The 122733-nt window shown below is 42.6% G+C and overlaps 3 protein-coding genes across 4 annotated transcripts; 1 reads left to right on the forward strand and 2 right to left on the reverse strand.

The window, feature by feature from the left end:
• Positions 1 to 2830: 2830 nt before the first annotated feature.
• LOC104337794 (uncharacterized) lies at positions 2831 to 25238 on the forward strand. The gene is given in 9 exon segments (XM_075446852.1): positions 2831 to 3422; positions 5312 to 5439; positions 6557 to 6765; positions 20238 to 20410; positions 21015 to 21211; positions 22383 to 22479; positions 22993 to 23015; positions 23017 to 23090; positions 25049 to 25238. Coding segments are annotated over 9 exon segments (1683 nt in total).
• An 8590-nt stretch (positions 25239 to 33828) lies between these two features.
• Positions 33829 to 73327, reverse strand: IL31RA (interleukin 31 receptor A). The gene is made up of 16 exons (XM_075411358.1): positions 73100 to 73327; positions 62649 to 62730; positions 60324 to 60620; positions 58823 to 58943; positions 56506 to 56687; positions 54973 to 55124; positions 51993 to 52158; positions 51291 to 51373; positions 50533 to 50749; positions 48899 to 49081; positions 46338 to 46439; positions 44842 to 44988; positions 42166 to 42306; positions 40723 to 40816; positions 37671 to 37749; positions 33829 to 36816 (listed from the first exon to the last, which is right to left on the reverse strand). The coding sequence occupies exons 2-16, from the start codon at positions 62698 to 62700 to the stop codon at positions 36217 to 36219; spliced, it is 2616 nt and encodes an 871-aa protein (XP_075267473.1). The 5' UTR covers positions 62701 to 62730; positions 73100 to 73327; the 3' UTR covers positions 33829 to 36216.
• A 16114-nt stretch (positions 73328 to 89441) lies between these two features.
• Positions 89442 to 118736, reverse strand: DDX4 (DEAD-box helicase 4). 2 transcript variants are annotated; one of them, XM_075410569.1, is made up of 17 exons: positions 118664 to 118736; positions 115523 to 115586; positions 109943 to 110011; positions 109442 to 109516; positions 107503 to 107589; positions 107059 to 107142; positions 104689 to 104730; positions 103294 to 103436; positions 102065 to 102217; positions 100661 to 100815; positions 98628 to 98757; positions 97575 to 97741; positions 94254 to 94399; positions 93370 to 93469; positions 91229 to 91499; positions 90987 to 91073; positions 89442 to 90128 (listed from the first exon to the last, which is right to left on the reverse strand). In XM_075410569.1, the coding sequence occupies exons 1-17, from the start codon at positions 118730 to 118732 to the stop codon at positions 90051 to 90053; spliced, it is 1920 nt and encodes a 639-aa protein (XP_075266684.1). In that variant the 5' UTR covers positions 118733 to 118736; the 3' UTR covers positions 89442 to 90050. The 2 variants fall into 2 exon arrangements, with proteins under 2 accessions (XP_075266684.1, XP_075266685.1); XM_075410570.1 differs by lacking the exon at positions 102065 to 102217.
• Between the last annotated feature and the right edge of the window lie 3997 nt (positions 118737 to 122733).

The following is a 122733-nucleotide window of genomic DNA, read 5'->3' on the forward strand; positions in this document are numbered from 1 at the left end:
GTGCTGCTTATTTGCAAGAAATCAGAAAACAAATTTCCTGAATACATCTGCACTTGACAGCTTTTATATTTCTACTGGCCTCTTAAGGCCGACCTTTCAGATGTAATACCCTAAGTTGTTCTTCATGCACACAAAGTGTAACTTATCAGGCACTTAGGCAATTAAAATTGCTGCCATAAACTTGCTCTTAAAGCCAGTAATGATTTGTGGAAGCATTTATGAACGCAGCATCAACCTTTATATACTCAGTAAAAATATAATTTGTTTCGGATTACATCCTGTTTAACTGCCCAGAGCCACTATCACTAGAAGGCAATTGCTGTCTTTTAATTTGGCTTTTAACTTTTCACTAACATCACAGCTTTGGTTGTGAGCAGGAGGAAACTTCATCAAGTGAGCGCAGAAAGGAGTAGCTGGTAGGAAGCTCAAAGTGTGACTCTTCTGCTCCTTGGGGCCCCGTTGAATGTTTAGATCATCCTTGTATTTATAATGTAGCTCATATTCGTGCAGCGCTTTGAAGATGTGAAGTAGAGCGAGGTTGTTGTGTCCTAATGCATAGACTTGTACTGCTTCTGGGAGTGCTTTTCCTGTTTCATTTTTGAGAAGTGTTCTTAGCTCCATCTCTGTAGACCTCCCATAGTATAACGAGCAGCATTTTCTCAAGCGTGACCTTCATCTTGAGAGTTTGCTGCAAATACCAGCTAATAACATCTCTTGTCTTCATCCTAGTGAAGACATTATCTCAGCGATGACAGTACATCTGTCATTGTAGAAGACACAAATACAACAGCCCTGGTCCTGGAAAGCTGATGAAGAAGCAGACGAGTAGTATTGGTGACAAAGTTGTAGTGCCCTCCTGAGTTCCAGGTGTGGGCTCTTAACACACAGAAGGGATCCTGCGTGTTCCCTGCACTTTTCCTCCTGCTGTATTTCAGCACTAAGATTGCCAGTTCAGTCATTACCAAAATGTCTTGGGTTTCAGATGCTGCGAAGGCTTGGATTTGCTTTGGTCCTGTTTACAGAGCATGGCAGTCTGAATGCTGTGACTCGATGTGCCTTCTGTCTGTCTGTTCCTGCTCTTCAATGGCAAATAACAACCTTTACTTTGCAGAACCAGTCAGAGTAGCATAGCGAAGTGACAGGCTGGGTCAGGAAAAGGTTAAGTAGCGCTGAGCTGCCAAGTGCTAATAACTTTCATTTCACAAAGGATTGCTGAATGTGTTTAAAGGAGTCACCAGAGTCTTGTATTTGTAGCGTTTCTGCTCCAAGGGTCCTGAAAATGACAGGTAAAAATCTGGTTTTTTATGCCATGGTTTTGTTGCACCAGCAGTAAATGCGCTTGCAGGGAGGTTGTAGCTGGGAGCTGCTGAAGTAAAACATGAAAGATATTAAAGGAGAAGAAATCCTGTTGCTTTGTAACCCTATGGCCTTTATTTAGCCCTAAATATGCTTCCGTAAGCCATGGCTAAAGTCTTTAGCTTTTCACTTCTGTCTGATGGCTGCCCAAGCTTGTTCACGGGCAAATCTTTGGGTCTGCAGGAGGAGGCATTTATTGAAATGGTGAATTTAGTCCCTTGGAAAGGTGCTGCCTTGAGAGGAGCCAATGCCTCTGGTGAACTGTTCCACTGGTACAACCGGAGAACTGCGGTGGGTGCTTTTACTTCTCTGAGCTTTGGCTGCCTCGGTGCTGGTAAACCTGCCAAGACACCTTCCTCAGCTTGGGCTTTTCTGAGGCAGCCGAGCACTGTTGGTTATTGCTGAGGGGGGCAAGGAAGGAGTCGCAATTGTTTATAGGGCTAAGGACGTGCTGCAGCAAGAGACCACAGCTGAAGGGTAAGAGTTTTTAATCACCAAGAGCTTTTGTCTAGATGTGAACCAGTAATCTTCCTAGTGAGAGACAGCTCAGCCGGTTCCTTGGGTCAGACAGTTCTGCCATAATTCATGGGGTTTTTGTTTTCTGCAGTAAAATAAATAGATGTATGGGTTGGGGTTTTTTCCTGCTTTATATCTTGTCCCTTTCTGTTGCGTTTATTATGCTTATTCTAAGCAGACAGCTTATTTTTGATTTATTCATACCAAGCACATGTTCATACTGAGCTGCTAGCAAAAGTGCATGATGCAGACAGTTACAAAGGTGATGTGCTGCTTTGAAGGAATTTGGAATCTTTACTATATAAAGCCAGTGGATATTAGATGCCAATACGTGCACTGCCTAAATTAAACCGGATCAAAAATCCAAGAGTTTTCATGAATGCATGCAGTCCTTGTTTTCGTATCTATTCTGGATGCCGTGAAACAAGTAACTGTAAATATATAGGCTGTTCTTCTAGAATCACTAAGTTGTGATCCTGTGCCTCTTCAGGAGTCTGTGCAATCCGTGGCGCAATGTGCTGAAAGTTACAAAATACACCTGGCCCTGTATTCTGAAGCTCACTCGCTTGTTCACAGAAGAAATGCCACAGCTGATTGTGCCTGGGATAAGGGCTACCTTGGGATCGCTAGCGGTGATTTGGTGGGAGTGTTTGTGCAGCCTCACCTAGTACAGCTGCAGAAGGAATTGCAACCTTGAGCTCCGTTGTTGTATGTGAGGGGTAGCACACTCTTATCTAGCCTGGGACAATATTGGAGTCATTTTTTTATGCAATTTAAACTCCATATTTTCTTTTTGAAAGTACTGTGATAAACCATGTTCATGAATTCAAGCAACATTTTCTTCTTTAGGAGGTAAAATACAATGGTACAAATTCTGCAAGGTGAGCCTTTCTTGATTTCCCAGCTTGCTCCCCATAACAAGTGTTGTTTTCTGCCCTCTGCAGACTATTGGATACGGATGGACGTTTCCGACAGCCCTGAGTGAAACCCCTACTCTCCTGACGAGGAGGACCAGCAGCTTTCCGATGACAAAGTCCTGAAGGAGAGCGGTTCAGACCGCGAACTTGATGGAGAGGGTGGGCAAGGTAGTGTCATGGGAGAGGAAGAGGAGGATGCAGCCAGGGGACTGAGTCATGGTGAAGAGGAGAACCACTCGGGTGAAGAGGACCCCCTAAGTGAAACCAAGTCTCAGGAGTCTGACAATAACAAGCAGAGTGGAGAGCTGAAGAGCCGTCTGCCTCACAAAGGAGAGGAGGGAGACCGGACAAATGACCTTGGTGATGAAGCGTCCTCTGTCACCTGTGAACTAGATGAGCATGAGTTGGACTATGATGAGGAAGTTCCTGAGGAACCAAGTGCTGCTGCTGCAGAGGAGGATGGTGAGAAAGCTGCTGGTGAGGATGATGAGGAAGAGGAGAAAGGAGATGATGCCCATGAAGATGAGAAAAAATCCAGCAGTAAAAGTGACGATGAAAAGGATGGCCAGGATTCCCTCAAGGAGAAGAAAGAAGAAGACGATGGAGAAATTGATGATGGAGAAATTGATATAAGTAGGAGCTAGTCCGAGGTGGGCAGAGTCCTGCAGGGAGAGACCTGTCCTCCTGTTTCAGAACTGTTTGGCTCTTACACTGACGTGCCTTCTTAATTCTTTGACCCAAATATCTGTGTTAGCTGTGTCTCCAGTGTGCAAGTAACACACTTTTTCTTTGGAGGTAAGACCATACTATGTACCAAGTCCTAAACTCAATGGCTCGTAAGATGAGTACCACATACTATAGAAAACCTTTATGCCAGGTATTGTCAGAGCCATCAGAAATAAGCTTTGTTCCCACTGGCTCCAGTGCTTTAAGAAACTGATCTGCGTCAGCCCTTGGAGGACTTTTGAATGATGCCGACACCAAATTACTTAGCTGTGGATTAGACGTTCATAAGATGTCTCATCAGTTTGGGTTGAAGGGCTGGTGCTGCAGAGTGGCTGCCATGTGCTTGAGGCATCAAGCGTGGGTGGGAAGCCCGTGGCCCTTAGCTGTCTGTCAGGCTGTAGCGGCCTCTGGGCGTGTGGAAGAGGAAAGGAGCGTGCTGGGCTTTGTGGAAAGAACCTAACCGGGCAGCCCCGGCGCATGGTTTGGGTGATGTGTTCAGGGATGTGCAGCTGAGTAGCTGCTGTTTCATAGCTGAGAACAAACGCAGCCATTTAAAAACATTGAAAACTGGGTTTAATTGCATTGGTAATTAGGGCAAATAGCACTCTTTATCCATGTTTGCCTTTAGGTAGGAAGCACTGTGGTACAACCGTTGTGTTTAATACTAGTTTCCCTGTTGCAGGCAGAAGAAAACAGGACAAAGTGGTTCTAGCAGTAGAGTAGAAACCCTCCTGTGTGTTCCTGGTTTGGTGGACACTTTACTCAGATCTGAACAGTGGGAGTGCAAAGTACTACAAAGAGAAGCTGCTGGTCCAGAGCACCTGCCTGGCTCTGCTCCTGGCTGGCCGTGCCAAAAGTGCTCCTGCGCAGCTAGACTAGGTTGGGGCAGTGTTGGGAGAACAGACCGGGCTGCATCAAAAGCAGCGTGGCCAGTGGTGCAAGGGAAGTGATTCTGCCACTCTGCTCTGCTCTGGTGAGTCCTAACCTAAATACTGCGTCCAGCTCTGGAGCCCCCAGCACAAGAAGGACGTGGAGCTGTTGGAGCGGAGCTAGAGGAGGCCACAAAAATGATGTGAGGGCTGGAGCACCTCTGCTGTGAGGAAAGGCTGAGAGTTGGGGCTGTTCAGCCTGGAGAAGAGAAGGCTCTGGGGGGACCTTGTGGCAGCCTTTTGGTACTGAAAGGGGGCCTGTAGGGAAGATGAGAAAAATCTTTTTAGCAAGGCCTGTTGTGATAGGACAAGGAGTAACGGCTTTAAACTAAGGGAGGGGAGATTTAGACTGGATATAAGGAAGAAATTTTTTACAGTGTCTCTCCAGCCTGTGGAGTCGGCTGGAGAGAAAAACTTTGATGTACTCGATGCCTCACCAGAGAGCTCTTTGCTTTGAACGCACGGTGATGCTTTCTTTGCTGCCAGGTTATATTTATTGTTTTCTGTAGAAGGTAGAGCTCCAGATTTGAAGTGTTTGTCATTAAAAGGACTTTAATAGGAGTTCATAGGATTATTACTGCATATGCTTAATGGTGCGTATTCATCCATCCCTCCCTCCTCACCCCTAGAATAAGGTTCTTGTGCTTTCACCCATCTGTGACTGGATCTGTTTGTCCTCTCTGGGAAGGTGAGGGATGGCAAGCGTCCTTCCCTGTGTATGAGAACAGGTAAATCTCAAGAAAGTTGGAGAGAAGGAAAGTCTCATGTCTGAAAGAGCATTATTCCTTGATGGCTTTTAAATGGTTGTGGGGCTGAATAAATGCTTGCTGTAGGCATACGGGGTCTAACAGAACTGTATTTCCACAGATTACTGCGCTTGTCAATCTATTCATCACGGTGGGAATGACAAAGGAAACTACTCCAAGTCTGAGCCGTACTCCCCGAATGGAGCTCCTCCTATCGGCCCTCACCCCCTGATGCCAGCCAACCCTTGCGTATGGACATCTTTTCTGGGAATTTATGGCTTCTTCACATAGCTTTTGTCTCCCGATGTAGGAGAAGTGAAGATTTTATTTGAGCTACAGATAGTTAAATCTTAATTACTGTACAGAACGCACTCTTAGTGCAGGGGTAGGAGGATGTTCTGTTTCAGCGTGATGAAGGCAAGAGAATGTCTGGGGTGGTAAGGTGGTTCCTCTTCATGTGCCCTGGCTGCTCCTCTGCATACCAGGCTGCTGTGCAACGCTTACGGCCGCATCTGCATCTGTTCTTGGGGATGCTGGAGAGGGAGGGAGTTTCCAGGCTATAACCCGACCGAGGAGCGGTTCACTTGTTAGCTACTGGGACAGTGGAAAGGATTAGATTTGGACAAGTGTGCTTTGTGTACAGACAGAGGCTCTGGCATGACTCTCCACCACTGGTGGAGTTGCACGTTGGTTGAGTCAGACGAGGAAAGCATCCAGCCAGTTGCTAAAATCCCAGATGCAGCTGGTTGGTCTTGCCTGCTGTAAGGTGTGGAGCTCCATGAAAGTAAGGCTGTGAGCCGTTGCCCTCCACTTCCTTTTGCGGTCGTGCAAACTCTTTTCCTCCAAGAGGAGTCGCAAAAATGATGAGTCCTGTGGGGAGCTTTTCACTGGTATTTGTCACATCCTTTAACAAGTGGCTTTCCTTGTGCTGTAAGACCTGGCTGGTCTACAGAAGCAGTGCATAAAGAGAAGCCTGTCCTCACTATTGTTAAGCACGAGACACCATCAGTTATTTTCATGGTGCTTGCTTGTGAAGTTAATTAGCTTGTTATAAACATGATTAGCAATGAGAGTAAATACTTGTGAACAGCAATACGTTTATTTAATAAGCCAAATTAATCTTTGACTGTTGGCTTTGAAAATTACAGCTGTGATGAATATGATGCGGTGTTTTGTTCCTCTCCACTTGGTGCCTGTTCAGCAAACAGTGATGGCCAGCAAGCTCCGGGGTGTTGATCTCAGTACTTTGCTCTAACATGGGAGGGTGTGTGTGATTGCTTGTGGTCCAGGACTGTGAAACCCACCTGCCCGCTTTTTTAGGAAATGCTACGACAGTGTCACGATGAGTTCTCTTTTCTTTTTAAAGGAAAGAGAGCGAGAACGAGAAAGGGAACGAGAGCGTGACAAGGAACACCAGCAGCGGAAGGAAGAGTGGGAATGTGAGAGAGAACAAGTGAAGAGAGATGAAAATGACAGGCAGCACAGGCATCGGGACAGGGACCGAGACCGGGACAGGGACAAGGAACATGAAAAGGAGAAAGAACAATCAAAGTCCTGGTCCCCTCTGCTACCAAGGTAAGCGTTTGCTGGAATTCAGGCTTGACATTTTACTTGGCATTGTTTTAGCTGCGGATCGTGAACTAGGCCCACGCTGGTCGGGGTGGAGAAGATCTCTGTTGTCCTCAACTCTTTGAGTAGAGCGGTAGCTTCAAGAGGAGAGCAACGCTTTAAATGAGTCTTGCTGTCCACTAAGTGGAGCTAAAACATCGGCCAACACCAAGCACTCATCACCTGGCTCTGGAAGGAGCAGAGCCTCTGGCCTGTAGGTATGGAGATGTTCAGCTTGTCCTCTTCACCTGAGGCTGGACGACGCCTTGGGAGGTTGGCAGAGTCCCCAGTGCTGAAAGAGTCCTGCGGTTGGTGGCGACTCCCTTTGAAGCCTGGACAAATGTCCTTTGAGAAGAACCAGGGCCCGTTTGGGAGTTTGTGCATAGCAAAAGTATCTGGAGATTTATTAAGTAAAACTCCTAGAAGAGGCTAGAAAACGTAAAGGCATTGTGTGCCTAGAAATGAGTCCCTGCTAGGTTTTAACAGTGCAATTGCAGTGTTGAGTCAGTTTTTTTGCCTCTGCTGATTTTTTTCTTTTTTTTTTCCCCTAAAAATGCTGGTTCTGACCTGTGTAAAAGAGAAAATTGAACCAGACAGACTAAAAGTCTAGGAATTTCAAAAGCGAATCCTATTTTGTTACTCCATCAATTACTGAAGTACCATGGCTGACCAGCATACTGCGTATTAGGCATATTTGTAAAGCACTGTCTAAACATCACAGCTGAATGTAGAACTTATGGGAATTTCTAATGTCACAACGTCTTTTGGTTCAGAATCTGAGAAAAATATCAAATTGCTTGCTGAAGGATGTCTCCAGGAAAGCTGATTAGCAGTTTCAGTGTCTTGGAAACTAGTGGCAGACAGAGTCTTCTGACAGCGTGTCGAGGAACGTGGGGACGCATGAGCAGATGTATGTGCCTGTTGGGGCAAAGAGGGGTGCAGAGAGGCTGTTTCCGAAGAGATATTGGAGCTTCTCCTTCTGCCTGATGTCTGTGTTGTTTCTCAAGCACTAGAGGAAGGTGCGAAACATCTGGAGTGTGAGGAAGAGTGTGTTTTAATGAAGAACAGGGCTAAGAAGGCGTGGAACGAGGTGCCATGTGGAATTACGTGGTTTCAGGTGGGAGCAGAGTTTAGCCTTGAATCTGACCCAGAGTTTTTATTTGCATGACTAGAAGGAAAGATGATTTTTGATGATGGCCCAGTTTTCCAAGAAGTCATCATTGTTTCATAACAGTTTGAAGGTGTCTTGTGAGTGCTGTGGTGCGGGAGCAGTGTCAATAGGAATACATTTGATTATGGGCTACATTTAATTATAATCTTCACTTACCACCATAATTTGTGCACCTTAATTACCACATTTGCTGTTGGTTTGTGCTCTCGTTGGGTTAGTGATGGAAGAGATCTTGCTGTCCAGAACCATGTAATGATGATGACGGTGATGAAAGCGACCTCAGCTGGTTGGCAGCTCGGGGTGTTAGTCATAAAGAGTCACGGTGACCAGGATCACTGCGCCCAAGGCTCGGGTTGCTGGTTGCTCCTTCCCTTGGCCCTCATGCTGGCTCATGGGCAGGGCCTTGTGGGGGAGCTTTCACTATTAGTGATGCCCAGGGTTTGCTGGATAGGAGCGATGGCCGTGTTTGCCCATCTTAGATTCATCTCACCCTGTGTAACCATCTGTGTGAGAGGGGAGACAGGATTTACAGTGTACGTGACGTTACATGCTTTCTGGATACAGGTTCCCTGCTTCCCTCCCGTGCCCTGTCTCTGACATAAGCACCACTTAAGGGAGCTTTGGATGCCTCTTGGATCTCCAGAAGAGGCTTCTTAAGATGAGTCTTGGTAAATTAAAATTAGTCCTTGATACACCTCATTGCTTTTGAAGTCCGCTGCTCTTTCTAGAAGCGTATTGTAGAGAATCTGCTGTTGGAAGTGTCCTCAGCCTTGTCCTGTAACCCAAGCGCTGATGACTGTAGGGCCAGGTGGAGAGCAGGGACAGAGGGACAGCAAGCAGGGCTCGCTTTGCCTTCACTTGTGCGGGGCTCGAAAAGCTGGTGGCAAGAAGCATCTGTAATTTTTATGTTGAATAGGGAGCTAGTACTGAGTGAAAAGCTTTAAAATCTAAAAAAAAAAAAAGTCGTCGATCAGCACCCACACTCAGTATCCCCTCTTAGAGTAGAGTGGAATTGATAGGAGCTCTCGCCAGTAAACCCAAAAGCCCAACGTTGTTGAAGGCAGCTGTCCAAGGGCTCTGAATGGGGCTTCAGTTCCGGCTGTTGAAGCCTGTGTCAACATGAATGCTCTTACTACAGCATTTACAGGTGTATGGATGTTTGCAGAGAAAACAAAACTGCAGAAAAAGCTTTTTAACAAAGTGAAAGTGTAATTCAACTTCTTTTCCTTTGGAGAAGACATCCCTCATCCGGCAGTTTGCATTTCCCTACGCTGCCTTCCCCGCAGGTCTCTGTCACGCTCTGGGCAGTCATGTTTTGTCCCACGTAACCTTTTTGACAGGCTCCAGACTTCCTTGTGGCAGTGCAGCGGTTCGAGCCGTCTCACCTTTTCCCCAAGTACCTTCGTGCCGTGCTGCAGAGGGTCAGGTTTGGCACCTTGGGATTAAACCGCTCCCGAGTTTGTTTAATGTGTAAAACACTCGTGATTGCCACGCGTTTCCCGGGCAGCAGGATGCATGATAGTGAGGTAGCACTCACCTGTGTGGCTGTTTATAGACTGGGCTTTCCCTAATTGCTAGATCCCAGCTTTTGGCAAGTCGGCCTTTCCAGGAGTCGTGCAATGATGGGTGCCGGTGCGTGCCGGGCTGCAGGCAGCTTCCCGTTAACATTCCTGCACCAAAGACAGCACCAGAGCCCACGCAGCCCTGCACTTCCCTTACTAATGACCTGGGGAGGTTGGAAAACTGCTGCACAGGGGTTGTGCGACCTGCGAGGAGCTTTGCCAGAGGCAGAGCTGAGGATGTCTGTAATTACAGAGAGATGCCGGTCTGTCCATCTGCGTACGAGCTCCCTTAAGTAGAGGCTGGAGGAGGGAATGAATTATGATATACAGAGTGCAGAGTCAAAAGGGATGAAATAAAACTCAAAAAGCTAATAGCCAGGGACATGAAAACAAACTCCTTTTCCATTATATTGAAAGCAGGAAGGTTTAATCTGATTTCTAAACAGTGGAGCACTTAAGGCTAATAGCGTAGGGAAACCAGAGGACTTCCTGGCACACTGGTTGCTGCAGTTGAGCAGGGTTAGAATTTAGCAGCAAACAAAGATTGTAAACCCTAAGGGACTCAGTGGCAAGCATTTCTTCTTGAGCCTTTTAAAAGAAGACGCTGGAGTATTTGGGCTTGAAGTAGGGTTGTTGCATGTGGGTTGGACTTTTTTCGAAGCAGTGTGCAATTGCCACTTCATGCTTTGGGTTTGTTTTTTTTCCCCCAAGCTTAAGATGAGCACTCCAAGAAGTTTATAATCTGAGATTGTAAAATAGTTCCTCCCCCTCCTCCTCCTCCCTCTTCAGGCATCGAACACTTCAACAAGGCAGGACTCTTTATGATCAATCAGAGGGATAACTTGGCTGGCTGTCCTTGCGCTCCCCATCTCCAGAACGAGTTCTGGTGCCCCAGGCTGTGACTGATTTTGCTGAGTGCAAAATTTCTGCTTTACGTTTCTGTCTTGCCAGTGTAGCTCACTGCTGTACAAATCATTTCAGGGATAAAGAAGTGGCATGAAATATGTTATCTGAAGGAACTTGGAGCAGTGCAAGACGTTCTTACCTTTCGCTGTGAGCAAAAGCCCTACACACGGAATTAGTAATTTGCTTTAATCCTTCTGTTGGTGTACTGGTCTTTATCCCACCATCAACCAAGCAAACCCGATTGTTTCAGGAGCACGTTAAGCAATGCAGTTAGTGTCATGGGAGCTGTTAGCGGTTGTATTTGCAAAGCACTGAGGGACACCGAGGAGTTGGACCCACTGGCAAGGGCAGCAGGCTCAGTATCACCGCCCCTTTGGCTGGGGTGGCACTAGGTGTTGCCCACCAAGCGGCGACAAAGAAGAGGAAGCAATCCTGACCTCAAGTCTGACCTTAAAGTTATTTCCTTGCAGACAAGTTTGGTCTGAGCCCATGATACGGACCCTAGAATGAGTGGGGTGCTGGTGCCAAGTGGGGTGAGGAGGAGGTGGTGGCTGTTGTCCTCGGACATGTCCCAGAGTCTGGGCAGGAGGTGACAGCAGCTCCAAAGCTGCCGAGAAGGAGCAGTGTCCCAGTGAACCGTCTTGTGATTATGGCACATACAACAGTTTTTTGGAAGGAAGTTTTCTTCAGCTGGGCTAAAGACTTATTGATGGAGTGCACTTACGCAGCCATTAAAAAATAAAAATAGCACCTGCAAATAAGGACACTTTAAATTTTAAAGCAATGTCAGAAAGGGCAGCTGTTCTGTTGCAAATCATAAATCCTTGGTGAAACCCTTCCAGCAAGGAGAGTTGTGCTTCTTTCTAGCTTCTGTTGAGCTGGCACTAGCCCTCAATTTTGAATTGCTGTATAATGCTGCAGACCCTGGGACAAAAGGTTACAAGTTCCCTTGGCAAAGCTCACCCTTGAGTTATTCTTCCAAGCTCATTCAAGTTGTCTTCGCAATAGGTCATTGTTAATCTCTAGGGTGAGCACATTAAGAAACAGAATAACCTGGAGTCCAAAATCAATAAATGTAGGTTATCCAGGGCTTGCAAGTTAGAAAGTGTTGGAGTGAGGTTGATTAGATAAAGGAGTGGCAAAAGTACGAGAATGCAAATGGAGTGATTCATGAGCGTGTGTGTGTCTATGTGTGTGATCACAAACCGACTGAACTAGTTTTTTTGAAGAATCTGTAATTCTCAGTATTCCTGGGTTGTCATTTATCTTTCCCAACAGCTTCTGGTGATCTCCCCATGCCACCAGCTGGATCTGCTCCCTATTTTTTGAGCGTGGTCGGCAGGGGCTCTGTGCGAGAGCCACTGTTGCTCAAGTAGAGCTGAGTGTTTTGGTGGGCTTGGTAACAGCATCTCATCCTGCTGTATAAAGGTGGTGCAGTAGACTGATGGATTTTCTCTCCTCTCAGTTTCCCCTGTTGCAGCTGTTTCTTACAAGAAATCCTTCATTTGTTCCTGTTTGTCCTGCCATAGGAGGAAGAGTAGGCAGGATAGACAACTGTGTGCTCTTTCTGGTTTTGAGCCGGGCATCAGTAAGACCCTGGAGCGCTCCAAGTTAGCCTTACATCCATGAGAAGCTGCTTGAGGGGGGAAAAGCAGCCTCTGGCAGGAGGCACAGATCTGTTTTCCAGGTGTCTGCACCTTCCGTGGGTGGCTTCTTGGAGTGCAGCAAGTTCAGAGAAGCAAATGGCCCTGGGCTGTTGGGTTTCCCTGTCTGAAGGAAGGCTTGAGCCAGCCCTCTGTTCCTCCTGCACACAGTGGTCTGCTGTGCTGCCTTCGGTGCTTCGGGGTGCAGCGCTGCTCAGAAGAGGATTTCCCTTCTCCCCATATACACAACATGCCCCATGCTGCAATGCAGTTCTTCAGACTCGTAGTCAAGAGCCCTGTATGGTGAGACCACAGTGATAAACATTATAACGACCTGTTTACATCCCCATTTTTTGTGGTGCAGCTTCCAGCCAGAGCAGTGGAACCCGACTAGATGGCCTTGCTTTCATTTATGCTCCCAGTTCATTTGGGAAGTTAGCGAAAAGAAAATCTCTCCACGAACCAAATCGGTGAAACTTTTCAAAGTTCTCTGCGAAGCATTTCTGTTGACTGGAGTTTTCGTTAGTCTTCTTGGTTGCTGAGGTTCTGCCTCCACTTCTACAGTAAAAGGAGAAGGGTTTCGTAACCGTAAATCAAGATGAAGAAGGGCACTGAGTGACTCAGATGTGGATCTCAAGGAATGTGTTTTTCTTTGGCATTTCAGAGATGGAATTACTGGAGAGATCCCACACACTGGAATTTATTAAAACGTTGCAAAGACCAAGGCAGAATCACACGTGTGGGTCTCTCTCATATAGACGAGGTTCTCAAGGCATCAAATGCTCAGCCTGTAGGGTAGATCACGTCTAAGATATGTTTATCTACATGCTCTGACAATTTCATACTGTAGGTTCATTTTGTATCTCCACTGTTTAATTTCAAAGCCTCTCCCCATCAGGCTTTGAAGAAATCTTTTCTTTTTTTTTTCAGGCAGCTGATAACACTAATTCAGATCGAAACCTCTTGAGAAAAGCATATCTTTTGCTAATATTTCACCAAGATCAATTTGCTCTGGCTCCAAGGTTCAGCATTTCCCGTCATAGCCGCACGTACGTGGCTTTCGGGACCTGTTGTCCCTCTCCAGCCACACAAGTGCCTTTATTGTGCCAAGACGGGAAAAACCTTCCAGCGTGCATGCACACTGCTGGGCTTTATTTTGCAGCAGTTGCAGGTCCCTTCACAACTGCCTTGGCACATGGCTTCCCAGTTGTTCCTCGAGTCTGCTTCCTCTGGAAAATTCCACTGACACAGAAGGAAAACTCGCACCAGGGCTGCTGACGCAACACTTGCTTTCCCGCAACAAACGAAAAGGCTTTTAAATCATCGGTGGACTTTCCTCTTTCAGAAAATTGAGATGTAACTGCCAGCCAGAACAGTAGCCCTGGAGCCAGGCTGACGTCACCAGTGACCGTGGGCAATAAGGTTTGAGTTACCTGTGGGAGCCATGTCCCACGAGGAGGGGGAAGGAAGGAAGAACTTTCCCCCTCTAAGATTCCCCTAGGGGAATCTTGTTTTCCCCTCTAAGACTAGAAATGCTTCAGTATTATTTGCATAATACACGAGGAGGAAAACTTGAGCCGTGTGGCTCCGTTTTTCCCCCTCCAAATTCTTGTCGATTTCAGTGACGTGCTTCGAACTGGGTTTATTTGGGAGCCAGAGCACGTGCAGCTGGGAGCTGGCTGACCTACGCTGTGGTCTGTGTTGCCAGCTGGAGCTGCCTTTGTTCCTCCTCTCATTGCCAAAGCCACGTTCAGCTTCAGTTCTCCGCTTGATTGCCGTGATTAAATTCCAGCATTAACATGTTCGTTCTGGAAAACAAAGCCTTTAGATATTTTAAGGTTAAAATGGGCTTCGGAAGTAGCTAAGCTCTACAGACCTTGCTTATGCCCTGGTGACGCAGCATGCTGCTGCTCAGGGCTCTGGAAGGAGATTAAGCTGCTTTTGATCAGTCTGTCTTGTCAGTCTCTTATTGCCTCTGTAATTTAATTTTTTTAAAAAAACCTCATGGCATAGGCTTACCTGATTATGGAGTTAATTCTCAAATATTTGAAATGTTTCCTAAAAATTGGAATCTGGTGAAAAAGACAAGCAGGATTCACACATGTGCTTTGGTAGCATATGACTTTTTTGCCAGCTGCTCCCTGTGCCGAAGAGCATTAGGTTTGCCGGCAGCATGGATTGCACCAGTTTGGGTAACTGTGCCTGGCTGAGGATGAACTCATATGAAGGGCTGTGAGCTGATCTCCTGGCTCAACCCCCTCAAGGCAGCCAAGCTGCTTCTCCCCTTCCCTCCTCTGTTCACCGTGGGTCAGCTCCTGCGGTTCAAATCCTGCCATGGGCTGGCTGGAGTTGCTGACCCAGCAGCAGACTACTTCCCCCCACCTCTCCCTGTTGACTGAAGGAGTTGACTTGGCCCATGGAAACCTCCAAAGAGCCCCAGATCCAGCACAAGACAGGAAGTGAAAATTACCCAGTCGTAAGAGCTGAAAGTGAGGAGAAAGCCTCCCCCTTCTCAGGGTCAAACATATCAGTGCTGCAGCGTCACAGCATCAGTTGTTCCCGCGTTGGGTCGGATCTGAGGTCCAGCTCCTCAGATGTGCAGCTGTTGGACATCAATGTGGGCAAGTTGTTTTTTGGGGAGAGACACGGAGAACGAATTCCATAGGAGACTTTCCTTTCTGAAAACTGTTGCAGGAGAGAGTTGAGCCTGGAGAGTGGCAAGGACGTTCATTAGTTGTTGGCTTTCACATTGGTCACCTTGGACACTGCAGTGGAAGGCTGCTCAGCAGGCTCTGTCCAGGTCTGGAGATTGATGCCGCTGCTCTGCCCGCCTGCGCCAGCAGAATGTTCCCCCTGAGTCTCCCAAAGTATGCAGACTGCGGTCCCTTGGGAAGGGACATCAAAGCAGGACACAAGCATCCTCGCGTGGTGTTCTCCTCCTTTCTGCTCCTGTTTAGCCTGCTGGATGCAAGGGCGTGTAGGCTGTTCCCAACCTGCTTTTTCTTCCTGCTTTGCACTTAATTGCTTGGAAGATACTCCAGAGGTCAAGATGGCTTTAAGTTTGTACTATATCTGCTGGAACCAGAGCTTGACCCAGGCTACAAATATTTGCTGTTAGCAGAGTATAAATAATAGCTCCAGTCTATCTCAACCCCATATTCAGAGTCATGGTCTTCCTCATGACTGAATACTCAGATATAGTTGTGGCTGTAATACGGAAGACTAGACCAAAACACCACAAATAACATGTGCTGCATTAAATAGCGTACGTTCGAGCAGAACTGGAAAGGGTGACGATGCTAAATGAAGATGCTGGTGAGTAATGCTGAGCCATAACCCTGCTTGGGACTCTCTTACTGAGCGGTCAGCAATTTTGCGTGCTAATACGTAAGCGTCCTCTTCTGAGGCTGGAATGAGATTTGTGGGAGAGGCGAGCATGAAAGAAGAGTTTCTCCTCCTGTAAAACTCTGTATATACTGAGACAGACGTGGGATAAATTGTAAAATTGCTGTAGTTACATCAGCAAACATAGGGAAAAAGTAGGGTACTGCACTGGACTTTACAGAATCACAGAATCACAGAATAGTAGGGGTTGGAAGGGACCTCTGTGGGTCATCTAGTCCAACCCCCCTGCCGAAGCAGGGTCACCTACAGCAGGCCGCACAGGACCCCGTCCAGGCGGGTCTTGAATATCTCCAGAGAAGGAGAATCCACAACCTCCCTGGGCAGCCTGTTCCAGTGCTCCGTCACCCTCAGAGGGAAGAAGTTCCTCCTCATGTTCAGACGGAACTTCCTGTGCCTCAGTGTGTGCCCATTGCCCCTTGTCCTGTCACTGGGCACCACTGAAAAGAGCTTGGCCCCATCCTCCTGACACCCACCCTTCAGATATTTGTAGGCATTTATAAGGTCCCCTCGCAGCCTTCTCTTCTTCAGGCTGAACAAGCCCAGTTCCCTCAACCTCTCCTCGTAGGGGAGATGCTCCAGTCCCCTCACCATCCTCGTAGCCCTCCGCTGGACTCTCTCCAGTAGCTCCTCATCTTTCTTGAACTGGGGAGCCCAGAAGCTCAGTTACAGTCAGCGTATACAAGTTCTGGAGTCGGGGAAGAGGTGAGAGGCCATAGGAGTTCTGACTGTGCTGAGACTCTTTTAACACTGCCAGGCAAGGAGGAGATGAGACTTCTTAGTGACTAGTGAAGCCTTCAAAGGGCAAAAAGGCTGCTAACGAAGAGCTGTAATTATCCGGTTGTCTGTTGAATAGGTGTTGTGGCAAGAAATGTACTCCGTAGAATTATTAGAAAACTTGGAGGTTGCCTTTTTTATCTCAAAAGGTAGAGGAAGCTGCATGGGGAGTGGTTGCTTCAGTCATGTAACTAATGGGGTGGTACTGGTTGAACCCAGAGACGGAAGGTGCCGTTCCTCCCCCAAATTCTGAGAGCAAGAGGGTTCCTTATTTTGAGAAAAGGAGCAAACGCATTGTTCTACTGGTAATTTGATGAGGGCAACAGACTTTGTGAACTTTTAAACAAGCGCAAACTAAAACCTGAGGGAGAAGGTTATAAGCAGGTAATTGAACAGTCAGGTGCAGGTTACAGTAAGGGCAAGTGAAAATCTCAAGTTAAATCACCCTTAGATAGGAGAGGTAATAAAGTCTTTTTGGTTGGAAAAGACCCTTAAGATCAAGTCCAGCCATTAACCTTTAGTGGTCCACCACTAAACCATGTCCCTAAGCACCACGTCGAGGCCCCTGTCGTGTGTACAGGAGTGTTTAAACACACATGTGATGTACAATTTAAACATTTTGTATGTGCAGATCTGTTTATACAGGAGCTATAAGAAAGTTTCATTCATTCCTCTACTATAGCTTTAGTTAATAGACAGCCTTAGAATTAAGAAATGGTTCAGCCTCATCTGCTTTTAACGTTGGAAACAAATTAAAACATTTTTATAGCTATGAAAATGTTTGACAGATTATTCCAGCAGTCCTGTGCTTTTAAATACTTGAAGTTGCTGTTTCACAGACTCCTGCAATGTGTAATAAATTATGGATACGTTGAAGGGTGACACAACACCCTACCAATGTCACCTCTTTTAAGGTGACCTGCAAATAAATTACACCTTGGGAATCGCCCTGAATCCTCCAGAATACAGGACAATCCCCTTTGCCACACTGCTTGTACCTTATTGACCTGAGCTTTTTTTTTTCTCTCTTTTTCAACTCGGAGGGTTCAACCCTTGAAGAACAGGCTCTGTACCTGCAGTGATGTCTTTACACCCTTCTGGTGCACATTGCGGTGCTGATTTGGTAACACACAACAGCAGCCAGTGGCCTGTTCTGGCATGGGGACTGGTTTTGCTGCGTAACGTTGCATGCACTTAATCCTGTGTTCTGCAGGGGGGGAAAGCAGATATCCTTAATCACAAGAGGAGGAATTAACAGTATCTATTCTTGTATGCAGTCAGCCGCCTCCTCCCCAGTTACCAGTAGGTGTGACACCAGTGATGGGGACGTTGAGGAGTAACCAGCTGTTAGGGCAGAGGCTGGAGTGCTCTGAGTCCAGAACTGACCAGCGTTGAGGAGCCAAAGCGATTCCCATCTCGCCTAGTGGGTGCTAGATGGAGTCACAAAAGCGTTACATGTCGCTGGCCTCTGCGGTAGTGTTACCCGTTAAACGTTCTGCGGGGTGACGCACGGGCTCTTTTGCACCCTGCTGAGTCGCGTGACGGAGCGCGAGAGAATTTTTGCATAAACTGAGCGCGTTTGATTCTGAAGCCCTGACCGGCAGATTTTAAGCAGGTGTATGTGTTTTGGATAAAAATGCACAGAATCAAATGGATAAGAAACAGCAATTCCACGGGCTACTTCATTGGTTAATTTACAAGTCAAATGTCACCCAAATTGGCTGTTGTATAGTAATTTGCCTCTGAAAAGGTGACTTGATTTAGAATATGGGAAGCAGGTCCCTTGAGTGGAATCCATATTGTTTGAGAGTGTTTTTGTGAAATAGCCAAGTGTCTGTAGCTACAGTGATCATATCTACATAATATTTAGTCAACAAGAAACAGGAGTGCATTTCATTGCTTTTGAGAATGTCCGTGGACGGTACCTACTGACTTTGATCGTGCTCAATATCTTAATTTTTGTAGTGAAAAAGCTGTGAAGAAACTAGCTGCCCTTCCAGTCCATCAGCCACTCACTGAAATTACACCAGCAGCACCGGAGCGAGCCAAACCCGGGGATAATTAAGAGGCGAGAAGGAAGGAACATCAGACAAGGACTCCACCCTGGAGGTAAGAAAGCTGTGGGGTGGAGTGAGGCTTGATCTCATGGAAAACAGAGCAAATCCTGGGTTTCTCTCAGAAGGACCAACTGCAAGGGCTCTTCAGTATTAAGGGAGAAATCTGTTTCCTGGGGTGGGAAGGAAATGGGATGAGAGAGGGAAGGAGCTGGGGTGAGTGCTAGTGACTTGCCATAGCAAGTGGCTCCTGTCTCTGAAGGCTGCTTAGGGGACGAAGTAGGTGGAATACATGAGAAGTGCCAAAAGGCAGGGTCTTCAGTGCAAAAAAAAAAAAAAGGGTATCTGAGAGCCACTGGTTGCAGAGGCCGCACAGCAGGGAAGCAAAGGGGTGTTAGGTGCAGAGAGGAGATCCGATGCATTGGAGGGCCGAGGTTTGTGGTGATGGGTTTTCACCCTGGGTACTCTAAGCATGTGCCAGTGTGCAGGGAGTGTTGTGCTCTGTGTGGTCCCAGGAGTCGGTTTGTCAGCCTCCAGCAGTGCGGCTGGGGGAGAGGAGGAAAAGCTCTGCTGCTTTCGCTGTCCCTGGTACACAGCTTGCTGGCTCCCCTGGTCTACCTTCTCTTCCTGGCTTCCTCCTGTGTGACTAGTCTGAATGTTTGAAATGTTTTCTGTCTGTCTTCTAATTGGTTTTGTTGTCTCTTTCTCCGCCCTTTGCATTTGAAATGAGAGCCTGCTGATAGTTTTCAAACAAGGAGCGCTTGTCTCTATTTAAATATGATTATCAGGCTTAATTCATCGTACTGTATTTAAAAATGTTACAGGAAAAATGCAGGTAGCATTGCCTGTTCTTGGAGGGAAGAACAGCTGAAATTCATCATACATGCTTCTGATGTTAGAAGTTTTGAAACAGCAGTACAGTGCCTATGTGCCTTGTCTGTGGAGGCAACAATTTGGCGTGCAAGAAATGTATTTACTAGAAACATCTGGTTTATGAGGACAGGAGGAGACTGAGGATGTTTTGTGCCTGCTGTGAGGCGTTATATGGTTTTCTTGGATCACTGGACGATGGGTTTTGTCAGTGTGTTTTGAAGACGACTGCAAGTCTGAGTTGTGTTCGGGGTTTCAGAAGCATCCCGGGTCAATTCTTAATTTTGTGCGTGGGATTACATCTCCTGTTTCTTCCCAGTAGCTAAAGAAAAGGCCTGGGCTGAGCAGTTATGTCTCCGTATGTGAGAACTGATCGTGACAGATTCTTTTCCCTAGAAACTCTGTCAGTTCTAGTTTCCTTTTCACTTGCTTTAACTAGTTAAATCTTGGATGTCTTTAGTCACCTTCCCTTATTCTATATTCTAGTCTTGGGGTTGGTTTTTTCATGCTTATACCCACACAAACCCCACTTCCCTATGCTCTCCCTGCGGTGCAAATGACAAAACAGCTCTATTTATGTTAGTACAGGCATGCTAATCACAAAAATATGTGTGCTTATTTGTATAGCCTGAAATACAAGGTAGTCCCACTGTGTTACACAGTTAGCAATTTTTCTTGATAGGAAGCATTTGCTCCATGAATATACGTGTGCCAAGCGGCAAAAGCATTGCCAGGGAACCCCTGAGCTGAGCCGTAACACTGGCCTGTACATGATAGCACACGTCCTGCTTTCACTTTTTGTTTACCTGAGGAAACAGTGGCCCATTTACGTGTTGCCTTAATCCTGTTTATAAATAAACAGTACTTTCTAGACTTGCATCTAACATGTTTGGGATTTTTCATATTGTCTGCAACTCAGGAGACACAGCCTTTATCTCTTCCTGGTTATTGCCTGTCTTAGCAGCTTTCTGACATCCCAGCCACTCAGGAGAATTAAAACAAAGGTGTCTGTCTCATCGCTGCCTGGTTCTTGTTGCATTCGTGACTGTAACAGGCTGTTGGCTCTTTCCACGTTCCTGAGCATGAGCAGTGTTTCTTCTGTCTCTAGTGCCTCCTCTAGCAGCAGCCCTGTATGCAGTGCCAACTCTGAAGACATGTGTGTGGACTTGGCCAGTCCTGTTTCCTCAGCCAGCTCCCGATCCCCAACTCCAGCGCAGCAGAAGAAAGGTAGAGGTACCTGGTTTGGTGTTTTCTTCTCCAAGGGGTCCTGGGAAAAGAAAAGAGGAGTAGAGATCTGAATGCGGCTTGCTTGGTGGTGCTGTGGGCTCCAGGAAAATTGTTGAGCAGAGGCAGTTGTAGATTAGAGGAGCTCAGAGGCTTCGCCTGGGGAGGGTGAGACCGTGGAGAAGGGAGGCTATGGAGCAAATATACATTCACATCCTTCCACCCCTGTGTCTCTGGCTGTAAAGTTGCCTGCTCCTGCCTGGGACTTCTGCCTGATGCCTGCTCGCTTACCTTGTTCTCTTTCACACTTGTGAGGTGATGCCAGAACTTCTGGACGACTCCAGTATCATGTCGCTCTTCCTCTGTTCTTTTCAGACCATAGCAGGGTTGACAGCAAGAGCCTTTTGTTGCTTGTCTTTTATGTTAAGCGTTCTCATAGTGGAAATTCTGTTTTCCTGAATCTTTTAACCTTGGGGCTATGCGCTGTGCTAACTGGTGTGGGCTTTTTCAGCCCCTGGAGCAGCATCCTTTCGCCCTGCCCTCCAAAAGTACGGCAGGTGAAGGGAGTTTGTCGCGAATCGCTACCTCTGCTCTCTGGTTTCAACAGGAAAGTCAAAAAAAGAAGATAGCACTAAAGAGGAAAAGGAGAAATGGGATGTGCCCGCTCAGCTTCTGAAGTCGACTAGGCCCACCCCGGGGAGCAGATCACAGCAGCTCCTCCAGACGCAGCAGCCCTCAGACCCCCAGTCGCAGCAAGGGGGCTTCAGCGCCCACAAAGACATCAAACCGACGCTCTTAATTAAGGTGAGGGCTGAGGTGAGCGCCATTTCCTCCACGGAGCGGTCCGAGGAGCAGATGGGACGGATGCTGGGGCTCGGGGCTGGTGGGAGGGGAGCTCCAGGCTCTGTGATGTTGGGATGAGCTCAGCCAGGTGGGTCTGCAGCTGGGATTGAAGGGCGGCGGACAGAACCAGTCTCGCAGCACACACCCTGTGGTGGCTTGAGTTTGGGACTGTGTTGGCGGCTCCCCTGGGGCACATTCCTGCCGCTGCTTCAAGGGCTCTTCCCCGCTTTCTCGAAGGCTGCAGCTGGAGCACCGAGGCAAAGGTGTGCGTGGCACAGTCACACGTGTACTGGGGCCTGGCCCACTGAAAGCATGCTCCCCACACGCTTCTGAGCAAGCTCTCTTCCCACTGCCCGCTCTGGGGTGAACTGCTGACGAGCCATTAACTTCATTAACTCAGGAACTTGCCTCTCTCGGGTGCCCACTACTAGCCGTGCTTTCCGCAGGGAGCCTGCCTCTTTCCCCATTACGACTGAGGCTGATGCCCCAGCTCAGCACCGTTGGCAGAGGCAGCAATCCAGATCATCTGCGAGAGTTTGGCCTTGTGTGGTTTTGTGCTGGAGCAGGGTGTTGGCTCCAGTCATGTGGGCAGGTTCCTGTTTTTGAAGCGTTCCTGTTTTCTTCTGGCAGTCCAAATTCCCCGTTGCAGTCTGAGGCCGCAGTTGCCTCTGCTTCCCTGTGCTGTGACGTGAGGTGCCTTTATCGAGTCTGCGAAGCATGCTCCGCGGGGAGGAGCGTGCGATTACACATAACTACCGGCTGGCATGGTCAGGTCCTGGAAGAAGGCATGGCTCCACGTGCCTCCTTGACATTTGCTCTCCTTGGTGCTGCTGAAAAAAAGCTCTATAAAATGCTGCGATTTTCCTCTTTCTGGCAATTATGAAAATAGCCTGGGAAACACGTTAGCCCCAGTCCCAGAGAACATTGCTGATTGCTGATGATGGTAGGGGAATTACGTGGTGCTAGTGGTGGTTGGGACTGGTATTCACAAAGAGTTTAATGGGAGATGCGCTCGCATGAGCCAGCCAGCCAGCGCATCATGGGCACCCGTCACAGGAAATATCTCTGCCTGCTTCCCTCCCCAGAGGGAAGTGGCTGCTCAGCTCCGTTGTCTGTTTTAATTCCATTTTAGGCAGACAACAAAGGAAGCAGGAAGAGATACAAGCCAGCAGACAAAGACAGGCCGACCTCTCCTCCAGTCAAACGGGAGAACATGTCACCCGGCAGAGGTGAGACATCAGCCATCGCAGGGACTCCTGGCCTGGCTGGGTTCCTGCTCTGCCGCTCAAGGCAGTGCTTGAGCCACAAATGTCCCGTGAAAGTCCTGCTGCAGGAGTCCACTCGCTGGAGAGGCTAATTGCAGGCATGTGTCCTGCCAAAACCTCAGACTGCTGGGGGATAACGGAGCAAGTTTGCAAGTAAAGCATGGCCTCAAAGCGTGGTGGAGGAGCTGTGCTCCAGCAGCCGGAGGGTGAGGAGAGGGCTGGTGCAGCTCCCCATAGGTGCTGTTTTGTACAGCTGACTATGGGGCACAGCCTGGATTAGTTTGTCTGCTCCCCCTGAAGATGGGGTGCGCAACAGTAGGTTCCTTTTCTGGCTGCTGCCGAACTTGGTCTTTTGTTGGCATGGTCTGGTCGGTCTCAAAAGATCATCTATATACTGCTGAGACGGTACAGTACGCAGGGGAGCGACCTGTGCCTTGGCGATGAGCGAGAGCATCTCACCTTTTCCTCTCCTGGTAGGCTCTCGCTACAGGAAGGCAACCAGGAGAAGTCTCTGCACGCAAGCGAAAGCGACAGAGGGGCCGGAACCCGAAACCTTCTCCTGCACAGCCAGACAGGTCAGTGCCTGCTTGTTCTTGTGGGTCTCTTGCGGACCGAGCTGGGGCTCACACTTCTCCAGTGGTTCAGCCCTCCCTCTCAGGACAGCTCTGAGGCTCTCTGGCTATAGTTTCCAGTTGCCATGGAGGCAGAGTGAGAGGAAGGATCCGAAGATCCCTGGGCGGGAGCCAGAGGTGCTCAGGGGTTCACACGGAAGCCACCAGCTAAGCTGTTCCAGCTCAGAAATGAGCAGGAGCCTGGGGGTTTTCTTGAGGTCAGTCCCAGCAAGAGGAGCCAGCCGGGTTAGGTGCAGGCTCGGTCATGCCAGTGTCTTGGCCTGTCACTAGTGCTGCGTGGTGCTGATGAGAAAGAAAGCGAAACCCCTTCAGCCCACTGCCGAACTACTCATGGCGCCTGGCTCGGGCGCGCACTTCCCCCTCTTTCGTAGCCAGGCATACCCTCACCTGCTTGCTGCTGCTGCGAGACGTTAAAATGCGGCTCCTGCCTGAGACTGACTGGTGACTAGCCCCAGCTTTGTGCCTCTCCATCCCCTCTGGTGACAGGCAACCAGCTCACGTCCCACTTCTTGGCAGCCTGCGCCCACTGCTCTTCTGGGAATATCCCGTAGCAGAACAGGGTGTGTGGCTCCAGGGGCTTTGGGCTGCGCTCTGCTCAGGGCCCTTGGGCTGAAGGGTTGTGGAGAGCACCTTCTGCGGCACATCTAAAGCTCCCTCCTTGCCCGTAGCCAGCCGGCCCTGCTTTGCATTTCTCTAGTGTCATCTCTCCGAGGATCTCTGTGAGAAAACAGACGCAGCCCTGTCCTGCACCCCTCATTCCTTGGCAGGCAGAGCTCGTGTCATCCCCTCTCCCCAGCCTGAAGCACGAGCGAGCCTGAGTTTCTGTGTGTCAGTCTTCCCAAACCAAAACCTGGCCCAGGCTGCCACAGCCCCGTCCTTCTGCAGGCCCTGAGGTCCTGTTTTCTAGCGGCGAAGACGAACCTCAGCCTTTCCAGACTAGAGGTTTTGATCACCTCCTTGTTTGTTGACACTCTTCTGGCTCCTGCTGTCTGGGTTGGTAGTGCCACGCCGTGGCTTTGACATGCCCTGTGCCCAGGCAAGGGTGGGTAAGGACACACTGGGTTTGTCCAGAGCAGCCGAAAGGTCGGTCTGTGTCCCGTTTCGAACTCCTCGGGGTTGTTTGGGTCGTGCTCGCACAGCTCTGCTTCTGGTAAGCGTAATGCAAAAGGGTGCAGCTGGCGTTAACAGCAGTGACAGTGACTCCCGCTGCTGACATCTGCCAGCAGGCTGGCCGCAGCAGCAGCACGGGCTTTCCTGAATGGTCCCAAGTCATCGTCCCAAGTCGATGGGTGCATTACCGAGCTCGCTGCACTGCAAAACCCCGGCAGGCTCCCGATGCCGCTCTGCTCCCTGGTCCTGCCATCCTTGTCCCACCGTAAGGGGAGGTGGTGACCCGCGGTGGGAAGAGCCACGGGCCGCTTGCCTCCGGCACAGGAACAGCCACTGCTGCCAGCGACGGGGACCGATGGCTCCTGCTGTCCTGCTGTGGGGCTGGCCAGGCTCCCCGTGTGCAGGGGAGGGAGCCTTCCCCCAGCTTTGCTTTGCTCCCACAGCAACGGCCTCGGCTGCAGCAAAGCAGCATTGGAGCAGAACCGGGGTGCGGTGCTGGGTGTTTGGGAGCTCCCTGCAGCTGCCAGATCCAGACCGCAAGACCCAGCGGCATCGCGGGGCAGGAGCTTTCAGGATTCGAGATGCTCCAGGGCTGCCCTATGCTCACCCGTGCCGCTCTCCCCTCTTTGCTGGTGTCTCTGCAAGCTCCCTTGCACATGTGCATCCCCCAGGGAGCTGCCGGCGCTTGGAATGATGCTTCCCACCGGAGCAGATTCCTGTGGGCTTGTTTCTCTTGCGGCGTGCCACTGGCGAGCATCCTCTCATCACCCTCTCTTCTCTCTCCCTGCCAGGAAACACCAGTTCTCACCTCAGTCCAAGAGCTCCAGCAAAGTCACAAGTGTACCGGGCAAAGCGTCCAAGCCGGGCCCCACGGGTGCCAAGGTGGGCAAGTCCAGGGCCCTGTCGCCACGGAAGGAGCTCCTAAATCAGCTGAAGGACTCCATCCCTCACAAGCGGGCCAAAATCCTGGGGAAAGTGTAGTTGGCTGTGCATGGAGCATCTCTCTGCGCCTTAGTGTCCTTTCCTTCTGCTTTGGGATTTTGCGGTTCTGTTGTATTTTGGCCGCGATTCTTTAAAAAAAAAAAAAAAAAAAAAAACACACACAAAAAACCCCCACCAAAAAAAAACCCCAAAAAACCCCCCACCCCATTGAAGTTTTGTCAGCTGAGATGCCTGCGACAACTCGCTCTGGCTCCCCAGGGATGAGCAGGGCCAGCCCCTGGCTCTGCCACCGCCGGTTCCATGTAAACTATGCACAGAGGACTCCAGCCCCGTCGGGTGCTCTTACTGTTCCTCTCTTTCTCTCTGCCCTCTTCTCCTTGCTAGCCTTGAGCTGTATTCTCCTAGTTAGCCCTGCCGTGTGTTGAGTGTCTTCAGCCATGCAGTTCTACATACTGTGTACTGAGCGAGCCGAAAACTACTGTGAACTACTGGCAACATCACCTTCTTCCTGCCCTCCCTCCCCATCCAGGAACAAAAAGGTGTTGTGGGGATGTCTGTCTAACAAGGAGGGTCTTTTTTTTTTGAGGGATCTCCCTGACATAAAGTATAAAAAAATAAAGTATACAGTTCTTCTTTCCTCTGCCGTTCTTTGCATCCCCTGTCCCCCATCTCCCTTGCCTCGGGGGCCCTGTCCTTCCCATTTTTTGGGGCATGCGGTGAATTTTTCCTGCTCTCCTGACGGCCCCCACGGCGGCACTGACTCTGCCCCCAGCTCAGGCAGCTGCTAGGGGATGGAGGAGCTGCCCCATCTCTTGGGGAAGCGCCACATCCCTGACCCCTCTGTGGACCCCCAGCACTGGGGGGGTCTCCCAGCTTGCAGCCCTGTCCTGCCTCCAGTCTTAAACCAGTATCCAACTGGTGTTAGCAGGGCAGAGTCCCCGCCAGGGAGGGGAGCGGCGGGCTCTGCAGCCTGCAGCATTGCTGGCTTCACCCGGCAGAGTCTGGGAGTGCCTCTGTGCTCCTCCAGACCCTCAGGGAATGCTGTGTGGGGTCCCAGATGCCCTCTCGTGCACTGCTGTGGGAGGCTCCATGTGCCTCGTCCCTGCCTGCTTGGGGTGCGCGGCACCCTGGAAAGACACCCCCAAATGGGTGCAAATCCCGTCTCTTCTGGCAAAAGACGAAAGCATGGCCGTGGCCTGGTCCTGCAGTCTTGCTGGCGACTGTCCCATGTGCTATACTGGAACTACTGGGCTGCTGTGGGGACAGAGCCCAAGCCCTGACCCCTGATCCTTTCCCCGCGCACCGAAGGTGTGGAGCCCACGGTGCTGGCAGGGTGCAGTGGTCCCAGCAAGTGAGCAGGGAGCACCGGTGAGCCCAAGCCCGGCTCCGCAGCAGGATGGGCTACAAGGTGGGTGAGTCGTTGAAGGATCTCCATGTGGGGTATGGAGCAGAGGAGAGCCCAAAAAATACTGCTCATCCCTGAACCAGCTCCTCTGGTCTCACCGCATCCTCCCCTTTCTGCTCAGCACCATCATCTTGGCTTCAAGCCTCCACGCTGCCGGAACACCCCTCACTGCTGGACCAGAGAGCATCACCAGGGTGGGGGGAAGGTGGGGGGGTAGAGACAACCCTTCAGCCCTTTCCAGGGTTGCCCAATTTGGGATTTCTGGTCCAGCAACCCCAGGAACCTGATGGTGATATCACCATTGTGCTTACACAACTGGGCCAGGGCTGGCGCCATGGCCTGGGACACGGGGCTGCTGTCACCCTGGGTCACCAGAGGGCTGGGGGCCTGGTGAACGGACACTCAGGGCATCCCATGGTGCACGGGTGGGCACGGGAAACCCTGGGTGCCCGTCCACCAGCCACCAGCCCTCCCACAACCTGGACCGCACAGCCCTGCGATGCTCTATACCCATCCCCATGGCAGTCAAACTGGTGGACATCCATCCCCATCAACATCCCCCCCCCCCATATAAATTTTTGGGGTGTTGGGATCCAATTTCCGGGCTGGAACATGCTGGGTTGAGAAGGAAGCACGACGGACCCGCGGGGAGGAGGAAGGCAGCCGGAGCTGGAGTTTCCAGGTGTGTGTACATCATCTGCCGCAGCGCTATATAAAGGTGGTGGCGGTGGCGGTGCTACCACTCGGCCACCTGCACCCCCGGGGTAGCAGTTCATAAGGGGCCCCCCCACCCCCCCAAGATTTCTCCATGATCCTGCGTCCTCGAAGCCCACCTGATGGTAACTCCAGGGTGGGGGGCTGCAGGAGTGTGGGGTGGGGCTGCTGGCAGCTGGAAGGGCATGGAGGGCACACGTATGGATGGGGGGGGTTGCATGACGGGGGGGGTGTGCGCACACAGAAGGGGTCCCCAGCTTTTGGGAGGGAGGGGAGTGGGTGCTGCCGTGTGCGTGGCCGCACACGTGCTGGCGATGTGTGTGCCTCTACGCGGCAGGCTGGCAGTGCATGTGGGCGCGGGCACGCTGCTGGGCTTCTGCACACGCGTGTGCTGGCATGTGGGGGAGCAGAGCCCTCCACACACCTGAGAGCTCGCCAGGATCATATGTGCACACGTGTGTGGCTCTACGCGCATACGCTGGTGCTCAGGGGGGCTGGGGTGTGTGTCTGCGTGCACACGGACGGGTAGCCTGGGTGTATGCACGTGTGCTGGCAACACATGTGTGTGTTTGCACATGTGTGCATGCATGTGTGCTGTTACCTCTGTGTGGGTGCACAGAGGCTGACACCGCTCTGCGCGTGCACACAGGTCTATGTGTATGTGCATGGAAGGGCAGCGTGCGGCACGGATATGTATGTATGTGCTTGTACGTATGCGTGTGTGCACGCTCACATGCAGATTGGTACATGTGTGTGTTACACACGTGTGCATGCACATGTGCTGGCGCTCTGGGTGCCTGTGCTAATACTGTGTGTGTATCTGCACGGCTACGTGTGTGCTGGCACTCTGTGTGCGTACAGGGCTTCTCCGCGAGTGTGTAGCCGCACGTGTGTGCGCATACGTACAGGGCTTCTCTGCGTACCGCAGTACACGGCTGTGCTGGTACTGTGTGCGCACACCCGCGTGCTACAGCTTTCTGGGGCACGGGTGTGTAGATAAATGTGTGTGGGCACTCTGTGTGTGCGTGCGCACACGTGTGTGTATGTGCATGCACGCACACGTGCTAGCGGCCCGGGCGCTGGTGCATGTGGGGGTGCAGGCTCACGCTTCTGGGGTGAGGGTGCTGGTGCGATGCACGTCAAAGCCTTCGGGGCTGGGGAGGGGGTCCCTGCTCACGGTGGTATCCCCGGACGGGCAGGGGGTGGGTGCCAGGGCAGGGTGCCCTGCGGGGCACGGGTCTCCCTCTCTGACCCCGTTCTCCCACAGGGCTGGCTCAGCATCCTGGCACTGCCCCACGCCGCAGCGAGCCCAACGAGCGCTCCATCCCCCAGTGGTGCTACCGGTGAGTGGACCCCACCTGGGACCCCCCCACACCCACACCCCAAAGCACCACACTGGCTGCTGCACCATGCCTCAGTTTCCCCCAGCTTCCCTCATCTGCCGCTTCCCATGGGCATCCCTGTTGCCTGCCCGGAGGGGTTCAGCCTGGCATGGGGTGGGTTGGGGGATGCAGGGGAAGGGGTGTCACTGACCGGGCACCCCCTCCACGCCTCGCCCGCAGCATTGACGAGGATGAGAACTGCTACCCTCACAAGCTGGCCTTCGCCAGCAGCTGTGTGGACATCAAGATGGGGCAGGAGGCGACATCGCTCAACTCAGTGGTCATCCACCAGACCACGATGGTCCTGCTGCACAAGCCCTGCCTGCGTCCCACTGGCCTGGGCCTAGTCACCTTCAAGGTGGACTACATCAGGGTCCCGGTGGGCTGCACCTGCGTCCTGCCCCGCACCGGGCACTGAGCCCCCGCCCCGCACCCATTGAGCCCCGTAGCTTGACCATGTCACCGCATCCACCCCCACCCATGCTTGTTTCAGAGCACCCACCCAGCCCCCCACACCGCCCCACAGCCGGGTGTCCCACCCCCAAACCTGCACCTTCTCATTTATGACTTATTTATGAGCCTTGCTGCTGGGGGGACTTCTTTTTTTTAACCCGTATTTACTGTTGTCAGCCCCCCCCCCGGCCAAGGCTGTGACTCCGGGTCCAGCGTCACCCCCGGTGCCAAAGGCCCCGCAGCCGAAACCCACAAGTTATTTATCCCCCCGTAAAGCTATTTATTGTCTCCTCTACATGGGCTATTTAACGCCGGCAGCGTGCAGCCTGCGAATAAAGACCGACTGCCCCGCCATGGTCCTTGCTCTGTTCCCAGCGAGGTGGTGGGGGCAAAGGGGTGCAGGTGGGGATGCGGTGTCCCATGGGATGATCACAGAATCATAGAATGGTTTGGGTTGGAAGGGAACTTAAAGATCATCTGGTTCCAAACCCCTTGCAATGGGCAGGGCCACCTTCCACCAGACCAGGTTGCTCAGAGCTCCATCCAACCTGGCCTCGAACACTGCCAGGGAGGGGGCAGCCACAGCTTCTCTGGGCAACCTGTGCCAGTGTTTCACCACCCTCATGGTGAAGAATTTCTTCCTAATATCTAATCTAAATCTGCCCCCTTTTAGTTTAGAGCCGTCCCCCCTTGTCCTATCCCTACACACCCTTGTGAAAAGGGTGATGCTTGGCCTTGGGGCATCTCTCAGCCCCAGCACAGTGGGCACAGCATCAGCGCACCCAGCGCGGCTGGGCGGGAGGAGCTGGGAGGCGATGGGGAGGGTGGCAGGGCAGGGGGGGAGGGGACCAGCACCCCAACACCCACATCTTTCCCACGCACCACGGGCCCAGTGCCACCTGCTGCGGCCACCCCATGTGCCCTGCCAGCACCCATGGGTGTCCTGGGGCGGCTGCACCCCTCCCGGGGCGAGGGTTCGCAGGGGAGGGGGGTCCAGAGCAGCTGCCGATGCCCAAGGGGGTCAAGGATCTGTCACCATCACGCAGAACGCGGACGTGGCCGTCCCTTGCCCCCCCCCATCACCCACAAGTGGGAGAAGGGAGGGAAATGCCCCACCCCACGTTCCCTGCTGGGGGGGGTGTCCTCTGGGGCACCCCGGGGAGCACATGTCACCGCAAGTGTGCTCCCCCAGCTTCACCCACCATTGGGTCCATGGAAGATCTGAGGGCACAATGGCGTGGGGGTCCCCCAACACACGTCCCCTGAGGACAGCCCCCGACCCCCCCTACGGCAGGAGGGACACAGCCCTGCAGCGGCCGCACTCTGTACGCCCCCACCCCAGCTTCAGCTCCACAAGGTTTGCCCATAATCGCACTGCTTGGCCTTAAACCGCCCCCCCCAACCCAGCCCTGGCAGCCACAGCCCCCCCAGGGGAGCAGAGGCAGGGGGAGCCGGTGGGGGAGCCGGTGCCTTTCCCACCTTTTATTGCAACAGCAACCGCAGAAGTGACAAAAAACAGCAGAAGTGACAAAAAAAACAGTGGGAGCCGGTGCAGGGAGCAGAGCTGTCTGATCCTCCCCGTCCTCGTGGGGCTGGGGAATCTGGCCTAGTTACTCAGCCTCGATGGGGATGGGGTTCACCTGCCCCCCCACCTCTGCCAGCTGTTTCTTGCGGGCATCGGCGGGGTGCTGGGTGCGGGGTGTTGATCGGCAGCTGCCTGATGGTGCCCCCCACGTGCGGCCGCTCCCAGGGCTTCTGCTCGATGGGTCTCCACTCCTCCCCATACACCGCAGCCTGCGAAACCACGGGGGCCATGAGGAGGGATCCCCCCCCTCCAAGTGCACCCCCAGTCCCCCAAAAGACACCCCCAACTCTCCTTTAGATGGTTATGGTTGGCCCCTTTGGAGTCATCTGCTGGCAACACAACACAGAAGAGAGGAAACAGTCTTGGAGGTTCCTGGGGTGTGTGGAAGATCACTTCCTGGTGCAGCTGGTGAGTGAGCCTACCAGGGGAGCTGCCTCCCTATACCTGCTGTTTGCTGACAGAGTAGGACTGGTGGGAGATGTGGTGGTTGGAGGCCACCTTGGTGGTTGGAGGCCATCTTGGGCTAAGAGACCATGAAATGATAGAGTTCTCAGTTCGAGGTGAAGTTAAGAGGGGGGGCCAGCAAAACCACCACCATGGACTTTCGGAGGGCAGACTTTGGCCTGTTCAGGACACTGGTTGAGAGGATCCCCTGGGAGAGAGTCCTGAAGGGCAAAGGGGTCCAGGCAGGCTGGACATTCTTCAAGAGGGAAGTCTTAATGGCACAGGAGCAGGCTGTCCCCGTGTGCTGCAAGGCGAACTGGCAGGGAAGATGACCGGCCTGACTGAACAGCGAGCTCTTGCTGGGATTCAGGAAAAAGAGGAGGCTCCACCACCTATGGAAGAAAGGGCAGGCTACTCAAGGGCAGTACAGGGGTCTTATTGGGTCATGCAGAGAGGAAATTAGAAAGGCAAAAGCCCGGCTAGAGCTCAGGTTGGCCACTTTTGTAAGGGACAACAAAAATACAAATATGTCAACAACAAAAAGAGGGCCAGGGAGAATCTCCATTCCTTATTGGCTGTGAGGGGCAATACTGCCAACAAGGATGAGGAAAAGGCTGAGGTCCTTAATGCCTTCTTCACCCTTAGTGCACGGCTGGGAAGAAATGACATCAAAGATTTCCTCAGCATGTACTGGTAGAGGAAGAAGGAGGGAGGAAGAAGAATAGAATAGAATAGAATAGAATAGAATAGAATAGAATAGAATAGAATAGAATAGAATAGAATAGAATAGAATAGAATAGAATAGAATAGAATAGAATAGAAGTAGAACAGAATAGAAGTAGAACAGAATAGAAGTAGAACAGAAGTTGGAAGGGACCTCCTCCAACCATCATGTCCAGCTGGGCTGGAGCACTCCTTGTTGGAGAACAACTAGTTTTACTGTTAAAGAGTGAGGCAAATACGGCATTAAGTATCTCAGCCTCTTCCTCATCCTTTGTCACTGTTTCTCCCTACACCCAATAACGGATGGAGATTCTCATTCTCCTTAGCTCTCCTTTTGTTGTTAATATATTTACAGAAATGTTTTTCATTAACTTTTACAGCACTAGTCAGATTAAGTTCTAGATGGGCTTTGGCCCTTCTAATTTTCTCCCTGCATAACCTCACAACATCCTTGTAGTCCTTCTGAGTTGCCTGCCCTTTCTTCCATACCTCATAAACTCTCTTTTTTTTCTTGAGTTTTAGCCAAAGCGCTCTCTTCAGCCAGGCCCATCCTCCTCCCCACCAACTCGTCTCCCAGCACATAGTGATGGCCTGCTCCTGCACCTATAATATTTCCTTCTTGAAGAACGTCGAGCCTTCATGGACTCCTCTGCCCATCTTGCAGTGTTAAACCTCAGAGCAACATACAAACAGGAAGTCTACGGCATCACTGTGCAAAACTGTTAAAAAGCAATTATAGCAGCACTGTTGAAATGACAGCAAAGGTCACAAGAATTCATTTGCTGAGCATGAATAGAAGCTGTGAGTCCCACACACACACTCCATGCTCAGATTAGGGCTCTAATCTGGGATCTCACCTGTGCTACGTGAGATGGCAAACTCGCACTAGCGATGCAACTCTTCTGAGTAAATTCTCACTCCCAAACAGAAGTTGAAACATCTATCCTGAGAAGTCATCAACTGTCTCAAAAATAGAGATCTATTCATAATAAATAAATCTTTCAGGAACAGGAAAAGACAACAGGTTATCTGTAATTAAATACATGTTGTGGCAAGATAAACACTAAATAGCACCAGCTAGGTCAGACCCTTTGCCAGTCCACCTCTGGCAGCCGTTCAGCAGCAATCACATCATCTCTGGAGATGCACGAGCTGACCAGATGAGTGCTAACTGGAGGAAGAAAGCTTCCTTCTCTTTGCTGCATTAGCCAATAACATACTTCTCTCCCCTGTTTGGGCAGCTGTAAAGGGCATGAGGAACACAGAAATATCATCGTTTGTGTAGTATGGAAAATTTGCCTATAACACGTTACTCTCATATCAAAGAGTTTGTGGGATTCATGTTCAAAGAATTCAAAATTCTGGTGAGTTAAAGGTAAACTCAGTTAACAAAAGACTGAGTAATTTAGCTAAAAACCTGGTAAGTGAAAAACATGAGCTATTAATAATTTGCAGGGCATAAATCTTAAAGTCAGAAAGGAATTATTTGTATGATACAGAAGAATGACAACTGTGAAGATGCATCAATATCTCCTTGAAATGATGCCACAAGCTGATGTCTCTTAACCTTGCAAAGACCCATACACCTGAGAGGTTCATTTTCTGCATTTTAAGGATGGGCAGAAATGGGTATTTTTCAGATCAGTGACAGTGAAATGAAATTAAATCTAGCAAAACTGCTCTCTAGGATTAATGACAGCGGGTGTTCTTTTAACAAAAATGTACCAACAATGTTAAAGTATTGTAATGTCCAAGCTGCCATTGTCACTTGGCATTATAAAAGTGGAATAACTGTCCCAATACCCCATCTACTTGTGGATCTCTCTCAAAATAGGATCACATTTCTAAATGAATATGAAAATCTAAAATGTCTAAATGGTGTATTTAGTATAAATTGATAAAAACTTTTACATGTACTCTCAGTTTTATTTTTTTCATGGTTCACAGCATTAGTTTGAAAGACAAATCATAAAAGGCCAGAAAGAGTACAATTCTGAATGCAAAACAAACCAGGTCCAAGAAGCTGGCATTCCAAAGCACAGGCAAAAGGCAGACCTAATTTCTGAGATGTACTGAGCCCAGTTCTTGAATTATTCTTTTTCAGATAAAATAATGGTCAAGGAAGTCAGAAGTGAGGACAGAAAAGCAGAACAGCAATAGGGAAGGAAATAAAATGGGATTGAAAAGCAGGTTATTATTTACCCTCCAGAAGCTAAGAGATGTTACAGGGAGACCCTAGCCAAACCACCCAGCAAGAACCTCCCCTTTCTAATGATCCCTTAAAGGTTGCATTATTTTTACTTTTTAGCTGACTCAGTCATGCAACTAGAGCATGCAGCTTTCATATGGCTGCTACACAACTCCTAGACAGTATCTCTTTTTCTGTTTATTTTTAAATCTTGTGACATTAAAACAAATACTAAGATTTAAGGGGAAAAGCCCCCTGTGACTGAGTCAGTGACTTCTGAAGTGGCAGTGTAGCAGTGGGTGAGAAGTCCGGAAGTGAGTCAAGTAGCAGGAGCACTGACTCAACCAAAGCTGTGTCCCATGCTCGTTTCACAGCATGACTTACCTCAGTCAGCAAGGGCCTGTAAGAGCAAAAGGTTGGGACTGGGAAAGTGATCCAACAAATTCAGGGGGGTATGAAATCACTGTTGCTGTACAAGGAATATTTACAGAAATTGTTTTCTCATCCTGTCATGGAAACTGAACAAGCAGCTTCCAAACTATAGATGAAGAACCTAAATGCAAACTTTACCCTGTCTTCCCCAGCACAACACAATGCAAACTGTCTTCCCCAACACAACGCAAGTAATATCCAACACACCCAGGCTAAGACTCAGCCCCCTCATTCATGCTGGGCAATATATTTTCTGTTCTCCCACTCCTCTTCCTGCGCAGAAAGGAAAGCCCTTCTATTCCTATTCACATTTGTCTCTCCTTTTTCTATCCCCATGACACTCCAGTATCTTTTTTACCCGTAAAGAAGTCTGTAGTTACGTGCAAACAAGACTCATGACGTCAAGCCTTTAAATACTGTGAAAAGTTTAAAGTCTTAACATGACGATATGCCACGTGTCATACTATACACCCTCTATTAACACATTTCACTTACAGTTGACTCTCCATCACTTTTTTTTTAACCTGTCATACAACAGAGTGTATTAGATATTTCCTGCTGAAAAAAAAAAAAAATCAGTGTGATGGACAGTTTCCTGCTTAATTGCTGCTATATAAAAGGGAAACTACAAGTAGTTTTACGGCTTATCAAAATCATACAACAAATTACAAAAGTTATAGCCTTCATGTGGAAATCTCTAATCCTACATCAGTTACCAGAGATTATCTGAGGATATTTTGTGGACTTAGTGTTTTTTTCAATACCTCCTAGAAAACTAATTTCCTAGATATGAACTCAGTGCTTATTCCAACACAAGACGATATATTTAGCTCATTTTTTTTCAGTTCAAAATACAAAATCTTAACTGGGAAAAATGAGAGGCAAAGGAACAAGAAGATAAGAAGATATTCTGCAGTAAACAGATTTGTAAAAAGCAGCAAACTAACAGGAGACACAAAAGCAGCACAAAACGCAGAGGATGATTAAAAATGCAACAGAAAAGGAAGGAAGGAACAAAGCCAGCATAACCCTACCTTTTCCAAAATGCAGATAAGTCAATAGCATATACGTAACAAATACGTTCTTATTAAAGACAGGGAAAGTATGAGCCAAACAACAGGATGCAAAAAGACAATTACTGAAATCTACCAAGTATTTGTGAAACACGAGGAACACTACACATAAAACCAGATACAAAACAATCAAAGGAAATAAGAACAGGAAAGTAGTTCCACTCCATGTAACTTGAGGAAGGATTCGGTAGATCCTGGCTCTGTTCAGGTCAGTCCAGGTTTCCCCAGCAGAGCCCAGCCATGGTAACTGGTTGCCCGGGGGGAAATCGGTGAGCTGCCTGCACCGCTGGATGCTATCGCAGTGAAGATCAGTTTGATTTAGCAGGCTGATACAGGAGAACTAAGAAGAAATAAGAAAAGCTACTTCCTTTGCCTCACTTACTGGCACATCTATCTGGTAAAAACCAAAACAAAACAAAAAAGCCCCGTCACCCCACACAAAGTGAACCCTGACAGGTCTAAACACAGTGCAAAAAATGCTTCACAACTGTTCAAAGGAAGGGGGTGTTTTCATCCAAATTAACTGAGATCAGCCAGGTTAGAACACAAAAACAGTACGAGCAGCAGTGCCAAGACGTATCTTACAAGGGGACTTCACGAAGGAAGGTTTTTCTCACACTAATGAGCTGTGGCCAGCCTGAACATGTCCAGTGTTACATAGGATTGTCCTGCGACAGTTTGTTGGGAAGGAGGCAAGACAGCTGACTGGATTCTGGGTTCATTCTTACTGTGTCCTGGCAAGTTCTCAGAAATAAGAAATTCCCTTGTTTTAACAGAATTTTTAAGGTACGGATTGAACAGTGCTTTTTCACTGAAATTTTCCAGCTTTAAAACCTCTTTATTATCATTTTCTTCATTTTTAATTGGAGTCTGTTGGGATTCATATAAATCGTCTTCCAGCATTTCTGTGGGTTGTATTTCCTTCGCTGGTATCAAGGCTGAGAGCATTTGACTTCTGATATCTTGATCAGTAATGACATAAGGCATGGATGGTGAAAAACATTTAGCAACTTCATTGTCTTCATTATATAGTATCTTTTTATCTCCATTAATCATGCCTTTTGTATTAGTATCAGTAGATTCAGAAACATGGCTTTCACAATTCATTAGCAGTGATCCTTCCTGACTTTCTTCAGGAAAACAATGTTCCAAAACACTCACATCTTCGAAGTCTATGGTTTTAGCCTCAGATGTCACTCCCTTTAAAAACGAACTATTCTGTCAGTACAAAAAGATAAATTGGATAGTTATGCAGGGACAGATAATGTATTTGTTTATTTTTTTAATATATAAAATATTGCCATTTGAGCTCTGTTGGACTCAATTTTTAAAGTGCATTAATAAAGAGTTCATGAGCATTTTGGCTGAGATGCGGTTATACATGAATGGGTACTAAAAATGACAATGTTAGTCTGTCTATTTGTTAAATACTTTCATATTAAGTTTTCTGTGCTTAATAAACTAAGCAGTTTCAGTGAAGGCTCGGAATCAGAGGCTCAGACTGTTTCCATCTTTTCCACTCTAATCAGCCATTTTTCAGACAGAAGTTTCAGTCCCACTCTCCACAAATTACACCTTCTATGTAAACCTGATCAACTCCACTTCATTCAAAAAAACATCAAAACTTTAATAAGAAATAAATATTCAACAATAAAAAAGATGGAAATGTTAGTACAATAATATACCAAATCTTATTATATGTTGCACTGCATTTTTTGTGGAGAAGGGAGGTTATATCCAGATATGGAAATCTGACTCCGTAGACTCCATAACCTGAGCAAATTTAATTTACTTTATTCAATAAACCATATCCACCAATCACTTCATAACTTCAAAACATTATTTCTTCTAATCATATATGAATTAAGTGATATCATGTAAGAACTAAATGAATATACTTTATAAAGATGCATCTTTTCTATTAGTTTGAAATATAATGAAGAGCATTTTATAGCACTTAAACAGAAGAATGAAACTCCACAGGTTTTTTTTATTTAGTCACAAAATGACTGTCAGAGAAGGACTTCTCTCCATTTGATCCCTTCTTCAATACATAAAATTGCAATTATTACCATAGATGTATCAAGAGGCCACTCCACAGCAACACTCTCTGCAGGATTGGGTATATCTGGCCAGCAAACCTTTTTAAACCTATCATTGAGAAAGTAATTTTAGTGAAATGATCAAAGAAATACATTATTAAAAATACAATGAACAAATCTCCAGAAAGCCCAAATACTGCTAAAATAGCAAACTTTCACACAGGAAGTCTTTCCTATACTAACACAATCTTTTTCATTAAAATTGTTTTCCTTCACATTAATATTTATTACCAAAGATCTCAACAAGCAAAAATCTTCAGTTACAGAGTCACTGCAAAAAAAATACTAATACACAGAAGAGTTGGGGTTTTTTTAAATGATATAGTACATCAAATAATAGCATGGTAAAATAAGGCTGTGCACAAAACCTGTTGTGACCATGTTTCAGGGCGGTTCTTCAGTGAAAAGCCACCTCAGGTAAACTTTGCTCTAGGAAAGTGTCCCTAGCACTACACCACACTAGAGTTATACTGAATTCTTACGGTAACAGCAGATAAATCATGCTAAATGACATTGTAGCTTATGACTGTCCAATGGAGTAGCAGACAGGAAACAAAATTAATCACTCTTTTAAAAAGGGTATATATGCAAGTGAATGAAAACCAAGCCATAGCTTGACTTTTCACATTGCAATTTGATCTACGCAAGAATATAAACACTCAGCTACATACAATCATAGAATGCTTTGGGTTGCAAGGGACCTTAAGAGGTCATCTAGCCCAACTCCCTGCAGTGAGCAGCAACATCTTCAACTACATCAGGTTGCTCAGAGCCCCGTCCAACCCGGCCTTGAACGTTTCCAGGGATGGGGCCTCCACTGCTTCTCTGGGCAATCTGTTCCAGTATTTCACAACCCTTGTCGTAAAAAATTTCTTCCTTATATCTAGTCTAAATCTACGCTCCCTTAGTTTAAAGCCATTGCTCCTTGTCCTATCACAACAAGCCCTGCTGAAAATATTTTCCCCATCTTTCCTACAGGCGCCCTTCAGGTACTGAAAGGCTGCAATAAGGTCTCTCCACAGCCTTCTCTGTTCCAGGCTGAACAACCCCAACTCTCTCAGCCTTTCCTCATAGTAGAGGTGCTCCAGCCCTTGCATCAGCTTTGTGGCCCTGCTCTGGACCAGCTCCAACAGCTCCACGTCTTTCCTGTGCTGAGGGCTCCAGATCTGGACACAGGACTCCAGGTGGGCTCTCACCAGAGCGGAGCAGAAGGGCAGAATCCCCTCCCTCGACCTGCTGGCCATGGTTCTTTTGACGCAGCCCAGGATACAGTTGGCCTTCTGGGCTGTGAGCACACATTGGTGGCTCATGCCAAGCTTTTCATCCATCAGCATCCCTAGTTCCTTCTCGGCAGGGCTGCTCTCAAGCCCTCACCCCCTAGCCTGTAATGATAGCAGGGGTTGCTCCAACCCAGATGCAGGACCTTGCACTTCACCTTGTTGAACCTCATGAGGTTCACACAGACCCATTTCTCGAGCTTGTCCGGGTCCCTCTGGATGGCATCCCGTCCTTCTGGCATGTCAGCTGCACCACTCAGCTTGGTGTCGTCTGCAGACTTGCTGATCTCTCTGTCTAAGTCATTGGTGAAAATGTTGAACAGCACCGGTCCCAGTATGGACCCCTGAGGGACACCACTTGTCACCGACGTCCATTTGGACATAGAGCCGTGGACCAACACGCTCTGGCTGCGACCTTCCAACCAATTCCTTAGCCACCAAACAGCCCACCCATCAAAACCATGTTTCTCCAATTTAGAGAGAAGGATGCTGTAAGGGACTGTGTTGAAGGCTTTACAGATGTCCAGACAGATCACATCCATAGTTCTTCCCTTGTCCACTGACGCAGTCACTCCATCATAGAAGGTCACTGGGTTGGTCAAGCAGGACTTGCCCTTGGTGAAGCCACGCTGGCTGTCTTGAATCATGCTGCCTGTCCTCCATATGCCTTAGCATAGCTTCTAGGAGGATCTGTTCCATGATCTTTCCAGGCACAGAGGTGAGGCTGTCGGTAGTTCCCAGGGTCCTCCTTCGTACTCTTTTTACAAATGGGCACAATGTTTCCCTTCTCAAAGTATTCTCCAGAATCAAAACAGAGTTTCTTACCATCATAAAAACTCAGAATACACAACACAGACGAAGATGTAAAAGAGCTGTAAATTATACTTACTACTTCAGCAATACTTATAACCTTATGCTTTGCATAACAATCTTGCTTCTAATAGCTCAGAAGACTCCAAAATAGTTAAGATTTTTAACCTTCTTATTAAGCTTCAGCCAAACAACCCAGTCACTTTTCATGCTAAAGAAAAACACAATTTATAACCTTCAAACATCCTCACATTCAACTTTGGGATGTTATAGCATCCCATGCTCTGAGGAAGCAATTTAAAATCTGGCAGGGGACATCTGTGACCAAAGATAAAAGGATTATGAATCGTGTATAGATATGGATCCATAGTCATGGATCAATCATCCAAATGTTTTCACATGATGTAATTTCTAGTTTTTTCATGACTTCTTTCTAGCTTAAGGGAAGTGTCACAAACTAACAGAAGTAATATTAATGTAGCTAAGGTAAGCAATAGGGGTTATGTGAAATGTGTTCTAGTGGTGTACTAGCAGATATATTAAGAGTGCCTAGGAAATCATTTTTAGTGTTATTACTTTCCAGTAACTGACTTAAAAGTATGCTCCCCTCACTTGATTGACCATGGAACTGCAAATGGCATGTAACATTTTCCATAAACTGACACCAGTGATATATAAATCTGTTTCTCCTATTTCTTTTGCTCTTGTTTACTGCACTTTCTAAAATTGATACTTATTTTTGGACTGTAGCACATTAATTGCAGTTACAAGATAACCTGTATGCTTAGTTATTTCTTACTCCAATTGCTTCTTTTCTTGATTTGACGTTGGTTTGGAACCCAACAAAAGCATTTATACGATATACAAAAATTTGACTTTTATAAGATAAAATTAACTGATTGCATTCAGTTTTACAAGGTAGAAAATAAACTCACGCATGTTTTTTCAAAATGCATGTTATCCAAAGGCCCAGCAGAAAGAACATGCTTAATCCAACAGGTAGAGCAATGAAAATAACATCTTCTTTATCTTTAGAGGAGAAAAAAGACAAACCCACAGATTTTTATAGTTTATACACGTATTGCCTTAAGACAGCTAATTTTCAACACCTAAGCCACCTAATTAGCACAATTCTAAAGAGCTCTGTCAAAACTAACCAAAACTACTCAGAATACTGTATGGTACTCATTGTATAACATGTCAAAAGGTGAGTATTTTGAATCTAACAAGTCACAGTTACTGAGCCAGAAGAGCAGCTCATACTGAGACTTCTTAGATATCTCAGGAACAGTTGTATTGCATTTTAAAATTTCTGTTATTTAATAGAATCACACAATAATTCAAATTGGAGGGGACATCTGAAGGTCACCTTGTCCAACTTCAAAATTAGAATCAGGTTGCTTGGGGTCATACCAAGCCAACCTTTGAAAGTCACCTAGGATGAAGAGCCTACCACCTCTCCGGGCACTTGTTTCAGAGTCACCTGGAACTGCCATATAGTACCACTTCTACCTGTTACTATAAAATAAATAGTAAAATCAATGCAGGAGATAGCTTTTAAATACACAAAAAATACAGTTACTCTGACTGAAAGAGTGCACAATTTCTGAACTCCCTTCCGAGTATCTACCAGAGGTAGGTACTGACAGCAATAGAGACCAGACCTCAGCATAGCCTAACTTCACTTGCATTTGAGTAACAAACTAGAATATAAATTTACAGGCAAAAAATAAAGTAGCTTTGAGTCCCATTACAAGTTTAAGGATAGGTCACGCACTTTTTTGTATTTCAGTTTGGCCACCACTATGACAATTTATGTATCTATTGAAAACATTCTTCCAGCAGTAGAAACGAGGAAGTGGCTGAACTGGCCTGCAGCCATCACACCAACCTCCTTGGTAAAATCTGGCTAAAACAAATATTAGGAAATAGGAAAAGCTATTTACACACACACACAAACCCGCCACAACCTGTGCACTCACTTACTAGTTAAGCTTACATTGCAGAAAAGATGCAATGCACTGCACAGCTATTCTAAACCCAGTATCTCAGACAGAAATGTCTGCTTTTTAATAAACTGTTAGGCACCCCATCCTATAACTGACAACATACAAGCTGTCACTCCCACAGACATCCACAGTATTCCACAACTTTATTGACAGCAAAGTAAAATTATGGGGTTTGACTTGTAAGTCTGAGGTTTTAGTTCATGAGATGATCAGCGAAACTGAGTTAGATTCACCTAGTGTTGGTAATTTTTCCTTGTTTTGTTTAACACTAATTTAAAAAAAAAATTTAAAAATGCCTTAAAAGTGTCTTATTTCTTACTGCCAAAACTGTTTTTAAAATAGTAGTAAATAAACTGGAATATTACTTACCGAATTTCAAAGTCTTGAAGGTTTTTGGCTCTCCAATGGTTCCACCAGCTTCATTGCTTGCCATGATATAGACAGTATACTGCGTATTAGCCTGTAAGGACTTCAGTCTGTACTGCAGAACATCAGAATTCACTGTTTCATCTTTTTAGGAGAAGATTTATGTCAATAAACACACAAAATAGTGTTATACGAGGGAACTGTACACTTAGTTAGCATCTTTTACAATGATAGATCACAAAGTATTTTAAAGACAACTTGAAATACAAAGCAAGCTTACGTGTCCTTTGAGACAGAAAACTTAAATTACCAAACAATCTTTATCAATGCTACTTTAAAGTTCAGGGAAAAAAACCCAAACTATTATGTACTTACTTTTAAAAATAAATACACATTTTTTCTGCTAATATTAAAGGATAAGCTAATTATGATCTCCTGTAGTTTATTTTATCATTGAAAACAGTGCTTTGAGAACTTTATTTCCTGGAACTTGGGCTCAGAAATTGAGAACTTAAAAGGGTTTCTGCAACTCGTGAAATTTAACTATATTTCTAGTACCTGCAGTTAGACACTGATCATCCAAAAGGATGCAATCTATCATCACTGGGAGATCACCCCAGTAAGTCAGAAGAAAGCCAAAATAACAGGAATTTTTCTTCCACTTTTCAACATGCTTTTCTGAATGTAATTCAACGTTTCCAATACATTCTCCGTTACTGGAATTAGTATGATGTGCTTCGCTTTTAAATTTTTTTAAGCCAGGCTTGTATCATAACATTCTCTGTCTACAAACAGTATTAAAAGCATGTTCGTATTACGAAATTGAAGTCACTGAAACATTTTCTGGTGCATAAAGCCAAAGCCAATTCATGTTGTCATTCACTTCAGTCAAGAAACACTCAGGAACTGGATATGCTGGAGTATGCCCTGAGATCAAGCAAACAGTTTCTCTTAAATCAAGCAGGGGAAAGTGAAGTTCTGGAGTTAAAAGGCCATCACTGAAGTCACTTTGGCACAAATTCCGTGCTCTGTTCTTATCAAAAAGATGTGACATCAGAGAGGCCTCAAAAAACTTCAGTACAGCAGGGTTTTGCCATTTAAATTTAACTCCTTTGAGTTGTTATTTAAATCTATTTTCCAAAAGAAACTAATCTGAACCCCTAAAAAGGGCACAATCTGCTTTACATTAGAAGTAATATGGAGACACATGGCTCCATAACATGAGGCTGCATGTCTTGATGATGACCCCGCACAAAGCTGTCAGCATTAAATTACTCAGAAACCAACCCGGCAGGACAAACTGCATTTGGAGGACTGACTCTGACAGGAATAACCAGCTTCCTCTCACTAATTCAAAAATTACCAAGAACACTCTTGCCTTGGCTCTTAACTGGATATCCAGAAGCTATCGAAGACATCACAAGATTTGAAGTTTGAGATTTTTTTAAAAAAAGATTGTGTTATGAATCTCCTAACGGTGATGTCTAAAACAAAGGAGGAAAAAGAACCATTTCCGAAGCTACGAATAATACAACAGCATTCTTCATGAACTATACAGGAAGAACTAACTTAGGTCACCAGCAAATTTCTCATCAAAGGTTATGCTGAGATTTAGGCTACAGAAGTTCTGGATTATACTAACACCTTGTACGGATACCACTTGTGAGGTAGGAGATAAAGAATATGCTCAAAAACTTCCGCTATCAGCCTCCAGAGCAGAAAAGCAATACCAAACACAGAAAATCATGTGAAGAAATTAATCTAAAAACTACATCAAAGGAAACTATTGCTTGGCAGCTTATTTTAACTTCTTGGCTATCGTTTGCTATTTTGCTGTTGCTATGAAAACTGACTGTAAAAACATTTTAACCAGAAAATTTCCACCATATGGTTTCAGAAGCTGAGGGCTTGGGAAAGGCATCCTTCTAAGGACATGCACGGAACTTATAAATTCACTGAACCCTCACAAGGTTCAAAGTCATGAATGTGCACAGCATCTATGATTCTCCGATATATTTTAGCTCCACTTTAGCTCCTCTGCTTCTGTCATGACTTTTTCTATTGGCTTCAGAGGTGTGTCACAACGGAAGAGAGATATGAAGATGGAGGGAGACTAGTACATATGTAAAAGGGGAAAACAGCAAGTATCTGGCAAATAATACTCTCTAATTTGGAATAATCCTGCAAATTTACTTTTTTTTTTTAATGTTAGCAGAGAACAATCTGTAAAAAGCCGCATATATGAGTTTCCATCCTGGTCTGCAAAGTGAAGAGGAATGATAGTGCTACCATGCGCTGACTAAATTTATCACCTGGAGATCCATCCAAGAAGCACAAAGGACAATGTGCTCAACCGACATGGCTGTACTACCATGGGTAGTACAATACCAACAGTAAAAATATTGAGAGCAAGTAGTGCTGTACAAAATAAGTTCAGAACAAAGAAATTGAGCAAGAATACACATATAGTATTAAAGCAGGGACTGTTCCCTATAATACCCTCTAATTTCAATTAAATGTAAAAAAAAATTTTAATCTTTATGTAAGCCACATTTTAGTACCAGTATTTTCAGACATATTTACAATAAAAAAGTGTGCTAATAACTATGAAAATAACTATCTTCAGACAGTGGATTGTCATAACCCTGTTGAAAGCACTGATGTCTAATGTATACTTACTCAATTCTTTTCCATCTTCAGGTTTATAAAATATTGTATAGTTACTGATAAATCCATTTCTTTTATCCTTTGAAATCTCCTTCCATTTTATCGTAACTTCATTTTTCCCCGGAATGCCTGTGTCAGCCACAGGTCCTTCTGATGGCTCTACACAGAAGCGTTATAAATTAGAAAAAGTAGCAAAACAGTCTAAATACTGCAATGTTATCCATCAGTGTTACTTCACACGCACCAGTAACATTAGGGGCAATACATGTACAAGTAAATATGCCATCTTAGTGTTCTGATATAGCCCTTACCTTTTCTCATCCTCTTTAATGTGTAATTTCTTCTGATAATAGTTGCCCTCCGCTATTCTGATGCTTGCATAGTTCTCAGTGTTACTGCATCCGAATACCTCAAGATCATTAAAAGGCTCTATCCTCACAACGTCAGAGAGTAATCACGAGGTAAAACACCCTTATGCACTCATGAGGGAACGTGGGTGGCAGGTCACTGTGTATGCAGGACATCTCTGGCTGAGCCGAGATTCCACTTGGGTCTCCAGCACCCCTAGCCTGCTCACTAAAATTAGACAAAGTCTTTCTGCTTATACAATACAACCTCACGTGCATTGCTTATAACTTTGAAGCAAGAATTCCCTGTGCTTCAGTTTTTAAAACAAATATATTCCTTCCCATTCTCTGACAACGTTTAATACTGTCACAGCTCCCTATAAACAGGAAAGCACTTGAAACAAAGTTCTAATTGTGCTAGTAAGTATTACTCAAACACACAGCACTCCATTACCTCCTCCTAGTAATTAATGCTGTTTAGTGGTGCATTGTACCATGTGTGCATGCACATTACATAGTCCTATGTAGGAATACAATTGACATTTTCATCTGAAATTTTAAAATAACCAGTAAACTACATTCTTACAGCTGGATGTATAAATCACTAAATTCACATTAAACATCTACAAAGAAAGAAACCCTCCTCTCCTCCCCCGCCTGCCACTGTTTCAACCAATTGTAAACCATTCTTACCATTCTTTAATGTGCAGGACTGCACACATTTTGTTACATTCTAAAATGTTGCAAAAAGCAAGCTTTTCAAACCATCCATTTTATCCTGTGAGTAGAATTTTCTCATAATATATGGGAATTAGTATAGGATTGATTAATGCAGTCAAGCATTAAAATCAAGGCTAATTATATGTCTAAATAAGGTTTGTAGCTACACTTTTTCCAAGTGCTCTGTATACAGTATTTAAACTTCACAACAAATGTACAGATTCAAGCAGCACTGTAGCTGTTATGGCAAGACACAAATTTTCTTTACTTAACAGTTCAGTAGCTGATCTACGACCTGAAATCAGGAAGCCCGAATCATGTTTTCTTCCAACATCTACATCTCTCCTTTAGCAATGCCAGTACCAATTGCTCAAAGATAATACACCCTGAGAGACAGACAACAATGCACCTTTCACAACATTATTTTTTTAAAATACGTACTTTTTTCTTGAATGTAAGTTTGGACGGAATATGGAGCTGCTACTTTATTTCCATAGAGAGGATACACTGAGATGTTATAGCATACAAATGGTTTAAAGTTTTCTGTAACAGAAAAAAAGGAATATTTACATACTCTCTATGCAAGATTAATACAATGAAAGACTAGATCACAGTGCATTTCTAAAAATATTTCTACAGACCTCTAATTTCTTCAAGTTTTTAGCAAGAACAAAATACATTTATTGCCTCGAATGCTCATTACTGTCCTTTACGCAATGAATTTTATTTAGTAGTATTCATAAAAGCACTTAGTTTCTGACTCATTTTTCACTAGAAATACTCTGAAGGGTAATCATACTTCAGCCTTATACAGCTTCTTTATATGAAGCCGCTTTTTAATCTTGTAACAGTTTAAGGATTTGGAGAAAGTTTTTATTTTCAAACAACCAGCATAAAATGATACTTCCAGGAAAATTTTTAACTTCACATATCTTTAGGTTTACTGCTCTGCCGAAGAGAGTTTTGTCTCATGCATCAAGCAGCTTAGAAGGCACAATGGAGCCCCAGCTCTTAACTCCATGCTGATGTTCCAGTTATGCCAACTGCAGATCCGCTTCTAACCAGCTTGACTCAAAAGTACAATTGCACCAATGAAATCTCTGTAGCAGAATTTTATACATTTCAAGAGATAGTTCAAGCTTCTGGAAATGAAGTTTTGAACTCTGAACAATCCAGCAGCCAAGTAATCAACAGGGTGGACTCCCTACTTACAATTTTCATCAACTCTGAGAGGAGACTTCTGCAGTTCTATGCCCCATGGGATGAAACCAGTATAAAGACTTTCCCAGACCATTCCTCCTCAAGCTCTGCAGCTTGTTCAGCAAGAAAAACAGGTATCGACAGATCACTGCATTATACCAGCATCTCTGCTGCTTTTTCAGTCCCTTCCACCTGTTGCAACCCAGCAAAAGTTATGATGACCCACATGTCATCCTTAAAATAATTCCACAAAAGAATGCCAGAATCAGGCCTGAATAAGCGAGTCTGAATTTGCCTTGGTATTTCTAATGTGACTTGTGCTTAGGGTAAACAAAGATCTCCTAATAACACCGAGGAGGAAAGTTAGGGGGCTTATATATTGGGAACAGTTATAAACAGCATTTATTCCCCACAGTAAATTGCTGAAATAGTGCAATTTTCAGCATAAGATTCAAGACTGACCCATCTCAGTTCAATGTGTAATAAATTGCTCTTGAATTTTACTTCAAGCAGATTTATGCTTAATTTGTTTTACTGTAGCACAGAAACAGTATTTAAATCACTGTTGTCTGAGCCAGTAAGACAAAATTCATGGGTAACCTAGCTATAATCATCATCAACACACTGAGTATTCCTTTTCACTTCAGAAAATGCAAGGGTACTTGTTCTCTGAAAACTCTGGAAATTCTTTTTCCTTGATGTAGGATTCAGAAAGATCCTTATATGAACAAGAATTGCTTCCAAATCTGATAAATTTAATTTCACTAATGGAGAACCAAAGAACTAATAATTCAAAATTCACTGATCACACATATTACCTATATTATATTAAACATTTTCACCATTATTCCTGTGTTTGTAAAAAAAAAAAAAATCCAAATTTATAAAGAAAAGCAGATGCATTTCATTAGCTAAAGGTAGTGTACATGGGATATTCACATTGACATCAACATTCACAGGTTTGCCTTTGCACCTAATCTCAAACTCTGCACATCATTTTTTTACTGAAACTACAGAGGAAACATTACTACTTAGAGAGATCATTTGTTTTTAAAAGTCACTCTTAAAACAAAAAAGTGAGCAGATCCTCACCTATTCGTCAGTGCATCATAAGGCCACTGAAACTTCTTAGAAATGCCTTAGGTCATCATACAAATGTGATTATGTGATACTTCATATGCCAGATTAATGAATCATTCCACTTGTCTTATTTTAAAGTAAAATTCTCCCTCAAATCCTTTTTCAGGTTTCTTTCTCTCTCTCTAACACACAAGAAGGCACATGATCCATCCCCATCTTCACATTCCCTTTTTTGCTTCTAGTTTTCTCTGCCCAAAAAGCGTATATCTGTCAGAGGCCTCCCTACTGGAAGATTAATGACAGAAGATCAAGTCACAGAAGCGCTTGAGAGGTAGTGGAGGCCCCATCCCTGGAAACATTCAAGACCAGGTTGGACAGGGCTCTGAGCAACCTGATCTAGTTAGCAGTGTCCCTGCTCGCTGCAGTGGGGTTGGACTAGATGACCTCTAGGGGTCCCTTCCGACCCAAAACTTTCTATGATTCTATGGGAGCAAACACCATCTTGCATGTTGTGTGAAAATCCGAGAGAGGTAAAATTGCTGTTAAATTACATGCAAAGATTTCAATAAAGCATGTAATAATACTGTTATTTTTTCAAATAGTCTTAGGAAAGCTGGACGAGTTCATCCTTGTTTGTTCTTTCCGGTCTACCTATAAATAAATATACACAAATACATATATATCTGTACGTTGTTACAGCTGTAACTGATAAATGAACATACTTTTGTTAGTTTTCCAGTTTGTAGAATTTGACACGTATTGCCATGATCTACCAAAAGGATCTGTCTCCAATTCCTCATACCACTCAACCACATATTCAGTTACTCCTGGTTTGGAGACTATCCATTCCACAACCACTTCTTGATTTGTTGTAAAGGTCCTCACTGTTTCAATAATCTGAGAAGCTAAAAATTTAACAGAAAATGTCAGCAATTCTATCTTCATAAAAAATGCAGCAAGAAAACAATTCAGTTTTAGCAAGCTGAGACTGCCTCTTTAGAAGAGTATGGAACTATTCAAGGTTAAAAAAAAGTTACTTTATGTACACATGCATGTACTCAAAATACAATGAAGTACGTAAGAATTGTTACAATGGAAAGGGGCTACGCGGAGGGATTGAGGAGATGACACTCACAGATTTACGCATAAAGAATCAAAGACCAGTCTCTTTTAGGATCTCAATTTTACTGTTTGTAAAATTTTACATACCAATTTACTACCAGTTTTACACTTAGTGCAGATAAGCAAGTTTTGATTGAGATGACAAAGGCAATAGGAAAACAGTAAATCAAGTCAGCGAGTTCATGAATGACAGTGAAGCAAAAGTGAACCATCAACTGCAGAACAGATGTAATAAAAGTCTGAGTGAAAAGCCAACCTGGCAAAGCAGACAGAAAAAAGACCAGGTGAAGAAGAGGGAAAAGAGATGTATGTAGGGGAAAAAAAGGCACATCACAGCACAGAAAAACCCAAACAAAATTTATTGTGAGATACAGAAGTGGATAGAGAGGTAGTCAGCAAACTCCAGGACAAGATGACACCACATCTACACATCCAGTTTCCCGATTCGACTGTAATTTGATTGAGCATGACAGGGAGACACTTGCACTTATTTAATGAAGAACTGATGCAGAAGTGATTCAAGTGTGTCAAATGCAATGTCTCTTCCAGATCATGAGTAGGCAGCAGGATGTTGCAATACAAAGCTCACAGAGTTATCAGAGCCAAGGAACACAACTGTTGTGCTAGAGCAGATCACATCCCTGGCCCTGGCAGTGGATGGGATGTGGTACTCTGTGCACGCATGTGAAATGAGGATAAACACAATGTTTCTCTCTCTGCTTCCATTGATGCATCTTAGGGACTTCTATTAAACACATCTTTAAATGATATTGTTAAATGCACTGCAATAATGCCCTGTGGTAACAAATTTCATGACGTTGTAGAGGTATGAGACAGAATTGGGTGAGACTCTGTAAATTTATCCGGGATGTCCAAGGTTAAAAAAAAACAAAAAACAAAAAACCCCTCAGAAAGTAATAAAATAGAAATTCTAATATGACATCACAAAGTCCTGATATCTGAACAACTACATCTCAAAAAAAACCCCACCAACAATAATGATCTGTAACAAAAACTTGATATGTTATACCAAAATACAACCACCACATAATATTGCTCTAGTAAAAAGTAACGGACTACACAGCTTTGTGCATAATGCAGTTCTACATATATAGATCTAGGACAAAAGTCCTTAGCACAATTTTGCTTCCACTGTAACAGAACTTAAACATATGTCAGGAAGATCATTTTTTTGTTAATGAGAAAAATGTATCACAATACTGAGAAATCTTACTTTTTTCATCAGTGGACGGAATCCTCAAAATAGCTTCAGGAGAATTTCCAGCAGAGTTACAGGCACTAATAGATATAATATATGCCTCTTCATTTAAAAGTAAAATAATTTTCGTATCGGTTGAGAAGTTTGTCATTTTAAGCACAGCATTGTTTTCTGGAAAATACTGTATTTTGTAGCCTAGAATTCTCCCAGAAGGTGGAAAGTTGTTTAATGGCTATTAAAAAAATATACAGTAGTAAGTGTTTCACAACGTTATTTGTATAATCAAAAATGTATACTGTATTAAAGATCAAATTACAAAATGATAGTACTATATTTACAAGAGCAAGGTACTTTCTTCAGTCTCATCTTCAGGACAGTCAACTGCAACAATTTCATTGAAGGCAAGGTTCAAACGTCAAATACTCAGATTTGTAACGCAAAGTGCCTCTGGCCACTCTACCAGAAGATTAAAGTGAATTTAAACACAGCTTTGGTAGCTGTATTATTTAAGAGCAGTTATAAGGACTTTCAATCAGATTTTCCAGTTAGGTGAACACAATTCAACCCTTCCTTTCTGCACAGATTACAAAACTGTAATTCATCTACTGTTCAGCAAACAAAAGTCTTTTCAATTCTGCTTTAGTTCAGTGAGGTTTTTTTTCTGATGACAGCAAAACCCCCTGGCAGTTTTATGTCCTACAACACTAAAATACTCAATGCAACGTAGCTGCAGGACACCAATATGATTCTCAATTCACAAAAAGAGCGTATACCTTCCACATAAGATGTACAGATCTGCTTCCAGCTGAGTGTGAAGACTCAATTACCCTCCACAAATCCACTTTTTTGGAAGGTGCTATTTAAAGACACAAAAATATCTTGAAATTTGTTGTGATATTAAAAGATAGTGTACTATGTTAAAAATAGGCAAAATGTTTAAAGAACACAGTCTGAGAGCAACTTACCAAAAAGAAGTTTTCCCTTGTGTAATGTTGTGCCTTTTTTCCCTAATTAGTACAGCTTCTTTCTTTCCACAAAGTTCCTCTAGAACTTTATTTGTTAAGTTCTAGAGGAGGTTTTCTAGTCTTGTTTTAAAACTGTAAATTTACTTTCTCTGCTTATAATTGATATTGTTGGACATACTTGCTACACTACATTTCTGCTACTATCCTACTTAGCAATGTTCGGTTTCTATCTCCACCCTTGATATGTTCTCTCTTCACTGTCCGTCTATTAATCCATTTTCTTCCTAAGAAACTATGTTGTTTGTATCACCTTTCAAATCTCCTCCTTTCCTTGCTCTTGTCTTTCAACTTTCCCTCTTCCATACTTAAACAAAATACACATGCTCTATTCAAACAACAGAATTCTAAATTTAATAGACGGATGATATGCTGAAAATACAGTTTTCCATTATTAAATCCTAATGCCCCACAGTATAAACAAAGAAAAACTTACTAAATATTTAGCCTTACCTTTCTCTTCTGTGCTTGCTGTTTTCCCTTTACTCCATTCACTCCAGAATGTTGACACAACACTGATACACCGAACAGCAACTGAATATTCTGTGGAGTCCCAGAGACCTGTGAGATTACATGATCCTGTTTTCTCTGCAGAATTCAGTGCGACAGTGACAAATTCCTGGAAGTAGATACATAAACAAAATCTATTTGCCATAAAATTGCATGCAGATATATGACATAGTTTTCCAAAAAACCACAAAGGGTGCAGTTTTCATGTTTTCCACCTCACTCCTCTGAAACTCAAAATTACTCGTTTCCTATTTCGTTTTTCTGTGTAGTGTCTCCATTCTCCCTGTAAAACTCCAGTGTTTGAAAAACTTGAGCCAAAACCAGGTCTGTACTGACCAACCTGCAGCTTGCACTGTGTGCAGCTCACATGGGATTCCAGAGCAGCGACGCCATACTTCTTTCTTGTTTTTCCTTTTCTGAGTTACAGGGTCTTCTAGCTCGTAGCCATCCATATAACAGTGTGGCTGTAGGCCACCCCAAAGACCACCAGAATACGATTAAAATGAAAAGATCAATGAAAACGCAGAAAATTCTGGCACTAACAGAAAAAAAGATTGAGCCTTTAAGTGGTGAAAGAAGACGAGTATGAGGAATAACTGATGCAACATCCTCTTTGAAAAGTAGTGCCAAGGTAAGTAATTTTATCCTCTCAAAAGCAGCCCAGCCACATCTCACTGATTGAAGCCAGAAGCTAGATTGTTGTTCCAAAACTAAAGGTGAAAGAAGACATGAAAACCAGGAACTGGAGTTGATGCATCAACTCGGCTGGACTGACAATGGGAAGTGAAGAAACAACAGGAACTACAAAAAGATTAAAGTGTTTTGTGTACAGAAGGATTGATATAATCACTACAACAACATTCATATCTTCTCTTCCAAATTGCAAAAATTAATCAATAATTAACAACTGTCGTCCTCTCAATTTCAGATGGCTGAAACAGACAATAAAATAAATGTTCAAGCTAGCTAAATGCTAACAAGGTCAGCAAAGGTAAGTTTTAGAATAAGGAAGATTCCCTCTTGGGAGTCAAACTGAAGTAGTAACGTCATGTAGATTTACAACAGGGCCAAAAACCTGTGATGAAATTCTTGTCTTCCACCAGTGGAACCTTCCAATGAAAAGTGAATCAAACTGTAACAATACAAAATGTAGACACCCACTCCTTTGAACACCATGATGGGAAGTGGACTGCTCAACAAAACTGAAAATTTTAGTCCATTCTGATCTGAAGAAACTCATTGGAAAAACAGAAAACTGCTTCTATGAGAATGAATTCAGGTAACTACAAACCACTGCTAGGTGACAGACTCTAGCCAACCTGCAATAAAAAGGGCTTCAACACTATTATCAACCTCCTGCAGAACCTGACATAGAATTGCAGACACCCCAGACTAGGTTTTAGTTACTTGCCAAAAAGCTGTTAACAATGTTTAAATGTAATTAGAAACTTAGTATATGCAAGTAGAAAAATAGGTCATCCGTTTTTCACACAGTAAAAACAGTTCACAGCAAACTATTTAGATTGTTTTGCTAGTAAGGATTAAAAGGTCAAGAAAATATCCATTATTTACTCAAACTTTTTTTTTTTTTTTCATATATGTGCTGACAGAGAGAAAAACAGCTCCTATATCTAAGTGATGGTTTGAGGCTGTCTTTGTTGGCCTTTGCCATTGGACTGGCTACAGACAAAGCTATGACTCATGCCTGTCTAAGATCCTACAGAACTAAACTCACTTTACTGACCATGGCTACTGTTTTTGCTCTAGAATGTCTGTGGAAAAATGCAGGTAAATTCTGAGAAAGAAAATGGATGTAGACTGAATTTGGTAGTGAAAACGTAGACACGTGATTACTTATGCAGGTGCTGACAAATACACAAAATACACAATAATACTGTAACTTTACAAAGACATGAACATTTTAAATGTTTGGGAAGGATATCATATGCATGTAAGCATCACAAGGACACCAGTGTCTTGACTCCAAAGGGATAAACATATTCAACAAAACATTAGTTCCATTTCTAACATGTCAGGTGCCCCTGAGGCATCCTGCCCATCAGATCATCCCAAATATTATATCCTGAATCTAATAACTAATATGTCATATCTACACTAAAGATGCTTGCCACGAGAATGTAAGGAGGATGCTAATTAGAAACAACTTCAGTATCAGCAACATTTTTAAAGCTCTGAGGACTACTATTAGTGACCCTGAAGAATTATTCTCCCCAAGAATTACACATTTAATGTATAAAATATGAAGGTCAAGGCAGACAACTCAGTTTAATGAACTGAAATAAACAAGCCAAGCAACGTGGCTTATTCTTAAATCTGAAAGAGGAAATAGTAAGACTGCAAATGGAATCACTTCAATACTGAGGAGCATCGGAATAGGCCATCTGAAAGAAGCAAATGACTAAATACTGTTTTTTCTACAACAGTCCCATTTAAGCATCAGAAAGACAAACTTAGAAAAATAACTTCCCTTGTTTTCCATCTTGCAAAATTTATACCTCAATTCATTTGAAAATTAATGTATCATTAGTCAATCTTTATCTGATTCAACTACCGTGGTTGGGAGTATATGCTGTTTTCAACACCAGAGTGCAAGAGGAAAATAAAATATCTTGACTGTGTGTGTAGTCCCTTAGCCTAAGGTCATCCCTTAGCCTCTCACAGATTTATTCAGAAGTATGGTATGTACCAAAACAGACACTGACCAAAAGGAAGAGAACAATTAATCCTAGACAACAGAACAATTATCTTTAGATCCTGCACACTTAATTATGTTCCACTAAAATAACAAAGTTTTAATCATCGTTTCCAACTACTTGTTGCATTTTTTCTATTTAGTCTTCTATAACATTAAGAAATTAGTCACAAAAAAGCTAATAATCAGAAGAAAAGTTACATAACTTACCGAAGAGTTTGAATACAAGTTTCTGTACTGAACCTGGCAAACTAAATCTTGTGAAGGGATAATCTTCTCAGGCATTTTCCAGGTTACTGTAAGCAACTGCTTTATACCAGTGATTTGTTTAACTGAAAGTATTTCAGGAGCTTCAAATTTCTCTAGAATGGAGAAACAAAAATATTAACAGGGGAAAATGCTTCTATAAAAGTTCAGAATTGCTCCGTTTATGTGTGTTTTAAGGAGTTTAATTATTATCCCAATAATGTACATCCCATCAGAGTATTCACATGACGGTCTATTTTATAGACATAACTCTACATATGGGAAGCTATGTGTAAGAGAGATTGCAGTTTTTATGCTGACAAACCTGCTCTTAAACAGTTATGCAGATTTATTTCATCTGTATCATAAATGAAGAATACTACTCAGGGACAACAGCAGGGAAAAGAAACAAAGTCCGAACTATAGGTGAGGGAAGAATCCAGCTGAAAAAGACTTGAGGGGGAGAGAATTGCGAAGGAGACTATGGGAAAAGAATGGACTAGCACTGAGACAAGAGATGGCTGGTGCAGAGGATGTGGAAAGCAATGCGGAGCCACAGCAGGTCTGAACACAGGCAGTAAAGAAGCATATGGCTGGCGAGCTGACAGAGTGCTGCAGCAAAAATACTCAGTTAAAAGGGTTGTTGATTAACTAGACCAAAATGAACAGAATAAAACGCAGCACAGCGCAGAGGAAGAGACAGACAAAATGTCACTATTGCTCCTGGGAATCCCAGACCAGGTGGTTTTTTAACATTCCTAACCAGAAAGTAGAATAGCAGAGTAAATGATGGGCAGGCCTGGAGAACTGATAGTATCACTAGTTGTTTACAGCCAGAAATTGTACTGACATCTAGCACTGCTCAAAAATACAAAAGTACAGTGCAAGTATCACTTAGTTCGACAAAGTTTTAGTATATGGCCTTTACTTGGTAAATAATTAAAAACTTAGTAATTTATGATAGGTATGTCAGACATCAGCTTTAAAAAATTCCATAGTATGAATACAGCATTCTATCATCTTTCACCACCTCTCAGTAAGACCAAGAAATTGTTGAAAACTACTACTGTACCACCAAGCAGTTCGAAGAACTCTACATGGAAAGGCCATCAATTAAAACATAACACAAGACTTGCTTCAACTGAATTGGAAGCATCAAAATTTTGGTGAAAAAAAAAAATTGGTAAGGATGAAACATTCTATTAAACCCTAAATGTAATTTCACAGACTTCATAATTTTAGCTAACAATTAAAGTTAGACAGCATTTCAAAACTGAAACCAATTTAAAACCAAATGAAACCCAAATAATACTATTATAAACTCCTATATAAAAAAAAAAAAATCATTACTTTCTTCTATGTAAACCAACTTTGATTACACAATTTGTTTCGGAGTTCTCTAACCTGTATGCTATAGTTGGGGAAAAAGAACCGGGGAGGGTGCAGCCAGCTCAACATGCACTACTTTATCTTTACTTAACACTTTTTTTTAATTACCTATTTTTTCCATAGGTATAGGAACGCAATCTGATGAGGCTTCACCCAACACATTTTCAGCTTTCACCTGAAAGCAAAAAGAACTACTATATGGAGTATTTGGATAATAAAATGAACATGACTCTGTTTGACTTTGGCAGGAGCCCACTGTATTTGGAAGAGTCACCCTTCTTTCTGTCATCCTAAAAAACAAAAGAGAAAAATAAAAGGAATCAGAAATTAGATTTTCTTATAATAACTCAAACTGATTGTTGGGTTATTATTAATTATTATGTATTATTTATTTTTATATATATTATTATTTACATGTCTTTGAGGTTACAGGACTTTTTTACCAGTGAACATCTCCTTAGATGATCTGTTTATGCAGGCAAATACTGTTTCCTAATTGCAAATAGCCTGCACAGACTCAATTAGTTTTAATTGCAATTAGTAAGACAACTTTTCCAGGTGCAGTAATGAGGAGTAAAAACACCTTAATGGGGGATCCACGTGCTATTATTATTTTAGATTAAAATCTCAAAGAGAAGTGAAATCATGTAACTCCACACAAGACCTCCTCCAAAATACAGATAGATAGATATAGCTAGTAATACATGCCACATGGAATTATGTGATAACAAAACTTTAATTCATCTTTTAAATATAGAAAAAAGAAAAGCCAAATTGTAGCTTTCAAGCTATTAATGTCACAGAAATTTGACAGGTCTTCCCGAAAGAACACACTGGTAATATGCTGTCTTTACAGCATATACTTTCATAACAAGTAGTGCGGGATACTAACAAAATCTGTTTCGTTTTAGCAACTCACAAAGAAATTCTTCAACAAACAAAAACTCATATATGGGGTCTGTGTTTAATATTCTGTATTATGCAGTAAGCAAGGAGATCATTTGGGTAACTCTAAAAACAGTTTGAGGCTGGTATTTCACGACCATTTTTAACCTAGTGTAAGCCTGCACTGCTGCGAAAGGAAGCAGTCCTACCTTCCCTGACAGGCATAGCTGCCTGTTTCCATCCACAGCTCACTCTCCCTTGTACCAGTGCTTTGTAGTCATAAAGTAAATCCAGCTGGGGAGTTGTCTGGATTAAAATTAATGCTTAGATTTTACTGGGAATCGTTCTGCAATCCAATTCACTGTGTGATTAACGAAGAATTTGTGCTGGTAGAGGAAGGAACGATACTGAAACTTACTTTCAATAGCTGTTCATGGTTTCACAAACTCAGCTAAGTTATAAAATGTAGAAACACTAGAAGAAGTAAGAAATTTCCACCTAATGAAGGTGGAAGCCTAAAATGTCAAGACTAAAATAGAAATAAAACTAAAGATGTTTTCCTGCCCTAACACTTAAGTAAAAAAGATACCATATCCTAGCATAACTTACAATAAGAAAATGTCTCCTCTGGAGTCTAAATTCCTTCCAGTTCTTAAGAACAATTTTAGTTATTTTAGAAAACTCCTCACAGAATCATATTACCTTGATTAGGCAGAAAAAGAGCACTACAAGCAGCATGATTATAAAGAACAGACTGACAAGTATATCTGGGGCAAAATCTGTGCTATAACCTTCCAAATTGCATCTGCGATCCTCTTGGAACAACACTGATTTCACAATTTTCACAGTAAGTTACAAAAAAGCAAGCTCCTAAACAATATTTAAAATTTAACAGAAATTTAAAGCATCAGAGTCACAAAAACACCAAAAAGCAAGAGACTACATCACTTGTATTTGTAAATACAAATCCCCAGATGTGAGCAATCCAAAAAGGACATCTAACTCTGGATTCTTTCACTGAAATCTTATGACTCTGAAGGTTCCCAGGTTAAAAACTACTGGTGTCAAGCAGAGTAACGGGGACTTTAATAGTTTTAACTGGGAATTGTTTAAAGTAGAGAAGGAAGTAATCTTTTTTACTCAACCAAAACAAGAATAGTCACCAACACAGAAAGTTTCTAGGTAACACTCCCACAAAGTGCCTCCCTTCTCCATTTGCACCTAGGCTCACTCAGCTTTTGGTCTAAATAGTAATATTACTTCAAGGAAACAAGTGAATGTCATTTTTGAAGGAAACATTTGTCTACTGAATATTGGGTTGAGAATGCTCATTTCCTTTATACAGCATACTAAAAAGGTATCAGATTGTAACTTTCTTCAACCATTACCAACCCCAAATTAACTGAATTTACTGAGGAAATGCCATGACTCTGAGCTCCACAATGCTTCCTCGTTTTCTTTAAACAGAAGTCAGAACACGAGGGAAGGGAGCCGGTGGTCTCACCCCAACAACCCAGTTCCAAATACATCCTATACTTACATTTTTCGGTAAAGAGTATAGTTTGTCGTAAGATTTGTTTGTCTTCCTGAAGTCCAGGTGCAGGTAAGTTCAGCATCAAAATAATAAATGCACGAAATATTTCCTGGTGTGTCTGGTGGAACTACAATGGTTAAAAAAAAAATTAAAAAGGCCAGTAAAAATAAGTAACTTTAATGTACAACTGATTTTGCTGGTCAAAAAGCAGATTATGGCAAACTTCACCAAGTGGCTTGCATAGCACTTCATTTTATAATTTCTTACTGCCCTCAAAATTCCTTGCAAAACCAAAATCAAAACCACTATTTCCTCCCCTGGGGAGACGGGGAGATTTTCTCCAGCCATTTCTCAGAAGTACTTAACTAAGTGCGCCTGAAGATATTTTTGCAGTAACTCATGAACTGTCTTGTATGAAACCACTACGTACGCTGTCTTGAATCTCTAGGTATACCCAAAGCAACACGCCTGTAGCTCCAGGCCAGTCCAGAGAGCAAGAGGAAAACATAGAAACAGCACAAAAGTTCAGGAAAAGACATTCTCTGAAAGATAAAACCCTTCTTGGTTCCTTCCCAGAATGTCTAATCACATATCCCATGAAAACACCTGGTCTGAGAAGCCTGCACGACTTCAGAGTGCAGAAGACTTCCTGGGAAACATATCTCTATAACCTTGAAGAGATGACTAATTCTGGACTCTCTTTATCTTGTAAGCAAGAGAGTGCAAAGAAAACAATCCCCTGCAATCTCTACAGCCTGAAGTCATCCATAAAAATGTAACACCCTCAAAGGCTTCTTTGTTCATCACTTGATAGATGAAATTCGAGTTGAAAGGAAGAGAACTGTGCCCAGTGAAATAAACTGGTTGAAGAAGTCATCTTTCCAAAACAGTACTTTTCTCTCCCACCTAATAAAACACTCTAAAGATCATTCTTCTATTGACAAGTTATGGCACACTAAACTTTGCAGATAGGCAATACCCCCTACTGTTTTTTATTCCACAGATGTATTGTTCTACACTTCTTGCGTCTTTACTACAATGAGACCCCCAGGCATACATTAGTATAATCTGGATTTATTCTACTCAATAAATTAGAGAATTTGTATGCATATTTATCATGTCGCCCTCTCCATAACAGATTGTAATTGTAATTTCTTTGGAACAGAGGATTAGAGAGGAAATCCTCCCTGCAGAAAAGGAAAGTTGACTAGGCTAGACAAATCACACAACCAAAGAGACAGACACAGTACACTCTGAACTCGACAGAAAACCTCCACTCACTTCAGCTGGCCAACAGTCAGGGTCAGAGAGGTTATGGACCAGTGCCAGTAAGGAATGCCTGCAATTGCATGCTTTATTTCAGAAAAAAGAAAATACTTGAATACAGGTGTCTAACAATGCCACAAGCTTAAAAAAAAAAAAGAAAAAAAAAAAGTCGTTGTTTGAAAAGTAAAATTATAAAGTTATTAAAAAATGTTAAAATTCATGTTTCCACATTCCTACTTACAGCCAGATTTAACTTCAGTGTGAACCAAAAGTTGTTCCTTGCCCAAGTACTTAGTGAAACATTTCACATGAGCTTTGCTGTAAATGAAATTATGGATGGTTACACTAGATACAGTCTCGTTCACAACATTATAGTTCTCCTGAGCAATCAATTCATGATTCAATTTCCAGATGATGTGGCTTGCATTTCTGTGAGGTGTGTAGCGATTTCCAAGAACACAAAATAGTTTCAGGGTGGATCCTCTTTCAATTTCAGGAGATGAAGGAAAAATGTCGGCATCTCTGATAGAGCTTTCATCTAAAAACAAAACCAGAGATATCACATAACCTAATTACATTTAAAATACCAGTAGAAAAATGATAACTTTGGTGTCTACAGATCATTAAATTACATTTTTTTCGTATGGAGTTCAAATAAAATGCTCAGTTAGTCACTCAATTCAGATATTGCGGTTTGGAACTCAGTTCACATTAATTACTATATTACCATAGGTAATACCTATTACCATAGGTATTATATAAGAAGGATGTTTCTGTACCCTCCTAAAAATAATGGAGAAATTTCAACTCTAAATTTTTTAATAGCTGAAGATTAAGAAAAGATAGTCTTGTCTTTTAAATCTGTTTTTAAAAAACATTCCGATACGTAAAAGGTATGCATACCATTTAGATGTTATCATTACTAATTACTGTATCAGAAAACACAACAAACTGGAAAGTTTAAATTTTACACCTAAGTTGCAATACATTTCAATATCTCATTAGTACTTTTACCCCACATAAAATTCATGTTCTTAGATACAGTGCAGGAACTGCATGTAAAAGGAATACACAGAAGCGAGCTGAATGAATGAATTCAGCAACAAAATTACGAAACCACCCCTTAGAGTCCTGCAAGGAGCTAGCTGTTTATTTTCTTCCTGCTACTTCTCTCTTGAAGCCATATTTCATAAATAAATCTTAAATAAAACCAAATAAACCCCAACTTTTACAGACAGAATTTCTTTGCTAGAATGTAGGAATGAAAGAGATTCAAATATTAAACTTTCTTCCTTGTTTTCTGGTATTTCTTTCCTTTTTCAGTGTATTAGCTGTAAATTGCTTTCTAATTCTTTTTGTGTCCTTTTTTTTCAAAGTAATTTCTTTATGTTTCAAAGTCACACTAACGGCTAATTTACACTCTGCTGCACAAATTTTAGTGTCTATCAGTTGAAAGCATCTACCTGCACTGTTTTGTATATTATTCAAGCTTCTACAAACATATGCACCCCTCTTCCATGTAAATCCCCAAACAATTTCAGACAAATATCACTATACAATAAAATACTGTTGTGTGTTAAGTTGTATGTGATAAATTGCACGTGAACTTTCAATTATTGTCTCAAAGTCATTATTTCAGTCTATCCTTGTGATTTCCTATTCTAACCTATACTGTTCAACTTAATCAGTTTGAAGTAGCACTGTTGTCACACATCTTTAATCCTCAACCACTCACTGCTGTTATGCCTTTGCGCACCAGAAGTGAACCAAAAGGAGACAGACAAAGATGAAAAATAAAAACTCTGCCAAAAAAAACTTCGTTTCCCATCCAGATCAGATTCCTCACCTCTTCACAACTAGACACAAAAAATGCACTCCAGCAGGAGCGGGAGATGAGAGGCAGAGGGAGTGCAGAACTACCCGCTCCTCCAACTTCAGCAGTTACCTGTGCCAGCTTAAACTGACTGTAGAATTACCCCATTAACAAATAAATAAATAAATAAATAAGATCAATAGTCACACATTGTTATGTGACTTAAAATTAGGAATGAGAACATTAGTAGTCATGGCATGAATCTCTGAATAGGTAATGTTTGACTTAAAACAGTCCAAAACCAGCAGACATCAAGAGCATTTCAGTGTTCATGTGTTATAAAAACATTAATTTGTTCCACCAGCAGATCTCCAAAGTTATCAGCCTTTACAACGCAACAAGAACTGAACCACGATATGACTTCCAGATGCAGATGCCCCTTCTATATCCTGTGCATCATGGAGACAGTTAACAAGTAAGTTTTAAAAAACTTTTTTTCTTAATACTTTAAATACATAAGAAAACAAATCCAGGCCATCATGATCACAATTAACATTCCACAAGAGGACATCAAGAGTATCATAAATTAATTTTCTCTATATACTGCACATCACTTAGTCAATCACCTACTAATTTCTATTTTCAAAATACATTTTTGTCATTTTCAGAACTCTTTGAAATTCCATTTGGAGATGGACACCTTTTGGAAAACTTTCTTATGGCAAGACAGGTGCTAATAATCAAGAAATATACCTGCTAGAGAGCTGCAGAGCAGGACAAGCATCCAAATCAAACAGCTGAACATTTCCTATTCAGGAACTATGGGCAGGAAATGCTGTAATAAAATAAAAATAAATAAAAGTAAAAATAATATCCTTCAAGCAAAGATGCCCCTGTAATACTTTATAAGCATTTGTATGTGACTTAACGGTATTCAGCATTTCTCACTTGCATTCAAGTTAAGTATTGCTTTGCCTAAGTCTTACTCTCCTGCACAACGGCAGAAATTTGATGCAGTTTTCCTAAGTGTATATGTTTCCTACAAAGATAAGAGACATAAGTGTACCTGAAATCCTTCTGAGAGCAATCCAATCCATATAAATAATTTATCTTCCAAGGACTGTGTGAAGAATTGGTAAGAACTACACCTACACCCACTTGAAATCCAGCCTGCCTAGCCATCTTATGAGCAGATTCACTTAGCAGAGTGAGTTTATTTTGAAAAGAAAAGCTGTGGCAGGAGAAGGAGTGATCCGCATCTCTCGTGCGTCACCACCTAATAAAACAATTGCTCAGGAAGTAGGCAACAGTTCCAAGTCATCATCCACCCAAGACAGGGTGAAATCACGTTGGTTTTATTCCAGTTAAGTGTCCAAGGCACCAGACTTGAGGACACTCTGCAAATGCAAGAGAAGGTACATCTCTTTGGCTTGCTCTTTGAAGATGAACTGTTGTGCAGCCAAAAAACCCCAAAACTCTGGGGAAGAAGGAGGAAAGCAAAGAAGTAGAATGATTTCTTCTAAAGGTACAGTTGAATTTAGGGCTTCAGGAGAAAAACGACAGAAAGCAAATACTCCCCTTGCCTCAATTGCCGCTGTCATCACTCACAGAATCACAGAGTGGTTGAGATTGAAAGGGACCTCTGCAGGTCATCTGGTCCAACCACCCTGCCCAAGCATGGCCACCCAGAGCCAGCTGCCCAGGAGCACGTCCAGACAGCTTTTGACACTCTCCAAAGATGGAAAGTCCACAACCTCTGGGGTCAACCTGCTCCAGTGCTCAGTCACCCTCAGAGAGAAAAAGTGTTTCCTGATGTTCAGAGGGAACATCCTGTGTCTCAGTTTGTGCCCAGTGCCTCTTGTCCTGTCACTGGGCAGCACCAGAGAGAGCCTGGCTCCGTTCTCTTTGCACTTGCCCTTCAGGTACTGATGAGATCCTCCTTGGGACTTCTCCCTGCTGAACAGTCCTAGCTCTCTCATAAGCCTTCCTCCACACGAGAAATGCTTCAGTCCCTTAATCACTGTTGTGGTTGCTCTTTGGACTCTTTCCAGTATGTCCATGTCTCTCTTGTACTGGGGAGTCCAGAACCAGATGCAGTACTCCAAGTGTGGTCTCACCAATGTTGAGCAGAGCGGAAGGATCACCTCCCTTGACTGGTTACACTCCTCCTAACACAGCCCAGGGTACCACTAGCTTTCTGTGCCACAAGCGCACATCGCTGGCTCACATTCTACCTGGTGCCCACTGGGACCGCCAGGGCCCTTTCTGCAAAGCTGCCCTCCAGCTGGTCAGGCTCCTGTCTGTATGGGTGCCTGGGGTTATTCCTCCCCAGGTGCAGGATTTGGTACTTCTCCTTGCTGAACTTCATGAGGTTCCTGGCAGCCCATTTCTCCAGCTTGCAGAGGTCCCTCTGGTTGGCAGCACGACCCTCTGGCACATCAGCCACTCCTCCCAGTTTTGTGTCCTCAGCAAACTGGCACAGGGTACACTCTGCTGTGACATCCAGATCATTAATGCAGATGATAAACAGGACTGGATCCAGCATGGACCCCTTGGGTACAACCCTTGTCACTGGCCTCCAGATAGACTTTGCACCACTGGTCACCATGATCTAGACCCATTTGTTCAGCCAGTTTTCAATCCAGCTCACCGTCTCATCATCAAGCCCACGCTTCACCAGCTTGTCTGCAACTACCCCTGTCTATCAAGCGGCCCAGCTCCTATACGAGGGCAGAACATGTTGCAACCCAGACTACTCATTTGGCTAGCAAGTAGGAGAGCCGCCTGTAGAAAACAGAGGTTTCAGATCCCCTTCAGCAGATGAGAGCCTAGGGCCCAATATTCCTCATTACTGGACAAGTAGGTCTAAATACCATGTTCATAAACAAAAGGTGGGCATTATACTGCTGCAGCTAGTTAGGGTGCCTATTTTATATTAGGCTTTCAGATTTATCTGAGGAGCTGCTGGAATTTCAGCTCCCCATGCAAACCTGTACGCCAGGAGGGCTCCAGGTGGGAGGCAAGTGCTACCTCCCCAGAACAGGTACACCAGCAGCTTTCAAATCCAACAAGGCATCTCCTGCTCCCACAGTTTCGGAAAATGCTGGGAAGCAGCTGTGCATCGGGTCACGGTTTGGGACAGAGATCTATAGGTAGGATACAGGCAGAAGGGGTTCTGTACTACGTTATGGTCCCTTCCACAATAACTGCTTGGTTTTGCTACAAACTAAAGTTTCACAATAATCTAAAAGAGAAAACCATAGTAAAAAAATGCTTTGTGCTCAGTCTCTACCAGAAGCTATCTGAAACATTATTTTCAATATGTCTCAGGAAGCATTTTAGAAACTTTGAGGCTATGACAGTGCAAAAGAGGAGAAAACATTATGAACAGGACATGAGATAAAGAAAAAGAAATGAGGGAGGAGTTTGCCTAGTGACACGCTCCTAAAATACAGCTGCAGCAAAATGTGCACCAACAAGAAACAAAGCAATTACAAAACCAGAATCTATTACTACTTCAATACCAGATTCTATTGCTATTTCAATAACCTAGGGTGTAAGTTCTTGTTCTCCAAGCACTAAAGATGAATTACACTACTGACAGCAATAAAAACAAAGAACTTTAAGCAATTGTTCCAAGTATTCTGCACTAATAGGTGCAGAATTAAAAGTAGATGCAGACTGAAAAATGTTTAGGTATTTATTTTTGAATTTCAGAATTAATACAACCCATAGCAATGTTAATGAGATACCGGAAGATCCACTCTGTTAAAGCTAAGAATATACTTCATAAACACTAAAGTGTGTCTTTCTTATTCAATTTTTTAAAATTTAAGAAAGATACCAAAGTAAAAAAAAATCAGTCCCAAAGTCATGACTACAAGCAAACTACATTCACTGCAAAAATAAAGAAAAATCATAATGATGACTCTAAAAAAAGCTTTGCCAGCTTTGTAGGAACACACACCAGTGATTGCTATACAGCTGTGGCAAACACTGACGTAGTCAGTCCACCATTAGCTAGGAGGCTACTAGTTGCAGAAAACCAACACGCTTCAATGATGATTATCAACATCAGCAAAACCAAGCAACATAACAAAGAGCACTAAAAGATGATGTTGCTAATCAAAACTATCTGTCAGAGGAGGAATGATAAGTCAAAGACAAATTATTAATGAGTTACAGATGCTACACTGGCATAAGCATTTTTTTTAAAACTTCAAAAAGTAAATAAATTTATTTGTCAAATAAAATGTTTTTGCAACAGCTCCATGAATATGGCTTTAATCTTGGAGGATATACTCACTCATGAGAATACCAAATCCTCTGTGTGGCATGTGAAGATAATCATATACATAATAGTTTACAGGAAAGAGCTTAAGGCACTTAATAAAGCTCTATTCTTTCTTTTCTGTAGACTTAACTGCTAGCATCATGTAATAAAATCTTACTGCATATTCTGTACTGTAAGGATTTCATTAAATAAAACAAATTGTTCAAAACACAAGCTTTCCACTTGTCTGCATCAACCACAGAATACAAGTTTTACATATTAAGGCTGTGACTAATTAAAGAATGTCCCCTAGTGTTTGATGTCTTCCTTAAATTCACCAAACATAGCTACACAATAACAAAAAAACAGTAGAAGTTGCCATAAGCTTAGATAACAGTATATCAAGAAACAACTGCTTCCAGACCATAAAAGCAGCAGCATGATTTCAAATACATGCAACTATATAAGAATCAGGCAAGAAGAGAAAAACACTGTCACCACAGAGCAGCTGTCAGTACTGAGCTTGATTACACTGCTCTAAGTGAAAAGTGCCAATAGCTTTTTCTGCTTTCTGGACTAGTCAGGAAAAAAAAAAATCAGCTAATACCAAGAACAAAATGAAGATAGATCATGGTTCTCCCCAGACAGGACATGCAAAGTCCTTTCCAGGCTAGGAAAGAATCAATTTACAAAACTTTCATAATAAAATTAACAGCCGCTTTTAACAGAAAATCTGGTGCAAAAAAAAGCAACCATGAGTTGACACGGACACTGACTTTATCTGGAAGCAGCTACCCTTCTTCTGGAAATTAAATTATTGCATAGATCTTTGCTGAGAGTTTGTGAGAAAAATCAAAAGACAGTACAGCCTTGGTCAAAGCACAGAACACTTCAAAGGGTGCAACAACTCTAGCAGGAAGATGAAGAACCATCTGCTATATAAAAAAGAAATAAAAAATAAAAAAAGGAAAAAGTGTACTACGTTTATCAAACACTCTCCCCTGTCTTTCTTTGCCTACAATTTGGCAAAGCTCTAACAGTTTCTGCTGACACTCTACATATGTTGGTTTGCTATTTTTGAGGGGACACAAGACAGAAGAGGCTGCATTTCAGCCAAAATACTTCAGTATTTCCAACAATAACAAAAGCATTTTTTTTCACCATATTCCTTTGACTAGCTCCAGCAATCCCACACTTTTTTAGCAAGGAATTAGAACTCAAAAGCATTGGAAAATCACAAAAAGCCTTTTTTAATTACAATTGTGCCAAAAATACTACATACCACTGCATATCCCACCACAGCAGGGCACAGTGCTAAAAGATAAAGCATGGTAAATCTGGCTGCGATACCAAGTCACATGCCTTTGAAAAATTCCGGTTCTACGTGCTCACCAGAAAGCTCAAACAGCCAAAGATCCCATCCACTGCAAGTAAGCATCCCTCGTCCTGTACACACACCTATGTTTTCCCCCTCTTCTAGTGCTCCTCTGGTGCTCATCACACAGTGAGTCACTTACACTTGCTAAAATAGCAGAAAACTAATCAAAAAATGTATCTGTGCTACGTCAGCAAACGTAAGCAACCTGCTACCATGATTAGACAGGCATCTATGTTGCTGAAAAAGAGGAGAGGACTGGGGAGAGAGACCTCCACATTTCTTCCCAGGTGTGAGCTGTTAATCTGGTTTAGTCCTGATGCTGTCTTACATCTCCTTCCACTTTCTCCAATACCAATTAGCAGCCGGTTATTTGACATGCCAGCTGCTAGTTACTACATGTCAGAGACCATGGCAGTGACTCAGCAGGTTACAACCCTGCTCACGTCTTACGTGGCTGTCACCATACTGGTATGTGACTAAGTAGCTCTTTGGCTGTTTACTTAAGAGATAGCACATGTAAAAGTGATGAAAGAACATTCCTGAGTGAAAATCGCATCATAAATTCAGAAGTGCTTCACTTAAAGATACCTGTAAAAGCTAAATTCTGATGACTAAACAAATAGCATGAACAGAACCGTCTTCTCCAACTATTTAAAAAACAGATTCTCCAAAGCCAGATTTCTTGCAGGAAGGGGCAATCTCAATGAAGGTCTCATTAAATAAATAAAAAATTGTGTAACATAGTTGATGAAAGAAGGCTTTCTCAATACCAAAACCTCTGGATTTCTATTTTCATTTTGAAATTTAAGTCGTTTGGAAGAAATCTGGTTTGAAAATTTAAAAAAGTCAGAGGAAGAAATTACCCTTAGTAACTTTTCCCCATACTCTATTTAGGACTATGTCTTCATCACCCTTCTCCCCCTATTTCGGGACAGGAATCTTCTTCCATTCAGATCCAATTCTAAGCTTGTTTTTAACTACACAGACACATACTTCTGCATGCAGCATAGCTGCCACACCATGAATAATGACCATGGTACCTCTATAAACAGAAAGGCAGTATGCCTTTAGCCTATGTAAAATATAGGCCCAGTCATCTTGAAGAATTTCTTACGTCTTTGCTGGAACCTGACAGGACATCCTTTCCTACTAGGTCGGACACTCTTTTAACAACTATGAAAGAGGAAAGAAGCTGAATAGCGATTGCTGTCTTTTATTTAGTCTTCAGCAGCAAGTGCTACAGCTCCACCATGCCAGCAACCATGTGAAGGGACAGACCTCGCCCTACACAAGATCAGCCAGTGACAAATGCCAGGAGCCTGAGCATGGGCCACCCAACTGCAATGTTATGCACAGATGCATTTGGAGAAGCCGTAACCATCAGTTTTCAGAACTCCAAGGTTCAAATCTGTCAGCATTTACACAAATCCTAGAGGGAAAGAGGACATCTCAGGCAAACGATCCAAACATAAACTTCAGTGTCCTTCCTAGGTAATACAGTGTAGAAGCATCGACTTCCAGGATCGGTCAGGATTCCACCAAGGGCGAGTACTGGTGAGCATCAGAAGAGGAAAACAGGTTCTTCTACATAGGTCAGAGAAGAGAATGACATGTAAACATACTGGAGGAAGCAGTAAAAGTGAGGGACAGCTAATGGCTTTTCCCAACTCTCTAATCCCTATAAATCATGCACTGACAAGCTCATCCACAGGGAAAATGACAGACATTGTAGTGAAAGATCCTGAGCACACTGGTTTCATAATCCACAGTTCTTAACTGAGTTAAAAATTGTCAGCTGACCCTCAGACCAGGATGAGTAAGATTCAAAATTTTAACATTTAAATAGAAACTGATTTACACAGGACTTCGGCACATTTTCTTCTAAAAAATAAACCTATTTAAACTTGAAATCATGATAGCCTACCTTAAAACACAGTACTATCATAATCTAGTAAAATCACTTAAAACAAACAAATTCAAGCAATACGTATTTATTGAGAAAACAGAAACCACTAAGCTTACAGACATATCTGAAGGAGGAGTGTGGAGCAGAGCCCCTTTGAAACACTGCGACAACTTCTGACTGCAAGAATTGTTCTAAAAATGCCAGAGCGGGCAAAAAAGGAATAGAAACAAAGGCTGTATTCATCCCATTCAAAGACTTGTTAATTTAAAAGCTGCAAATCAACTGGAAACTGAAAAAGCAGGAAAGTCGTTTTCCTCTTTTAGTCTCTAAATTTAAAAAAAGGCACAAAAGGATAAGATACTTTTGTTCTAGAATCCTGAAGCACATAGTGACCAGGAAAGGTCAGTTCAGTTAATAACTGCTGATAACTGTTCTTTTGTTTAGTATATCCTAGAGTCACAGAGGCAAAGTGTTTTGATAAACCCTTTCTTTTGTTACAAAACAATTTTTAACAGCATATTGCATATTTACACTTTTTAATACAAAATGCTGTACATTGTATTTAAATTCCAATTTTAACCTAAATGTAGCTTGATACTAATCCAGAAAAATAATTAATCCATATCTAGTAAATAGAATATAATTCATTATTCTCTAAACAAGCATAACAAGTAAGCCTCTAAACACATCTTAAGGTATAAAATGCTCAGCTAGTTAAAAAAGCTGCAAAACAAATATTTGTTAATTAATATACTATACCTCATGATAAAAACTTAATTTTTAGGGAAAAAGTTTAAAGCTACAAACACAAAAGAAGACTTAATCTCTTTAATTTTACGTATTGGTCACTTTTTTCACTTTAATGACATGATTAGATCTGATTTGATAATGCTCACTGAAAGAAAGGCCAGGCCATCAATACCACTAGAACAGAATGCTGGTGATACCACCAGAGAGAACTGCAGCTCTCACAGTGGCATTGTCCTTCCTTGTTCTTTTTCCACCAAGTAAGAAAAAATAGTCAAGCTAGGGCTTAAACAGGCTTCATGTACAGGTCTGGTCTTGGAGATTTCTTCTTAGGCTCAGTGTTTGAGAGACTACAGTCTATTTTGGCTACAAGAGTCTACTCTGAGAGATGACTCTGTCAGACATTTTCAGTTAGCAAGACATTATTAGATAGGACAGTTGCCTTTGTGCCCCTTCCTAGAGCACAGTCACCCAAACAACGGTGGAAAATAAGATGCCTCTGCCACAGTAAGCAACTAGGTGAGAAGAATGGATGGTCAGGACAGGAAGATCCATGCACTTCAGCTTTAAGATTGAACTCGCATCAAGTGAGTGGCCAGATCCAAATCTCTTACAGTTGCCAGATTTGAGTGGTTTTAACCTGAAATTTGTATAGAATATACACTTGTCAGAAAATCAAAAGACTTTCTGTACTACTTCAAGCATTAGTTCACCTTGTCCAGCCTGGCCTCTTAAACTAATACAAATTTCAGATGTTCCAGAGTAAAACAAGTGTCCACTTGAATAATGTTAGCAAACTGTGTTTTGCAAGAAAGCAAATAAAAACTTTCCTGGACTGTTCAGGGAATCAGCTACAGCCCCAAAACACAGGATATTATAACACCTGTCCTACTCCAGTGCTGCAAGTGTTACAAAAATGCAGAGAATCCTTTGGTCCCACAGACATGAGAAGGCAAGAGAGCAAAATGAGCTCAAAACCTCACTTTCACATTCTATCACTCAGAAAAGATTACTGTGACCCCACAACTTACCTGTACACATAATACACCATTCTAAAATAGAGATTTAATCACATATTCTAGAAAACATCATAAACTCAGACTCGTTACAGACTCAGCCAATGATGAGTTTTGCATTTACGTTATTGTTGCATTACTTATTCTTGGTTTTAGGAGTTAATTTGGAATAAGGACAATACCTACACACCATTGCATCTCCTATCTTTTTCATAGAGATTAAGAAGCTTGCTTACACTCCTACTACCAAATACCCTCCTCCACATTCATCTCAACCTTATATAAACGTAAAAAGCACCCCTTAAGTCCTTTTTAAAAGGTTTGTTTTCCATTTCCTTTGGTTGTTTCTTTATATTCTCTTTTGAAGTTTCTCCAGTATTTCATGCTCTTCCTGAACTGCAGACACATCTGAGTAATCAGAGATGGATTTACTGAAGTGAGCTACAGTCTCCATTGCACTAATGCAGCGAATGTCTAACATGACAGAGAAGCACTGCACAGCTAACCTTCACCAATTCCTCACCACATTTCACTGCTCACGTACCTTGCTAGAAGAACATAAGATCACTACCAGCCACTTACATGCTATTCCTATTACTGTACATCTAAGCAAAATATTATCCCCTTTTTCCCCAACAGAGGACACAGTTGTCTAAAACTGTCTGTACGTTACTACTTTCCAAGAGTTTTTTCGTTCTGTTCAGCATCCTCCAAATTCCTTGATCTCATATATACTTATCTTGGTGTTGACCTGCATAAGACAACTGCCATATCACCCTGCCAATAAAGATCATCTCATAAAGGTTACACGTCTTGTTTTTCTTTTGTTTACTACCTATACTGTAAAAGCCACCAACAATATTTTTGTATTTTAGTTAAAACTGCTAGCTGAAACTTGGACTGGTAGTGTGAAACCAGGCTCCATTTTTTAATCGAAAATATTCCCTACAAACACTAAATAATGCAAAAAATTACCAGACCTACATGATTATTCTAGAAAAATCAAGATATTTAACATTCAATACTGCAACCTCTATGATATAAGCCCGAAGGGGTTTTTTTTCCTGTTTTTAACCCTTTTGAGGCCTGTTTTGTTACTGATTAGCCTCTATCTGACAGAAAAATCCAAACTGACCATTCTGTTCTTTTGCCCAATACTTGAAGCTTTCTTCCAGCATGAAAACATTCATTTGCCCAGTGTCTTAATTCACAGATCGGGTCTAGGAGTTGGATTTCAACTATTTTGAACAACCATCTCCAAAAGACAACAGTCACATAGTTCATTACAGACAAGAAGTTTGGCACAACTTCCCCAATTTAAGCCTGAGAGCGTGTAGGTGATACTCAGGACGGATGTACGCACAAGCACAATACAAAGTCATTTGTTCCCAGAAGGCAGAAACTGTGCAAGCACAGAAGCAGCATGGGTCCAGGGTATTTAAATCTGATATTCCACACTGAGAAAATTTCAGCAGCCAGCAGTTAGGAAAGAGCTTTTACTGCGTTTGATGACTGCATGATGATTGCAAAGGTTTTGAGAACTAACTCTTACCATTGCACAAAGAAAACTGCTGCCAAGTGTCTGTATCGCATTCTTCCCAAAAAGAGACCAACACAGACAGCTAAATAGGAAGTTTCAAGTCCTGCTGTCTCACGGATTTCAAAGAAAGAAACTGAAAGGAGTCCCTTGGCCCAGAGAGGCAGACAAGCACACGCTGCCTCAAGGCCGGGACGAACATCTGGAGAGATGTGCAGGCAAGCTCACATCACCGCTGGTAAAGATACACCCCACGAACAGCAGAACCTCACCTTTTCCCACGCCTCACATGAACGAAAACGAGCAGAGGGGCCTCTACTGAAAAAAAAATAAATCTTCTCACTCACCCCGGCTGCAGAACGGGCGCTTCGCCTGGCAGGGTCCCCCGCCTCCCCGCGACGGGATGGCACCCGGTAGGAAGTTACCACGCTCAGCACAAGTAACGCTTTTTCCCGTAATTCCGAAAGGCAGAAACCACCGCCCCCGGCCCAGCGACGCGCGGGGAGCCGCGTCAGGCGCGCACACACACACAGACACAGACCCCCGGCGCTGGGCCCCGCCGCCCGCGGGAAACGCTGCCCGCAGGGCGGAGACGCCGCCGCAGGCCTTGCCCGGGGTGCATGCCCCGCCCTGCCCGGCCCTCCCCTCCCCGGCTGCCGGTCGCGGGACCCCGGGCTCACCCGCCCCCTGCTCGGCCGGCGCCCGCGGAACCGCGGGGCGAGGCCTCCAACGCCCTAGCCCGCCGGCCCCTCACGCAGCCCCCCGCACACCTTCCCGTCCGTCGGCCCCTCACGCAGCCCCCCGCACACCTCCCCGCCCGCCGGCCCCTCACACGGCCCCCGGCGGCGGCCGGGCGGGGCGAGGCGGTGCTGCCCCCCCCTCAGGACTGACCCCAGCCCGCGGCGGGCAGCCGGGGTGCGCGAGCAGGGTCCCCGCGGCCCTCCCCCGGGCGTGAGGCAGGCGGCCGTGCGGCGGTGCAGGCAGCAGCGGCGGGAGGCGGGAGAGCCAGTTCTTCAGCCTGCACCAGCAGGCACAGCGGGACGGGCGCGCTGGGTAACACCATCGCCGCCGAGCGCTCCCGCCAACGCACCTCGGGTGTCACCGAGGGCACCGGCCCTGCGAGGGAAACAGCCCAAGTTACGACCCCTCTTAAAGCGAATAAATGTATTCCAGTTAATGACTTGGAAGAAAACTGCACCCATCAGCAATGTCAGAAGGAAGAAAAGGGAGGGGAAGGAATACTGCAGGTGAGAGGGACACTGGGAAGTCAGCAAATGGAAATCTGCAGTCCCCAGTAATGTGCCTCTCACAGCAGGTTAGCATGTATACCAGTATTTTGACAACTTCCCTTTATTTTACTACCTGGTAATACATAAAACAGAAATGTGATTCAACAGACCCAACCTGTAACCTAAACTCGCTTTGACATACCAGATTTTATTTTTTTTACTGAGCAAAAGGGCAGGACTAGTCCCTTTTTTTCTTTAAATTATTTGGGCTTGTGTTCTGGACTTGGTCTAACAGCTTCCTGTGCTGAGAGATTGACACATTGATTTTATTGATGCACTGAAAGATGGCTGCTCAAGCTTTCAGAGCGATGAAAAGCTGCACCAGACCTAACAAAATAGTTAAGCAAGTGCTTCACTTTTAAAAGCCTTGAGTCATCCTTCTGACTGCCTCAGAGCTACTTACATGCTTAAATTAAAGCTCCCATAGTCTTAAACGTTTTGGTGTGGACTGGGCACTTAAGAGACTCTAGGATGCAGAGAGCACTTAAACGGCAGTAACTGTTCCAGCCACCAGCATCTGCAATGATTGAACAGTAAAGGGAAAAAACACCTTAAAAAAGTGATGTGATTTACTAAAAGTGATTTGTCACGGAAGAAAGGAAACCTTCAGAGCATAACAGAAATCATGCCAGAAATGTGTTTTCATATCCCCACTTACAGAGCTTTTATCCAGTTTGCACATGAATGGTCTAAGAACAAGCTCTTGTGTCCCGAGGGTGGGAGGAAAGCGAAGCTCCTATTCCTGAAACACAGCAGAAGAAAGCCGCTTCAAAAGGAAGACTCACCGTTTTCAGTGCCCACTCCCCTCTACCAGTGTGCTTTTGGCGGGTGATTGAGGGGTGGCTGCTCGAGGGACCGGCTGATCCCAGATGCTACCCCTTCCTGAGGGGAGGCACTTGACTGTCCCTCTTGGCAGGATGAGAAGGATACTGCAGAACTACCGCTAAAAATCTGACCCTCATTGCACATGTTTGTTACCTTACAGTAGCTCAGTCTTGAAAAGCGTATTTATCTTCTGTATTACATATGACCACACCCTTATAAAGTTACTAATCACTGTATTATTACAGTGAGCCAAATTAACACTTTGGCACAGAACAGATAATTGTGCAGTCAAGTGGCAAAATGATGTGATTTTTCACTGGTCAGTCTGCAAATTGACCTTGCGGCATTTAATTGTGCAATCTTGATGTAAGCAGGTTTGATGGAAAACATATACAGAATTTTACTTCAAGAAGTGACAAAGTAGGATTTAACCATGAAATAGTTGAAGAACCAGTGATATATTAAGGAAAGTGGGGACAGACACACACACACCAACAACTACTTAAACACAGCTGAACATCCTTGTCAACACAATCATCAGTGAACTGAAGGCTGAAATTAGTGAAATCGGTGAGATCGATACAAATGGGCAAAACAGTAATGACCAGGAGAAGCAAACTGGCCACGTCCACGTTAACCATTTCACCAACATCCAGAAAAGCCGTTGCTCATTGCTGTTCGCAAGGAAGAAGTCAAGATGCACATGGCAGTGACATATTGAGAAGGTAGCATTGCCTGAGGTACTCTGATAAACTTGCTACCTTGCCTCACAAATGTCTAGCCAAAGCAAGATCAAACCTAACTCTCTTCTTAAGTCTGCCCTTTCCATCTATTCCCACACTGCCTATGGCTTTACAAGCCATACAGGTTCCCCAGTCCTTATAGCAAGACTTTTTTTTCCCTATCCTGCTACACAGGCTTCAGTCAGACCTTGATGAGCCATTCTCTTGAAAACCAGGCACTTTTCCCACACTTGATGCAAAGTATTGACTAATTCAAATACCAAAGCCATAACTTTACTTTCCTATAAACTTGTAATCATGATGTAATTGTGAAAGGAAGCAGAAAAACATCACATCTTTGGCTGCTAAACCAAAGACTCTTATACTGAGTCTTTTTTCTTTACAGTCTCAAGTCAGCTTTAATGCTAATGTTAATATAGCCTGCAAGACTTAATTGAGATTTCAACTTATTTTTACAAAAGCTCAAAGATAGCCATGCCATTTTTGTGTGCAGATTTTATAGCTATAAAGAGGACAAACATAAAAGCAGTCTAACTTTGTATTTCATTTTTATTTAACTATTTTAATTATTTGTATAGAAACATAGCTCAAATGTTGCGTATCTTACATTTTTAACTACTGAAAGGACAGCAGCACATCTTTGGGGAAAAAAAAAAAAAAGGCTTTCCTAATATACACAACAGCAAGTAAAATTGATAGTTTGTATTCACATTTGGAAATCCTAACTGCTTCAGAACCTACAGCTTCCCTGCACAGTAGCATTAAAATTGCTATGACTTCATATTTGGCATGTTAATGTCATAGGAGATGAGTAGCATGTTTTTAAAGTTACATTGCAAACTGAGCCACGTTCTGACTGCTTTACAAGATCACCAAATACATGAAGTTGTATAGTTATACCATACAATGGAAACTATCATTGTAAGAATATTTTTTTCCCCCATCAGCACCAGAACAAAACTTTCTTCTGTATATGAAGATGCACTGTTTTCAATTTATAAAAGGTAACAGACCACAGCAATGCCAGCCAATAGAAGCTGGCACTGCCCCAGTCCCTCCTTTACCTCATTGACATCCCTGACTTGTCTCTTACGCCAATACTTGCGCTCAAAAGACTCTGTATAAGCTAACTCTGCCCCACATCACTTGTTAGGTTGATTTTCTCCTGGGCCAATGACCTGAACCACCTCATCCCCTTAGATGTAAAGAGGAGGGGCTGGCTACTGCCTTTCATAGACTTAAAACCACTACTGAACCACACACAAATAAAAACTACAAGTGTCCTCTACTCCCTACTGATTTAGTTTCTGTGGGGGGAAAATCCAGTGAAAACAGTCAGATTCTGTATCAATTTCTGAGTATATGCAACTCTTTTTCAGTAAATGACTTGTCATAAATGTACTAGCATCAACCTCCATGCAGGGCTGCATGTAAGGAGTGAAAAATTAACTATGTCCACTTAAATTTCATTTTAGGGTAACATTAAAATTTCACAACAGCAGCACCCTCAAAACCATGCTCTTAAATTACTGATTTATGACTATAGCCTTAGTTTCAATGGAATACATCAGCCAAGCTTATGACCACCTTATCACTGAGTAAGCAACAATAACGTGGAAAAACTTTATCAGTTTAGTTCAACGTAGTTTTAGAGGCAGACCTACAAACTGTTAAGCCTAACAGAAGGGGTAGTAAATGTGCCAACTGCTATGCTGTGCAGTGAGCAACTGCCCACATTTAATCAAGGCAGGTTTTAACGGCGAAGTGGAATTATTTGTGAACCTTCTTAATCTCTGTTCTAGACAAAATTTATCCCTCAAGAAAAGAATCAGGTGTTTTCCTAAGCAGGCCACAAAGCCGTTATCCATTTCAGAACAGAGAACTATGCAATACTTCCTTCCCGTCACATCTTCCTTCACAGTATTGCGACACCGTAACATCATTGTAATTGCAATGCTGGCAAAGAAGGGACACTTTCTCCCCAGAGTGCTGCCTTTGGAGGGTTACTACAGAAATTTTTAAAACATTTCATCCTATGGTAATTCAAGCTTCCCAAACCTTTTACTACAGTTACAAAGGCAGAGAAATGTAATTAAACCCATCCACACAAACAGACTAAGGGAATTAATGAAAATCCCATGTGGCTTTAACAGCAGGACTAAAAGATGCCATTTCCTCAAATTTCCCCTCCCAAGACCACACTGAGTACAGACTCCCAATGACAATCACAACCAGCATGAGTTACTCCTGAGACAGAGCCACTACACGGGGAGAGTCGCAGTAGTTTATAACAAAAACTGCCTGCTTCAAAAGCTAGTTTCTCAGAAGCATACATTTTAACAAAGACAAAAAAAAAAAAAAAAAAAAAAGAGAAAAAGGCTACATCACTGAGAATGGCTTCTGCTACAGATACTCCTCTTTTCCCCTACACGCGCTCAGCTTTGAAGAGATTCATGTTATTTCTGGAGCCAGCATCTTTCCAAGGCGATATGCCCAACAGCACCGCACTTCTCCATATTAAAGGGCAGGAAGCCCTTCATCACACAGGTGATATACAGAAAACTTCCAAGAGCCAAAATAGCTTCTTCAAAGGCAAACTCTGTCCGTTACCAGATTTGCAAACTCTTGCATCTCTGCTAAGCAAAGCTTCTGGCTGAGCTGGCCCTGAGAAGACATCTGGGCTGCTACTTCTGAGCTTTTCATCTTGCAAAGATGCGGCTCCTTCCCCACCCTACGCCATCCCAGGCTGGGTGTACTCTGCAGTGGCAGGGTTTGGGTCCCGGGGGACTGCAGGGGTGAGGAGAGGCATGGGCTGCCCTGTGCCAGACCCAGCGAGTTCCAGCCACCCCAGCGTGCTGAGCCCCTCGGCAAGCTGGTGCTGCCTCAGGGAAGATGTGCTTAAGCAAGGGCAAAACCACCAGGCAGGCAGAGGAAGAGGGAACAAAAAGTAGCAACAAGCAGCAAAGGGAAAGCCTGGGCCACAGGACAAGGAGCTCCGTGGCAGAGCAGGTGTTTCCTGCAGCCTGCCGAGGACCCACACCAGAGCAGATTGTCTCTGCAGCCTGTGGGGGACCTGGACCACAGCAAAGGAAAGGTGGAGGACGGAGGGAGCAGACCGAAACCCCTCCATACTGACCACAACCTCCTCCCCCTCACATCCCTCGCTGCCACTCTAAACAGAGTGAGGGTAACCTGTGCTGACAGCAAGGGAGAAAGAAGTCCCTGGAGTAAAGTTGAGCTTGGAAAAGGGGGACAAGAAGTGTTTTCCCTCTGTTTCACTGTTTGTCTTTTTGGTTGCTTGATTCTGATCTGAATCGGTAATTAGAGAGAGATATCTATTAATTTGCAATGAAGTTAATTTTTCCCAAGTCAAGTCCATTTTGCCTGCAATGGGAATTGGTAAGCAATCTGTCTCTATCGTGACAAGCTTTCTTGTTCCTGCTCCTCCTTATTCTTACCCACTGAGATGGAGCAGCAGAGAGTAAGTGAGCAGCTGGGCAGAAGTCTGGCTGTTAGCCTGGGCCAACACACCACAATCGTATCCACCTACTTTCTGCTGCCTCTCAAGTCAACTGGATGACATATGCTGATAAAAGTGAGGGCACTTCAGACATGAAGCTTGTTGCCAATCCTGAAACCACCTTGTCTGTACAGAAAAATTCACAGGAGGTTCAGCTATCACCCCCTTGCACTGAAGGACCCGCACCCAGAAAGCAAGCTAGGGGTAAGCTGGTACAGTCAAGCAGCAGGCCACCAAGAAGTTCAGACAGAAGTATGGGGGGGACAGCCCATCACTGCAAATCTAGTGATCTGTGGGGCGCAGTGGAGGCCACACAGCCAGAGGTTGCTTCAGATAAAGAACAGATGGCCCCCTTGAGCACATACCAAGATGCCGGCGCTGGAGGAGTGTTGAACCGCTTCTGACAACACAACATTTCATGACAAGAGCCAATCGACACATATTAATTGACTGAGTCTCACCCTGCCAGAAGATTTTCAAGCGTATAAAAATTGGCACTTGAAAACTCTCTTTGGGAGGAGGAGCCAAGCAAGAACCTCACCTGATGGACAGGTCGACTGGCCTGAATCTCTCTTCCACCCCCAAGGAGGGACACCTTTTTGGTAAGAGTCACGCCTCTGACTTTGTCAGACATATCCCCGGAAACACATTGTTAACTGAAGCACTAAACCATTACCTTGAGCTCAACTTTTGTAGACAGCACATTTATCAATGGCGATCCCAAATCTGTGATACCTGTCACTTGAATAAATTACCTGTGGTTTCAACTTTGCAGAACTGTTTCAGTGAAAGTCCTTGGAAGGGCTTTGACAGGCAAGCTGAATCTGTTAAGTGGCTACACACTTAACCCTTTAGACATCAACTGTTGGTCAAGTCTGGGACTAGGAGTAGATCCAGCCGCACCTAGACTCTTCTCAGCGAGTTTAGAATGCAAGAGGGTCTGCTCTGAACCTCGTGTCTCAACAGGAGGGCTTTCCTTTTGCCGCTTATCAGACTCCTTTACCACGCAACAGCCATGAACTCCATTTACTGGCAATGACATTTTAGTTCACTGAGGGTTCTACCTAGAACAATCGGAGGGACTGCAGACTGTCAGTCTCCAGCCGAGCAGCTTGGGACCAGCCACCGTTACAGCTATAAACTTTCTTCTGAACTGCGCTGGCACCGTTATGAAGCGCTTTGTGAAACTCTAGAGTGGAAAACATTAAGAGGTAAACCACTTCACTGATGAATCTCTAACACTGCAAATCTGAGATAAATCTTGGTGACTGAAGATTAAGACATGGAAGTAAAATTGCTCTTTATAAAAATAAACAAACACCCCTAACAGAGAGATGGGAGTTACAGAAGCAAGCAAAACCAACCTGAATCTGAGACTGTGCACGGACTTGCTAAGCCACATTTCTGGAACAGGACAGTTCAGGAAATATGTCTCATAGAAATTACTCATTTCCAGGTCTCTGAAATTCTCAAAGGATCCACAGAATTATCTGAGCTCCTCCCTCCCTATCTGAATACCCACAATAGTACCTCCCAAGGAGTCAGGACAAATAGCTACTTGGTGAGACTAGGCATTTTTGTTGCTGTGGTCTGAGGTGAGGTTCTTTGACATGACTTATCAGATGTCTTATGAAGGGCTTATTAACACTTAGCTAGGACTAACACGCTACCAGTTATCTACACCTTCCAATAAGTAATTGCTTCGCATTAAGTTGTATATACTGTACTTGCAGTTCTGCTGCACAAGAAAAATTCCCGAGGAAAAGTGGTTCAGTCAGGGTGGGTTACACACTCACCGTTCTGGACAGTAGACGTGAATAAAGCAAGTGTGTTCAATCCTGGAAGTGACCTCTCAAGTTCGAGCAGACCAGCTGCTACAAAAAAGCTTATAGTGCATGCTCAGCAATTCATTCATTTTGGTGAAGAATTATACCTTTTACGTACTACATCTGAGAATGCTGCATATGACCTCAAAATACAGAATCTCGTAAGGAAAAACACATTTTTCCTTTAATACAGTTTATGACTGGCATATTTAGACTAAGAAGCCCATGGAAAAGAGCTGCATGAGTAGTTTGAGTTTCAAGTGATACACAATACGATAATGGTCTCAAACGGAGAAAAACAGCATTTTGAAGTGGGGGGAGCAGAGGAGGCAAGTTGATTGGATTTTTTATCAAGATAAAGAATTACTGGTAAGTCTCTTGCCTGTTTTCACCTCCCTGCTACTAGTGACACAAGGGAAGTACACCAAAAGGCAAACACTGAGTTAACTTCTTTCCGTTCAAACTTCATTCATCTTTCAAGGGGGGTGGAGGGGGTTGGGGAATCTTTGCAAGCAACCATTCCATCTCCTACGATATGTCCACGTTTCACTTTGAACAGTGAAGGAAAGGCAAAACATAGCATTCTTTAAAGTTCTGAGCTATTTAGTAAAGATTAGATATTGAAACCTATTTTAGCTGACTCAGTCAAACAAGGAGGGAAAGACAACAGTGCGAGGAAATCCTGCTTGATAGTATTACACTACAGTATTGATGACAAGCTAGGACACTAAAATTAGTGAACTACAGCCAAGGCAACAGGCACATCTATGTCAAGTTCCAAAGAAAATATTATTCTTCATTTATATATGGAGTCAGGCTCTGACAGATGAGTTTGACTTCCACAATTATTTAGAAGCATAAAGAGGAAGACAGGTATTTTCAGTAGTGTTTTACTCCCAAATAATTTGTCCAGTCAGCTCAGAACAAAGAGCTGACTCCTTAGTCTTGAACACAAAGTAGTTTCTGTAAGGATACTTCCTCATCATATTTTCACTTCTGCTTAATAAAAAGAAATAAAAGCCAAACTCACTACACTCAGAGGTGCCATAAACTATTCTTTATAGCTACTTCAAAGAAAATAAACAGCATAAAATGAAAAACACTTAATACGTGTATTTCAAGCACTACTGAACTATAGCCTAGAATTAGTCCCACTTGATTCTCACATTTTCCTTAATTACAAAAAAATACAAAGATCAGATAAATTTGAAGAGAATGCGCTTAGATGTCAGACTCCCATGTCCTTAGTCCACACTCCATCGGCACGTAATTTCTTCTGCTGTTGCTTGTTAAATCCAGTTGGCAGACAGTCACAAGTGGTGTTCCCCAGGGCTCAGTATTGGGGCCACTTCTGTTTAACAACTTCATCAATGATCTGGATGAGGGGTTCGAGTGATCCCCCAGTAACTCTGCAGATGACACCAAGTTGGTAGGGAATGTCGATCTGCTTGAGGGTAGGAAGGCTCTGCAGAGGGACCTCGATTGATGGGCCAAGGCAAATCGTATGAGGTTCAACAAGGCCAAGTGCCAGGTCCTGCACTTGGGTCACAATAACCCCATGAAACACTACAGGCTTGGAGAAGAGTGGCTGGAAAGCTGCCCGGCAGAAAAGGAACTTGGGGTGTTGGTTGACAGCCGGCTGAACATGAGCCAGCAGTGTGCCCAGGTGGCCAAGAACGCCAACGGCATCCTGGCTCATATCAAGAATAGTGTGGCCAATGGGAGTAGGGAGGTGATCGTGCCCCTGTACTTGGCACTGGTGAGGACGCACCATAAGTACTGCGTTCAGTTTTGGGCCTCTCACTACAAGAAGCACACTGAGTTGCTGGAGCATGTCCAGAGAACAGCAACGAGGCTGGTGAAGGGTCTGGAGCACAAGTCTTAGCAGGATCAGCTGAAGGAAGTGGGATTATTTAGCCTGGATAAGAGGAGGCTGAGAGGAGACCTTGTCCATCTCTACAACTACTTGAAAGGTGGTTCTAGTGAGGAGGGTGTTGGTCCCTTCTCCCAAGTAACTAGCAATAGGACGAGAGGCAATGGCCTCAAGTTGTGTCAGCGGAGGTTTAGATTGGCTGTTAGGAAACGTTTCTTCACTGAACGAGTTGTAAAGCCTTGCAACAGGCTGCCCAGGGAAGCGGTGGAGACGCCATCCCTGGAGGCGTTCAAAAAACTTGTAGATATGGCACTTCACGACATGGTGGTGATGAGATGACAGTTGGACTTGATGATCTTCGAGGTCTTTTCCCACCTCAATGATTCTATGATTCATGATTAGCTACTGCAGTTAAGAGACGGAAACAATCGTACCATAAAAAACTCAAATAACAGAGGGTTTCTAAGAAATGGCATTGCCAAAGGCTGAAACTAAACACACACAAAAGGCACAGAAAGTAAAATCTGCAATGACAGAACGGAATGTTCATCTTTGACAATTCCTCATGCACACGACCACGTACAGACACCTACATCTGACCAAGACCCATCCATATACGGTGCTACGGAGGACAAAGTTGTGACAGATGTCACAATATCCCCCTCTTGTGTCACCAGGAAATTCCCTGGAACTGCTACACAGCACCCTCAAATTACTGAACTAACTAGTACAGAAAAAACCCACCACTTATTACAACCTAGCACTACAGGTTTACAGTTTGTCTTAAATCAAAGAGGAATGTAGACTTGTCACAGAGCTGACACACTGACAATGCCCAGGGAGCTTGCTTTCTACTCCATGCCCCGACTGAGATCAATAAGGATAGACACATCAATTCTCTGCTATTTTTTAAGCTAATTTGCAGGAGAATGCAAATTCCAACAAATATTACTGGCAATTAAAAAGACATATTCAGAACAAGCTGTTATATAGTCTTCACTAGAGTTTGCTTTCCTATCTGCCAAAACATTGCAAAGGACTTAAATCAATCTGGTATTAAATAGTTTTGGGGACATACTATTGTATGTAAACTCTTGTTGACAAACCTTCAATTCCTATGCCCTTCATTCTTTAGTGGAGATGCAGCCCTTAATCGGCAAATTTAAATATACTGTCAGAATGCCTGCTTTTCTCAGCTACTACCTGCAGATCCACTAGAATTAGTCCATAGCCTGTGAGTGGCTGCAGAGCAGAGGCTGTAAACCACTAATTTACATTTTCCTTCAGTGACAAGAATTGGGCATCATTTGTACTGAAACTGGCATCCCATTAGCATCAAAAGCAGAACATTTGCTGTCAATGTATGTCCCATACGCATACATGGTTTTATGTCCCATAAAAATCAAATCCCACCTTAACTTGGAAAAAAATTCTAACTGCACTTCTCTGGACTACTGTTGTCTGTTCTGTTTCTCCAGCTACCCTAGAAACTGTTTGCTGGATGCACTACTGCTTCAATTCATCTTGAAGGCTGACGACCACAGTCACACCCTGAATTCAGATGAGACTCTCTACAGCTTCCTTCACTCCTACTGCTACCTGAAATAGCAGGGATCATAGGAGGTCCCCACTCCAACCTCTTGCTCAAAAGCATCAGCGAGTAGACTGGAGCATGCAGCTCAGGGCTTTACTCTGTCTGGTGTGGAAAACTACCAAGCACAGTGTTCTGCACCAGGAGGTGCTGGTCCATTATGATCCCAGTAAGAAAGACATTCAGACTCTTTAAGGTATCATTTAAAATGCTATCGGAGCTCCGCATTTGTCTGAGCTGCACTGTGTAAGGCCTGTTCCTCCAGCCTGCCCAGGTCACTCTGGATGGCAGCCCTGTTCTTGAAAGCATCTGCTCCCCCCACCTCCCCTAGCATGGTATTTATTGCCTGCCAGCCTGAGAAGCAAGTGCTCCCTCACCTTCTCCTGATCCTGATGCATCCTAGGATTTTTTTTCCCTAGTTGCTTAAAACAAGCAGTTCACAGTCATCCTGTGATATGCCAGAACTCCAAGCTTCTTCTTGAGTTTTTTCCAGTACTTTCTGACAAAATCAGAACCACAGAATAGTTGAGGTTGGAAGAGAACTCTGGAGGTCATCTTGCCCAACCGCTATAAGCCTGAAACTTATTAAAACGCTTTTCATTTCTGTTTCATTTTTACTCATGAATAGTATTCAGTCCTCTGTGCAGTTTCTTAGTCTTCCTCTCTACTAATAAAACAGTAACTTTTATCTGTAAGAACTTAATTGCCTCAAAGTATTTAGAGTTACGATCATTATTTCCAGAGATTGTGCCCATTTACTCTTAAGGTACTATGCCTGACGTTGTAAATCTGTAACCGGATTACTGAGTACTTGGGGGAATACAGTTTAACTACAGTAGTGACAGCACATTCATGTAACACAAGGACAGTACTGTCTGCAACCACAGCTGTACACCAGTGAGGTTCATACCCCAGTGCTGTACCACAGTACAGGTAACTGTGAAGAGAAAAATCAAGCCTTTTTATCAGTACAGGACTCAAACATAGCTGGGGTGGAAATCCAGGAGATAAAACCCAAAACCACACATTGTTATAATTTGGTGCAATAATAAAGGATATTAAAAACAACTCCTGTGTTCCTACTGTAGCAATGCAATACGATGCACTGGGATGATCATGGTGTGTAGGCTCATGTTTTGTACTGTTGTTATTTCTTTTTTATATATATATTCAAATGTATCAAACAATTCTAAGAATTGTTTCAGGCATCCCAGAATCAAGCAATGAAAAACCAAGTGGTAGATGAATTCTGCCACATGTTCAGAAAACTGCATAATCACATCAATGATCACAGACTGACCAGTAACAAAAACCAGCCCTACACAACATTCTGATGGGGTTTACAGAATCAAAGCAGACATCTGTCCCAGTACATTTCCATACTAGGATCTCACAGACTGGTTCGCAGAATATCCGATCTCCCCACTCCCAACTTGCCTAGCAGTTCCAAATCCTCTTTAAAAAAGGAGAATGTCTACTCAGACTGGTATTTTTGCTAGTTACAGAAGCAGACCTTGTTTCAGAAAAAAGTTTGTTTAGCAAAGCTAGCACTGGTGCAAGGTTGCCTCTGCTATTTCTCCTTCATTTTTCAGATATACAAAGAAACTCTTGACTTCACTTACTCTTTGCCACTCCCAGAACTGCTGTTCAGATCAGGATCCACAGCCAAAACACAACTGTCACAATTCACCTCTACAGACTTTCTATGACTGCAGCCCTCTCACACTCCAATGAGAAACTCAACTCACAAGGACAAAAAGTTCAGGCACTGCATTAAGTGTGTTACTATTGCAAAGTGACAGAAAATGCAGCATTCAAAATTCTGCTGAAGGAAACAAGGCTCGATGACATTTTGCAACACTAGCTTGTCAACAACCCACAGCTTAATCTTGAACTACACTCCAGTACAAACAGTACTTTTCATATAAACATGGACGATAAAGCCTTCAAGGACCTGACATTAGCAAAAACTGTAGGCAGCAGAAGCTTTTAAAAGGAATTAACAGGCAAGTTGCTCTCAGATTTCAATCAGTTCAGTGAAATCTTTCAAGAATGTTCATCCCAACTGCTATCTGGAGGACAACTGGACTCTCCAGTGAAGAAGGTATTAACACAGTCTTTCCCAGGAAGACTTTCAACATGTTCTCTATATAAATATAAAATTACCTGAGTGCTGGAACAAAAGTAACAGAGAAGCAGCTGACAGTGCATTTATTCCCAACCCCAACTTCCCTTGTTTGTATTTTCCTCCAGCTGAGGATGACTGAAATATTTGCCTCCAGGTTACACACTTAAAGAGTCACATGAGGTTTAAAATGAAACTGAATACTCAAGAAGGAAGTGTTTTTTGCATTTCTGCAAATGTTATTCCTGAAGTTTTCCATTTTCCTTAATCCTAGTTTTCCCTCACTCCCTTTTCAATGGGCATTCTATACTTCTGACCAGACAAAATAATCTGACATCAGACTTGGTTCTTCAATTTCTCACCCTCTCATAAAAAGTAGTAAATCAGATTTATTTCCTCTTTAAATTATTTCAATCCCATTCTAGGACAGGTTTTGTTGGCTGTTTTTTTTGTTGGGTTTGGAGTTTTTTTAATTATGTAGCAGGAAAAAAATGAACATTTGTTTGTGGCAACTTCTACTACCTTCAGAAACTACTGAAAGAAACGCATGGTTTTACTCCTTTAGGAAGGGGATATTTCTGAACATGCAGAAAAACAGACTGAAGTTGTAGAATGCACAAGTAAGAAATAAACATTTCCACCTAAAGGAAATGCAAAAAAGTCTGCTTTGCCCGAAGTAATACAGTGTGTTGAACACTACTAAGTTTTGGTTTTGGACTGCTGTAAAACAGAACTTCAAGCGCAAATGTTTGCAAACACTGTACAAACAAATGTTCCAGAGACACTTTACCACAGGTTCTAGATTTATGCATGCATTATTTAATGCACTACCAATTATTAAATTGGTAAAGTCATCATCTTATTGCTTTTTGTCTTAAATAATTTTAGTTAATACTTTTTATAAATTTGACACCCTACAGCACCTTTACACCTAGCTGAAACAGAAAAAAAAATAATGTGGTTCAGCGCATAATGCCACTTATCTTTCAAAACAAAAGAGATACTATACGTCAGGACTGCATACACACAAGTTCAAGAGGAAGTTTTGTGCAACCTCTTTTTACCTAGAAACATGAGGAAATAAATCAAGCAGGGAAAGACAAGATGCAAAAGTACCTATAAAGAACAGAGTAATGAAAGAGTAAATCAAACACATGCATCGAAAAGATACTGCAAGTGCACACACATACTCACCTTTCAGTTTTACCCTTAACTAAACGTTTATTCAGAAAACCACACTGACTGTCAACCCTCTTTCCACCCATCCCAAATGACACAAAAGTGAACACTTTTCTCAAAGTATTCACGGAAAACCCATGTGTTCTGATAAACATGTTGTATACAAACACTCCTAATTCTTGTAGGAGTAATTTGAAATGTTATATTTGATAAAATGTAATAGCTACTAAAAAGCTATTCTAATCATTACTTCCCAAGCTACATATAAAATGCACGCCTGAGGTTGCTGCAGTTTTAACTCCCACCCACCACACCTTACGGCCTTTAATTAGGTGTGGTATCAGCTCCTCTAAAGAAGATTAAATTCAATCATGTTTAGTTTTTCATGAGGTGCTTCTGAAGTAAGATGCTGAGCAATTTAAACACAGTTTGCAGCAGAAAAATGTGACACAGCACTACAGTAACAGTAGCCCTAAGCTAGAATAGCACCATTTTTTTTCCCTTGTCCAGCTTTCAGTAGAAGTGATTGAGAACATAAGGGCCAGAACAGCTCTTCAGACAGTTATAGACCTGCCTCTGCTGCCCCCACCGACTCAGAAGTCCCAAGATGGGAGGCAAAGCAAAAACCACAGCGATCTAAGTGGTCCTTTAAATAAGGCTAACCCAGGTTCCCTTTACAAGTTTATTCTAGGTTACAAGTGGCCCATGAGTGTATTTCCGGCTTTTTTTCACAGAAATGGAAGGCTTCATCAACTCTACAGCTTCCTCCAAAAAGTACAGTTCACTTGCATTTGTTGTAGTCAGCAACCAAAAGCACCCTGAAATTCAGAATGGATGCAAAAATCCTCAAGGAGACTTGTCAGGAAAAGGAGTCATGCTGCCCAGGATACTGTACTCTGAACTACGGACTTCAAGCTTAAATACACCCACACTTATGAGTTGCGATTTAGCTATACATCCCCTCAGCTCACTTCCAAGTACACAATTAACACATTTTACTGTTTTGCATATTATGTAGCAGTAAAACTACAGTCTACAAAAATAACAGTATTTTTATAAACAGGTATTTAATTATTTTGAAAATATATTAATACGAAATTTATGAACAGCAGCCTGCTTTTCCACAATAACAGACTCCATAGCTCTGCCCCAGTCAGTTCTGATTCTCACAAACTTGGGCATTAAATAGTCTTGTAAGCAGAGATTAAAAGTATTATTTCCCTGTATTAGGTGGGAAGATCGTACAAGAAATAGTGCTCAGCATTGCATGCTACACACCAGAGAACACGAGAGAAACCTGTAAGCTTGTTCAGCTGTGCAAGACATTACAAATTATGATTACAACTACTTTGCCATTTTCTTTTGTGACACAATGATATGCAGCTTTGTAGCTTACTGCACTGGTAAATAAAATATTCACTGAAAAAGCAACTTTAAGGACACCTCCATCAACTGTTAATGGCTGCTTACCCTCCATAGCTTCTGCAAGTCCGGAAAACTCTCTTGGATATGAGCCAACAAGCTTATTCTAAGGCAATTTTTCCAAAAGAACAGTACTTCAGTCCATCAACAGCAAAAACAGCACACTAGAAGCAATACAGGACTCCAACCTTCTCTGAAGATGGCTCTATAAAATCCTGTATTTCAACTAAGTTGCGGATGTAGCCACTGACCTTTAGTTCCATACAGAGATGCACATGTTCCATGCATGTCAAAAGAACACCAGTTCATGAAACTGCAATGACATACGCTTTTCTGTGTATCTGATGTAGAAGCAACCATCAATATGCGCTCCTCAAGCTTTTATTAAGTAACTGTTCACAGGAGTTTAACAGATCCTTAAGAGTAAGTCATCTCATCACTACATTTAAATTTTATAACTGACCTGTTACAAAAAGGAATGAACATTAAGTTTAGACAAGCCCTTTACATAAAGCTCTTTCCCAAACTAGGTCTTCACAAGACTATCTTCCCATGCAAAATTTTGATAACAAAGTAGCAAGTTCAACGGATCTAATATTTTCTACTTGCAAAATCTCCATCTTTTTACAGCAGCATACTGGCTATAAAGCATCAAACACTTACTGGAAATTTTAACGTTTAATACCTGAAGAGTTTCCTAAAAAACTGCTTTTGACTACACTAAGTGATAATTATCATTGGGTTCATCTAACAGAGTACATATACATTGCCGCAAGCTTCAGCATATGATACGAGCTACTCTTTCAAACATTAAGTGTTCCATAAGCTCAACAGTAAGGAACATTAAGTGCAACAGTTCACTTAAAGCACAACAGAATACAATCTAGTTTGGTACTAAGGTGGTTTTAATCCCATGACTCAAATGCACTTGCAGAATACGTCTTCACTCCTCCTGGGTTCATGTTGCCTCTGCCTCTGTAATTCTAGGAAACAGAACAAGTACTGGTTTAGAATCATTAACACTTTCAATCATTTAACAGTATCTGCATACATCTCAATGTAATTTGAACGTATTTTTGAAAAACACAGAAGCTTTTTCATTATTTAACTTCTATACGTAAGGTTTTTAGACCCTACTGTGTAATTAATGCACTTTAATCAACCTCAGATTTTATCAGGTGTGGGAATAATCCTTCCCTAAATTCAGATCCCGAATTCTTGTCTTACCCAGCACAAATCAGTTCACACAACTTTGGGGAACAAATTCCTTCTCCATTTCTCACTTATGAATGACTCTCTGCATTACTTTCAGCGCTATGCCACCTAGGCTGTCTCATTTCCTCAAGCTGTATTTTAACATCTGGTATCAGCAATGCTAATAGACCAGCAGGCTCTTCCTCATCACAGACAGCAAGAAAAATTTTGACATGGATGAGATTGCTGAAGTTCTTAGATGAGTTATCTGATTATGCGATTCGTAACACACAGTGATTGTATAACTAGCAACTATTTGCTCCTACTCTACATGTGCAGTACAGAAACTTCTGGAACTACAGCCTTTGCCTATGTTTGTACAAACCTTCTCTTCCATAGTGTAATTCTTGACACTACAGGTAAGACTAATGCAGCTAATAAGGTCACACTGTAAGAGTCCAAACCAAGCAAGTTGTCCAAAATTAGTTTCAGAAATACTGAGCACTTGAAGATGCACAACTGAGATAAGGGACAGTTACAGTCAAAACTGTTTCAGTGGCATGACTCCGGATACATACTGCTAAATAAATATTTATACTGAGACAAAGTTCTAACATCCAAGACATCCAGTTCATTTCCGGACTTACCTTTTGGTTATTAACTGATGTAAAGACTCTTCCTCCTTGAAAACCAAAAGCAATTTCTTCCAACCACACAGGAACTTCCTGCTGGGCCTACATAGTTAGAAAAGTGAATTGAGAGACTTCGACTGCTTTACCAATTCGTATTAAGAGTTCCATAGCCGTATCAAAGAAATAATACTTGCTCAGTACATTGAAGTGAAATCCTAAAGAACAGAAAAAGTTAAGCACTAAGATTTGAAACTTACATCTGAAAGCACTTTAACTAGAGATGGTGCAAGATGGCCATCTGAATTGTTATCAAAGAAGCTAATTGCTTTGCCTGTATTTCCACAACGACCAGTTCGTCCAATTCGGTGTACATACTCTTCAATGGTGGAAGGAAGGTCAAAATTAATAACATGTTGAACATTTTCAATATCCAGACCTCTTGCTGCCACTGAAGTTGCCACAAGAACCGGACATTTTGCAGAACGAAAATCCTGAAGAGCTACTTCTCTCTCTCTCTGTTCTCTATCTCTGCAAAGAAATGGTGAGAATGGATGTCTTGAAAAATCTGCTGTATTACTTAAGAGACAAGTTAAAAGGTCATGACTGATTGATGGAAGTAGTTCTTGGGGGAAAAAAGAAAACCAAATCAATCACCCACAAACTACCAGTTGAGGTTTTCTGATTTTCTGATTAGCAGTAAGGCACAGCAACTATTTTAACCTAAGTCTCTAGACAAATTAATTTTTTAAAAGAACCAGAGATAGTCACATATCAAACTCACTGCCTCCCTAAGAAGATACACTTGTTTAACCGACTGATTCTTCATGCCATAGTCAGAAGTGCTTTTCCTACTGTTTTGCAGCAGGGACCCAGAACAGGAAAAATGAATTGTACCTAGACTCCTGGACAGGCCATTTTTCAGATAAACCAGGAAGCGTGGCCAGCCACTACTACAGAACTCACCTTTTGTTTACCATCATGAGAAGAAAACTAGATTTGCTCTGAGGTTTGCATTTTCAAGGAATATTTACAGGCTACCCAGTACTTAAATACACTAGATCAGAGTTTAACTCATGTTCTTCCTTGTCCAAATGAGTGAACAAATCAGAAAGCTAAAAAACACTGCTCTTTTGAATACAGCATGGGACATTTGGTGAAGTCTGATATAATCACTACTCCAGCGAAGAGCACCTATCCCAACCAACTACAGCTTGAAATAGTAAATCAGACACTGGCATTATTCACAGAGTTTAGGAGCTTCCATGGAACCCGATGTTCTCTTTGTAAGTATACCTTAATTCACAGTGTAGTAATTCTACAGAAATGCGTTAAGAACCTGCCCCAATACAAGACACGTTGTGGTGGGATAGCAGGTCACATTAGTCAAGAACAGAAAGCCAGATGTTCTCAAAACAAGCCTTCACACACCCATAAAATTGATAGGGCACAGAATACACATAAACATCTTGTATTCGTGTACTAAGATCATTTTAACCCATCTACAGCCTTGAAGTTCTGATGTCTGTCAGAACACAGCCCAAAACATAATTTTACTGGCATGACTTCCAGTTCCTTCTGACTATTGCAAGGTAAAAAATATTGCTTAATTACATTTTTGATGTGCTACAGTTCACTGGGAATCTTAAGATTCAGTTTGTTGTCCCACGTTTTGACATACAGACAAACATGACAGAACTAGATTCCAGCTCATTCCATGAAGACTGACCATCTTTTCAGATGGGTTTAGATCTGGAATTAGCAACTATTTCACCTTGTTTCTCAGCATTTGTTCAGGTATGCAACACTCATGAGTAGACTACTAACACAAGTTGGAAGCATCTTCTCTTTGGATTGATCTCCATATAAATGCTATGTCCATGAACACATCAGGGAGGCAGAAATGACAGCATCAGAAATCTGTATGATACATGATTCAACTTACCTTGTCATTCTGAGAAAGCCTGTAAGACAAAGGGTAAGGTCCACAACTGACACTTCAATTTACGACTATCACCTCACTAGCAACACCAGAAGATCTGATTTTGGCCACTTAAACGATGACGAAAACTACATATAAACAACAGCTGATTCTACTGAACTTATTATATACTAATCTTTATTTTAGCAGTAGACATAATATTACCCAGTTGATACACAGGATTTGAAGTGTGGTCAACCAGAAAGATGTATATTCAGCAAACGCTGTGAAAACTGGCCTTCAGAAACACTACATTCTAAACGGGGCAGAGCTGCTGATGATTACAGGGCCACCTGAAACAAGGCAAACAGTCACACAGATACAGCCGAACAAAACTGCAATAAAAGCTTCTCATAAGATATAGTCTTAAGTGACTTTCAGTCAATACTATTACCTGACTTTCACTCAAAAAATACATACCCGTGGATGCTAGTGGCTGATATTCTTTCTTGACAAAGAAAGGCTGCAATGTAGTCTGCTTTCATCTTTTTGTCCACAAACACCACGGTTCGTTCATGACCTATGTTAAGTAAGAGTTCAGATCGACTGCAGTTTGAAATCTGATGCGTTTTCACTATCCACATTTGCTCTTACTTATATGAACGCCTAATATCAGAATACATTTTGAATAAAGTATTTAAAGTATGATTCTAACTTCTTGCCTTCGTTGAACTCCTTAAATTCAATCCACCAACTTCCAGATCAACACAGAAACCTATGCGAAGACAAGCGCATTATATTTTTCTCCTCAATAAAAGCAGGAGATAAATGGTCTTATTTGTGGTAAGTATGTACTCCGTTTCTACCGCATGTGGCTCAAAGTGGCATGCTACTCAGAGCACTGAACAGCAAGGTACACCAACTATTTTTTAATTCCAAACTCCCTTCCAGTTTTCAGCATTAAAATTTAAGATACATTCAGTGGAAAAATGGAAAAATCCCAGCCATTAACAAAACGTAAGAGGAAGCACTCACGTAAGAAGTTTAATGCATTTATAATCTGAACATAATACCTGAACATAATACCCCCAGATGCTAAAGTATTGTAATTGACCAGAGAAATTAATCATCTGGAAAGCTTGTCTGCTAGTACTCAACAGAGACAAGACCTTGACAAATACCCCTAACACAAATATGCCTAAGACCCCAGAACTCCTTGACGTCTGCTTCAAGCTTCAATCAGCAGTCTTGTAAAGCATGTAACACACAGAATGGAATCACGACCTGGTCAACAGCAACAGCACAAGTTTAAAACCAAGTGATTTTATCTTCCCTGGAAAACAATAAGCAATAAAGAAAGTTACCTATGCTTTGTAGAATTTCCATCAATTTATCTCTCTTGGAATACTGAGGAACCTGGAGAACATTTTGCTGAACATCACTGCAAGCTCCACCCATGTGTCCAACAACAACAAATAAATAATCAAATTTCAAAAATTCGCCAGCGAGCCTTGAAAATAAACAAAATCGAGCAACATGAAGTCTATGTAGCTTATTTTTCCTTTAAGATCAAGTAACTTCATTTATGTTCAAGTAACCCTCATAACAAATGCTTTTACCCTTCCTCACAAGGCCAAGGATGTAAGCAGTCATATGTGCATTTTTTAAAAAACTAAAAGAGTCTCTACCATTTTCTAGACAGCTGTACAAAAAACCTGACCAATAAAAAGATGCACAGACTGATTATGTCCCTGCAGCTCTTCATAATACAAACAGTGCATTTTCTAGCCGTCTCACAAACACTTCCATATATATGCTTGTAATAAAACAGGTTACTGGCACGTATGCTCACAGAACCATTCTTGGGACATTATTTCATCACTACCTGGAGGTACGGGAGAATTCTACACAGGCCAAAAGTCAAAACAGGCCTCCAAGAGACACCACCATCCTTTCTGACTGCTCCAACAAAAGTACTGCTTAAAAACAGAGTTTATTACACAGCATTTATTTACAGTTGCCATATGCAGAACTCAACTTCTGCTCAGACAGCATTCCTCTACATTTATCCCTTACACAGGTGATCTTACCTGACAGATCAAACTCGCCAAAATAGGTAATTCCTTGGAACGTCCCATAATACTTGAGAATTTTACTGAACTGTGTTAACTTATCAAAACATTAAGTGTTTCACATCCAGTGTTCACAAAGCAGCTTCCACTGCAGTAAAATTCAGACGGTAAACAAGTCAACCCTTAACTGAAAAATGGCAATCTGAAGTTTTGGAACAAACTCCTAAAAAAGAGGAAAGTCTTAAACACATTAAAAGACTGTGTTAAGGACTTCAACCTCCCACCTGATTTATAGCTGCAATTGCCACTGAAAGTGTGTTTTTCATAGCAAACAAACAAGTTACTGGAGATTTAAATGTGTCTAGTCCTAAGATTTGACTGGTTTAAGATCTCAGACAGGTGTAGCTCTAAACTGAAAGGGCAAGTTTACACTGCCTGAAAATGGAACAGTAAGCAAAAAACACGAAGGGAGAAAAAGAAGAAAAGAGCTTTTAGTAAGACATATAAAGCCTGAAATGCTAAGTTGAAGTTCACCAGTCAGTTAGCAAATGCATGGTTCTCTCAACTCACACGCACGCGAAGAGCCTTGACGATCATACCAAAGGTTTGAGTTAACAGCAGAGACCCAAATTCAGGTGCAAAACCAACTGGCATGTTAAAATTAAATCTGATTACACTCACTAAAGTGCCCGAAAGCCTGAACCCAGCAGGGCCAAAGAAAGCACCTTGTGCTGTACTACCAAAACAGTATATTGTCCAAAGTTGTTTTGATAGCAGAATATGGGAAAACATTAGCTTTCCTGACTCCAGAATGAGAAAGGCAGTAAATCCAGGAATAAACTGACTTCAGACAAGCAGGGTTTTCACTGTCTAAAATGAGAACACCACCTTTAGGAAATCCAGGTTCAAAAGGTTACAAGAATGCTACTATGCACTTCCAAACCACAATCCAAATGCTCAGATTTCTGAAGTCTTCTACCGGCACTTGTAAATCCTGCAAGACTGACAGTAGAAAGGTGGGTTTGTTTGTTTTGGTTTTTTTAAACAGAAGCAGATTGTAAGCGTCTTGCACAGCTGAAGGGATCTCCTCATTTCAGATGCTGGTAGTTGCAGTACTCTTCAATCATCCCTCAGTATGCAGAAAAAACACACAGCAGGCATATTAGTGACAACCCACTGATACAGACAACAGATATAAAGATCAAGAGTTCAAGATTCCTCTCTCAACCCCAACACTTCAGCCAATTAGAGTAGACTGTGCATCTTAAAGGGAGACACACCTGATCTCTTCTCAGGATGCAGTGCAAAGTGAGACCACATTCCTACACCAATAGTAAACACACGGAGTGAACATGAACTATGCTCATACACGGTATCATCTGAACACCTGATTCACAGCTGTGGAAACAAGACCATTATTTGTTCAAGATCTTTTTTCAATACAAAAAACTCTGTGAAAGAAGTCTTGACCGATGAACCAAAGCCAGAACAGGTGACCTAAGGCTGAGTTTAAGGTCAATTCAATCCTACTTAAAGGAAGGCGATTCATCTCCCCAACAGCTGTCAGTATTAACTGATTGAATGGGAGAAATCAAACTGTTCCCCTCTTTCATTCAGGATAGTCAACTACTGAAGATGCTTTCTCCTCGCCTCAAAAAAAAAAAAAAAAAAAAAAAAAAATCTTTCAGGCATTTTGAAAGACAGAAGGAAGTTGTCAGGATTTGACTCACTGAAGTACTAACATACTTCACTGCAATGTTCTAATCAGTTTACATGCTCTCAAACTGTAACATGCTTACTGGTATTTTTTAGTGATACTGTCACCACAGTACCCCCAACCACAAAAGTCACCAAAATTATGTCAACTGCTCAAACTGGAAGTTTAGACTCCTCTGATTTAAGAATGAATATTCAGATGTCTGTCTCTTCAAAAGTGGAAATACTGAATAATTTTCATCCACCTACAGGGAACGAGGTGTTTTGTTCTCTTATTGCCAGGCTCAGCAACCCCACTACCACCTGTTGAAGACTGTTCTTTGAGAGTCTGGAAAGTGGAACTTAATGGTAGTGAGTAGCACAGCTGCAAGATATATCCTAGACCCACTTGTGGAAGCTTTAAAACTACTGAAAACAAACAGTGCTTATGCATTTAAATTAAGAACTGTGTTTCAGAAAGGCTGGTGAGTTCAGCAGTAATTCGAATGTTCTGTTTCTTCCTGGTGCCAAAGACAGCGCTACCAGCACTGCTTGGGAAACAGCAAGCTCACTGTTTTTGAGCTTGCACAAATGTGATGCAGGAGAGACAAGAAACAAACAGGGGCAGTATGAGGACTTCTGCAGAAGTAGAATTTAAAAAGCCTTCAGACAAACTTCATATGTTGCTTTAGAGTCCCCACCTAAATCTGTGCAAGTTACTAGGATTTCTGTTACCTAAAAAAAAGGGAAGTCTTCAGCAAGGAATGTTAACATCATAGCTTTTCAGTATCTTCACATCATTCTGTGATCTTCTAGCAACATTATAAGCTTTTAAAATTAAGAAGTGCCCTTAACTTTTAGGCATTTAGCTCTATACAAATACACCTTCAGATATATTTCCATTTTTACTTTACTCACCTCTGAATTTCCTCAGGAAAAGTGGCACTAAACATTAGTGTTTGACGCTTGTCTTTTGGTGGCATGCTTGGGTAAGAAATCAGCTTCTTCACATCTAACCCAAATCCCATACCAAGCATGCGGTCTGCTTCATCTAGCACCAAATATTTCACATTACGCAAACCAATCTGCAAGCATTTCAGTGAAAGAAAAACGGCATTGGTTCACCAACGGTATACATTTACAGAATGTCCTAACTGCCAACATCCACCTTTTACTTATTTTTTTCTACTAGAAGTTAATTATTCACAAATAAAAGCCTATGTGCATTAAGTTTTATTTGCATCTCAGTCTGTATTTAATTCCTTAACCTGCACTAATTCTAATGGTATGCATACACTGAAGTGCTTCAGAATTTGGTTCAGCAACATAAACCAAGATAAAGCCTATAAATCAACTATTATTCAGCACATCTATTTTGAAATTATGTCTGAGTTTTGGAAAGGTTCTCTCATACAGCCCTCACACATTCCCAAAACACTCCTTATTCTGAAAATATTTATGTCAGAAAGCATTATTAAGGACATTACAACTTCACTGCTGCTGACCAAAACTGTCATTTTGACTAGAAGCCTGACAACTGCAGAAAGCCAACCTCCAGTTTATTACCAAGCAGTGTTTTTCCAAACTTTATTTGTCCAGTGCAATATCACTGAGCCACCATTATAATATGTAGCAATTTCAAATTGAACTTATAATGGGTGGAAAAATAAAAATTCAAATACAATATCACAACTGGGGTTTTTCATATTTTGAATAAAACCAGTATTAAAACATACAAAGAATTAATATTAGCATAGTTCCAGACAGTCAAAAGCTATTGTAGCAAAACAAACAGGACATCAAGTGAAAATCTGCTATGGAATTTTCCATGAGAACTAAGAGAAGATGTTCCATGTATTTAAACTATAAAATCTAAATGCAAAGAATAGTACAGCTAGTTTGATTTAGACTGATATTTTCCAGTGGGCCTTGAAACAGACTGAAGAGATCTGGACTGTTTTAACATCTTACCATTTCTCTTCCAATGATGTCTAGAAGCCGCCCTGGAGTGGCACATAGTATGTTACAGCCTTGCATGACCTGACGGATTGAATGGCCTGTTTGTGTACCTCCATAGATCACAACAGGCCTTACACAAGTTCTATTACATAGAAAAAAATTTGGATTAATTCTCTAAGTATACAAGTATTGTTTCATGAAAATATTTTTAAAAAATCATTAGATCTTCCACAAACCAGCTTACTTGAGTGGTTCAATTCCTTCACCATACAGTACAGTTTATAACCAAAAGCAGGACCCAAGACCAGAAATTCCCTGTAAGCTCAAAGTTCCCATTCATACTACATAGTATAGGCTGTACAGGTGGCTTACTTGGAAAGAACACTTCATTACACTTGCATTCTTCCATCTCCCTTCAACTGAGAGTTACTGGCAGTAAAAGTCAAAATGGTGTTAAGACAGTATCCCCTTTTATATGGCATATTTAGAAAAAGCAGAACCACCAAATACCTGCGTATAGAGCTTCAGAAGTGATCTTTCCATACCTTGAAAGGACAGCGCAAAAAAACCCCAAATACAGGTCAATGTTTGTAAAGCAACCAATTACACTGGCCACCCAGTGTGCCACTTAAGCATTAGACTACAAACCCGTTCAAATGCTAAATTACTTGGTGCTCTTCCTACTAAGGTTTTTGGTTAGATCCACTGAGTAGAGCTACATCAGATATTCTTCTCCTATAGAAAACCACCTCTACGAGCAAGAAGTACCTTACACAGTTGAAGAGCAAGTTTTCAGCTTATCTTTATAAACTCCTCCTAAGGCTTTTACATGCATGCAATGAGGATTTTCATACTCAACTGTCTACTCTTGAAGATACTACTTCAGCTTCATATGCAACAACGGTGAATCAGACAAACCTGGTAGATTTTTACCAGGTTTAACTGGAACTTTTCAGAAAGCTTTAGTCAAGAATAGAAACGGTTGGACTCATAACATTTCAGCATTTATCCACTATCAATTTCTATAAATTCATATATACAAATATTCCTATTTGTGAACTAAACCAAAGAGCTTATCAGACATCTGAACTGAGCAATACGCACATAACACTTGAAAGGCAACAGATCCACACCCTGATATTGTTTAACTGCTCCCCAAATGCAGGTTATCTTGCTTTTACTCCAGTGCAGCTGTAGCAGAAACTTTCTATATTAAAAAGCTATTTTACTGTGAATTGATCTGTATCTAATTTAAAACAGCGTAATTACTAGAACTAGCTACACAGAACAGTTTCAGAGATTAAGAAGCTATTCTTAGTAACATGCCTAATAAGGAGATAGGCAAACATGATACTTCCCAAATGCAGACACAGCCTCCAAGGGTTAAGTTTGCTTGAACAAGCAGAGGCAAACCTATTTAAGCCCACCAGATTTTGCACTGGCAATGTCCTCCAGTCCACCTCCTACCAGTAACAAGCCATTACAGGCAACAGATTCAATTCTCTTACTGTGCACTGGTGAAAACTATCACTTAGCAGCAGGAAGATCACTGGCAAACCAGTACAAATGTACAAGCCTGAGCTGTAGAATTTCTGTCCAAGACCAGTAACAGTGGGAAGCACAGAGTTATTAGACACCATCACTTAAAGTTAACTAAAAGCCCCTAATGCATAGCTTTGTTTTCGTGAAGACAAAAATATAAGGAAGTAAAAATCACATAAGTCAAGCTAAATTTAAGTTACTTCTTTTAAGAAATTTCATTTTTCTCACCAGTAAAGATGATGTGACACAAGCTTAGTACTTATCTCCTCTTCAGGCTGGAGTAAGCCTCTCAACTCTGCCCCCAACATAAGGAAGATTAGGATTTTCTTACTATGTGACTAGAGATTTAAATCTGCTAGCCAGCATGATTATCTAAAGGCAAGTGTTTGAAGTCATTCAATTGGCACAGAAAAATTACTGAAAGTATTCATGAAAAAAAAAATTAAGTACTGCTGATTCAGACAAAGTAATAATCAATACCAAGCAACAGCACAAAAGCTTACCCATACACAAATTTCCGTGCTTCTAGGAAGATCTGATTTATCAGTTCTCTAGTTGGGGCAACAATAATACATTCCGGTTCTTGATGCTCTTTAAAGCTACTGGCAGTTACGCCATCTCTCATCATGTGGGCCACAATTGGCAGAAGAAAAGCCACCTGAAAAAAAAGGCATCACTACGCTATTTAGTCTTTGAGATTTCATCAGTCACACTAAAAGCTGCACATGAATCTTAAAGCTAGAATGATACAGCACACTACCAACTTCAAGGAAATCAGACTGCAAAAGGATTGACCTGAATGCACCACAGAACATTTAAACTTGTTTCTGCTTGTTTAAGAAGTATGAAAATATTTCTCTGGACCTTAAGAGTCTAATAATGCAGGAATATAGTCATGCACTAACTAACTTCTGGGTTCTTCAGGCAGTTCGACATATCATGCTGACGTACACTGATAATTACATACCCCAGGATCAAAAATCCTTCCTAACATTTATTTACAAGCTTTACATTATCATCACTATACTTGTAAGTTAACCATGTATCACCATTCTCCAGACTACTACTACAGCAGATCAGTTTGCAGCACAGCTGTACCAGCACCCTTACTTCCATATAAGACTCGTTACTCCCAAAACAGAAACTGTACAGCAGCCCCAAAAGCATTGAGAACATGTACAGCACAAGCTTTGGACGCTGCCCCCGTCTGCAAACAGAAGAGGTTTTTCAAAACAACTAACTAATAAGCTGTATAACAACAACGCTAGAATTCCACACTATACTGGACAAAAGCTGTACTTTGTACTTCATATCCAAATATTCTGATACAGAGCTGTCCATGGTAAGATCTGGGTATATTAGACAGTTTTACATGTTGACGCATTCGTGAATGGAGTATCAGCTCTCAACACTGCTTCATGATTAATACTGAATCACCTAAAACTAAGCCCAGTGCAGATCAGACTCAGACAAACCAACATGACATGCTGTTACAATCGGGCATTAAGTTTAAAACAAACAAACAAAACAAAACCCACACAAAAAAACACAAAACCACACAAAACAAAACACACATACCAACATCAAAAAAATGTGCCCAACTTTCAACTGCTGATTTTTCTCATCAGCAGTTTTTATGAGTGCTCTGAATGCGTATCTGCAGCCCTGAAGACTGTCCTGCTGTATCAGTACACTAGTTCATCGAAATTAAAAAGAAATTTAGCCCAAAACCACAATAACTCATTCATCATTAGTATCTGTACTGAATACTACACCTGCCATTGCAGTGCCAGTCAGATCATTAGACTGCAAGCTCCGCAGCATCTGGCACGTTCAAAATTGAAGCATTCACCTGAAATTTAAGGTCACACACTTCCAGTACTTTGAATACTACATTAAATGCTTACAGTTTTTCCTGATCCTGTCTGAGCACATGCCACTAAATCCCGTCCTGCCAGTATAATAGGAATGCTGTACTTCTGCACTGGAGTAAGTTTAGAGTATCCAGCTTTAGCAATGTTCATGTTTAAAGTCTGACAGAGGTTAGCTTCATCAAAAGACTGTAAGGGGAAAAAAGTAACAACAGTACACAACCACACAAAGTTTAAAAACTGAGATGCTTACCATAGGATACAGACATCCAAATACTAAAATATTAACTTTTGAGAGGGTCTCACCAGTCATCTAGATTGCCAAGGTTCCTACAGGTAAAAGCCCCAAAGGTTTCTTCAACCTGCTCATGCCATTCGTTTGTAGCACAGTGAAGGCCTTCAGCTGTCCTTACAAGCTTTGAGAGAAAACTGCTCAGAAGCCATAAATCTGGATTCAAGCAGGTAAACTCATATCATGGCACGCTATGAAAACAAACTAAAACTCTTCAGTTTCATTTCAGGCAGCAGACACACACTTAGTCTCTGTGCTAAAACTAATAAGGGGAGCTACATCAACATTCCTAAGCAGGACCAAAAAGCACCATACATGACAAAAATCAGCGTAACTTCAGTGAGAAAACCTTTCAGAAGATGGATGGGGAGGAAAACTCTGCATTTGCTCCTTTAACACAGGTGCTACTAACCCATCTGCCCTTTTTCCTCTTTCTTCTCCCTAAAAAGAGCACCTTTTTTTAAAAAAAATACTAGCCACCTGATACGGACTAGAGGCAAAGTTCTATATTACTTTTAAACAATAAACAGCAGCCACAGAAAACTGGACTAGAAATTACTTCAAAAACACCTCTCTACCCAGATGACAACTATTCTGACCAGTGTTCATTTACATTGTTAAAGATCCCCCAAGTAACTGACTTCAACAAGACGACTCTACCAGCCCTCCCGGAAACTGATGCCACAGCCCTCTTTCTTTCAAGATCTAAACTGGTATTTTTCTGCAGTTTAAGGACTAGAGTTCCCATCCATCCAGCATCACTTTCTCTGGGCCTTGTCTGTAATTTGACAATGTTATTTTGAATTAAAATTTGTATCTTTCAAACAGGCAGCATCTCATTCCAACATAGTACTGTCTGCAAGATCCACAATCTTTACTAATATTTTCATTAGCAGTGAATACCAGACTCAGTATATACATCCTTGCAGAATCACGCTCAACATAAACCCCAACATTAATGAAGTTCACTAACCAGTAATGGTGCTGGAGGGTCAAGTCCTGACACTTCAACAACATTTTCGTCATACTTGTCAAAATTAATTCCTGTCTGATAATGTGCAAAGATGGCTTGTTCATCATCAGGTGGAGCAGGGGGCACGTACGTCACCTTTGGACCTTAAGAACACAACCACTCAAGTTCAGGAACAATATAAACAAAAAAACTATTTTAAGTACAGAGCTATTGAAGTTAAGTTCAGTGGGATGTCATTTACACTTCACTTTCCAGGAAGGCAAGAAATTTCATATATGAATTCTGTAAGAACTTAGTTTCATACTACTAGACCTAAAACTCACAAATAAAGTCAGACTTCTGTAAAGTATTCTTGTCTCACGTTTAGTCAAGGACCTTACTTTGAAGACTACTCACAATTATTAAATTAGGCTCTACTTTACCATCATGCAAAAAATAGTTCTATCACACAAAGTCATTACACTATAAATTATCCTATGCATTAACAATGCATTTATTAACAGATGAATTAAAATTCATCTGTTCATAGCAGTACATTTATGGTTCTGTATTCTTTGATGTATTTTTCAAGCTAATATGCTGAGAGGTATAAAACTGACTATTTGATGCTCACTGAAAGGTTAGCAGTGGAAGCCATTTCACAGGGACCTCAAATGAGGAAGAACCAGGAATAAAATTATTCTTATGGAAGTCCAGAGTTCACTAGTTGCCTGTTTTCATTTCAAAAGTACCAGCAAGGCAAAATAAGACTGAAGTCACTTACAAGAAAAATCACTGCAGGTAGGTAAACACTCTAATAGGTTGTCCCAACTGACACTTTCAACACATGTCAGAAAATTGTTATCACACATTTCAACCTGATCTCCTGCACGTGCAAATCATGCAGCTCTGCTTACTAACTTGCACCCAGTAAAGCACATCAAGCCTGTTTTCCAGAACTAGCATCCCAGATGCTACAGCATCTGAAACCGAGTATCTACTGTTCCTTCATGGTTTGCTTTAATGACTATCGTCACTCACATGCCTACACTATTGCCAGGTGAGTTCTCCAACACTTGTGTCTTGGGTAGGTAAGCTTTACCATTAGAAAAAAGAAAGAGTCAGCAACAAAGCAATTCTACTGCACTCCATTCTAAAGAAGTTAGTTAGTTGTTTATGTGAGAACAACTACGTGTTGCCCAGTAATTTAAAGAGGAAGAAAGTTTAAACATTCTCAGTTTAACAGTATTTGCTTGGCAACTCATGTTACATGAACAGTTTTGAGATGGTTATGCATTTACCTATATTACTACTTTCTTTTTTATCAAATCACTTCCAACAATTTTAAGTAAGAGAACTTTCCTTGAGTTGAAGGCAAATTAAAACTGATATGTTACTTGTGAAGAAGCTACTTACCTCTTCCAACACCTGTTTCTTCATTGCATTCTTTGTAAGCTGCTGTTAAAGAAAGCATTACAAAATTAAGTGCTTTTAGGAAAAAAAGCTCCTTTGGGAGAAAAATCTAAGTAAGAAACTTAATTAAAAATTCCTAGAGGCACTTAAACTCAACAGGAGGTCCTGCTATGTCTAGTAGCATGACTGGAAATACTTAAGTAAGCAATGAAAGCTAAGTTACAAAAAGTCAGAAGACTAAGGCTCCACATTTGTGTTTTAAAGGGCAGAAAGAGTGGATGTCAAAACACTGAGCTTAGCAGGACCTTGCAGTAAAAACATGTAGGAATTAAACCCAGCAACTTGCTAAGGGACTTCACAAACCAGATCTGGTCCTTACTTGACTCACAGCAAGTCCCCTATCGTCAAGTCAAAAACAATCATGCCAGATGAGAGGGCCATCAGAAGATGTCTAGATAAGATAAAGCAAGTTGTATTTAAATACAACCAAGTGGAATGATCCCTCCTAAATCCAACGTATGCTTTGCAAGGGCAGATGAGGTTGTCTATATTCACCCGAGATGAAACATGAGGAAAAAAAGCATCTATAACAAGAAATTAAAATGCCACAGAAATGTCAGTTTTACCACCTTGTTTTTTTACCTCCTCAGTGAGGTTTTTCTCCTAAACCTGATAATCAAAATATTGAGAGTAACAAATTCACAAGCACGGTTACAGCATGTTGGTTTTAAGAACCATTCAACCTTTCCACAAGATCAGGAGATGCTTGTTTTATGCTACATAGGCAACCCGTAAATAACTAAAGAGCCATAGCCATAAACTTCACTGTCATCACAGTAATTTTTCAAGAATTAGAAGAGAATTTGTATCAGAAGAGAGAACTACCCCGTTATTTGAATGGCCACGCATTTATAACATTCACTCCATGAAAGTTCTGACCTTGACATACACGTATTGTGTGTGTGTTGCTTTCAATATCACTTGAAAAACAAAGACAATTATTCTTAAGAGTGAAGAAATACCACATATTTTACCTACGTAAAAACTGTAAGACTGCGCTTTTAATAGCAGCATTTCCAGAATCCATTTTAAGTCTTTATTTTTATTATATACAAAATAGAAAAAGCCTTAAACCTAACCAGCAGCTTCTAGCTATTCTGCACAGAAAGTTGTGTTGCTGATTTCAAAGAAGGATGAAAATAAAAGCCTTTAACATAAGGCTCCCCTGGAAAAGAAGGGAGGCTAGAAATGTAGATAAGGGACACAAGACTGAGTAAAGAGGAAAGACAACAACAAAAGCAGTTAAGAAGTTTTCTACTCAAATGTGCAGCTCAAGTCTTTCATAAAAACCGCAACATGAGAATGATAATTTTAAGAACGGTACCACAGAAGCACAGTGACCCTGCAATGTCTCTTTCGCCCTCCCTCATCTGCATTCTTCCTCACTGCAGCAGTGCAAGCACAAAAGAATAGCATCAGGGCAGCGTATTAATCTGATTGCTCATTCTCAACAAGATAAAATTATTGATTCTAAACATAAATGCCAGTTCTAAAGAGGCAGCCAGTACTGTGACTTGGCTTAGGAATGCTCTGTTCATCAGCAATACTCTGCAGCAACTCTGTAAAACCACAGCTTCATCAAGATGGTGACTGAGAACACACGCAAAGATAACACAAACAGTGTATGTCATCACTTTTAAATACTTACTTTTCCATCAAAAGATATAATATGCTTACACAGCATCTCTAATTGCAAAAAGCATAACTGTTACGAAAAACCAGCACAGTCATACCTTTATTACCTTTACAAACTCTATTAGAGTGACATGACATGAATTACAAGTTACAGTAGCATCAGTGGCAAAGGAGGATAAGACGATGAGGGAAAAATCCTTTGTAGAGAGCAAAAAAAACAATATTAGAATAAAGTAATCAGGAAGAGCTGGCCTCTCAGAGCTACAAACCTTGCCCATCAGCTTGGAAACCTAAAACAACACTTCCCTTTAAAGAGGGGAGGAAAAAGTCTAGAGCGACTATTTCAAAACTGAGTAAGTTCTTAAAGGCTTGCTTTGAACTTTGGGGTTAGCACCTCGATGCTTCACTATGCATTAACTGACCCAGTAGCAGCAGGACCAAGAAAAAAATTATGGAAGACAATAGCTTTGAATATTCAATCCCTACAATTAATCCAAGTTACAAATATGTCTTGTGTTGGCATGCAAACATGCTATCTAACATTTACAGCAGGTTCTGAATTCAGACAGTGAGAACAATCACAGTGACAGCATTTTGCAAAGCCAAGAATGTACTGCATTGCCACAAATCATCAATGAGGAAATGTGAAAGGTTCACCACCCTACTAAAAAGTCTGACCTGCACGACCTCCAAATGCTCCTCTTCCTCTAGAGCCACGAAAAATGCCGGACTGAGGTTCTTCTCTTTGCTCATCTTTAATGCCTGCAAATAATACATAGTGTAGTGGATACAATGCTTAAAATTAGAATCATGAAATATTACGCTTAGAGATAACATATTTACTCCAAAAACTCTACAGTGCAGCAGTCCAAACAGACTCTTTGTAGCTCCAACCTACGTTGTACTATTCCCAGTGATACTATTTTTCAAAGATGTCATCCATGTTCCGTAATACAGAACATGTGTTCTGTTCTGAAAAACAGAAGCTATTTCTTAGCCTTGAGCTTTATATTTCTAGTTCTCAGGAAGCAACCAAACCCAGGAAACATGACAAAATTCATGCTGTTACCACATACACCAGTCAACATTAAAAAAAAAAAAAAAAAAAAACAACAAACTTACCCTCACTTTGACCAAAGCCACCAGAAAATCCTCTAAAACCTCTGTTTCGTGCACTAGAATCTTTTACAACGTTCCTTTCTTGAAAGCCTGCAGTACAGCATAGCACACAACAACTTAGTTTGCCCAGTTTTTCACGTGCACATCAAGCACCTTTTACTCTTACTTTACTCTTCGCAGTCCTTATTTTACGAATTCAGACAAAAAGTACAATAAAACTAAGTGATTTGCCTAAGCACATGAAAAAATGAAGAAATATTTTCTGCCAAAAAGTATGACAAGAAGAAGAGTCTACTGCTCTCCTGTAATACTGGTTCCTGCAGCAGTAAATCAAACATTAAGTATTGAAGTATTTGACTTCACACGCATATATGCTATATATGCTACTAACTTTCAACTCTTCAGTTAAGATGCAGATCAGTTTAGTGCTCTGGTTCAGTCACGGAACAACAGACAGCATTTGTACCGTCTCAGTTTTAAGCACCAGTAGCGTAGAGTGAGATAGTACTGCAATTGCTGCCTGCTATGGAGTGAGGATTTGAAAACACGCCTTTCAGATCCATCAACTTTATTACTCAGAATTGCTTATTCAGTTGCTTGGGACAGGCAGTGCAAAGTACTGAGAGTATTTTTATTTCTAATCCCTTTCTGTAGTTACCCTCCTGATGGGAAGGGAGAGGAAGTAAACAGTCACATGCATAAACAATGTATTTCTCATTTTAGATTGGACAGTTTTAGGTCTTGCCTGAGATTCAAGCAGTTGACTTGTACTGTCACTTACTCCTTAGTCATTATTCTTCAACTGAGCACCTGTTCCATCATCCTGTAGTGACAAAGAGCATTTTCTGCTAAATGAGACCAAAAAGTTCTCCTACCACAGCATCTGTACCTCCTTCCCCACCAATACTTGGTGCATACCAGTTTATATGTCATTTGAGTTTTTCCAAATAAAACTTTTTTTTTTTTTAAATCACATCTTAAAGGCTCACATGCAAAAGACAGTCTAAATATAAACATCTATAAATACTACAGACCTTAAATACAACTTGTGAGTTACTTCACAACTGCTGGACGGTCTACAGCAGAACGGTTCATCAGCATCCCACAGCACTGCCCAAGTGCTGCTGCCTGCTTAGTCAAACAAGCCTAGCATTCCCCTACCATAACGGGCTTCAATCCAGGAGATGCAGAAATGGTGTAGAATTTTTTTAAGGAATAAACATAGTAACTTCAAGTGGCTCCACAGCTGTTCCGAAGGTCACAACTTTTGCTAAACATCCCCAAACCAAGACTACAGCTTCCACCTTCCTTGTTTCATAACCAGTCCCCCTTACAGCCATAGTTCTATCTATACAGATGCTATGTGATAGTAGATTCCACTGCCCTATATGCTTCGCACAGCACCTGGAGGAAGCATATGCAGCAGTACTGCCAAACTACCAATTACTAACCTTGTCAATGTGCACTGCACACGGGAGTGGCACTCACCATTATAAGCAGGAAGAGGACAGAGATTAAATATTGCTTTATGGATATGAAAGAAAGCAAGCTTTCAGGTCTCCCACAAAAGAGCACTGGTATGCTCCCTCACATGGCACATATGTGAATATTAATATTCAGCTGTCTTTTATTATGACTCAAATTATGAGAAAAATACCCCTCTACAGGGAGAATGGAATCAAAGCAAGAGGTAAACAAAACACTGATTTTAAAGGTAGAGTCCTGCCTTCCGGCATATATGGTGGGGTATCTTTTATTGTGTGGTCAAAACTAAGGGGTCATGCTGAGTGCCTGCATTATGCAGAAATAAAGGCGGGTATTACCCTCCAAGCCATAAATACTTACTTAGCTCTAATACAACAAAACTGAGTACTTGAATAGGGAAAATGTAATGTATCAAATATCATCAGTCACTAGAATTAAAGACACTCCAGAAAGTTACCTCTGCTTCCAAAACTCCTTCTGCTACCAAATCTAATCCCTGGTTGAAACTGTCTGTTCAGACATTCATCAGTACCTATTAATTAGAAAAAAGAATCAACTTAATATTTAAAGCTATCTTTGAATTCAGGATAGGCTTCTGGTTTTGGGTGAATCTGGGGGTTTTTTTCTGTTGTTTCAGTTCATGGTTTTTTGGTGTTTTTTTTTAACTCCACAGTAAAAAAGGACCCCAGGTCTGTACCATACCTCCCACTTCACAAAAAACCCCACGTGATGAGGTGTCCTTTTGTAAGACAAAGAAAATTAATTAAACTTACAAAGCTTAAGACAGATACAACTACTGTTTTCCGTAAGGAATAGCACCACTCAGCAACAGTACTGCTACCAACACAGTAAAATTTTGAGTTTCCAGAACCTAGGACACCAGTTGCAAGGTCCTCCATTCTAAATGTTTTGTCCAAAAGTAAGGATTAATCACCCCATTTTAACCATGCAATCCTACCTCTACTCCCACAATAAGCTCCAAAATAATCCTGCATATGCTCACTTCTGTTAGGTCTTTCAACAGCACCTGGAAAACAAGAAAGCAAGACTTTTGACACTGTCTTACGTAACACCCCCATACACAAACAAGGGAAGGAATAGCCTATATAGTTGGACAGTTAGGAGGACTGAAAGTAGGCTGAACCACTGGCCTCCAAGGGTTGTGATCAACAGCACAAACTCCAGTTGGAGGCCAGTCACTAGCAGAGTAACCCAGTGACTGGTACTGGGGCCAACACAGTTTCTCATCTTAATTCATCACCCAGATGATGGGAAAGAATGCATACTCGGCTAGAGCTAGTCTGCAGACACACAAAACTGAGACATAACGTAGGGCTGTGTTTCACTCTGAGAAAACTCAAAATATAGTTAGAGATATAGGCAGGCAAGAACTTCTAAGTTCAACAAAGAGAAATACAAAATCCTGCACCTGGGAAGCAATAACTCCAGGAACCTTTACACACTGGGGCCAACCAGCTGGAAAGCATCTTTGCAGACAAAAAACTGAGGACTGTGATGGATAGCACATTGAACATAAATTGAACATAAGCCAGCAATGTGCCCTTGTAGTGAAGGCCAGCAACCTTCTGGCCTTCACTACGTATTATGAAGAATGTCGCCAGAAGGTGGGGACAAGTGGTTCTTCCCTGCTGATGACCCCATATCTAGAGTGCTGTGTCCAGTTCTAGGCTGTTCAGTACTGTTCTGACATGTTGGAGTAAGTCCAGCAAAGCACCACAAAGGTAATGAAAAGACTGGTGCCTCTGTCACACACAGAGTGGCTGAGAGCTCAAACTGCTGTGCCTGGAGACAAAAAGACTCAAAGAATCTTGCATCTTAACAGAAGCGAGCGAAGATGAGAGTCAGACTCTCTTCGCTGATACGCAACAATAGGACAAGAGGCAACGTGCACAAACTGAAATAAACAAAATTCTGTTTCAATATAAGGAAAATCTTTTTACTCTGAGGGTGGTTAAACACTAGGCAACTTGCCCAGAGAGCATGTATAGTCTCCATCCCTGGACAAACTCGAAACTCAGCTGGACAAGGTCCTGTGCAACCTGCTACAGTTGACCCTACTCTATGCAAGGATTTGGACCAGCCAATCTTCAGAGTTGCCCTCCAACCAGAGTGATTCCACAAAATAAAAACGCCCTATTCTGTAGTATCAAAGTCAAAATCAGGTCACATCAACAACCACCATAAAGATATGAAATCCAAAATCAAAACATGAAGTCTACAAAATCCTGTGATGTGCAAGGATATGGCACATCACAGAAACTGACTGTTACCGTTTTCCTTCCATGTTAAAACTGCTTAATATAACTACCCCAAAAAAAAACCAGCCAGTCGTACATTCCTCAATGAGACAAACACATTAGTTAGAGATCACCTGTATATAAGAGCTTGTCAATAAAGGAAAAAAAGAAGACAGATAACATTTGGTACATTACAAAGTCACTCAGTTGGAAAACCTTGTTGCTCAAACACTAATCAAAGTGTTAAACTGCTGCTTTCGTAGTCTGAACAATGTTCAGAGCTCCTGCTCACTTGGAAGATTTGAGTAGTTTCTGGCATAGCCAGTATAAAAGATTCTGATACTCATGTTTATATGTAACATGTAACAATCAGCAAATAAAAACACCTTACTAATTATTTAAATTTATATTTTTGTGGTGTACTGCAACTGATTGGTTTCCACTGACAAAGTCTATTTGCCATTATTGGGGTGAGGATTCTCTTCGCTTTACTTGCCATCCTACCCCATTTTTATTCTAACACTCCTCTTCCACTGAGATTTCCACACCTTAAGTGCACCAAGGTAGTTCAATATTCAAAGTTTTTTGAAAACGCATCATGTACCAACAAAATACCTGATCAGTAAAGCATCTGCTTTAATAAGTTCCTTCACTGTGTTTACTGCCTCTACTAATGAAAGATGATGGACAAAACCACAGATTTATAAACAGAATACAACAATAATCATTCTTTCGTCAAGCCTGCTATGCTTTACACTTACATCAAATTGACTGTAGACTGTACTGTTACTTGCCAACCGACCTATTAAGATTGGTAAAAGTGTAGCAACTTCCACAATTATCACTCACCTACCATGCGAATTATTCATGCAGCTCATGTCTATACAGGTTTGCAAGCTAACTACTCTTACACAGACTCTAGAAGTACTGCATGTTGGTGTTTAATTCATCATGATATCATTTACCATACTAAATGCACTAGTTTTCAAGCAATATTTGATAGATTAGAGGACTAGAATGAATTCTTGTTTCCAACCCACTGGAATTGAAATCCAGCAGTGCATGAGCACATCCCTGAACAACAGCTACTAGATCCACTGATTTCCTCATCATATGCATTCACTTACATTGTTCTACTGAACATGTGGATTTAAAATCCCAATTTTAATCCATTCCAGAGACATCCACAACCAAAGCCTGTAATTACTAAATAAATGTCATATTAGCAAAACTTTTAATTCTGTTTTTTGTTTGGTGTTTTTTGTGGGTGGTTTTGTTTGGGTTTGTTTTTTTTTTAAGTACCAAAGGAAACAAAAAAGTTCCTTCAGAATTCAAGATTCAGAACAGCCAGATTGTAGAGAAAGTTTTGCTTTCATCAAGAAGCAATGCAAAGAATGAATTAACTTGTTTAATTTGAAGTAAAGCTCTATAAAAAAATAATCTGCAAGCATGCCATGTTACTTCTAGCTCATCCTCATTACAAGTACTTACACAGGAGTACTACTACTAGATATTGTGTCAAGGAAAAAAAAGAAAATCAAAGTTTAACCTGTATACACTAACTCCACTCATGCTATTTAGCATCAAACAAGACAGCTATATCACTAACAATATAAACTATACAGAGCCTAGAAGTGCATTGTATACAAGAGAGTGGCTCAGGAGAGCTTAATTTAAAACTCAGCCGAGCACAATCTGTTCACAAATTAGAAATTCTGCAAGGGAAGGAAGAAATGAGGCCTGTGCAGCCTTTTCTGGGAAAAAAAAAAAAAAAATTAAAAAAAGGACACCTTTTTCTATCATGTTGTAGGCAAAAAATCGCCAATACTTATGCATCCTTTTAAATAAGGTCAAGACAAGATGCGTAATCTTACCAACTGAGAGCCTCACCAAAAAGATTGTGTTAAGCCAAAACAGACCCTTTGAAATCGCTCACACTGATCTAAAATGGTGCAATATGCCTAGCTCAGGAAAGGAATAAATGGTTAATGACAACAGTGAAAGCATGACCTTCAGCAGAAAAAGGCCACTCTGCCATAAGTTCAGTACAAGAGGCATCAATTATTTTTGCAACACGTAATAGAAAAGCTAGCAGGCAGAGTTGACAGCTAGTCAGAAAGAAAGAGTTGGAACAAACAAAACATGAAGCTCCAAGACTCGCTTCCACCTAACCTGCAATTCAAGCTCTCTTCACTGCCTTTCATTCGTTCTGTGTCAAACCATTACTGAAACTTGCAATCTGGAGACCTTGTAAAACATTTCTGCTGTTCTAAGATGAATGCAAAGCGTTCTACTGTACATGTGCAAATTCAGAGGACTAAGCAGCACAAGTGATACCTTGTTCCTGCCCTTCCTGATTTCCCAACATCCTGGGGACGATGGGCAAAGTCTGCCTTTCAGCTATACGCTAAAAGGCAGTGGAGAAATACATTAGCAATAAACACACTGCTGTGTTCTAACTGCTCATAAGCACATGAGCCGTTATAAACATATGGAGAACCTGCTCTTTGAGGAGAAGGCTGAGTTATATCTTTTGTCCCTGGAGAAGAGAAGGGAGAACCTCATCACAGTATTCCAGTACTTGAAAGGTGGCTACAAAGAGCACAGGGGCTCTCTCTTCTGAAAGAGCCACACGGAGAAGACAAAGGGCAACAGATACAAGTTGCACTGGGAGAGGTTTCATCTCAACAGAAGAAAAACTTTTTACAACGAGAACAGTCCATCACTGGAACAACCTCCCCAGGGACATAGTGGAGTTCCCATCACTGGAGATTTTCAAGATGGGATTTGACAGAATGATCAGTAATCTCATCTAGGCTTCCTTTACCACAGAAAGGCTGGACCAGATGATCTTTTGCAGTCCCTTCCAACCCAGGCTGCTCTATGATTCTACTATGTCAACATAGTTTGTGCTAACCGTAATTTGTTAAAATACAGTTTAAGTTGTTCTTCCACCGGCAGATCAACTAAATGATACAAGCTCCAAATTTTTACCTCAGGTTGAATTTCTCTGAAGTTAAAATATCCTCAAACAGTTGTAAAGACCATTTCTAAGTTCAGTTCTCTCTCCCTGAGAACACTCTGACTGCTTTATCCCACCATCAATTCTAAGCAAAACCTGCTTCCTGATCTGACTATTGTAGTCACACAAAGTCAAGTCTGGGACAAACTCAGTCAGCAGCAACCCTGGCTTGGCACATTTGAAACTTCTATCTTCTATACCTAAACTTCTTCTAACTTTTGCATCTATCTGTTCAAGTTATTAAACGCATCATCTTCATTAAACCAAGAGTGCTTCACAGAAACTTTACACCAAACACCACTGTTTTGTCTTGTCGCTTTTGTTGTTTTGTTTTTTTTTCAAATGCATCTAAGTTTCTGTTAAACAACTTCATCTGACCTTCTCTTATTTTCAACACAACTATCAGACAGGACCTCACAAGAACTGCTCAAGATTCCATATAACCTTATTTCTTTTCAATACTGTTCATGTTTAGCACAGCCTGTTTTAGAAATACTTGTAACACCTGTTGACTCTCATTAGAAGTTATATGCTGTATTCAACACATAACTGCAGTAAATAAAGAAGGGTTGAGAGTAGAAAGGAAAGTCTACTTGTTATGTTACCCATATAATTTCATATTGCTTAGTCATAGAATCATAGAATGGTAAGGGTTGGAAGGGACCTTAATGATCATCTGGTTCCAACCCCCCTCCAATGGGTAGGGACATCTTTGTCAAACCAGGTTGCTCAGAGCTCCATCCAACCTGGCCTTGAACACTGCCAGGGAGGGGGCAGCCACAGCTTCTCTGTGCAACCTGTGCCAGTGCCTCACCACCCTCATATTAGTAAGAAATTCTTTACTATCTAATCTAAATCTGCACTCTTTTAGTTTACAGCCACTCCCCCTTGTCCTATCACTACACACCCTTGTGAAAAGCCCCTCTCCATCCTTCCTGTAGGCCCCTGCAGGTACTGCAAGGCTGCTATAAGGTCACCCCGGAGCTTTCTCTTCTCCAGGCTGAACAGCCCCAACGCTCTTAGCATGTCCTCGTAGGAGAGGTACTCCAGCCCTCTGATCATCTTTGTGGCCCTCCTCTGGACCCGCTCCAACACATCTACACATCTGTCCTTCTTAAGTTGGGGGCTCCAGAGCTGGACACACGTGGGACACATGAAAATATCACAATGATAATATTGTCATTTTTTTCATTTCCTCAACTGTTTAAGGAATCAACTTACCCAGAACTCACTAAAATCTAAAATGCCTTTCACATACCAAATGAGCCTACACTTGGACTGAAGATAGACAAGGGGCCATTTGTTCCTCCAGAGAAGCTAGCCTACAAAAAGAAAAAAGGCACAACATCATGTTAATCCCAGACAAAGCAAAGCACGTAAATACAAATGCAGTTGTCAAGTTTTGCACTTGAAAGCAAGTTGCCATCTGCACATTCTGAAATGTAGTCTCTCGGACTCTTCCGTTCACTTCAGTACACTGAACTGAATTTTGAACATTTATTGTTCAAAACAATACTATACTCTTTTGAAGTATTTTTCTTTCCCCATCTTTCAGACTGTTTGTATTGTAAATAAAAACCTGTTTTTCATCAATTTCACAACTGCATTCCTAGGGTTCTACTAGTGGATGCTGACAGATTATTTGAAACAGAAATACCCGAAACGTGTCAGTCCCTGTTCATTTATGCCAAGATTCAGATACTCTATTTGAAACAATTCAGAACAGCACCTAATTTTCACATTTTACTCTTACTGTCAGTTTTATTTCCAGCAAAGGCCATGTCTAACTTTCTTGTGTTTAATGCAAGCCAAACATGTACTAGTAAGCCAAAATACCAGCTGACTGAAAAACACTATGTAACTACCAAATTTCTTACTTCAAGACTGCTTTTTAGGTATTACTAGAGCTTTCACACTTCTCAGTGTGGCTAGCAACCACTACCAGAAATCAAACCCAAACTAGTAAAATTACTATTCTGAAAGCATATGCTGTGGTTTCTTCTTTGGGTAACCTTACTTTTAGACTTCTACATCCACCTGAATAATCCGTTCACCTCTCCTCTTCCTCCCTGTTCCTCCAGGCTGAATTTAAACACCCATTAAGACCAATGCCAACAATCAAAGCTTCATTATAGATTCTTCTCCAATTTACTGCAGTTTCTTCCGATACCAATATTCACTCAACAACACCAGAAGCAGCAAAACATTAATCTTTACCTGTCTCTCATTACACTCCTGTATCTTATCCTCCATTTCACATCAAAGCATTTTGCCACTTCGTGAAAAACAGCAAATTAAATAGCAACAATTTCTACACAAGATGTAGCTCAGAACTAGGCCTGACAGTAGGTACCTGACATCACCCTAGTTCTGCTATGAAGTCCAGAACTGTATTTTAAGAATTCTTCTCACCTGCTGCCAAACTCTTGAGACCTTTAAGCTACACGCAATTTAACAACTTAAATGTACTACATCCTGGCCTAATCGTAGCTCTTCTCCTGACGGGAATTTAACTCAAGAGTAACTTCTACAAGCACCCTTTTCCAGTTTCAGTTTAAGTGAGCTGGGTTTGCAAACACTGTAGTAGCCCAGCTAACTCAGAATGGGGGGGGGGGGGGGGGGGGGGGGAAGCAGAGTAGAAGCAACTTACAGAAGCAACTTAAACAGAAGATCTGAGAGGGAGCAACAGCTCCACCTATATCTGGATATATGACAGCCTCCTGAGAGCTTGGGAAAGCACAATGGGAACTACCCAGATCTGGAAACACAGCTGCTACATAATCCCAGCCAGGATACATGAGCAAAGTGCTTTTGTTCCCCAAAAAGCTGGGTATTAAAAACACTTTCACAATACACAGAAAAAGGATTGAATCCCTTTACAGAATACAGTGACCATATTAGCTTATTTTAGAAGACAACCACCACGATGAGACCCACTTACACGTACAGAGCTACATACGCAATGAAGTCAACTTGGTTTCTACACAAGCTTAAGCATGCTTAAAAGGTCAGATTCCCATTTTCTGAAACCGCAGTTTTCCAAGCAAAAGAGTCCATGTAACAACTCACTGCTACCAAGAAAAGATGAGGTTCCATTTATTTTCTGTTTACCAGTTTTGGTGCTGAAGTCCATCTAAGCCATCTCTCCATCACTGAAGAGTAGCCTTCAGGTTAGAAAACTAAAAGGGCTCACAAAAGTACAAAACAAGCACTGGTACCTCAACAAAACAGCAGCAAACTTCTGGTGGGGAGGAAACCTCCTCTATTCCCTAACAGTAACAGTGAACTCCTATAGCAGCCTACCATACTTGCAAAAGTATACTGTAAAATATACTCAAAGTCCTGTCTACAATCCTCAAGCAGGTGCACTCCTCGCCGTTTCCACGGCAGCTATGCATTTAAGACCATACAGCTTGGGAACAACACCAAGTGCAACATTAACTGAACAACAGAGATCAGCTGAGAGAGTCACCCATGTTCTATTTGTTGCTGGGGTAAATAGAAATAGAAATGCAGTGACTGCCAGCAAAAAGAGACAGCAAACAGAATAGCTAAAAGGACATCAACAACAGAAGAAGAGAGAGAAGTTACAGTTCACGTCTAACCCACAGCCAAGAACTACCACCAAAAGACACGGTTCTGCTAGTCCCCAGTAACACAGTTCCACCACTGCCCTTTCACCACCCAATAGAGAGTAGTAAGGACCACCAAATCAATCAGATTTGTGCCAGAAACTGCAGCCTTCTAAAACCCAAAAACCAGCAATCTGCTCTCAGTTTTACCTCACAACTTCAGAAACACTAGATCTGACACACACAAGGGAACAAGAAAGCATGAGCAGAGGAAAAAGTGGAGGCAACAGGAACCATGCCTTTCAGCAGTTACAAAACTTCACTTGCATACTCCTTACCACAACGAATCTGCAATTGCAAGTTTCTACCTATGTAAGCTTTTGCTACTTCCCTTCCAGCCTCTGCTGGTCCACTAGCCTATCCATACAGGTATTCAAACCCTACCCCACACACCATAATCACAGTTATTAGTATGTGCCATTTCTATGCCACATACTTTTCCAAAAAGCACACAACCTCTCACAACCCAATGCAAGGAGGCAGTATTAAGCAGCTGGAAGAGCAACACTAATTGGCTACGGTGACCGTGCCCCAGAAACCTCCAGGGAGGCAAGGCACCTCTGCACTTTGAGAGACTGAAATTACTACTATTTGTTACGAAAACACTGTATTTTCAACACACAAGTTTAGAACAAGTTCCTCCAAGTGCTTCAGCAATCAAGAGAACAGGGGACTGCAGCCCACCGGCCACCTCGGCTGCAGGGCCAGGGTGGAAGGAAGGGGAAGAGAGGTAAATGTGCTACAGCCCAAGAGTTGTCACCCCATACCTCCTCAAGGCGTCGGAGGGTTGGTGACGCCTCATCCTCCAACTCTGCATTCCAGTCCTCTTGGTTCATGCTGTGCCCTGTCAGATCTGCTTGCAGGAGACGAAACACATTAGCAGCGACCCCCTCCCTGCCCCCAGCCAGTACCACGGCACCCGCACAGGAGACGGTACCGAGCCCGCCTGTCCCAGCACTCACTCGCACAGTGACTCGCCACCCCCACTCCACTGCGGGGGGAAGCCTCCCGCTTCGACGAGAAAGGCGCCCAGCCCCCGCTCCTACCTCCTTTCCGCAGTCACTGAGGCGCCACATGGAAACAAAATGGCGCCTGTCACCGAAGCCCTAATAACGCCCCCACCACGTGCAGTTGCTGGCCTGTCACGTGTCTCGCCCTCCAGCCAGTAGGAGCGCCGCTCGTCCGCAGAGCGCGCGCGATGGTGCCTGTGGCTGGGGGTGAGGCAGCGCGCGGGGGGAGGGCGCGGCGCGCCTGACGGGAGCTGGTGGGGCGGGGGGCGGCCAGGGCCTCTGCCCGGCGGCGGGGGGGGGCGGCCGGAGCGGGGGGCGCGGGTCCCCGCGGCGGTGGCCTCGCGGCAGTCGAGGTGCGAGCGGAAGGAGAAGGGAGCTCGGGGCAACGGGGCCGACCGGCGCTGGACGCTTCCGCGCTCTGGTGATGATCCTGCTCGTCTCTCTGGGCGTCCGGTCATGCCTTCGTTTCTCCAGGTGTGACTGTTAAAGCGTGGTTTGTTTTACAAACACTCCTAATAGAAGTGAAATCCACTGTTTGGCGAAACTGCAACTACGATACTAATAATTATACTGCAAACAAAATTTTCAAGCAGTAGCATAACACCTAACAGAACATCCCCCTTTCCCAGAATTAAAAAAATACTGTTCAATTAGGTTAAACATATATAATAAACATATAAGACATATTGTATAATATAAAAAGTATAAACATATATATAAACATATATTAATATATTTATTTTTAAAAAAGAGCAAACACCAAAAAACCCACAAAAAACCCGACTTTCCAGAGTGTTTTGCTACACCAGACTCGGTAGAGAAAAGGAAGAGGGCTAAATTCCTGTCTCGGGAGTTTTACTTCTGTTGAAGTGCAGGATAGCATAGGCAGGACTTGTATCAGTACAACGCATCTGTTAAAAATTGCAGCAAGTACTCTGATGCTTCTGCTTGTGTTTCTGAGCCGCGGGCGCTGCGTATGTCTTCCCTGGACCTTTCTTTGTGGTGTGGAACCATACAGCAACACTTACTCTGAACATTGTCAAGGAAGTATATATTGTTCCATAAAAGTGCGAAATACTCATTAACCTGCTCCATCCTGTTCAACAGATTGTCCTCCACAGAAAAAATGTTTGAAAAACGATGTGCCTGAGAACTTTAATGTCTACTGCAGAGGAGCAACACCAGATCTGTAATTTTGCAGTGAACGCCTGAACATCTAGTAGGGGCTTTGGCCAACAAGAAGGCAAATCCTTGCAGCAGATGGAGGTTATCGGAGCGTGGTCTCCGAACTAACGCTCTGGCTATTTTCACCTTACTCGTTGTCAGTGAAGCCTTGCCCTTTAAAGCTGCTCATTTTCCAGGAACATGAGGACAGGACACAGGTTGTACTCAGCTTGGAATGCAAAGCAGCTAAGAAACATAAGACCCAGCTTCTCTGTCTCGCAGGGAGCTTAAAATTGAGCCTCTACACAACATGTAGGAGGCTGTGCTTAGTGCAGATAGCAAAGATAGCTGCTTGGAGTTGCTAGCTTTCAGTAAGTGATCAGTAAGATACACAATGTCCAAGGATGAAGAACTCACAGTGGGAGCATCTCTGTGGGAAGTGTACAAAGCTATTGAGAAGTTCCCAAAGCAGCATCTGGAACTAGCAAGGGAGGCTTGCGAGCTAAATTTTACCCACTGTGCCAACTCTGTAACACACTGCTTTATTTTTTGCCTAAACAAGAAAACAGAGTAGGCTGCTTCATCAGCCAAAATGGCTCTGTTTTCATTGCACTTAAGCTCTATTTTGGATGTCCATAAAGAAAAAGAGCAGTATGTCTGTTCTCCTGAGAAATTTATGGTTCATGGCAGATGTGCTACTCTGGTACATCTAAGCCAAAGTGAGAGCTTTCAAATTGTTCATGCTCCTTTCCAGCAACAGGTTACCATTCCCTCAGCTTTGCCAGCATAACATCATGTCCAGCTCTCCCTAACTCTCTCAAGGAGATGGTGTTTAGGTCAATACTTTTAATGGTAGACGTAGGGAGCAACTATGAATGCAGTCATGGTGGCCAACTGGTCATCACTGGTGGGTGGGTGATCTCTTAGTTCATGTTGGATACAATCAGTTGTCACAGCCTCAAACCAGTAGATGGTTTTGGAGAGCTCTTATGTTCTTCCTCTATTCCTTTGATTCTGCTCATTATAGGACGCTATCTGCTGCCTCCAAATTATTTCCCACTACTTCAGGAGAAGCCAAATGATGAAATTCTGTGAATGCCAAAAAATTACATGGTAAATGTAACTAATTTGTTCAACTCAGAAATTCTTCAGGGAGTGACAGCTTTTGTTGTTTTGGTTTTTTTTTTCCGAGAGGCTGCTAACAATCTGATGTAAACCATGGTGGCAGGGCACAAGTTGCACAAGACATTTGCTGACTACCCTGGAGGTCATTTTGTCCAACCAGCCCCACTCAAGCAGAGCCACCTAGAGCCAAAAGAGAACAAAGCAGTATCCAACATACATAAATAGTACCTTAGATAGTACAGTCAAATGTAACATAGAGCTGCAGATCACCAGAAAAACAAAGTATATTACAAAAACTTGTAAAAATAACGGCAAGTGTGAGTGTAACCTCCTAGAGTGAAGAAGAAACCAGCAACTTAAGCATCATATTCCTTCCAGAGAAGCACTCCAGATGCTGACATCTTGTTCTAATATCCCCTCCTCTCAGCACTGCCCAAGAATGAAACCACTAACCTAAAGGCCCAGAGCAGCAGTAGAAGGGTGAGCATGCCACCAGAAAAAGCGGTAGAAAGTAAGCATGTGCATAAAAAATTTTCTTCTTTCTTTTTGTGTAACAATTAGGTCTGCACTAATAATGATTGGACTTCTAGGATTTCAGTTACATTAAATCCTTGGCTTACCTAGATACAAGGTGTGCTTTCTCTTTGGCCACAAACAAGATTTTTCGTGTAACACAGTCTCTACATCTCAAATGCTATCCTGATATATTATCAGTATTTTTCAGAAAGAAAGCTAGAGTAACCTCTAGCAAAATGCAAAACCCACTAAGTTTGTTAGCCATGTGACCATGCCTCAGTTTGCAATGATGGCTTTTCCCATTTGTTCATCCACTGTAATGTTATATAATGTCTCAATTTTATGAATTTGTGCATATTACAATTATACCTGCAAGTGTGGAGCAAAGTATGCCTCAAGGCTAAACCAAAAGAAGATTCAACACAGTGTGAGGTGGAAATTTTGTAAACAGCTGGATTTAATACCCTCTTTGTCTTACAGATTTACCAAGAGGTCCTAAATTAATTTAGGCTCCCATTTCTTCTAGACATTGCCCAGGCATGTAGGAAACGACAGTCTTTGCCCAGAAGGTAATGGGTCACCGGAAGAGAAAGCCACAACACAAATACTATGGGACAGTGACTGAATACCCTTTTGTGAAGTCAGCTGTTGGCAGCAGTTTTGATGAGGGAGCAGGAGCAATCTCTACACTTCTGTTTGGCTAGCTTGCAGTTCTTAAAATAAAACATTTTTCCTAAGCAGAACTTGAGGACTGTAGTTGGTGACCAAGAATGCAATGAAATACAGGTCATTATCTGCTATAGCAGTAACTATATATGTCTTTCATAGCTAGCATAGGACACAGAGGACTGGCTTGCAAGACTAAGACTAGTTGCTTGCATGATGAAAAAAAACAGTTCTTCACACATCTCCACTTTTGCACATTTTAGTTTAATTCACTTCTGTAGCACCAGCATGGGGTGTTTGCATTGCATTTCAAATTCATGTGGTGGCAAGCGGCCAGACTTCCTGACTGACAGACC

The sequence above is a fragment of the Opisthocomus hoazin genome, chromosome Z (assembly GCF_030867145.1).
Source record: "Opisthocomus hoazin isolate bOpiHoa1 chromosome Z, bOpiHoa1.hap1, whole genome shotgun sequence".
Lineage (NCBI taxonomy): Eukaryota > Metazoa > Chordata > Aves > Opisthocomiformes > Opisthocomidae > Opisthocomus > Opisthocomus hoazin.

Excerpts from the sequence above, each read along its gene's own strand:
- IL31RA (XM_075411358.1), bottom strand. The coding sequence starts at position 62,700 with ATGTTCAGCTGTTTGATTTGGATGCTTGTCCTGCTCTGCAGCTCTCTA. Across the intron at positions 44,989-46,337 it reads AACTTACATTCAAGAAAAAA|AGCCATCAGAAGGACCTGTG; the intron begins GTACGTATTTTA and ends GCTTCTGTGTAG. Across the intron at positions 37,750-40,722 it reads TGCATTTTGAAAAAACATGC|GTTTAAAAAGGTTTGCTGGC; the intron begins GTGAGTTTATTT and ends TCTCAATGATAG.
- DDX4 (XM_075410569.1), bottom strand. The coding sequence starts at position 118,732 with ATGAACCAAGAGGACTGGAATGCAGAGTTGGAGGATGAGGCGTCACCA. Across the intron at positions 103,437-104,688 it reads AGAAACAGGTGTTGGAAGAG|GTCCAAAGGTGACGTACGTG; the intron begins GTAAGTAGCTTC and ends TGTGTTCTTAAG. Across the intron at positions 91,074-91,228 it reads TAGTTAAAGTGCTTTCAGAT|GCCCAGCAGGAAGTTCCTGT; the intron begins GTAAGTTTCAAA and ends CTAACTATGTAG.